This window comes from Camelus dromedarius, chromosome 10, assembly GCF_036321535.1.
Source record: "Camelus dromedarius isolate mCamDro1 chromosome 10, mCamDro1.pat, whole genome shotgun sequence".
Lineage (NCBI taxonomy): Eukaryota > Metazoa > Chordata > Mammalia > Artiodactyla > Camelidae > Camelus > Camelus dromedarius.
This window is the reverse complement of record NC_087445.1, coordinates 23,783,036-23,927,214: the sequence shown is the minus strand read 5'-3', so window position 1 is coordinate 23,927,214 and position 144,179 is coordinate 23,783,036. Positions and strand designations below refer to the sequence as shown.

At 37.2% G+C, this 144,179-nt stretch overlaps 1 protein-coding gene across 2 annotated transcripts; it reads right to left on the bottom strand.

Moving 5' to 3' along the window:
- Window positions 1-63,659: 63,659 nt before the first annotated feature.
- Window positions 63,660-132,502, bottom strand: ZDHHC21 (zinc finger DHHC-type palmitoyltransferase 21). 2 transcript variants are annotated; one of them, XM_031449718.2, is made up of 9 exons: window positions 132,366-132,459; window positions 125,218-125,347; window positions 119,225-119,423; window positions 117,641-117,739; window positions 112,868-112,979; window positions 109,755-109,893; window positions 83,990-84,106; window positions 72,154-72,197; window positions 63,660-71,607 (listed from the first exon to the last, which is right to left on the bottom strand). In XM_031449718.2, exons 2-9 carry the CDS (start codon window positions 125,263-125,265, stop codon window positions 71,475-71,477), a joined length of 891 nt encoding a protein of 296 aa, XP_031305578.1. In that variant the 5' UTR covers window positions 125,266-125,347; window positions 132,366-132,459; the 3' UTR covers window positions 63,660-71,474. The 2 variants fall into 2 exon arrangements, with proteins under 2 accessions (XP_031305578.1, XP_031305579.1); XM_031449719.2 differs by lacking the exon at window positions 125,218-125,347 and having other exon boundaries at window positions 132,366-132,502.
- Window positions 132,503-144,179: the final 11,677 nt, after the last annotated feature.

The following is a 144,179-nucleotide window of genomic DNA, read 5'->3' as shown; positions in this document are numbered from 1 at the left end:
TGGAGCGACAAGTAATGAGTATGATTATCTGCACTTTACAGCTGGCTCTACCAGCCGTGAGAGGAGCAAATGCATTTGCCAGAGGTCACCAAATCTCCATTTCCCAGGATTCAGCCCTGTGCCCGTAAACACATCCATTATGCTCTAACCTCGGAAAATGAACACAGTAGTGAGGAGTTAAAAGAAATAACTGTTTTCTAAATAAAGTCATTTTTTTTAGAGAGGTGCTAAGTTGAAACCTATGTTAGAACAGTAAGAAATGAAAAGTATTATTAAAGCTGTCCATTATATGATATGACAAATCTGCCTCATTATAAAGCATGCTAAGTGTAAGTTGAAATAACAATAATCACCATAACTAACATTTATTGAGTGTTCTCCTGGCTCTTTGCTAAGCACTTGAAATGCAACGAGACTTTAAATGCTTAAAGTTAGTGAAATACACAGTATAGCTACATATATGCCTTAATAGAACTTGCAAAAAGAACTTTCGCTCCGAAGGGCATTACCCTATTTCGGACATTGAGATGCAACATTACCCTATTTCGGACATTGAGATGCAACAGAGAAAGGTAATTGTCTTTCCCTGGCCTGGTATATTTTCACTGGTATATTCTCCGACATCCAAGTTCATTTTCTCAGCCCCTCAGAATGTGTATTACAAATCACAGTATAGAAAATATCACAAAATAACAATCTCAGGGAATTAAAAAATGCCTAAAGGTAGTGACTGACATCATTCAGCCATGTTCCAGAAATACGCTGTAGTTTCAACAACGTCGTGAGCATCAGATATCTCTCTTTGTTGGCTAGTCTCTAAACTGGAAAATCAACACCAGCTTTCCCATAGATAGAAGAGATAACACTCCTTGAGAACATGACCCTTTGTTTCCAAAAAAGAACTGGAAAAAAGGATAGACAGGAACTTGTGTTTCCTTACTCTCTGATTAAATTAATAACCATCTAATTACTGTTTATTAATACGGGTCTAAATGATAGCTTCCTTATCCAGAGTTTGTAGGTTGCATTTGTTATGCAAGCATGTAAGTGAAAAGAAATCATGGAAAATGAAATAAAAATTATTTCTAAATTTTAACAAAAGTATCTTGGAAGAACAGCAATTAATGAATTTGAATCTATCTAACTATATCTTCTATACAGTTTATTTTTCTTTAAATATGCTAAAATGGTACTAAAATAAATAAATAAAAAATAAAATATGTCACTAAAGAATATAGGGATGGAAGGATGGAAGATGTGTAATGAGAAAAAGTGCAATCTAGCTATGATAAAAGTTGAAATATTTAAAAAGTGTGATTATTTACAGATGCTAAAATCATTTTTTCACTATCATCATTGTTGTTTTTACTCAGGAACTGATAATTTATTCAACTACTGGTATTTACCTCATTCATTGCACAGGAGATATTAACATTCACCTACAGGACGAAGCGTGAGTGCCAGAAAGATGTATTAACTACCTTGGACAATGAAGGACAAACCTGCAAATGTAACATCTACATGTTTACCGACTTTGTAGAGCAAACAGAAATCATTCAGAAGCCTCCACTAATATGCTGAGTATCCCCTGCTTATAATATTGGGACATGGGTTTGATTCCAATATAGAGAGAGAGCCGTGGTTGTCTCTGCACCTAGAACACTGTCTCGCACATAGTTAAGTTCTTAACAGGTATTGGTTGAATGCAACTCAAGTTTCATAGCTTCTAATTCTGGAAATAGATTCAATGTATAGACATAATATCTTCAGGCAACTAGTTAACATGGTTATTATCTGTATGGTGTCTATTAGTTTCTATTACATTTCTAGAGGAAGTGAACTACAATTTAAATTAAATAAATATTGAATTTTGATTTTCAGATATACCTTTGCATGGCCAGTAGGTTACGCAGGAGTGTAACCGTGGTCATTAGGCTAGGCAGGAACTTTCTCATTTATACTTTTAGCATGTTAATTAGAGTGTTCAGGAACTTTTGCTTAAACTAAAGTAAAATAAAACACAGATTGTAACATATACTAGTTTCAGCATTTGTAAGAAGATACATTAATTTTAGGATTTTCAATTAAAAATAATTAATTGTAAACCTAAGTTCACCTCAACTTCTCAGACTTTAAGGAAATATTTGCCATGGAAACAGTCTCTTCAATGTTGTTGTACCTATGCTGACGTTTGTTGTCAAGTCATTTAATTAAAATTTGTACTGAGAACAGGATTTGATTTTAAAAACAAATAAATGATGCATTTATCACCTTATTAATATTGTCTTAGACTAAATGACAAGATTATGTAAAAGTATCATATTTTATCACACTAACTTTACAAAAAGTAAATTATTTCCTTTCAAGAAAAACTAAAAGTACATTATACCTGAGCAGATTAATTGGTATTCAATCAAGAATCACCTTTGTGCCTTCAATAATGTGAAGGCTGGTTCAATGTTTATGTTTATCTGCCTATTTACTTTGATTAATATTAATAAGAACATGAGAATTTCAAGTCTTATGGATTAGCAATTAGTTTTTTGATTTAATTTTATGAATTAATATTTATATAATTGTCCTCCATACTTAAGGTAAATTTACAAATGTTCTGGCCTGCTTCTGATGGGATCAAAGGATTAGACTTATGAAATTGAGAAAAAAAATGTCTGGTATATACCTGTTGTCCTGAAGTTCTAAATAGCTAACAAAGAAGTTCTAGTAAGTCTCATAGAGGGCTTTCAGTAAGCAGTGCAAAACAGAATGGTAAGTCCAAAACCTGTTTTTGCTAGTTTCATTCCAAAAGGAAGCATGTAGCATCACCAATAACTGTTAATGAAACAATGCTATTTATGAGATACGCCTTTAATACATTCCAAGTGGTATTTATTTTTAAATAATGTGAAAGGTCATCAACAGAAGTCTAAATATAGACAACCAGCTGTAATTTCAACTGCTTACTCCTTGAAAAAACTTACATGCAAAATAATCTAAAGCAGTAAAACATATAAGGATACCTCATTAAATAAACTGCATGTATGTAGATATTCAACACACACACACACACACTAGTTCGCTCTTGTGCTTGTTTATTTTTAGCTGTCTCAATAAAATGTTTTTCCTCCCTCTGTTTTACTAAAACATGCCTATCTAGGAAGGAAAACAGATGTAGAATTGGACAAGTACGCCTTGTTTGGGTTTTTTCCCTGTCAAGTAGAATTTATGATCATTGTCACCCAGTAAGAGAATCTAAGTGAAACAGACAATAAGTCAGGAAGCAATTGCCGGGATACTTGAACGCTGCAGCCTTGGAATTCAGGATTTGGTTACTCAAACTTCATTTGATTAAGCCAAATAAGGACACAGTATCCTTTCTTACACAAAAGCCCCAGAGTAATTGTAAAAATAAAAGAAGCAGTGTCATGGTGAGAGAAGAATCACGACAAACCGGTTTGTAAGAACATTAAAACACCTTTTAAAATTATTCCTTAAATCAAAACCAGGGCAATCATGGTAAAGTAGTTCACATCCACTGTCCTCCCTGGTCTGATATATTAGTAATGATAAGCAATCATTTCATTTGATTAATTAGGTTTTCCACAAAGCATCTGTCATTCCAAGCTTTCAATGACACATTATACATTAGTCTCTTAGACATTTTTTCCCAAGTTAACCAACTTTATTAAAACTGAATTGTCCTTAATAAGAAACTTACATACTATTCACACAACCTAATGCAAATTAGATACAAAAATAATTTATGCAAGCATTTTTCACTTTATATTGTATTTCTGAACCTGTCCCTATACCTATTCTGCAACTTCTCAGGCAATAAAAGAAGATGCTTTAAAAAAAATGAATAATCAGCTTACACAAACCTTTAACAATAGTATTCACAACATACTCCTCTTGGGAAGCTAAGATCTCTCTGTACAGAACCAGAATGATGAAATTTAATGGCAAAATTCAGCGATTATCTCACTATACCCATATTACTCTCAGTTTTTAAGTAAAAAATCATTAGCATAAAACCTTTGACATTTTTTTCCAACAGAAATAAAATTTTGCTTAGTAAAAATACTGATTTTAAAACTCACTTCTGGGAACATCCTAAAATGATAGTGAAAAGGCACAGTAACTATTTATATAAACATCACTTCCAAGTCTTGGTACAGTCACGTCCAGCAAATCTTGCACATACTGAATTTGCATTATCTTTCTCCAAATATCTGCCAGTTCTTTTAAGTGTTCATTGCACCCAAGTGCACGCACCATGCTAAGGTCTAACGAGACACCACCAGCAATGCGTAACTGCCACTGTGGAGTTTCTATCCCTTGTAAAGTGTACTCCAATGGGAGTGAAATGGTGAGGGAGAGGGGGAGAGAGAGAGAGGCTTCTGTCTCTCCTTGAGCAACCGGCCTTTCTTTCTGAAACAGAGTACTCAAAACAGCAACAAGTAGCAGCCGGAGAAAAGTTCCCCACAGGCTCCCACATCCCACATTAATGAGAAAGCACAGGGGAAGGACGGCATGTGCAGTGAAGCTCCTGCAGGGTCAGGTCTCAGGAAGAGCCCAGAACCAACAGCATAACTTCTACCTTTTGGGAAACTCAAACATCAATAAGAAACCCGCTTGCCTAGCAGTGCCAGAAGCCAGGACTAATCGGAAGGCGCTCCCTTCTGTCTGGGCACTGGGGATGGGCTGACCACCAGGGCTGGGCTGGCCATCACCCCTCCCCACCTAGAATAAAGTTCCCATTGTCTCACACTGTACTAATTGAGAGAAAACAGCCCTTTCAGTAAGCATAATAATTATCAAAGCCAGCAAGCAAAAGCAGTCAAGATGTAAATGAAAGGGGCAGAAGGAGAAAAAAAAAAAAAGAGAGAGAGAAAGAGGGAGAGAGAGGAGAGAAAGAGAGAAAGAAAGAGGAAGGAAAGACAGGAGAAAAAGAAAGACAACATTCAGATGAATTAATCCAAGGATAAATTTAATATTCACACTAAGATGCTTTCCTACAGAAGGTTTCCCCATTCGTGTCACGACTATTGCATACAAGAGACCATTGTCCACACAACAGAAATCAGCAGATTGAAATTTTTCATGTAGCAGTTTTTTGATCTGAAAGGTTTCTCTCCCCAAACCATGCCCTTGAAATTGCAGCATTCTGATTAAAGAAAATGACGACGTCTCTCCCCCCAGTATTATTTTTTCAAGTTGAATCACAGGATTCATCAGTGTCCTGAATTTTTATGCTGTTTTTCCTCTTCCCCAAATTTGCAGCTGGACAAATATGGGGATTAAAGAAAAACAAAAAAACCAGCAACAACAAACCCACACACATTTGCCCGAGCAAAGAAAAATAATGAACTGAATATGCATATCCTCATTAAGTAAATTTAATTACGCTGAGTGGCATAGTAATCAGTGGTTGCTCCAGTTACAGTGTTCATTGAAAGGGCGGTGGATTCCAAATTCAGGCAAAGCGTGGGGGACAGTCGCATACTGATGAGGGACCCGCACACAACGCGATAGAGAACACTGCCTAAATCATGATTCAGAGAAGCTGAAGACAGAACACATTACCCTGTTTTCAGACTAAGGCAAGAACAATTAGCCAAGAAGGCTCCGGTCCCCCACTGACTGTCCCACCTCCATACATTTCACACCAGACAGCCGGGGGCCGACTATACCACTTGCATTTTTTTTTTTCAAAAAGTGAACAAAAACTCACCCGGCCTTTTTAAAAAAAAAAGGCCTATGTCCCTGGCCACAATAGCGGGGAAATCCTATCTCGCACACTGGTGTGCGAAGGGACCGCAGGCTCCAACTTCAGCTTGAACTTCCCGCAGGCAGGCAACTTTATAACACGTGCGTGGAACAATAAAGGAGGGGGGCGGAAAGTTTGGGGGGTGGGGGAAGGAAACTGTGATCACGCCAGACTTACCATCCACCAGGTCCTGGCTGACATGTCATAGCATAGCTGCCACTTTATGGAGCTGTCCGATGTTTTCCCAGCCATCACGCTGTCAGCGATCTTCATCAGATGCAGCTCAATGGAAGATAAGACACCTAATCAAGGAAACATCGGCGGTGGCTTTCTGGACTACATGTAGGCCAGTCCTTATCACACTGCATCATGGGAAAAGCTCCTTTATTAGCAGGAGGAACTACCACAACCTCACAGATAGAAAGACAAGGATCAGTTCTTTTGCTTTTTTTTTTTTTTTTTTTGGTCTAAAGGGATTGGTGAAAGTAGCTAGCGTTCTTTGTGTATCATGTGTACAAGAGTTAAGTATCTTGCAAGTGGGCGGCTAACTGCTTTGCTGGGCTATGCAGACTAAAGTTTATTTGCATTCTTCTCTGTTGTATATTGTTTGACATGGTCCATGGTCCTTGCTGAGCAGATGAAGGGAGGGGAAGGGGGTGGGAGGGAGGGAGGGGAGAGGGGAGCTGTAATTGCTCAGAATTAATATCTCCCCCAACAAAGACATAACAGTTTCATTGACACAGTCAGAACATGGTTCAGATGTCACTGCACACACGGGCGTGCGCGCACACACACACACACACACTGGAGCACACAGGTAGCAGCTGCAGCTGGACTCAGCCGAGGTTGCCAAAGGCTACAAACTCCATCTCTTGCTGGACATATGGAAGCAGTTTAACTCTTTGAAATCTCTGTTCAAGAAGAGCCCTGCAGTCTGCAAAGATAAATCGGCCTCCGGAACAGTTTCTCAATCAGGAGGCACTGGGCCCAGGGCTCCCTCCCTTCTGAAGATGGCCTAGAAACGTTATTTCCTGCATCTAGGAACACCTGGTAAGAATGATGAGAAGGAAAGCGCCAGGTGTGCCCACAATCCCAGCTCTAGACTTCATGCCCCACTCAGTCCCTCCCCGTCCTCCTTCTGGAAGGGGATTCATTTATTTTCTCCTGAGCACCAGTCATTTTGGCTTCATCCTGGACCTAGAATTAGTCCTTCCAATCAGCACACACAGAAAGCAGGAACCGCCATTTACTAACATACCACTTGCCCTGAAGAGCCTTTCTCCTTTTCTAAGGAGTAAATATCTGAATACTTCAGGGAGAATCAAGAGTCATACAATTAGAAGTCCAGGCTAGGCCAAGGAGACAGACTCCTGCCCTTTCTTTTGCCAAAACACAAAAAGGCAAAGGTACCTCTAAGAGTGGCGATGCTGATTTTCGGGGCCCTTCCAGCACACCCCCAAATCCAAGCCACCGCTCTTATGGCATGTTGTCATCTTTTTCGCTGGTATTGGCACTGCTGGCATTCTCCAAATGACTTTTCGGCTTAGAATTTACGTTTGCTGCAGAAAGTTTAAAAGGACCAGCCCCTGTTTGATTTGGTCACAGTAAAGGGGAAAATAAATGGCTATATTACCGGCATTTTCTTCCCTCTGCATGCGGTTTGTGGGAGGCGGCAAAGGCAACTTGTTTCGGCCTGTGAACTTCAAAGAGGAAATTCGACTGCTGTGAAGAGCCCGGTCCTTCGGATATTTTTATATTCACCGGGGAGGCCCGTCGGCCCCAGTCTCAGACGGGACAGGAGCTGACGGAGGCCTGCCTGCCCCGGGCTGGCAGGAGAATCACCTGCCCTCTGCAGACACAGCTGATCCTCTCCTCGCCCCGGACTCTGGTTTCTCCCTCCTCAAGTCTGTTTGGTTTCTTCTCAGGCGGGTGGGCGGGGGACAGGGCTGCCCCACCCAGGCCTCTGCCTTTGAAGTACCCCAGGATCCCAAAGCCTCCTTTTTGTCTTCTTTCCCCACCCCATTCTTCACATCCTATTTGTATTTTGTAAAAATTTTGAGCAATGATTGAATAATCAGCCCAGTAACGGTGAACATGGTTTCCTGTTTTAATTTTCGCAGCTAACAGCAGTGCTGCTGACCTACTATGTGTCGGACATCCCACTGTGGACATGGGGGCGATGGAGGTTAATGAGACACAGTCTGTGTCCCATTCACCCAGTCGTGACAGGCAGGGCAGATGGAGAGGGGAAGGGACGGGCTGCTCAGGGCCAGCAGCGTCCTGGAACCCAGGCCCTCACTCTACAGGCATTTCCAGAGCCTTCTTTTGGGCCAGCTTGTGGGACTGGAGGTGAGGCTGGGGCGGCTTCTGTGTTTCCCCCCTTTCCCCTGCAATCAGCCCCTGCCACCGCCCCCCTCTCTCAGCTGCTCTGAGTGCGAGGAGGACCCCCTTGTCCCTTTTTCTGCTGCGCTGCCTCCGAGGGGCTCTTTTAGGGCAGAGCCGGACTTTGAGGTGCTGGTTTGAGAACACTCCTCAGCCACCAACACTTTGCTGCCTGCCCCGGAATCCTTTAATAATCTTGGCACGTGGCAGGCGAATACACGGGTCTGTCTGCTGAGAGTGTTTGTTGTCATTGTCACTGCGGGGCCACCTCCTTTGATGAGCTGACAACACAAGTGGGAAACCAGGAGAGATGAGAGGGAAGAAGCCGGTGGGAGAGAGGCTGCGGCATTTCTCCATCACTGTGTGAAGCGTGGGGAACAGAGAGATGGGGTAGAAATAACAAACCTGCCTGCTTCACTTGCACAGCTGGGGAACACCACAGAACAGGTGACTGGGGGTCCCTGGCAGAGTGAGAAAGCGAATGAACTCAGAATCAGGGTTGTATTCCCGCAACGCCTGCCCAGGGGCTGAGTACTCACCATTTGGGGCCTGGAGGCTGCCTTTTACCCAGAGTGAAGCTTCTGAGTGCAACCACGGAGTCTGTGCACCGAGAGGTCGGGCAAACGGGCCCACAGCTAGAAGCCAGGGCGACTGGACTCATTAGCTGAACTGATCTCACCTGACCCGGGTCAAAAGGCTAACTAGGTGTTAAAAAAAACACCAATGAAACTCCCCAAGCGATAGTGTCTAACGAGGAAGCTTTGTGGGGAGATGAGCAGAGTGCTAACTTCCCACTTGGTTTAAATCTCTAAAATTCCTCAAATCTCAGGCTCTTTCCTCAAATTCCTCTTTCCATAGCATTTGTCCCTGCCCTGTGTTCTCTCCCTGACCCCCAGGCTCCCCTCTTAGGTTTACAGCCATAGTTGCCTGTAGCCACCTCCCCCCATGTCCACACCTCACTCAGTAGAACAAAAGCTTGGAAAAAGCCAGCTCTTTAGTGCTAAGCAATCACCAGTTGTTGCTCAATTATGTCCTGGGGGCGCTTTGATTTCTTTCTCACAAATGACCTAGGGGTCCGCCCAGAGCCGAGGCGGAGGCCTAGCCTTTGCAGACAGGCTGCTGTACTGGGCACTACTTTTGAGGATTCGGGCTCTGCTCTTTGAGAAGCAGCCCGACACGACGTGGAGGGCTCTGAAGCCACAGTGGCCGGGATTCAGATTACGGTGTTGTTACCAGCTAGTCGTGTAACCTGAGGCAAGTCAGTTAACCTCTTTGCCTCAGTGTTCTCATCCGGAAAATGGAATTAGTAATAAGAAAGCACCTTATGACTGTCATGAGAATTCCATCAATTACTGTAAGCACAGTGCTTAACATCGTGCCAGGTGAAGAAGACTTCTGTGTGTGGTTGTTGCCAATGTTTTACTTACAGAGAAGGAAACAGAGGCCCATAATTTGACCCAAATCATATTGTTTATAATTAAGGGGGAACTGAGGATAGGGAAGACAGAAACAACTCTCCCACTAAAAAGGAGAGGTTTATATTAAAAAGAGAGCTGTAAAGATAATCAGGAAAAAAGAGAAACAGGGAGATAAATAGATAAAGGAGAGAAAGAGAGGGAAGGTCAGAGAGTGAGGAGCAAACATGAAGCCCTTCCGGTGCCCGCACCCCTTGCAGAGGGGCCCCCTCTGCCCCTCCCCGGGGCCTTTGCTGGCTTCCGCTCCAGCCCCTGCACAGCCGCCAGCCTGGGGGGCGCCTCACTCCCCTGGGATCCATGGACGGGAGTGGGCACTACTCGGGGCTCTTGACCCATGGGGGAGACCACAAGTTTAGGTGCTATTTGAGGCATCATTTCATTAAACTATCTTGTTGTGACTTGTTTTATTCTTAGGCCTTGGGCCCTGCTGTTCATTTCTAATCTAACCTAAGGCTGCGTACGTGAGCCCTGTGCTCAGTAAATTTCCTTTCTAGGGTCATTATCACGACTGAGCAGGCAATGTAAGGCCTCATCCCAAGCTGCAGTTATTACTAAAATCAAGATAAATCTCCGTGTTGGGTTGTTGGCTCCAACTCCATTTTCAAGGTTAGGGACCTGCCACTTCCCAGAAGTCACACAGACAATGAAAGGCCTTTGCTCTCTTACTTCACATCTAGTGGTTCTTCCCTTCTACAGCCTGGAAGAGACACAGGACGGAGAATTGGCTTGGGGGGTTATTTATTAGGGCTTTTCTTTTCTTCTTTTAATGTGCTAGAGACTACATGGGGCATGAGCCAGTTAGCAAAGCTGAGAACCAGCAGAGAAGCCCAGTGAGAAGGCCTGGGGGAAACTGATGAGGCTTTAATTTCCTAAACCATGTGCTCCAGGAGGGCAGGGATGATGAAGTCTGAGTCTGCCCATCGTCCATGCCCAGAGGCTGCACACAGACACTCCAGTGTTTGTCAGATGAATGGCTGAACTCAGACAGCGGTGATGGGGGTGGAGAGTTGTCATGGAGAACAGAAGACCAGGTGCTGGGTGTGTGGGCTGATGGAGGGGGAGTCTGCCATGTCTCCTGAGGGCCAGGCTTGAGGGGGAGCTGGTGCATCCAAAATGAAGACACATGGGAGAATGGCCAGTCCGGCTAATGATAGGAAGTGAGCATTTTCCACTAAGAACCTGCTTGGACGAGTCAGACACATTATACAGTCATTTACCTAGACCTCGTAGAAAAAGCCTGGGTTCAGGTCAGGAAAGTTCTGTAATCCTTCCGCTGGGACCAGGGTCAGCTGAGGGTAATAGAGAAGAGCATGTGAGGCACATGAGGGAGAAGGAGGCAAAAAAGTATTCGGTCACTCTGATTCAGAGGAAAGCAGTCCCAGCTTTCCGTCCTCTCCGAGGATTCAGGAACATACCTCCGCCCATTTTACGAGCTGCCTTCCCTCACCCTCACGGCTATCATCATGCACTGCAATCCCCTCAAGTCCAAGCCTCCTGATCTGAGCCTGGGGAGAAGAGATGAGTCCAAAGGTGAAACTGACAGGGGTTCCTGCCCGGAGGGCCGCCTGCCTCTCCGGTATCTGAGCCCATCCGGATGGCCGGCTACCATCCTCAATGCGGCGCCTTCGCTGTCCCCTCCTGGTGATACTTTCAGAAGGGGATCAGGGGCCCCTTGGCATCTCCTCAGGGAGGCAGCCAAAGCTGAGCCGATACTGTGCAAGGGGTGGTACGTGCCCACTTGGGAGGACCCCGCTCCCCAACACCTGCTGCCGTGGCATCCAGTCGCCTTCCCACTGTGCCGTCCTGACCTGATCTTAATAGGTCTCACCCATCCCTGAGGACTCCCAAAGGACTCCCAAAGGGACACCCTGAGCCATGTCCAGCATGCTGGACAAAAGGCCATTTTTGAAACAGGCAGCAGACTTCTTACCTGTCCAAACAAGGAGATTGAGCGCTTGAATGGAAACAACTGGTTATTGAAGTTGGAGACGTACCAGTAATGACCCACCTGCAGCTTTCCCTGAAGACGGGTGTTTGTTTCCAGAGAAGGATGATTTGATTGAGACCAGGGACAGTCTTGAGCTTCCCTTAGACATGCCTTTTTTTTTTCTTTTTAATGACAAGTGACTCTGGAATTGAAGTGTGCTCCTCCTTAAATTATACTGACTTTTCTCAAGTAAGTTTCCAAAAAAAAAAAAAAAAAGCCACAGTGTCTGAACATAAGTGTTTGAAGTATTTTTTATAAGAGTGTGCCTCAGCTCTGGCCATTGACACGGGAAGATTTTTGACTTAGATTCTGGTAAAGAAAAGGAGGTTGCTGGATAACACGATCCCATTTTTTTGATAAACAACTCAGTCGTATTTGTATATTCATTTAAGCATAGGAAAAGATGCTCGGCTATTGACTCAATTAATAATGGGGAGGAACTTGCAGTTTATATGCTTTTGCACTCTTTGAAATTTTATAATGCCCATCCCTCACATTTATAAATAAAAACAAAAAGGAAGGTGAAGAGTGCAGGTTTAGATGCTGTTTGAAGAATCATCTTATTAAACTATTTTACTGTGACGTTTTATTTTTAGGTTTTTCGCACTGATGTTCAATTCTACCTTTCTGGACATTTTGGGGGGCAACTTCTTATGAATGAACAATTAATTCAAAATTAAAAACTGGGAAAAGAAAGTAAGTATATGCACTTCCAACTAAATGTTTGCACTTCTGAACCCTACAACCCTGCAGAAGCCTGCCTGGTCTGTGAGTGTCCCCAGCCCACCGGGCTGGGACAGTTACTTTCTCTTTGTGCTTTTACAAGGCAGAGAATAAGATGAAAAAGTGGCAGTGAAGGCAGAGTAACAATATATTGCCCTGTTGGCCCTTTTTAACAAGGCAAGTCTTGCCAAAAGATAGGAGAGTTTCACAACCAAGTCTCCTAAGAACACTCAGGGAGGCGGTGCAAGTCTGACTTAGTGAGTAACACAGATAAACATGAAACCCCCAAGCCTTGATGGAGAGCCGTGATAGGCGGCCTGGAGTGCCCTCCAGTGTAGAAATTCTTAGGAGGGAATAAAGACGGCTGCTGAGTTCTTAATCACTGTGTCTCCTGCTGCAGGGTTCCTTAAGGGCAGGGGTATCACTCTGAGGCTGCTATTAAGAGACAAATCTCCCCACTGCCCCAAACACCTGCCCCCTCCCTTCCCTTCCTCTACAACTGTAAGCCAAGTAAAGGCTGGTACAAAGGAACTCAGGGAAATGCAAAGGGGAAAAGAAAGCCCCCAAAGGCAGGCTGGTGGGGGGGGTGTATATCTGGAATTAGAGGAGGGAGGGGAGGATGGATGGCAGAGTTTCTGGGTTTCACTGGTCTTTCCCACTCATCACTTCTCCAGCAAATATTTATCACCTACTTGCCACGTGCCAGGCACTGTACTAGGTGCCAGTGTGCAAAAATACACATGTTCCTTACCCTGGCATTGCTTATAGTTTAGGGCAGTGATGGGGGCGTTAATCATATGTTCACACAAGTAAATACAAAATTACATCTATGACGGGTACTTTGATGCAGAAGTGCCAAGAACACATGTAACCGGGAAGGCGTCTGGTTTGCAAGAGTGGAGGAAATCGAGAAAGGCTTCACAGAAGTGACCAGAGGAGAGAACTGGGCACTGTTCCTCACAAGAACAGTCAAGGCAAAGATAGGAGAGATTCACGACTAAGTCTCCTATTCTTCTCCACATTTTACAAAATTGGAAGTCAAGGCTTAGGACAAATTACTTGTCCCAGAGTAAGGGCTGGAGCTTGGAATCAAAACCAGGTCTGTCATTGTCTAAAACCAATCACTGTTCCTGAAGTTCATCCTGTTTTTATCTCAGAAGCAGACATGATTCTTAGATTCTGTTCTTCCTCAGAAGCAGACAGGGTGATCATGTTCTGGGACAAGAAGAAGGTGGAATGAAAGCATCTTTGATTTACCATGTTCAAAAGACAATTCTACTTTAAGAAAATGAAGATTAGAACTGAAAAGTCCTGCTAAGGGTCTTTTAAAATCATGATTGTGAGTTGAATTTTGTAAAATGCTTTTTATGCATCTATTTGAGATGATCATAGAACTCTCCTTCAATCTCCTAATACTGTGGATTAATAATAATTAATTTTGGAATGTTAAGCCAATCTTGCATTCTTGTGATAAATCCCATTTGATGAAATATTATTCTTTTTATATATTGCTAAATTTGATTTGCTAGTATTTTGTTAAGGATTTTTGTATCTTTATTCATGAGGGGCATTTCTGTAACTTTCTTGCAATCACCTTGTTTTTGATATCGATATAATGCTAGCTTCATTAAATGAGCTGGGAACTATTCTCTTCCTCTCTATTTTCTGAACAAGAGTGGTGTTATTACAGACACTACCAAAAATGAAAATTACAGGCCAGTATCATTGATGAACATAGATGCAACAAAATATTAGCAAAATGAATCCAACAGCACATAAAAAAGATCATACACCATGATCAAGTTGGGTTCATCTCAGGGACACAAAGATGGTTCAACATCCACAAATCAATCAATGTGGTACACCACATCCACAAAAGAAAGGGCAAAAATCACATAATATTTCAATAGATGCAGAAAAAAGCATTTGATAGAATTCAACAGCCATTTATGGAAACACTCTTACCAAAATGGGTATAAAGGGAACATATCTCAACATAATAAAAGCTATTTATGACAAACCTACAGCCAGCATGATACTCAACAGTGAAAAGCTGAAAGCCTTCCCACTAAAATCTAGAACAAGACAAGGATGCCCACTCTCAACACTTTTATTCAACATAGTTTTGGAAGTCCTAGCCACAGAAATCAGACAAGAAAAAGAAATAAAAGGGACCAAAATTGAAAGAGAAGAGGAAAAACTGTCACTACATGAAGATGACATGATACTGTGTATAGAAAACCCTAACAGCTCCACACAAAAACTACTAGAGCTGATAAAAGAATTCAGCAAGGTAGCAGGTTACAAGATAAACATACAGAAATCAGTTGCATTTCTTTACACTAACAATGAAATATCAGAAAAAGAGAGTAAAGGAAAAAAAATCCCTTTTAAAACTGCATCCAAAACAATAAAATACTTAGGAATAAATCTGATGACGAAGGTTGGAAGACTTATATACGGGGAACTACAAAACACTGATTAAGGAAATTAAAGATGACTTGAAGAACTAGAAAGGTATTCCATTCTCTTGGATTGGAAGAATCAATACTGTTAAAATGTCCATACTGCCCAAGGCAGTCTACAGATTTAATGCAATCCCTATCAAGTTACTCATGATATTTTTCACAGCACTAGAACAAATAACCCTAAAATTTATATGGAAGCACAAAAGACCTAGAACTGCCAAAGTAATACTGATGAAAAAAGAACAAAGTTGAAGGAATAATCCTCCCAGACATCAGACAATACTGCAGAGATACAGTAATCAAAACAGAATGATATAGACACAAAAACAGACATACGAATCAATGGAACAGAATAGAGAGCCCAGAAATAAACCTGCACACCTACAGTCAATTAATCTTCAACAAAGGAGGCAAGAATATACAATGGAGAAAAGACAGTCTCTTCAGGAAGTGGTGTTGGGAAAACTGGACAGCTGCATGTAAGTCAATGAAGTTAGAACACTCCTGCACACCATATAAAAAAAAACTCAAAATGGCTTAAAGACTTAAATATAAGACAAGACAATATAAACCTCCTAGAAGAAAACATAGGAACAACATTTTCTGACATAAATCTTAGCAATGTTCTCCTAGGGCAGTCTACCCAAGCAATAGAAATAAAAGCAGAAAGTAACAAATGGGACCTAATTATACTTATAAGGTTTTGCACATCAAAGGAAACCATAAGCAAAACAAAATGACAACCTACGGAATGAGAGAAAATAATTGCAAATGATGTGACTGACAAAGGCTTAATTTCCAGAATATATTAACAGCTCATACAACTTAATAATAACAACAATAACAACAACAAAATGAACAACCCAACACAAACATGGGCAGAAGACCTAAACAGGCAATTATCCAGTGAAGACATACAAATGGCTGATAGGCACATAAAAAAAAAATACTCAATATCACTAATTATCAGAGAAATGCAAATCAAAACTATAATGAGGTATCACCTCACACCAGTCAGAGTGGCCATAACTCAAAAGTCCACAAACGACTGATGCTGGAGAGGCTGTGGAGAAAAGAGAACCCTCCTACACTGTTGGTGGGAATGTAGTTTGGTGCAGCCACTATGGAAAACAGTATAGAGATTCCTCAAAATACTAGGAATAGACTTACCGTATGACCCAGGAATCCCACTCCTGGGTATATATCTGGAGGGAACTCTAATTTAAAAAGATACATGCACCCCGATGTTCACAGCAGCACTATTTACCATAGCCAAGACATGGAAGCAACCTAAATGTCCATCAACAGATGACTGGATAAAGAAGATGTGGTATATATATACATATACATACACATACACATACATACACACACAAACAATAGACTACTACTCAGCCATAAAAAAGAATGAAATAATGCCACTGGCAGCAACATGGATAGATCTAGAGATTATCACATTAAGTGAAGTAAGTTAGAAGGAGAAAGACAAGTATCATATGATATCCCTTACATGTGGAAGCTAAAGAATGATACAAATTAACCTCTTTACAAAACAGAAACAGACTCAAAGACAGAAAACAAATTTATGATTACCAAAGGGGAAAAGAGGGGAGGGACAAATTAGGAGATTGGGATTAGCAGATAAAAACTACTATATATAAACTAGATGACTGGATAAACAACAGATGACTGGATAAAAAAGTTGTGATATGTTTATATAGTGGCATACTACTCAGTGACAAGAAAAAGAATAAAATAATGCCATTTGCAGCAACACGGATGGACCTAGAGATTGTCATTCTAAGTGAAGTAAGCCAGAAAGAAAAAGAAAAATACCACATGACATCACTTATATGTGAAATTAAAAAAAAAAGGAAATAAAAAGAGGACACTAATGAACTCATCTACAAAACAGAAACAGACTCACAGACATAGACAATCTTGTGGTTACTGGGGGAAAAGGGAAAAGGGGTTGGGAAGGGATAAATTTGAGAGTTTGAGATTTGCAAATGTTAACCACTATACATAAAAATAGGTTAAAAAACAATTTTTTTCTGTATAGCACAGGGAACTATATTCCATATCTTGTAATAACCTTTAATGAAAAAGAATGTGAAAATGAATATATGTATATATATTATATTATATATTATATATAACTGGGACATTATGCTGTATACCAGAAATTGACACATTGTATCTGACTATACTCCAATTTAAAAAAAAGAGTGGTGTTATTTCCTCCTCAAATATTTGATAGAATTCACCAGTGGAGCCATTTGAGCCCCTAGTTTTCTTTCTGGAAAAGTTTTAAAGTAATGTCTTTAGTAGCTACAGGCTATCTAGACATCCTATCTCTTATTGTGCCAATTTTAATGAAATATTTCTAAAGAAATGTATTCATTTTATCTAAGTTGCTACATTAATTGGTATAAAATTATTTATAATATTCTCTTATCATTATTCTCATGTCTGTAGAACGTATCATAATAACTCTTCTTTCTTTCATTCCTGAAATTGGTAATTCTTTTTCTTTTTTTCATTGATCAGTCTAGCTAAGGTCTAATTCATTTTATTGATCTTTTCAAAGAACAAGTTTTGACTTTGTTTCCTCTATTGCTTATATGTTTTCTATTTCACTCATTTCCACTCTTATTTTTAGAATTTCCTTTTTAAAAACTAACGTTGAGTTTTTCTCTTTTCCTAATTACTTAAGGTTGACCACAGATCATTGATTTTATACATTTATTCTTTTCTTAAACTCACTCAAACCTACAAATTCCCCTCTAAACACTGCTTTAGCTGCATCCAACAAACTTTGATATACTGTCTTTTCTTATTATTTATTTAAAAATATTTTCTAATGTCTCATGACTTTTTCTTGGTTCAGAGATGATGGACTAGTGTATTTTTAACTTTGTAAACATTTGGATATTTTACAGATAGTTTACTTATGTTGATTCCTAATTCAATACTGTGTAGTCAAGGAACATCTGCTATATAATTTCATTCCTTTAAGTTTATTGAGACTTGTTTTATGGCAAAGACTAGGATACTATTATTCGTTCCTTTTAGAGAGGAACCTTTAAAAAGAGGTACTCTGGGGATAAATTAGGGGCTGGGGACTAATAGTTACACATTACTTTATATAAAATAGATAAACAACAAGGACCTACTGTATAGCACAGGGAACTATATTCAGTTTCTTATAATAACGTATAATGGAAAATAATCTGAAAATGCATACATGTATGTATATGTCTAACTGAATCACTTTGCTGCACACCTGAAAGTAACATAGTAAGTCAACTACACTTCAGTAAAAAAAAATTTTTTTTAAAGAGGTACTCTGAACCTCTTAATCATGACTTCCTGCTCCCACCCTTTCCCCCACTCCGATCTCTAAGCTTCTCATCTTGCTGAGACATCTGTCAAGAGTCAGACTCAAACCCTTGTCTTCCTTACAAGCTTCTCTTTCTATTATGTAAACTATACTTTAGAGTTTTTCAAAGACTTGCAATCAGCCTGATTCTCTAAAAGATAGCTTCTAGGAATACATATAGCTCCAAGGATATGGAAATCTGAGGGCAAGTTTGTTTTCAAAATACTGTAGAAGAATATACGGACTGAGAATAAGGATAGTTAAACTCTTTACCATTTTCTCCAGTGATTGGCATCTTGAATGGTCTCTGAAGGAGATCATTGCAAGGCAAAGAGAGCATAATATTAATACCTTGAGGGTGTAGGTTGTATTCACCACCCCAAGTATCTGTTTACAATCTAGTTTAGTGGGTTGTCAGAGGAAAATGCTACCATTCCTTTCCCAAGTGGAAACTCAAGAATGTTCCTATTCCCATGCAACACTGTTGTTGGATAGCAGTGAAATGTCTGAAAGGGTAAAATCGGAATGGACGTGTAGTGGAAATGTACTGGTGTAGCAGAGTTACTCTCACTGGTAGGTATCCAGGTAGCCCCTTGTTTCTAGGCACAAGGAAGACTACACTTCCTGGACTTCCTGCAGTTAGGTAAGGCCACATGACTAAGTCTAACCAATGGGATATAAGCAGAGGTTATGTGCATCACTTCAGGCTGAGGTAATGAAGAGTCCATGGGTAGCCTTCCTTCCTTGACTTGGCAACAAACAATATTCTAGGTAGTGAAGTTTAAGTTCCTAAACAGCTATATAGATGGCCTCACCCAAGCCCACTCACTTTAGATATTCAGCAAGAAGTAAACTTTATTTTGTTAAGCCACTGTGATTTCAGAGTAAAACTGTTGCTGCAACCCAACCCAGCTCCTTGCTACTCAAAGCCTCATCCCTGGACCAGCAACGGCATCCTCTGGAAGCTTGTTAGAAATGCAGACTCAGGCTCCACCCCACACCTACTGCATCAGAATATGCATTTTAAGAAGATCTCTGGATAATTCAGGTACTAGTTTGCTGGAACTTCCATACCAAAATACCATAGAATAGTTGGCTTAAACCACAGAAATGGATTTCTCACAGTCCTGGAGGCTGGAAGTCCAAGAGCAAGATGTCAGGATGACTGATTCCTCCTGAGGCATCTCCTCTTGGCTTACACGGCTGCCTTCTCATCCTGTCCTCACATGGCCTTTTCTCTGTGCACGCATTCATGGTGTTATCCTAATCTCCTCTTCTCTTAAGGACACTGGCCAGATTGGATTAGGGCCCTCCCTAATGGCCTCATTTTAACTTAATTACCTCTTTAAAGGCTCTGTCTCCAAATACAGTTATGTTCTAAGGTATTTGGGGGCTTGGGGCTTCAACATATGAATTTCGGGGGAATATAATTCAGTCCATAATAATTCATATGTGTTAGGAACACTGAGCTAATCTATCCAAAATGTAGAGCAAGTCATCCTGAGACTAAAATGACTACCATGGTCTGATTTGTATTTAATATTAATGTAACTACAAGGCTCCTCCTGACTTTGGATGTTTTTTGAGACGCACCTTCCCATCACTGTTTTTTGAAGAGGTAGCCCTCAGATTGCCTCCATATTCTGCTTTCAAGGGTTGATAAACCAATGATATATCTTCTGAAATGCAGATTCGCTTGGGTAGTATGGTCTTGACATCACACCATCAATTCAAAGGCTAATGGGTCCTTATTGGATGTTTCCAAAATAAAACAAGAAGGCATGTCATTTTCTTTTGCAGTGATCCAGCTTCTACCCAATGGCAGGCATTACACAAGGGAGCTTATTGACTGAATGTTGGACATTTAAACTAAACAGATGTCTTCACTACGGTGCCAAAATCTATATACTAATATCTAAGTTTAGGTTTAGAAGGGGATCATGCAAAACTTAAGAATATAATTTGTCATTCTAAAGTCACAGACACTTGGGAATGTAAGAACATAGGCCAGTTCTGCCCCAGTGCATGGGCTGCCTTTGCAGCGTGCCCACCAAGTGGCTGTCCAGACTCTGCATGAACAGCTCCAGTGCAAGGAGTCCACTACCTCCCAAGCCGGCCTCCTGTCTCTTCCCACAGACTTGACTGTCCTCTATCCATTGTTATCCATATGGGCATCTCCATCGTTCCCAGTCATGCCCCTTAGGTCATAAAGACATTTCTCGTTAAATTCCTTTTCTCATAAAATTGCCATTCAGGTATTTGTACTTTGCTTTATAATATCTCTCAGTTTTCTCCTTTTCAGGCTAACCACATCCACGTGGCCTTGGGAGGAAAAAGAAAAAACAGAGAGGAAGTCAAATACTCTTTTATATCTTAGCACTATACTTCATTATAATGTGAACCAGACAAGCGGTCCCTTATAAAACAACCACTCTATGAATCTGAGAATTGATTCTGTATTCCCGATTGGCAGGCCATTTGACATTATTTTAAAATTTCACAGATTACAAGTCCAGAATGCCATTAAACTCAGAGAACTGACACCAGGGAGCAGAGCACCACAACGGGCTAGAGCGGTGCTGTCCAATATGGCCACCACTAGCCACATGTATGAATGGAGTCAGGCAGACCTGGACTGTAACTCCAATTCTGCCACTTGAAGCTGTTACTTAACCTCTCAGCCTGTTTTTCCCTCTGTAAAATGGGGGTAATAATAGAATTTAATAACACAGCTCATCTTATATGACCAGTTCTTGTTATGACCTCATGTGATAATGTGGATGAAGTGTTTAATACAGTAAATACATATTCCTCATCAGCAGCTGAGGGGCCAAGGAACAGGACTAATGGGAAACACCAGGTTAGGGCTAGACCATTCAAAACCTCTGCCATTTTGTAACCAGAGCACCAACAAAAATGATGAGCATTGACAGCTAGGGAGATAAACTGAACTGCCCAGCAGGCAGGTTAGCATGACTGTAGGTTGTCATCTCAGATATAAAAATGCACAAAAGTAATAGAATAGAAATGCTAAAAATTAGAGCAAGGCTGAAAAGAGATGAAACAATGCAATCAGAAGTGGAACTGTGAGCCATGCAGCTGCCATGAAGGTGGGCATCGGAGGACAACCTGCCGTGAACTGGAGGCCATGCACGCCTGGGGTGGGAGCCCAGAGGCTAGTCTCCAAATTGAATATTTATAACTACAACTGACAGGGGCTTCTCCTGCTAGTCCAGCAGCAAGCTAATTCTTTTTTTCCTCTCCTGCCGAAGATTGTAAGTCTACTCTCATTATGCCAGGTCCCTTTGCTAGGGATAAACTGTGTATGAACCAACACAATTTCCTCATTATACCATCATCATTTCTCTTTGGCCAACTGTGCATGAGCTAATCCACATGTGCAGAGACATGAATTACAGCAGAACAGATCATTGTGGGGAAAGGAACTGGGCACAGAAGCGGAAGCACGGAAAGTCAAGTCCTGGCTCTCCCAGTTACTAGCATTATCAGCTGCACACATCATTCAACCTTTCTGAACTGCAAGGCCCTCGCCTGCAGAAGGAGAGTATTCCACGCTTTAGTTGCATGAATTGTTTGGAGATCCAGATAAGAAGCTGTGGAGCTCTGCACAGCTATGAACTTTCTGGGAGGACAGAGCTTGAATGAGGTCAGTTTGGCTCGTCTGTGACAGGGAGACATGGGTGTTACCAGCTGCAGTTCAGCTCTCAGAGTTCCAAGATGATTTAGGAGGCACAAGGGTTCTTCTTTGCCCCCTTCTCCTTGCATCATCAAGAAACTCAACCCCAACTACCCCCAATTCTTGCTGCTTTCCAGGGGACTCCGGAGCTTTGGACAGGTGCAAGGGTCTCTTATTAAAGAACTTCAGACGCTTGGACCAAAAGAGGCCCATTTTGCTTTTGATTTATGCATTTTACCATACTTTCTGCAAATGAAACAACACTTGGGAAAAAAAAATCCCCTTCCTTCCCTCTCTCTACTGTCCCCTAGGCCAAATCCATTCATAAGGCCCCTCTGGGCCCCCTGGCTCTAGACAGAACCCTTCCCCCATTAACTCTTAAGGTCAGTGTTTCAGAAGGGACCCATTTCCTCCGCTTCCTCTCACCCCAATGCAAAGGCATGATGGAGGAGAAAGATGACTCAATACTGCTTTGTTTCCAGTGCTTTGGAGACAACAGGCCAGTTTTGCTCTGGGTTTTTGATGCCGATCCCTTATGATAAAGAGCCTTTTCTCTGGTCCTGCAGCCCTTCTGCATCCTATCCTTCTCTCTCCTCCATCTCCTCCTCTGATGTCCCCACTTGGCGCATCTCAGACCAGATTCACAGAGAAGGAACAGCAACTTCCCGCCCTACCAGGGACATGTCATTTTCACTTGTACAAGGGGAGTATGGTCATTTGTTTGTTGATACACAGAGGGGCACAGCCTGGACAGAGCCTGGAAGATGCCAGAAGAAGCCTGGCTTCTCAGTGCTCTCAGCTTCCCAGGTGCCAGTGGACCGAGAGCCTGCAGTTGCTTCTGCTCCTAGGACTTCTACTAACAGCTGTGCGAACTGGGGTCAGTGACTTCTCCACAGGCCTCAGTCTAATCTCCTCATCTGTGCTGTGCGGGTGGTGACTGAGTGTGATGAGGACTACCATTTACTGAGAATTTACTACGGACCAGGGATTGTGATAAGCTTTTGACATGTATTTCCTCACTAGCATTATTTATCCCATTTCTACCGATAAGGAAACTAAAGCTGAGCGCAGATGACTAAGTCTGCCCGAGGTCACGGCGTGAGTTTCTCCACACAAACGTGATTTATCTCCAGGTCTGTCTGCTCCAGTGCCCAGGCTGGAAATCTCCGTGTGTACAGTGATTTGCTTCTTCTCTGCAGACTTCTTTGGCTTCTCCAGTCGAAGGTGACCAAGTAATTGTCAGGCATACTTTCCTCTATGGTTTCCACTTATCACACTGCAGTGCGACTGTGTCTCCATTAGACCTGAGTTCCATCTTCCTGGGGACAGAGTCTTGGGAAGATGTATCTAGAGAGCCCAGCACGTCCTTGGTACATAACAGGTAATAAAGATTTAACGGATGCAGTTTCTGTACACCATATTTGAAAGCACTAATTTGACTTACTGAACTGGCAAACCACTCACCCTTTGAATTTAAGTACTGCCACCCGCCATCCCCCAACAGGTGTGATTCAGCCTCCAACCTTCTCTCACGGGGAGGGACGGGGGCAGTAAGTAGACTTCACTGGAGCTATGGGACAATTTCTATGTGATTAGAAAGAGAATGGTTTAGTTCAATTCACATTATTTTAGTATCACCGCTATCTGCTCCTTCAATATACTTGGACTTAAAAGTAGTAAGTTATGAAGAAAAACAGCCAGAAAAATGCACAGCCCAATAAGATATGGATTTCCAATAAAAGAAAGTTAGGCATGGATTTTAGAGCACACACTGAAGGGAAATGTGCTTTAGTCTGATTTTATATAGCTTGAGGAATTTATTTCCATACGTAACACATGGTATTAAAGTACCGAAAATAGACAAATCCTTGGTTACATCCAGGAAAGCGGTTCAACTATGATTATGGATTAACACACACCCACCGTTAACAGTTGCTACAGTTTAGCATGGGTGCAGCCATTTATACTGATAATATATGAAACACTTCTTTTTTCCTCCCCAGGCCCAGTGAATGACTCCCAGGGCAGGATTACCTTCCACTAAGCAGATTTCATAGCTCCAAGCCTCAAATCATTTTAACTATTAGGGAAAATGTGAGGCTGAACCAATTAAAAAAATAGAAACTATCCTGAAGCTCACAAAACCACATAATTACACTGCATCACTTAGCATTTTGATTGAGCGTTTGGAAAACCTGATACAAGGGCTCAGAAACTGCCCCCAAATGCTATATAAACACAGTGCCTTTACCTATGTAAACTCACTTTTTAAAAACATGTTGTTTGCATGAGATATACGTAGGCAAAGATGGACAGAGAGAGAGGGAGACGAGGAGAAATGCAGAAACAAATAGTGATGTTGTCTTCCCATTAATGGTTACTTGCACATTCACTGGTGTTTTAGATTTTGAATCACAAGTTGTCATTTTACTTCTGAAAATACCTAGCAGTACTGCCACACTCCTTTCAGAGTGCCTATTTGTACACTCTGAAAGCACAAAGACCACTAGTGGTGATCAAGTCATGTTTAACACTGGATTTTCCTTCGCCCTGAGATACATCACTTACGTCATTTTTGGTACTCACTATTTCCAACAGTAAAAAGGAGCTACCTCAAGATTAGTCAGAATTTTTAAAATGCTCTGGAACAGATACTCAGCTCATTAGTCAAAGCCACAATATAAACACTAAGCAGGTATTTGGGAGAGTGTGTGGTGAAACATGTTGTCATTCCATTCTTTTTGACACTGAGCTTGAAAGCATTTTCCCCATTTGTTAATTTTGCCATCTCCCACCTCCCCTATCTGCGCCATCCTTGCGCACTCGGTAGCGTTAGTCCTACCCCAGCCTCCTCAGGTTACTTTGCTTATTGAGAAGCCAAAGTATGTCTGTAGCCAAGTGCTCTCAGGTTTCATCCGCAAACACAGATCCAGCACGGGAACCCGAGATAGAAAGGTGCTGTGACAGAAGCAAAGAATAGAATTATAATGAATGTTTCCTGGAAGCCAACAACCGCAGGGAGGAAAGCAGGAAAGGAGAGAGACATAAAGGGGATGCAAAAGACATAAAGCAAAGGTGAGGCGAGAGAAGGGAAGAGCACGGCCTCGGGGACCAGGGCATAGACACAAACAACGGCTTTTCTAAAAAGTGAGTTAACGGAAGTATTACCTATAGAAATCAGAGACTGCATTCAGTATCTCTTCTACATAAAACAAAATCCTCCTTGTTCTTTCTTTTAGTCCAAGTAGACAAATGAGGCAATAGAGTACGCAAAGATTAATATCAAATATTTTAAAATAATCAGAAATGAAACATTAGCAATAATCTGATGTTAACATTAGAGTATAACCTGCCAGATGTATTCATAGGTTTTTTACTTAGGCTTTTGTTTTCTACACAAAAAGAAAGATTTTACATATGGTCTTACAATTTTCTTTTTTCACTTAACAGCACATCAAGAATTGCTTCCCATGTCAGTAAACATATATCAAAGTCATCATTCTTGACCGTAGTCTCATTTTTTCATTGCACGAATGAATGAGATTTCATTTATTCAGTCTCCAGTTGCACATACAAGTGGATTGCTTTTTGGAAATTACAAAGAGTGCCTTATCAATTAGCTTTCACTAGTTAACAAATCACCCCAAAACTTCACAGCTTAAAATGACAACCAATTTTTTAAACTCGTGATATTTTAAGGAGACCGTGAGTGTTGGCACAGCTAAAATGACTGGGGCCTCTGTCCACAGGGCTTCTCATCCCCTAGTGGGCTGGCCTGGGCTCCTTCACACAATGGCCACGGGTCTCAGACAGCAAGCCCCGCCCGTGGACAAGTGGTTTTCAAGCCTCTGCTTCCAACACACTCACTAATGTCTTGTCATTGGCCAATCCACATCACACATCTAACCCAGATTCAAGCGATGGAGGACTGGACCCCATCACCGCGGCAAGAGAAGCTGTAACACCCACACTATAGGAGGAGGTCTGCTCATTCCTGAGGGTGGAGAATCTTTCGACCATTTCGTGATCCTTGACCAATGATCTACTGAACATCCTCTCAACTACTCCTGTGCACACTTCCCTGATTATTGATGTGGGGTAAACTCCTAGAAGATGAATTGTTCAGGGGAAGGCAGGAACATTTTAAGCTGTAGGTTCACACTGCTGTAATTGTGGTATATACTTTCATCAGCTGGGCTTGTAGCAGTAAGAGCTCAGTGCCTGGCATAATGTATAATATATTACATAGTAAATATTAATTAAATGACTAGTGAGTGAATGAACAATCAAAACTAACTAAATAAGTCAAAAAAAAGATGAATAAAACAACAGCCTGGCAATACTGATGGTACCATTCTTTAAATATTTGCCAGCTGACAGGCAAACATAGAATTTTATTATTTTATTTATACTTTAAAAGAATTACTAATAGCCACTGTGTTTAAAAGCTATTTGGTGTTATTCTTTACTGAATATGAAATGAACATATCTGGATGGGTCTATTTCTGGGCTATTTTGCTCCATTATCAGTCTATTCCTAAGCTATTGCATCTAATACTCAGATGTAACTCATTCTTATTATGACTGCATAATACTCCATAGCATGGATGTACCATGATCTCCTTAAAAGCTCTTTTATTTATAGATAGATGTGTTGTTTTTAGTCCTCTGATATTAAATCAAATGATCATACTTTACACATATGTCTTTGCTCTCAAGTGACAGTGTATCTTCAGGATAAGTTCTTAGAATTACTGGATAAAATTACTGGTATGTTTATTTAAAATACTGGTATTTATTACACAAGTGCTTTCTAAAGAACTTGCAGCAATTCCTACCTTTCCCATCAGGGGATAAAAGTATCTGTTTCCCTAAACTCTTTCTTACAGAACGAATTAGATCTTTGTCAATCTGATATATGCAGAATGATAAATCACTTTTCAGATTTGTATTCCTATTTGAATTGTAATAAACATCTTTTTAATAAGATTATAAGCTATTTACTTTAACTTTTTTTTGGGTGAACTGATTCAACTTTCTTGTCCATTTGTTTGACTGGGCTGTTGGTCCTTTTCTTATTAATTCCAAGAGCCTCTTGTATCTTAAGGACTTTAGGCTTCACATTTTCTCTTCGCTTTACTCACAGTACCTCTCTGCAAAAGTATTTAATTTTGATATGGTCCTATTTATTAAGTATTTCTTTACTGTGGGCCTTGAGTATTTATACTAAATGCCTTTCCACTCCACTCCTACAAAAAAATCATTCTCACATTTTCTTTTAGTGCTTTTATGTACTTGCTAACTGATTTTAAGTTTAAATTGTTGTGCTCTCCACAATTATTTTGGCAGGAGAAGCAGTCTTAATTTTTTCCAAATGACTAGCCAATGCCATCATCATCATCATTCACTTCCCCCAGTGGTTTGGAATGTATTTGTATCATATAGCAAATGTATGTATGTATTTGGCTCTATTTTTAAATTTTAGTTTGTGACATTCATCTGTCTGTCTATTCCAATAACAATATCAACCTTTTAAAATTTCTTTAGTTTTTAGAATACATTTTAATATCAAGATATTTTGGGGTATTCTCACATATGTATCTTTGATATATACCTGTGAATCAATTTATCTACTTTTGCAAAAAGAGTACATTAAATTTATAGACTTCTTATATAATCCATTTAACATGTTGATTTTCCCTGCCTAGAACTATGCATGTCCCTCCAATTATTCAATTTTGTATTTGTGTACAATTTTAAATTTTCTCTCCTTTGGATTTCATAGGTTCTTGTTAATTTTATTTCTAAGTATTTTACTTCTAAAAAAGTATAAATATATGAGAGTGAAACAGACTTCTCTGCATTTGAATAACATAACAGAAAAACTACCATCTTAACCATTTTTAAGTATACAGTTCAGTGACATCAAGGACATTCTCATTGTTGTGTTACTATCACCATCACCCATCCACAACACTCTTTTCATCTTGCAAAACTAAAATTCTGCACCCATTAAACCGTAACTCCCCATTCCCCTCTCCCCCCACTATTCTACTTTCTGTGTCTTGTATTTGACCATGCTGGATTGCTCATATGTGGAATCATCTATTACTTGTTCTTTTGTGACTGGCTAATATATTGTCTTTTAGTGGATCACAATAATATTGGGAATAAAAATTTCTACACAGAATGTCAGCACTTTTTCTTAATTTTTAAAATATATTTCAAGTGTTTGTTTCAGAAGTCAAATAATTTTGATTTTACAATCAAAAGTAACTGCTGGATTATACCACTCCTAGTTAAATTTAGATGTACATATGTATCATTCCAAGTTCAGTTTTTCACACTTTCTGTACATCTGATAGACCTTTTCACATTTGTATGTAGCACACGGTTGTCCTTAATGTAATCTTTTAGACCTGGAAGGTGAATTAGGGGCAATCTTGTCTAACCACCCCCCTGTTCTTTTAGATAGAAAGGCTGATTCTCAGAGAAGGCAGGACAAACCCTGTAAAGAAGAAACGGGAGGAGGTATCCCAGCCCTAACGAACTGTATTTCAGGGACAGGGAGAGCAGAGAATATGCAGTCAGGATCACTGTCAGCACTCTTCCATCTTTTTGAGAAACCAAGGAGAATAGCAGAGGGTCCAGAATGCCAGGCACGGCGTCTGCCCCTCCATTTAAAAGGAAGAAAAAGGCGACATGAAGGTCACTGTGTTGTTAGAGGCCTATCACGTCGATCGTCTTGCGAGTAGTTTTTTAAAAGTTGTGGAAACTTGGAACCATCAGATGTTCACCAAAGACATGTCATATCAACTAAATTCAGTTACTTCTGTTAATTTTAATTATTCAAGTTCAATGGAAAAATGTAATAAACACACACTCTTAATATAGTTTATTAGTAATAATATATAATTCCCCCCTCAAACCTTGTTAGAATACACACACGTTTTTCATATAGCTGTAAACAGGATTTATATAAAATTTTGTTTCCTACTCTTTCCACTTGAGATCATTTATCACATGTTTTTCCCTTGTTTACAAAAATCAGGTATCTTATGCTGAGAGGTCAGTGGTATTCAGAAGGTAGATCTGTTGAACTGGCAGAAGAAGCGGGTAACAGAAATCAAAGCAACTGCATGTGTACGTTCAGGGGAAATCACACAGGTCTCCTGGGCCAGGGGGGAAGGCAGCCGAGCAGGGAGAGGAAGCCCAGCATGGTGGGCAGGGCGTGGCATCAGGACTGCCGGCAGAAGAACATAATGGAAGCTCCGCCTAGTGGAGCTCAAGTCTCAGGAAGGCAGAAACTGCACACGTCCCATTTCTGGTGGCCTACTTGTGGTAGGCAGTGTAATGATAAAAACTGCATACAGCACTCTTTACAATAGGCAAGGCATGGAAACAACCTAAATACCCGTCGACAGATGACTGGATAAAGAAATTATGGTGTGTATATATATGGATGTATGTATATATGTGTGTATATATATATATGAATCCTACTCAGACATAAAAAAGAATAATGCCATTTACAGCAACATGGATGGACCTAGAGATCGTCATTCCAAGTGAAGTCAGAGAAAGAAAAATATTGCTTATATGTGGAATCTAAAAAAAAGACACAAATGAACTTATCTACAAAACAGAAACAGACTCACAGACAAAAATCAGACATGATTACTGGGGGTAAAGCGGGTGGAAAGTGATAAATTGGGATTTTGAAATGTGCACCTCCCGGGGAGGGATGGAAATGTTTGGTGTCTTGACTGTGACGGTGGTTTCATAGGTGTATAAATCTATCAAGACTCATCAAATCGCACATCTGAAATATGTGTAGTTTACAGAAATTATACCACAAGAAAGTTTTTTTTTTTTTTAAAAACCTGTATACAGTTGAGTAAACAGCATACCTGGTAGGGCCACACCAGGTGGAAGTGTGAGGAGGAGTGTGTAAGGGCTGTGCTAACACCTGCAATGGCTGGGATCCCAAGGCCCCAGAACAGGGCCTGGTACCTGGTGAGCCCTTGGTAAATATGTTACATGAACATCTAATGGGGTCACTAGATTGACAGGTGAGGAGGAGGCCCAAGACACAGTGTATCCTGAATTTGTAAACAGCAGGTGAAGCCTGTGAGCATATCCTGGGGACAAGGGCAATGCACAGTGTGGCTAATAGTTCCATTATGCATATTTTTACCTGATTGACCAAATATAGCCAAATTGTAGATTAATAGTTCAAGGTGTATGTCATAGGTCTCTGTCCTCGATTTTGTCTGGTTTAATATTCTCACAAATAATTTGAAACTTCATTTCTCCAATATAATTCCTTTTAAAAAAAAAGTTTTGACAGACCCCCAGTGTTTGACTTAAATTATTTTTATTATGATACTAGTTAAATATAGGCACAAACAAGATTAAATGTTACTGATGGCTTTTATATAACTCCAAAGCCAAAAGTTAAAAACAAAATGCACACCCCATGAAAGTCAAGGGAACAGCATTAATGTGGCAGAGGACGTTCTTTGGCTGACATGAAACCACTGGTTTACCTCACATGGTCCTGACGGTGACGGGCAGGTGCTTTTGAGCTCCACGTGGCGATCCTGGAAGGGCTTGGTGATGTCGGCGAGTTGTCCTTCCACAGCCTGACACAGTGTCGTTGGCCTCAGCTCAGCACACACACATCATTTACACATCCCGTCGCCTAGTTTTCTTTGCTCATCAGCTTGGACCATTTGTTTCAAGCACAACCTTAAACACTTGTGCAAACCCATGCACCAAAACACCACGTTGGTCTCAAGATAACTAGAATTTTTCACTTTTTATACAGTCATTGAAAGGAAAACAGAAAATTTACGATTCTTGTAGAGAACTCATTGAACCAAGAACGGCTGAGCCCTGAGTAGCGCCGGGCAGTCACCAGGTGATGCAAGCTCAGGACGAACGACACACAAAGTGCTTCTGCCGCAGGACCAACTGAACTAGGGGTACTCGGATTTGCAGATGACACCGGACTGAGAGAGAGAAGCAACATGTGAAAGTAAGACCTGGATTATAAAGAATCTCTTATTCTTTCTCATTATAATGCCTTAACATTCCTGAAACAACTACATGTTTATGGTTTACAACCTGCCCGTGATCCAGAACTCTATACATTAATAGCGGACAGCTCCCCGTCTCTCAGTTCCCTCCAATCCCCTCTCCCCAGGAGCCACAGCTGTGCCGACCTGAAACTTCCAGACTTTCCCACGAGACCGGGAAGCTCTGAACAAGTGCACTCTGTGAGCACAACTCCTTATTTAGCCTCTTGCCTTCTCCCCTCCGTGGCATTTTCTAAAAGGTGTCCTTCTCACGTGGGACAATCCTCCTAGACTGAAGTTAAAAGGAATCATAGAGGCTGGGCAAAACCAATTCTGTAGAATCGTTACCTTGTTCTAAGTTTTGTGACAAGGATTAAAAATACTGTATGCAAAACAGCCGTCACACAGTAGGCACCTAGTAAATAGTGATTGCTATTATTACACTTTAAAATATTGGTTGTTCTTCAAGTGTACCGGCTTTTCCAAGGGTCGTGTTCCATGTCTTGGTTATGAAGTGATGGCAGTTCTTTTTCCGAGAATCTTGAAAAAAAAAAAAAAAAAAGAGTATCCTTTAATGTGGAGGCCCATCGGGGATTACAGCTTTTCATACTCTTTGGAACACCACTGCTCAGTTGCCTTTCCATTTAATATAATATCCCTTTGTCCTCACAGAGGAGATGCTGGAGGGAGGAGGAGGTTTGGTCACTTGAATTGAGACAGGGTGTTAGTGTCAGGACCATATTTCTTTTCCAACTCTAAAATCTAATTTCCTCAGACCTGAGTTTAACGGTTCGACATTTACAGCTCGAGTTCCTGGCGTCCCATCCGCTCACATACACTCCATCACTTAGGTAATGCTTGGAAGGTGCTCTGAAGGAAATGGGCCCAGAAGTGCTAAGTAGAATTACATGATACGAGTCGACAGCGGGGAGCCACAGCGAATAGATAAAATCTCCTGTCTGCACTCTATTTCATTTTCTCTGGTAGGTTTTATGGAACCCTCATGTGTTACACTGGAAATCAAGCAGGAAGTCACATTTTTTATGAGTAATGTGTATGATGAATATCGTAAAAAGTAACAAAGTAGTGCAATGAATTATTTGCACTCAGTTGAGCATAATAAAAATAGTCAGAAATTAAGGGTCAGTCACTTTCCATTATGCAATGTTTTGAATAAATAACAAAAACTAAAGATAGGAGAAGGTAAAACATGGAGAGAAGGGTTTCAGAAATTTTTCTTATTCAGGGAAAGTGGTTCTGGAGAATCTGAAAGGTTCTTTGTCCATGGAGAACGTTTACTTAAGGATATTCATCCATACATTCATTTGCTCTTTAATTAAGTAAATTTTTACTATGTATCTTTATAGAGAGCCAAGTGCTGTGCTGGAAGCTGGTGTAGAAGACACGCTCTCCTGGGGGCAAGATCAAGGGTGTCTGCGCAGAACATGGAGAAGGGAATCCTCTGGGACAGTCCCAGCAAGTGTTCCTGGAGGAGGCGACAACCAAGCCGTCACAAGGGCGAGTGAGTGTTTCCTCGGTGGAGATGGAAGGAAGGGATTCCAAGGCGGTGCAACAGCAATAACAAACGCACGGAGGTGCGAAAGACATGGAAGGGTGAGGGAATGACAAGGTTTAACGATCTGGAACACGTCACGTTAAGTCTAGAGGTGAGACCAGAGCAAAAATCTAGCTTGAATTTTGCAGCACCTTGTAGGCATGGCTAAATGAGTGTATCCTCTCTCCCTTCTTCACAGAGATGGCATATGCTGACATATTTGTGGAAGTAGTGTGTTCTGCTCAATTAAATCCAGCAAACATGCCCAGGCAGTCCTGAGAACACTGAGATGAACATAAAAATACCCTAATGGTCCAAAGCCTGTGGTGCAGTTGGCAGGTTCTTCTTCCACATGCCTCTGGTATTCACTTCAACCAGCTGGGACCCTGTCAGCTGCTACCACTGCCCGTGCAGCACCTCTAAGGCCAAGGGCAGCACCGCACAGAGGGCGGTGAGGGGCGCTAGCACCGGCCCCCCTGGGTCAGCTCTCCCTCCCGTAAGCACTCGTAGTCTGAGTACGGGCACGCTAACGGGGTTTCCTCCTCTGAAAAATGAGGGCCCCAGCAGTTCAGTCTCATAGGGCTGTTGTGCAGATTAGGTGAAATAACGCAGGCACAGCACTCAGCGCAACACCTGGCAAGTTGCACGTGCTGGAGAAATGTAAGCTGTTACTGCAGGCACGTCGGATGTGCGTCTGTGTTCCACCGAAGATCCGTGTGGCTCCTCAGGACGGCTCCATGGGGACAAAACCGCCAGCGCACACTGTTCCTGCGCCGTGACTGCTCTCCGTACGTGCAAGATGAAAATGTACATGCTGTAGACGTATTTGTTCATTATCTTCTGTACAGCCATTGCCATCATCACCAGCACTGTCATCACCCCATCGTATATCGCTGGAGAAAGCAACAGTTTACGGGTGCTTGCCAGCTGTGCGCATGTGGACATGAATCGGTAAGAGAGTAAACTCCAGGCTGTACAGCCCATGGAGACACGCGATACCTTGACATAGGACATAAAAGGATGATTATTTTAAAATCAAGTAAATGGGTACTACACATGAGGAAAAGTGTTTTCTCTTCCCTCCAAATGCCACAGTGATGTATGTATGTATTCTGCTTCTTCCGGTAAACTCATCTCTATTCTCCCAAGATTGGAAAAATCAGATGAGGACACAGAGGGGTTCAGAAAGGTGAAGTCAAAGAATACAAATAAAACAGATGGATTGCCTGACACGTATGAATATACTGTGAGACTACTTTAACTTCTGGCACTGAGCTTAAGACTGAATTACTCACTGGTGTAGAGAAAAGTACACAATTTAAAAATCACGGCAACTATTAACCCCAGGGAAAATAAAAAGTTGTTCTAGGAAAGAAATGCAGTCATGTTACATGGCTCGTTGTGAGAAAGCATTCACCTTGTTAGATTAATGTAAAGACTGAATACGTATCTGTCAAACATAACTATAGTGAGAAGACGTGGAAGGGAAAGTTTATATTCGCGAGTTGGGAACGCAGGAGAGGGTAAAATTAGGGTAAGGCTGTTAAATCTGAAAAATCAAAACAAGACCTTTGATCAGGTTATTTAGAAATATGGAGGTAAACAAAAGACACAGCTAAAAGTTGAAAATGGCTGCTCTGTGAAAAAGTACGAACACAAGTTACTGTTTTTCATAATAAACCTTACAAAGAATTTTTTTACTATAAACTCAGCACAGATATGGATTTAATACAAATAAACATTAAATATACTAAAGGGCATGAAGAAAACAGTGTTCAGTTTGAAGTGTCTGAACCAAGGGCTCCAAGAAGGGATGAATTTTAGTGGAGCCCCACTGTGTGGGACTTCAGAAGGCGAGGAAAAGATGCAAGTTTTTAAGCAAAGGAGTGGTATAATCAGATTGTGCTCTGGAAAAACAAGTCAAAAAAAAATATATATGATCTTTGCTGCTGCAGCCCGGAAAACAGGCACAGACAACACGCAAGTGAATGGGCGAGGGGGTGCTCCAACAAAGCTTCATTTCCAAAAACAGGTCACTGGCACAACCTGATTAAAAATGAACAAATGAGTTGGATAGACATTTCTACAAAAAAGATGTACAAATGCCCAATAAGCACATGAAAAGCTCAATATCACTAACCATTAGGGAAACGCAGATCAAAACCACAATGAAGTACCCACCTCCCACCCATGAGGATGCTACCATCAAAAATAAAGAAAATAGTAAGTCTTGGCAAGGATGTGGAGAAACTGGAACCTTTGTGCACTACTGGTGGGGACATAAGATGGTACAGTTCTGTGGAAAACAGTATGGTGGTTCCTCAAGAAAATTAAACAGAATTAATGTATGATGCAGCAATCCCACTTCTGGGTATATACCTAAAAGAATTGAAAGCAAGGTCTTAAAGAGATATTTGTACACCCATGGTATGGCAGCATTATTCACAATAGCCCAAAGGTGGAAACAATCCAAATGTTCAGCAATAGATGAATGGATAAATAAAATGTGGTATATTCATGTAATGGAGTATTATTCAGCCTTAGAAAGGAAGGAATTTCTGACACATGCTACAACATGGTTGAACTTTTGAGGATATTATACGAAGTGAAATAAGCCAGTCACAAAAAGACAAATTCTCTATGACTCCACTTATATGAGGTACCCAGGGTAGGCAAATTCACAGAAACAGAAAGTAGACTGGTGATTACTAGGGAATGGGGAAGGGGGAATGGGGAATGGGGAGACGTGGTTTAATGGGTAGAGAGTTTCAGTTTTGCAGGATGAAGAGTTCGAAGCTTGTACAACAAGGTGAATGAACTTAACACTACTGAACTGTACACTTTGAAATGCGTAAGATGATAGATTTTATGTTATGTATATTTTACCACAATTAAAAGAAAAAGTTTTTTAAGCAAACAAGTCAATGGCCAAACTTGCCCCTTGGGCCATAGTTTGCTAGCCCCTGGTCTGAGATGGGGGGAAATGATAATCAAAGAGTAAAAATAAAATTTTTGCCTTGATAGGTGGGGAGTGCTGTAGAAGTGGGCAATTTCCTCAGCTTCTCTGCATCTCTGGGACTTAATCTTGTGGGTGGTAAATCACAGATGCTCAGTCTACATTTGCTGAATTGAATTCCTCTATGGCACGAAGAGGGTTGAGTCTGGAGTGAATCAAATGGGGAAGGAAAGGAGTAACACACACCATTTCTGTTAGAGGGAAACTGGTTTCAGTAACACCAAGGCTCTCCCCCAAAAGTAAAAGTTCCAACCACCTACATTAAAAGTACCCCACGTCCAGGGACCCTGTACTAAGTCTCTGAAAAGCCACCGTGTGTATCTCCTCCACGGAGCTGCTCTGTCTTCAGGGTTGGGTTTTTAAAGGTGCACCTAAGACCTAAGACCTAAGACCATGTCAGGAAATCTTCTGATAGGGTTTCCAACCGTCCCACTGTGCAGAGAATGTAAGGAGTCTAGGTTTAAAATAAGAGAACAAAGTTGTCACCAGTGACCTCAAAACCCACATTAGACACATCCCCTCGGGACCAGTACCTGAGGGGCGGGTGGGTGAGGCGAGGGGGCACTCGGTTTTCTCACGCACAAACCCTGGTGGCTGTCACCCTCAGGAATGGCATTTCTGTCCCTCCACTTATGTCCAGGCTGTCCGGTTCTCTCTGAACTACCTAACTGCACAGTAGTTTTATCGAACTCATTTCTTTAAAGGACACCTCCCTTTAATAAAAAGATTTCACTAAGAAATGGAGATGACACAGAATCACCAAATTATCAAGGGGCATCATAAGGGATTTCTGGCCCTGTTCTTAGCCTTCCTCTTGGAAAGTCAAACATAGGAGGGGAGCGGAGGAATCTCTCAAATCCATTTCCAAAGGCAAAACCTGCTCATATTTTATAAGGTTAAATGTTGAAAGTGAAAGTTTGATTGTTGGCTCTGTAAAAATGGGAGAGGAAGAAAGGGACAAAAATGTGGCTTTTCAGGGTAAGAGTTATCAAAAGCAGGTACATTGTACAATTCCCGGCTGAGAGACAAAGGGAGCCTTGTGTAGCTCCCTCCGCAGGTCATTCTGAAGCTGCAACGGGAGGAAAGGGAGTCAGGGCCTGTTTCTCGTGTGCCCTGGAAAAGAAAGAGCGATTCATGGGAGCTGCACACGCTGGGGTGCGCCTGCTGGCCTGGTGTGGCCAGCAGCCGTATTTCATCGTGAGGAGAGGAGGCCCGCTGGGAGCTGGGACCCGGGGGAAGCTAAGGTTTCCCCCTGGTCCATCGACCAACGACAGGAAGGATGGTGCAGTCTCTCCCTGAAAACAGAATCGGAGGAGTCCAGGAGGCTCCTTGGCAGCACTCCGTGGGTTGGGGCGCCCAGCAGGGAGGTGCAGCTGATGAGGCAGGCCCTCCTGCTTAATAATCTGTTCTCTGAGGCACACCCAGTGGAGGGCGCTCTCCACCATGCAGACTTGAAAAGTGGCTGGTCTGAAACGTGATGTGCTGAAAATTTGAAAGATACACCTTTCTTGCAATCAAGGTGTGTTCAAAAAATGGGTATCTTGTAGTAGCCTATAATGAAAAAGAACATGAAAACAAATACATATATGTATGTGTATGCATGACTGAAATTATGCTGTACACTAAACCTGACACATCGTGAACTGACCATACCTTAATAAAAATAAAATAATAAATTAATTAATTAATTTTAAAAAAGGACTGTGAAAGGTCTTCATAATTTTGGAACTGATTTTGAATGCATGAATTGCTATGAAACATGTCCTGGGTTAAACAAAACAGGACTGATTTTACTTGCTTCTTTTTGCTTTTTAACAATGTGATTGCTAGAAACTTTTAAATTCCATACGTGGCTCACAAGGTATTTCCTCTGGACTGTGCTACCTTGGACAACACAGCCAGAACGGCTCTGATGTTCTCAACTAATTTTCTTTTGGGTATCGGATAAAGGAGAAACTAAGATGGGGGAACAAATACTAGTGAAGAATGTCTTTGTGGTCCTAAATCCCACAGCTCCTGATTTGAAGTAGCTCATTCCTACAGCACCGATCCATCCCATTTCCTTCTCTGTTGTCACGTTCCTTGTGTCTGATTTACATGGTGTTCTAGGCATCCAGCCTGGCACGGAGAGGCGCCTAGGTTTGTCCAAGGAAGGGTTGTTGTTTCTGGTCTCAGTGAAACTCCTTGTGTGTGTGTGTGTGTGTGTGTGTGTGTGCGTGCGTGCGTGCTCAGCTGTGAGCTGAGAGGGTGCTTCTGGGGACTGACTGGCCATCAGCTGGGGTGATGGAGAAGGCTGGGTCCCCCATCTCTCATGCTCCAGCAGGCCATCTGAGCTTGCTCTCATGGCACCTGAGCACCTTCCAAAACAGCAAGTGGAAGATGCAAGGACCCCTGTGGCCTAGGCATAATTGCACATCATCACTTCTGCCGCATTCAACTGACCAGAGCCGTCACCAGGCTGGCCCAGATTTTAGGGGTTGAAGAAGAGACCCTCCCTCTTGATAGAGGACTGCAAAGTCACACTGCAAGGACTGTGCATCAAGGGAGGGAAGTAACTGGGGCCATTTTTACAACCAATCTATCACAGAGGCCGTCTACTTCTCTTAGTTATCCCCCGTCCATTATAACCTATACTCCAGCCAAACTGTAATCCCCATTTCCCAAACACGATGACGGATACTTCCAGAGATCTTTGTTTTTGGACTTACTATTTCCTTGACCTAAAATGCCTTTTTCATCCCTCTATGCCCTCACCCTTACTGAAATTGTCCTTAAAGGGTAACTTAAGACTCCAAGTTAAAAGGGGCTAATCAAAGATGCATTCTCCTCTGTTCCCTCATGTAAACCTAGAAAAAGGACATAAAGCGGACTATTTATAAAGATGCATAAACCCATAGGGGCAAGGAGAAAAGAAAATGACAGGTGATAAAACATTTCAGCAAAACTTGGGGATGTGGAGAGCCGATGACGGTGCCCAACTGAGCAGACAGACCAGAGCAGGACGTGTGCCCAAAGGTGTGCCAGCCAAGCCACAAAGTGAATCTCCCGCAGAACCCAGAAGACTCAGGAACCAGGGCTGTGCCTCGGAAGGTGGGTGGGAGGGGCTGGACACTGGATTTGCTGAATGTATAGAAGCCACTGATCCCTGGATCTTCTCACCCTCCCTGTATAGCCTGGTGAATCCTCTTCTTCTCCCAGGGGCCCGAAGGTTTAATCCTGAAGAGGCTTAGCCTGAGGAACTCTGGAGTCGAAAAGAGCAGGCATCACTCATGGCAAGGGCGCCATTCTGAAAAGAGGGATTAAGAGGATGTCTACACACTGGAAGGCGAAACCTCCAGCTGTGTGCCCAACTTGGTTCTGAGAAAGCTGGCAAACGGATTTACTCATCCCAGACAAGAGACTGTAAGATCCCTCTTTATGGAAATGGACCAACTCGAAAGAGAAGATGTATAAATATTGACATTTATGAGCTGCTCAGTAAAACGTCAAGATACCTGCCTGATTCCCCCACAGGGAAGCCTCCAGGCCTGACAGCCCTCCCATACAGATTGTTCCAGGCAGTTTGAAACAGGAAAAATAGGCCAAGGTCAAGAGACATTTGAACAAAGCCTCTACTATAACAGACGGCAACAAAAGCAACGTCAACCAAAGAGATGGGGAGGTAGGCAGCGAAGGTCGGGTAACAAGAAAGCCAAGTCCACGTTTCCATAAACAAAAGTCAACACACGATACTTACCTCGGAAAATACTAGGCAAGAGCACCACAAGCATATCAGTCAGAAACACACTGGTAGCAGAACTAAAACCAGAAGGTGCTGGAAATCATTGTCTCTAAGGAGGAAGAGAGGGCTTGGTTGATTTCACGAAAAGACTTAAACTATTAGATGCACTAAACCATGTAAATGCATTACTGTGTTAGAATAAAAAATTATTATTTTCTGAATAAACAAAACCTACGTAAATGTCCTCTCTTCTTTAAAGACTTCTCTGTCTCCCAAACAACTCCATCCTCTACTTTATTTCCTGTGACTGTGTTCGTAGGACTAGTCTACTGAAACATTCACGAAGGAACACATTGATGAGAACACAGTCACATGTTTAACTGTGTTTTATCTGTAACATATCTGTGTGACTGCCTACCTTTCTACTAGGCTTTATACTCTCTGAGGTCAGAGCTAAATCTTAATTTAGTGCTGGGCATTCAGAAGATATTCCTTATACATGAAGGGTGGGGAGTGGAGATTAAATTACAGCCACTTCATAAGGCAAAAATTGTCTTTATTCATTTCTGTTCATTTCTATCCATTTTCTATTTTATTTTAAATTTTTCAATTCATAATTAGTCTTATTTCTAAAAAGAATCTAAGTTGACTTGTAAAAACATGTCCAGTTATAGAAGAAGTAAGTGAAGAAATCAGGGCAAATGGGAAGGCTGGTTTTTTGGGGTTTCTTTGATGGAGATGCTGGGGATTGAACTCAGGACTGACCTAGTGCTTGCTAAGCATGAGCTGTACCACTGAGCTATCCCCACTCCCCTAAGGCTGTGTTTTAAAAAGGTCACACCAACATATCATTCAAAACAACAAAGAAAAAAGGGTGGGGGGAGAGGGGGAGGAGAAACACCGGCAGGACAGAAGGAAGGACTTTTAAGCCACTCAAATAGCCAAAAGAATTTGACCAATGCTTCCACTCCATCCCCACCCCCACCACCTACTCATGAAATCTCAGTCAGATAGATCTCCACTCAGGCCCTCCTCTCCACTACCCAGTCCCTTCCCTTAGCCAACTCATCCTTTCAGACCAGGCCACTCAAGCTGTGGTCTGTGGATGTGCACCAGCCCGTGTACTGTTTTCTGTTTGTTCTTTAAACCAGTGAATTAAGGTATGTCTGCAAGTTGAAAGTTAGCATTTAGAAACATTTTATAGCAATATGTTAGGATAATTTTATATCTGTGTTTCCACTATTATTCAAATCATCTTCTGATTGACAATCATTCTTTAAAATATGCTTAATAATTAGATAGTTATTGGTGAATAACCATATTGCTATCCTGGGAGCCACTCTGACAAGTTTCTTTAGCATAAAGTTGTAAATCCCCTCTCTGTATTTCATTTTGGGTTGATTTCACAGCTTAACCCTCAAGTAATTTTCCTAATCTTTGAGGTCAAATGAACACCTCACTTTTGCTCTCCTTTACTGCCCGGATGGGAAGATGAATCCATTTCCTAGAACAGCTATGAGGAATACAGCATATAATGTATGCACAGAGTAGTACTATACACAGCACCTAGCAGGCTTAAGATAAATATTTCTCTCAAGGGATGGCAAACTTTAAGCATGTGAACTGTAACTTCTTCCCCCTGTGTCTGAGGGCAACACATTGTTGAACAATCGCACCTTACCACTGATATAAAACAGGTCACAGGCTCCTATTTCACTGCCACCAACTGATGGGAAATGGAAATACGTAACTTCTTTGTCATCCTCAGTACAAATCATGCAACACATGGCGTGATTCTAGGCTAGTGCTGAAGTGAGCTATAATTCCAGTTCCAACCTTTCTTTTAGTAGGACGGTGAGTCTAGTCAGCAGGCATCAGATGGTACAAAGAAGAGAACACACTTCTCTTCAGATTTCCCGAAGATGAAAAAACTATTACATCACGAAGGAGAAACAAACAGCTCTTCTGGATGGTTATGTAGGCTGTTCCTAAAGAACTAGAAGAAATGTAAACAGGTTGCAGCTGGATAAATCTAACCAACCAGCGCATTTCCCTCAAGAGAGAAGAGTTGGTAAATACCAGTTGCCCAGTAGCCTCACTGGCAAGGTAGGAAATCTCCATGTCAGTCCTTAAGATGAGGCATGGAGAGTGAATGGGTGCTTCAGATGGAAAACTAAGAGAAAATGAATAGAAAATTGTATTAGGCTGTGAGTAGAATTATGTAATAAATATATATAGCCAAAAAAAGACTGGATGGGAATACATCAAAATCAAGACTGTGGTCTCTCTTAGAATGTAGTTATGGGTAATTTTGGGGGGTTCTTCTATAATGTAGCTTTATTAAAAATAACATTAAAAATGAATGAGGTGACTGTTTCACATTCTACAGTTTTCTAAATAAAAGAATACTTAAGAATGGGGAAAACAGGGGTCTCTTAAGTTGTAAGGGCCTGAAGTAGGGAGGCTGGGGAAGTCAACAATGAGCATTTTGTTGGTTTCCTGATGCTTGTCTATGTACAAGAAGAGAGGAAATAAGCCCATCGAACGGCAGCTGTTATGTCAAAATCATAAAAACTGAGACTTTTATATCCCCCAAGAAGGGTAAGTCTTGTACCTCAATGAGAGAACTGATTGATTCACTAACTGTGCTATTTTAGCTTCTGTGTGTGTGTGTGAGTGTGTGTGTGTGTGTGTGTGTGTGTGTGTGTATTCTAAGGTGAGAGGTAAGTCTGGACCATCTGGAATCAGAGTCCCTTCTTTGCATAACTGGTTTTATTCCAGAGCACATGACAGAGTTACCATATCCACACAGCTTATGAATTGGAAGTTTGTGTATCCTCTCCAAATACTCCAACATTGACTGAGTGTTTTTGAAAGGACCCGTTTTAATCTGGCCATCACTGTAACGTATTACAGAGAGAGCAGCTTGTAAAAAAAAGTAATAAAGAAAAACAAAAGAATGTTGTCCTTTTGTTGTAATCTGTTGGAGAAGATAAGATGAATGCTTTGAAATGAAGCATTTAATATAAGAACATTGAATACTGTGTCGCTAAGGGGAAGCCGTCTTGTTTATCTACAAGATAAGGGCCATGTGTAGCCAGGTGCATTACCAGCTGTTTCCAGAAACTTGGCATTTGGGTTGGAAATGACTTGAGTATTTTTCCCCCAAAGGCTGTAGTTTTCTGTCCTCTAATGATTAGTGGAATGCTGTATAAAAGCCAAAGTTGTGATCTTTTCTTAAGTCGCAAGTTTGTTTCCATCCTGTGTTGAATTTTTCATCCATCACTTGAGAATAACTGCCTTAGAATTCTCCTTCACGTTGATTCCCTTTTTTTTTTTTCACGTTGATTCCTAACACTTAAAAACTTTTTTCTCCAAATCTCCTGAAGATACAGGTTCATGTATTAAAAGGGCTTACCCTCCTCGACTTGCACGCAGTACACCATTTGATATTGCAAACTACGACTGAGTTGTTCTTGTCTCTTGACTTTTATAGAAAGATTTCTTGGTAGAGTTAGCAGCACATTCATTCAACCTGGTCCATTCATTCTTATCCTCTGTGTCCTTGGCTCTACTCACCACCACTCTGGAATCAAACTTGCTCTTAAGATCTTTTTTTCTGATTTCGACTTCGTTGTCGTCTATCTCATTTCCTAATGTTAGTCATTCTTTTCTTCTAGACACTCCCTTCTTTGGTTTTCATGGCATTGTACCTTCTTGGTTCTCCGTTTATCTTTCCGCCTACTTTTTGACCTTCTTTAAGATCCTCATCACCTGCCTGCCCACTAAGTGGAGGAATTTCCAAAGGTTATGCCTTCTCTCTCCTCTTCTTGGGCCCGTCCCTTGAGGGCCCAGTCCACCACCACCTTCATTTGAATGCCTCCTCAAACTACATCTTCAGTTGCATCACTTTCCACTCAAGTTCACGTTCTTCAACTTTAATAACCAGCCTGCACCTCAATGTTGCCATATTCTAATCCAAGATCATCATCTCCCCTCCTCTTTCTTAATTCTCCACTTTCATTTATGGCAACACAATTATTTTAGGGACCTGGTCTCAAACACAAGACTATATTTAATAACTCACTCTGTGTGGCCTCCAACATCCAAGCAGTTGTGAGGTTCTGCTAGCTCTACGTTGTAAAAGTTCTCTGAATTCTCACCTTCTGTACTTTTGACACTGGCTCAGACCCCCCTTCTAGCCTAAGAACCGCTGCAATGGCCTCCTCTTTGTCTCAGTGTTGCCTGCCACAATGACCTTCCTTAAAGTATGGCTTTGATCATGACACATTCCCTGCTCCAAAACATTCAATGGCTCCCCATTCTCCAACAACGTAAGAGGAAACCCTTCAGACTTGCATTGAAGCACACAGAGCTTTCTAGCCAAGTCTCCCAGCACACTGTATGTGTGCCTCACACTGTGGTGAGTTTTTCATCAGTATACCAGCTTTCTGAACTCGCCATTCTTTTGCATTTACTTCTGCTCATTCTCTTGCATTTGTTGGAAGTATCTTTCCTGGTTATTTCCGTTTCTAGAAACCTTATTCATTCTACTAGGGCCAGTTCACTTTCTTCCTAAGAATCTCCTTTTTTCTTACTCTGCTTCTTAGTATGGTTGTTTGTACACTTGTTTAGTCCTTTTTACTAGATTGATCAGAAACATATCAGCAGAAGATAGGGACTTGATTTTCAGTCAAGCTGTGATACCAAGGTAAGTCTACACCTCTTTGAATCTTGGTTTCCTCATTCATAAAACACAGATAATAATACAGTGTATAGTGTAATCATGTAACTCTGGGCTCTGGAGACAGGAAAACCTGGATGTGAGTTTTGACCTATCAGCTGCAGTGGCTTTATCTGTAAAATATGGATGTGAATAGACCTTCCAGCTATTTTAAGGAATAAATGAGGCAACAGAGACACCTCTTAGCCTAGTTCCTGGCACGTGATAAGTGACACTATGACTGTTATTAACACCTCCGTGATCGTTGTGACAGTCATGTCCGATTAGACAAAAGTGCCCCCTTAGCATCCAGGCCTCCACAAACGCAGGTTATCATCAGCTGGAACACCTAGTGCGCACCTGGAATAGGTGCATTTGTCACAAGGAGACTGTGCCTTGTCTGGCTGACAGGTTGACTCCTGGAGAAACCGGAAGTAGCACCTTCAGAGATTTTTCTTTAAAATATAACTAGCTCTATTAAAACTGGATTCTATAAGAACATTTTTAAGAAAGATATAAGGGAAAATAAGAATTCAAGGAAAAACCTGGCACTGAAAGGTAGCTCCACAGGCTTTTACTATGCCTGATATTTTAATGGCTACACAGATAGAGAGTGAGGCAATTTCCTACAGAATTCAAACAAAAACCTCAAAGCAAATACATGGCCATTTCTTCTGCCTTCTAAATAGGTTGTAAGAATTTCCTGAGGGACTGCTATATTCGAAGTGTTTTACCTGTGCTATTTCATCTAAACCTCAAACCACCTCGTGAGGGAGGCACTGTGATCATCCCTGTAGCAGAAACTGGATATAAGGCAAGAGAGGTTAACTGTCCAAGATCACACAGCTAGGAAATGGCAGAGACAGGATCAGAATCTCTGCTCCAGAGACCTTTCTTGTAACTGGTACATACAAAGACTTTATCTAGTGTCTCATGCTAGAAGGCACTAAGGTAGTGGTTTTCAACCCTAGCTGCACATCTGAGTCACGTATGGATTGATACATGGATGCAGATTCCCAAGTCCTCATCAAGACCTGTTGAATCAAAGTCCCCAGGTGAGGTCTGGCTGGGTGTAGTTTTGGAAGCATCACTGGAAATTCTATAAGGGTGGAGTGGGATGGTCCTAAGGCTTGGTGTGCTGACTGAGGGGAAGACATCATTAAAGAGGGCTCTAAGGAGCCTCACTTCCTTCCGTGGGCCTCATCTAGCACCGGCAATGCATATGAAACCTAGACCAACTTACCGCACACCCACGTCCTCTGAGGTGCAACTGTCAGGGCTCGGCAGCTCGTATAAGAGACTGAAGTGAATGCACACAGAGGGAAAGGCCACACTGGGCACTCTATCGCACCCATGGAAGCCTCACATTAGTGCTTGCGCCAGCCCCAAGGCAATGCCAGGTCCCTGTGAAATTCCCAGAATTCAGTCTAACTGTAGGTGCTGTAAGACGCGCTGCTAGGGAGGGCTACCGCCATGTGAACCTCCTTCCCTTTGACTGTCTTTTCAGCTTGATGCTCATGAGTGCTTTTCTGTTGGTTGGGGTTTTTTTTTTAGGGGGTGGGGAGCAGGATGGGAAAAGGTACTCATTTCTATATTGATACTGTGGCTACAAAGAAGCAAAGTTGAGGGTAACTGCCAACAGCTTCCCCTTTCTCTTCTTTTTGTTTACTCGATCCGTCTGGACCAATGCACAAGGAAAAAAGGCAGACAGAATGGCTCTCCAAAGTTGCACTCTGTTTTAAAGCTGATAAAGCATGTGTTTCCCACAGCTTAGGAGAAAAATATATTATAAAGTGCCTGAGCAATTAAACAAATGGTATTTGCAAACATCTGCCGTCCAGTACTGTTGTCTGTGTTCAAACAAAGCCTCACAGTGTCTCTGGCAAACCAGGGTGAGAAAAGCTGGGTGCCATTTGCTAAATGAACTCTTCCAGATTACAGTTCTGTGGCCTGAGGGAATTCATTCAAATCCACATGGGGAAATTAATTCCCAAAGAGGTAGTTATTTCCTAAGAGAACCAGAAAAACTAGGACCTAGAGTGAAGCTGACAGTAAGTCAATGAGTGTTTTATTAACCTCGGCTAAACCATATTTATTATTGATGCCTGAATCACAGAATCCTAAAGTTAAAAAGACTCCAAGGGGAAAATGAGACTTCTGGTTGACAATGGCTTCTAACAGCACCGGTGCTTCCCCTGCAATTTCTCCCACCGATACCTATGAAGATAAACGTGAAGATGGAAACTCTCAATAGCATCACTAAGACTGCCAGCCAGACGCACAGTGTGGGGGAAATGGTTAAAGATGCAGGCTCTAGGCCCGAATTCTGGCTCTACCATTTAATGGTTAGGTAATCTTAATTTTCTCAGCCGCCAAATGGAGATAATGGGGACAACTTCATAGGCTTGTTCTGAGGATTAGAGAAGATAATAATGCCTGTACAGCCCTCAGCACCATGCGGGGCACAAAGGAAATACGCAGTAAATGTTTGCACAAGTAGCGGTTTCCTGGTTATTACTGTCATTGTAAAACAGAATCTTCCCCATTTTCCTGGAACTGTAGCAAACGCATAAAGTAATGGCACAAAATGTTCTAGGTTTACTGCGTGGTGCTCGTTTTAGTCTCCCCCACCCCCTTGCTCCAGCCCCCCAGCTAATGGAAAGGAAGAACTGGCAGAGAAGCATGGCCTCTGGGTGAACAGTCAGAAAAAGCGACTACAACGACCTTCCCTTCCACACAGGAAAAGACACTTGCTGGTTCTTCTCCAGGAACCTAGGGGAGGCGGATCCTAGGAAAAATTCTAAGTGTGGGGGTTCCCAACACCCCCATTTCTCATCAACCAAGAGGTTAATGACCATCCAGCCTCTGAAGGGTGTTGAAGTGACAGGCCAGGTGAGTAATGTGTTGCTTGGGCTTAGAGAAATGAGTGGGAAAGAGATGGTGGTGTTGAGGGGAGGAGGGGCTGAGCAGCGCTTACATTTCCACTGTGCTCCCAGCAAGGGAACAAGAATATTCCATGGTTGGGTGGACAGCACCTAGAGGTGGCTGGGCTTTTTCATTTCACCTGTATCTGAACAAGGAGCTCCGGGACCGCCTTCCACTGGAATCAAAGAAAGGAAAGACGCTAAGCTGAGCCTAACCTCTCAGATCAAGGGCTCTGCAGAGAACAGTGTCCTTTGTCTCTCCCAGGGTCCTCCAAAGAGTCCATCAGAGAGCCAGCAAGAGGGGACTGGCCACCCAGAAGCACTGACAGCCAGCTAGTGGCAGCCAGGGAAGCAGGGACAACCAATGTTCAGAAGCAGCTCTGAAGTCCCATCTCTGGTGGGATTTGAGATGGGGGTGGGGATGGACAGAGCTCTGAATTGAATGTAGGATTGAAATTTTAAACTGAGCATGAACAAGGCTTAAATATTACAATAAATCTGTTTTGATAACCAAAAGTGACTGAAAACATTGCAGAATCTGGGCAAAATACCATCAAGGGACCCACCGCCCAGGGGTGGAAATGGCAGCTAACAGAGCATACTTATTTAGAAAAATAACTTAAGGTTTTTTCCTCAGTACGTTGAGATTCCAATAAAGTATATGTTATTATTACTAGTTTTAAGGCTGGTGGAGCAAAATTTAAAAAGAGAACTATATATAGAAGCTTCAATTCACAACCCACTCTGGCTTTACCTCATGAAACAGAAATAGCCTGAGAAAAGACACAAAAGATTTCACATCTTTCCATCAAGAATCCACTAACGCAGACGATCAAACCTGTACAAACCAGGAAGCTGGGCTACTATCCCTCTCTACTCATCAAGAATGCGCCGTGAAAACAATTTTTCCTGCAATAGTCCTCATTAGTATCTTCTTGCAGCCAAGCAGGTAACACACACACACACACTCACACACGCACAAAGCACTGGGGAAGGAGAACTGGAGAGGGCCTTCACAGCAGTGCGCCCCAGTCACTGTACTTCTCCATGCCTTTTCTGGGCTCAGAACACCAGAGAATCACAAGAGAAAAGAAGCAGAAACTGTTGAGAACAGAAGTTCACTGGGTCAGAGTCCCCTGGAAACCAAAGAATTGGGAGGAAAACAATACTCACTAATTTGTCTTTTAGCTGAAGAAAGATTAAGTCAGTGAGCCAAGTCAGGCCTGTGACCAGCTGAAACAGAGATGTATCTAGGGAATGAATTCCAGAGTCCAAAGTATTCTTAAAATAGAAGATTTCTAATGTTTTTCATAACTACTTTATTGAGGTATGATTGACAGGTAAAAAGTGGTACATATTTAATGTACATAACTCAGTGAATTTGAGGATAAGTCTACACCTTTGAAACTATCACCACCATCAAGGCCATAACCAAGAAAGAAATCTTGTGACAACGTAGACCTGGAGGCTATTATGCTGAGTGAAATAAGCCAGATACAGAAAGACAAATAGCATATAATCCTACTTATATATGGAATCTAAGATAGTAGAACTCATAAAAGCAGAGTAGAATGGTGGTTGTCAGGGGTTGGGGGCAGGGGAAAATGGGGAGGTGATGCTCAAGTAGTACAAAGGTTCAGACATGCAAGATAAATGAGTTCTGGAGATGCTCTATAGAGCACAGTGCCTACAGCTAACAGTACTGCGTTACATACTTAAAATGTGTGAAGAGGCAAAATCTCATGTGAAGTGTTCTTATCACACACAAAATAATAAAGTCAGTGGGAGGAAACTTTGGGAAGTGATGGATATGTTTATGGTGTTCATGGTGAAGATTTTAAATACTTTTCATGTTAATGTAGTCCTCATGGCAACTAAAAAGGTAGACAAAAATATATGAAACCATCACTCTCAGACAGAACGATGAACACAAAAAACGGGGGGAGGGTGACATAAATCCTAAAATCCCTTTGGATTTCTGCTTGCAGTCAAGTCACTTTGTAGTCTGCTACATAAGGAGGGGAAACCCCATGCAGAGCATGGTACTCTTACTGGGCTGAGGAGACAGGGGCTGGGATTCAGGGAGTTAGAGGAGACTGGAATCTGCAGGGCAGAGTACCACAAGGAAAGGTATCACACAGAACAACAACTCCAGAAGTCTTCATGAGGATCTCTGAGACTGCCGCTGAATACTGAGCCACACTTGTGTGGGGGTAAGACTCTGCAAGGCTGAGCCACAAACGACTGGGAAATTGTGAGCAGAACAATTTTCAAATTGGAGATGTTCAAGTTGAACACTCATGCCTTAGCACTAGGATTAAATTAGCCTTTTTAATCAAAGATTAAAAACCAGACTCCAAAGGATCAAGCTGATCAGCAAGTAACTTAACAGCTTCTCATAACAAAGTCCAACACTCTTAAAGAAAGGCAATGGTATCTCTTGCTCAACAATGTCAAATTCAAACAGTCCAGCTTCCAACCAAACATTACTAGACACAGATAGAAGTAAGGACATGTGACTCATAACAAGAAGAGTTAGTCAATAAAAACAGATGAAAAAGTGACAGAAATGACGGACTTAACAAAGGGCTTAAAACATAGCCGTTATAGTCACGTTTAACTATTTAAAGGAAAACAAGTACACAATAAAAAGAGAAATGAATGGTCTAAGGAACTAAGTATAACTTCTAGGAATGAAGAATATAATATCTAAAATGAAAAATTCACTATATGGGATTAACAGTAGATTAGATACTGCATAAAAAAAGATAGTGAACTTGAAAAATTAGAATAGAAACTACTCAAAGAAGAAAACAGAGGCAGAGAAAAAAAGACTGAAAAAAATAAACGGAGCCTCAGTAACCTATGGAACAACACCAAGTGGTAAAGCACGGGCTTAAAAGTGATAGTGCGGACAAAATATTTGAAGAGACAATAGCCAGAGTTTTCAAAATTTGATGAAAATATGAACCCATACATTTAAGGTGTTCAGTAAACTCAAGCTGAATAAACATAAAGAAAATCACACCAAAACACATTATAATTAAACCGCTGAAAACTATAGATAAAGGGAAAAAAATAAAAGACTTGTTAACACACTTCTCACCAGAAAATATGCCTGCCAGATAACAACATAATGGAAGGGGCTGAGTGTGGGTGTGTGAATTGGGAGGGATGGTGTGGAAACCCTACCAAACTAGAATTCTACATTTAATAAAAAATATCCTTCAAAAATGAAAGTGAAATAAAGCTTTCCCAGACAAACAAAAGTTCAGTAATTCATTACTAGTGGGCTTGAATCACAAGAGATGTGAAAAGATATTCTCAGGTAGAAGGAAAAGATATACATGGAAACCAAAAGGAACCAAGAACTCCAGAAACTGTAAACAAAAGCATTTTTTAAATTTTAAGATTTCTTTAAAATATAATTGATTAGTAAAAGGAAAGTAATAGCAATGTACTGTGAGGTTTATAACACACATATCAGCACAATATATGACAACAATATCCAAAAGGAAAACAAAAGGAAATGGAAACAAAATATTGTATGGTTTCTGTAATGCACATGAAGTGGAATAACAATATTTAAAAGTAGATTGATAAATTAAAGAGGCATATTGTAATCCTGGAAAAACCATTAAAAATTAAGAGGGACAGTTAATAAACCAATAGTAGGGATAAAAAAAGGTATTAAGAAAATACTAAATTAATCCCCCCAAAAGCAGGAAAATGGAACAAAGAAAAGATAGGGCAAATAACAAACAAGTAGCAAAATGATAAATTCAAATACAACAATAAAAATAATTACATTAAGTGTACATGGCGTAAATCAGCAGTTCTAAAACTGTGGTCTATGGTCCCTTAGCACAAATCAATAGAAAACATCAGACTGTACTGGTAGTCATTGTATTCTTCATCATCATTAAAGATGTAAGATTTACAGGGAAAAATTCAGTCTCAGTTAAGAAAATCATTCATGAAGCAGTAAAAACTATTGGTGCTATCAAATCATGACCCTTCAGTACCTCTCCTGTAAACTAGTCCTCTTTTTCTCTAGAAATACAGCATACAATCTATTTTGCCTGATATCATTAGAGCTATTCCAGCTTTATGATTACTGCTTGCATGTTTATCTTTTATAATCCTTTTATGTTAATCTATTTATGTCTCTGAACATAAATTTTGTCTCTTACCGACAGCATATACTTGAATCTTGCTTTTTTATCCAGTCTGACCATCTGTGCCTTTTGACTGGAATTATTATTCCATTTGTTTTAAAGTATTATTGATATGGTTGGATTTATATGTACCATTTTACTATGTTTTCTATGTCTTTTTTTTCCTGTTCCTCCCATACTGCCTCCTTTTGTCTTAAATATATATTTTTAGTTTTAATTCCTCTACTGACTTTAAACTATATTTTATCAGATTATTTTAATGGTTAGTTCAGCAATTAGAATGTCTGTTGTAACTTATCTCAGTTACTATGGATTAATACTTATTTAATTCCAGTAAAACACAGAAACTTGGTTCTAATATAGGTCCATTTCCTCTCTTCCTTTGTATTATTTTGTTTCACATATTTTATAAAATATCTGTATTATAAACCAAGCAGTATGGTACACAACCAGGAAGATATAGCCATTATAAATCCATACTCAAACAAGCGAACTCTAAAATAAATGAAGCAAAGCCTGAAAGAATTAAAAGAGGAAATATGTAATTCAAAAATAGCATTTGGAGATTTCAATAGCCTAATCCCAATAACTGATAGAATAACTAGACATAAAACCACGAAGGATATAGACTTGAACAAACATTATCAGCCAACTTGCCGTAACTGACACTTGTAGAACACTGTACCTAAAACCGGCAGAATGCACATTGTTTTCAAACATACTTGGAATATTCTTCAAGAAACATCATATGCTAGGCCATAAAACAAATATCAATAAATTAATAGAACTGAAATTATACAAAGTGAACCTTCCAATCACAATGAATTAAATTAGAAATCAGCCATAGAAATAAATTTGGGAAATTTCTAAATGCTTGCAAATAAAACAACATATTCCTAAATAATCTATGGTCAAAAAAATAAATCATGAGGGAAATTAAAATATTTTAAATTGAATGAAAACAAAAATCCAACACATCAAAATTATGGGATATAGCTAAAACAATACTAAGACGGCAGTTTATAGCTTTGAACATTTATATTAAAAAAGAGTAAAAGTTTTAAATCAATAATTTATGCTTTCAGCTTAAGGCAACTAGAAAAAGAAAAGCACACTGAACTCTAAATAAAAAGCAAGCAGAAGAAAAGGAACAGAGTGGTAATAAGAAATGATAATACAAATCGATGAAATAGAAAACAAAAATAGAGAAAATCAATGAAAACAAAAGCATGACTTTTTAAAAGATCACAAAACTGACAAATCTTTCAGTAGACCAAAAAATCAAAACAAAAAAGGAAGACAGGTTACCAAAATTAAGAATGAAAGAGGGGACATCACTACTGTCATTAAGGAAATTAAAAGGCTTCTAAGGGAGCACTATAACAACTTTGTGCCAACATACTAGACAATTTGAATGAAATAGACAAATTCCTAGGAAGACACAAATTCCCAAAACAGACTTAAGAAGAAACAGAAAACCTGAATATACCCATACGAGATTAACAAATGGAGTAAGTAATTTTAAATCTTTCAGCATAAAAAAGCCTAGGTCCAGTTAGCTACACTGGTGAAACCTATCAAATATTTACCAATCCTTTGTAACTGTTTTAGGAAGTAGAATAAATTAAAAACTGAGGATTATTTATACACCAGAATAGCACTCAGTAACAACAGCAACAATAAAAAAAAAAATTTCATACTTACAACATGAATGAATCTCAAAAACAATGCTGAGCAGAAGCCTGTGAAAGAAAAAGGACATACCATGTAATTCCATCCATGTGAAATTCTGGAAAAGGCAGAGCTAACACAGTGAAAGAAAGCTGATCAGTGTTTCCTAGGGTTAGGAGTAAGCTGCTCCAGGGAACTTTTTGGAATGGCTGAATATTCTATATCTTGATTGTGCTGATAGTTACATGGGTGTATATGTTTGTAAGAATTAACTGAGATACCCTTAAAATGGGTATATTTTGTTATATGTAAACTGTACCTCAATAAAATTTATTTTAAAATGGAAGATATAAAATAATAACCTGACAATAAAATTCCATATTACATTCATAAAAAATAAGTGGAAGTGGGGAATAAAAACATGAAAAATTGGAGACGGAGAAGATGGCGGAGTAGAAGGACGCTCGCAGGTCACCCTCTCCCACAAATACACCAAGACCCACATCTACAGACCCACTCAGCCAACCAGAGCACCTGTGGAACTCCGACAGAACATCGCCCTCTTCAAAAGATAAAGACGCCAAAAATCTGGTAGGAGAAAAGGAAAAAAGAAAGAACAAAAGGCAAAGCAGTGCGGGACGGGTCCCGCCGGGAGGGAGCGGCAAAGGAGGACTGGCGCTCGCTCGCTGGGTCTCCCCTCTCCAACTGAGAGGCCAGCGGGACGGAGCCTCCGAGGCTCGGATCTGTACAGAGCAGCCCTTGACTAACAGAACTAAGTTAAACGGGCACAGAGCGTCCCCTCGACACCCAGCCTGAGACGCGGGCCGGCAGTGGCGGGCTGTGGCCAGGCTGCACAAGCCGGGCGGAGGACGGAAGCGGCTGCACTGAGGCAGCCCCGGGGGAACGCAAGGGGCTGCGCGCCGTGGCTGTGGGTGCACAGGGCAGAACAACCTGGGCCCTCCATAAAACAGCACGGTTGATGTGCTCTCGGGGGAAGGGTGCACACCCCCATCTCTGAAAACCCGCGGAAAGTTTTCGGGGGAAGAGAGGCGGGGCTCAGGCACAGCCGCCATACCCTCCTCGCTGAGCACCCAGGCGGGGGCGGGGGCGAAACCTGCATCCGCACCGAAGGGCTTAGCAGCCTCAAAGGCCAGACTGAGACTGGTCTGCAGTCCGGGGCAGATAGGATCCTTCCATCCTGGTCCCTCAGAGAACTTGCTCCACAAAGACAAACAAGGAGCTGGGTTTTGGCTTGGAGCAGGGACGGGGCTGTCCCTCGGTCTTCCCCGAGCCCACCTGCGGAGCGCCGACCAGGGCGGAGCGCGCAGCCACACAGAGAGCGGAACTACCGGCGGCGCAGGTAGAGGGAGAGCGGTCCCCCTACCTTTCGGACAGGAACACAGCCCCTGACCGAGGTGCTGGGAGGGGGCACGACCCGCCCTCCTACCCGGCCAGTCTGCAACATCTGACTGCGGCATCCGGAGGGGCAGCGACCCGCCCGCCCACAGCAGAGCTGCACCTGACCCAGTGTTAGGAGGAGGCGCGATCTGATTGCCGACAGGTGCTGGGAGCAGCACAGAAGAGGGCGCCAACGGAGGGCCTCTGAAAACAGCAAGCTGAGCTTCCAAAACAGGACGAAGACAGAAAGACTTCACATTAAAAGCACACAGACTCCAGGAGAACACCGACAACCCCCCCCCCTTTTTTTTTAAATCTGTTTTTACCTGTTCTATTTTCTATTACTCTCTTAATCTTTACTTCTTAATTCATTTCTATTTCTCTTGGGTTTTGATGTCCTGCTATTGATTAGACACAGGTTTCAAATACATCTATTCATCTCCCCCCCCTTTTTTTGTAAAGGTTTCAAAAGGATGTCTCAACCCGATTAATACTCTGCTTCAACTCACTCTTCTATTATTCATTATACACTGTTTTCAACCCCTCTTTCTCCCTTCTTTTAAAATTCTTTCTCTCTCTCTCTCTTATTATTTTTTTCTTTTTTTCCTAAGTTCTATTCCTAAATAGGCATCAGATAGATAAAATCCTTAAGGACCAAAACAAACAACTGATACTCCATAAACCACAGTGCCAAAGAGGTATGAGCAAGATGAAGAAGCAGAAAAACCTTTCCCAATTAAAAGAACAAGAGAAATCCCCTGAAACAAAGATCAATGAAATAGACATCGATAGCCTACTAGATCAAGATTTCAAAAAAGGAGTGATCGAATTGCTGAAGGAATTAAAAGAGATAGTGTTTAGAGATATAAAATATGTCAAAAATGAAATTGAAGCTATAAAGAAGAGCCAAGTAGAATGGGTAAACTCATTGACAGAGATGAGGAATGACCTAATAGCTGTGCAAAGCCGACTAGATAATGCAGAGGAACGAATTAGTGATCTAGAAGACAGGGCAATAGAAAGCACCCATTCAGAAGAACTACAAGAGAAGCAAATAAAAAATAATGCAAATAGCATAAGGGACCTATGGGATAATATAAAGCATCCCAATCTTGGCATAATAGGGGTCCCAGAAGGAGAAGAAAGATCAAAGGGGATTGAAAAGGTTTTTGAAGAAATCATGACTGAAAACTTCCCAAACTTAAAGAAGGAATCAGATATCCAAGTACAGGAAGCTCAGAGGGTCCCAAACAGGAAGAACCCAAATAGACTCACACCAAGACATATCATAATCAGGATGGCCAGAGTCAAGGATAAAGAAATGATTCTAAAGGCAGCAAGAGAAAAGCAAAGAGTAAGTTACAAGGGAACCCCCATAAGGCTCTCAGCTGATTTCTCTACACAAACACTACAGGCCAGAAGGGAGTGGCAAGATACATTCAAAGCCCTGAATGAAAAAAAGATGCAGCCTGGGATCCTTTATCCAGCAAGGCTATCCTTGAGGATAGAAGGAGAAATAAAGAGTTTCACAGACCAAAAAAAGCTGCAGGAGTTTAGCAACACTAAACCCATGCTAAAAGAAATATTGAAAGGGCTATTCTAAATAGAAAAGCAGCAGGATGCTACAGAAATGAGAAACACACAACTGGAAAGGTGATAACTCATGAATTACAAATAAACATGAAATTATAAAAGAAGACATACAAATCACTGAGAGTGGGAGAGGGAGGCAGGGAAATATAGAATATTTTTTTCTTTCTTTTTAAAATTTTTTTAACAGTAGGATGGGTTTGAGATCATGTTACTATCAGTTTAATAAAAACAGGTATACTAATGGGTTGATAGATTTACAAAAAAGGGTAACCACAAGCCAAAAATTTACAAAGGAGTCACAAAAATTAAATAAAATCCATGATAATACAAAGGAAAATTACCAAACCACAAAAGGAAGAAGAAAGGAACAAAGAGGATATACCAATTCAACTGCAAAGATAAGTTCAAAATGGCAATAAACACACATCTATCATTAATTACTGTAAATGTTAATGGACTAAATGCTCCAGTCAAAAGACACAGAGTGGCAGACTGGATAATAAAGCAAGAACCTTCAATATGCTGCATACAAGAGACCCACTTTAGGGAGAAGGACACATATAGATTGAGAGTGAAAGGATGGAAAAGGATATTCCATGCAAATGGAAAAGCCAAAAAAGCAGGTGTTGCAGTACTGATTTCAGACAAAATAGACTTTAAAACAAAGGCCATAAAGAAAGATAAAGAAGGACATTTTATAATGATTAAAGGAGTGATACAAGATGAGGATATTACACTCGTTAATATATATGCACCCAATGTAGGAGCACCTAAGTACGTACAAGAATTACTAACAGAGATAAAGGGGGATATTGATGGGAATACAATCATAGTTGGAGATTTTAACACTGCATTAACATCACTAGACAGATCTTCCAGACAGAAAATAAACAAGGCAACAGAGAAATTAAATACTACAATAGAAAAACTAGATTTGGTGGATATTTTCAGAGCATTACACCCCCCAAAAATAGGATATACATTCTTTTCAAGTGCACATGGAACATTTTCCAGGATCGATCATGTACTTGGGCACAAAAGAAACCTCAACAATTTTAAGAAGATAGAAATTATCTCAAGCATCTTTACTGACCACAATGCCATGAAACTGGAAATCAACAACAGAGAAACAAAGGAGAAAAAAAGGAAAGCATGGAGATTAAACAATACGTTATTGAAAAAACAATGGATCAATGAGGAAATCAAAGCTGAAATTAAAAAATACCTTAAGACAACTGATAATGAAAGCACAACCACTCAAAACCTATGGGACACAGCAAAGGCAGTGCTAAGAGGGAAGTTTATAGCGATACAGGCCTTCCTCAAAAAAGAAGAACAATCTCAAAAAAACAATTTAACCCACCACCTGAATGAATTAGAAAAAGAAGAACAAAAAGCCCCAAAAAGCAGCAGAAGGAAGGAAATAATAAAGATCAGAGAGGAATTAAATACAATAGAGATTAACAAGACCATAGAAAAAATCAACCAAACCAAAAGCTGGTTTTTTGAAAAAGTGAATAAAATCGACAAACCTCTGGCCAAACTCACAAAGAAGAAAAAAGAGAGAGCACAAATTAGCAAAATAAGAAAGGAAAATGGAGAAATTACAACAAGCAAAATAGAAATACAGAATATCATACGAGAATATTATGAAAAACTATATGGAACCAAACTGGATAACCTAGAGGAGATGGACAAGTTGCTGGAAACATACTGTCCACCAAAACTGAATCAAGAAGAATCTGAACACTTGAACAATACGATCACTAGAAAGGAAATAGAAATAGCAATTAAAAACCTCCCTACAAATAAAAGTCCAGGACCGCACGGCTTCACCGGGGAATTCTACCAAACATACAAAGAAGAACTCATACCAGTCCTTCTCAAACTCTTTCAGACGATTGAAAAGGAGGGAATACTCCCAAACTCATTCTATGAAGCCACCATCACCCTGATACCAAAACCAGGCAAAGACACGACAAAAAAAGAGAATTATAGGCCAATATCACTGATGAACATAGACGCCAAAATCCTCACCAAAATTTTAGCAAATAGAATCCAACAACACATAAAAAAGATTATACATCATGACCAAGTGGGGTTCATCCCAGGGACACAAGGCTGGTTCAACATACACAAATCAATCAGTGTAATACATCACATCAACAAGAGAAAGGACAAAAACCACATGATCATCTCAATCGATGCAGAAAAAGCATTTGATAAAATTCAACACCCATTTATGATAAAAACTCTCGCCAAAGTGGGTATAGAGGGAACATATCTCAACATAATAAAAGCTATATATGACAAACCTACAGCCAGCATAGTACTCAACGGTGAAAAACTCAAAAGCTTCCCACTAAAATCTGGGACAAGGATGCCCACTATCACCAGTCCTATTCAACATAGTCCTGGAAGTGCTAGCCACAGCAGTCAGGCAAGAGAAAGAAATAAAAGGGATCCAAATTGGAAAAGAAGAGGTAAAAGTGTCATTATAAGCTGATGACATGTTACTATATATAGAAAACCCTAAAAGGTCCACACAAAAGCTACTAGAGCTGATTGAAGAACTCAGCAAGGTAGCAGATTACAAAATTAACGTTCAAAAATCAGTTGCATTTCTTTACACTAACGATAAATCAACAGAAGAAGAAAGTAAAGAAACAATCCCCTTTAAAATAGCACCCAAAGTAATAAAATATCTGGGAATAAATCTAACCAAGGAGGTGAAAGAATTATACACAGAAAACTATAAACCACTGATGAAGGAAATTAAAGACGACTTTAAAAAATGGAAAGATATTCCATGCTCTTGGATTGGAAGAATCAATATTGTTAAAATGGTCACACTGCCCAAGACAATCTAGAGATTTAATGCAATCCCTATCCAATTACCCAGGACATATTTCACAGAACTAGAACAAATCATAATAAAATTCATATGGAACCATCGAAGACCTAAATTGCCAAAGCATTACTGAAGAGAAAGAAAGAGGCTGGAGGAATAACTCTCCCAGACTTCAGACAATACTATAGAGCTACAGTCATCAAGACAGCATGGTATTGGTACCAAAACAGACATATAGACCAATGGAACAGAAGAGAGAGCCCAGAAATGAACCCACAAACTTTTGGTCAACTCATCTTCGACAAAGGAGGCAAGAATATACAATGGAATAAAGACAGTCTCTTCAGCAAATGGTGTTGGGAAAACTGGACAGCAGCATGTAAAACAATGAAGCTAGAACACTCCCTTACACCATATACAAAAATCAACTCAAAATGGATTAAAGACTTAAACATAAGACAAGATACAATAAACCTCCTAGAGGAAAACATAGGCAAAACTTTATCTGACATACATTTAAAAAATTTTCTCCTAGAAGAAACAAAAACAAGAATAAACAAATGGGACCTCATGAAACTTACAAGCTTCTGCACAGCAAAGGAAACCATAAGTAAAACAAGAAGAAAACCTACGGAATGGGAGAAAATTTTTGCAAGTGAAACCGACAAAGGCTTGATCTCCAGAATATATAAGCAGCTCATACGACTCAATAAGAAAAATATAAAGAACCCAATCCAAAAATGGGCAGAAGACCTAAACAAGCAATTCTCCAAGGAAGACATACAAAAGATCAAAAAGCACATGAAAAAATGCTCAATATCACTAATTATCAGAGAAAGGCAAATCAAAACTACAATGAGGTATCACCCCACACCAGTCAGAATGGCCGTCATTCGAAAATCCACAAATGACAAATGCTGGAGAGGCTGTGGAGAAAGGGGAACCCTCCTACACTGCTGGTGGGAATGCAGTTTGGTGCAGCCACTATGGAAAACAGTGTGGACATTCCTCAAAAGACTAGCAATAGACTTACCATATGAACCAGGAATCCCACTCCTGGGCTTGTATCCAGAAGGAAATCTACTTCAGGAGGACACCTGCACCCCAATGTTCATAGCAGCACTATTTACAATAGCCAAAACATGGAAACAGCCTAAATGTCCATCAACAGGTGACTGGATAAAGAAGATGTGGTATATTTATACAATGGAATACTACTCAGCCATAAAAACCGACAACATACCGCCATTTGCAGCAACATGGATGCTCCTGGAGAATGTCATTCTAAGTGAAGTAAGCCAGAAAGAGAAAGAAAAATACCATATGAGATCGCTCATATGTGGAATCTAAAATACAAAAACAAAAACAAAGCGTAAATACAGGACAGAAATAGACTCACAGACAGAGAATACAGACTTGTGGTTACCAGGGGGGTGGAGGGTGGGAAGGGATAGACTGGGATTTCAAAATTGTAGAATAGACTACACTGTATAGCACAGGGAAATATACACAAAATGTTATGATAACTCACAGAGAAAAAAATGTGACAATGAGTGTGTATATGTCCATGAATAACTGAAAAATTGTGCTGAACACTGGAATTTGACACAACATGGTAAAATGATTATAAATCAATAAAAAATGTTAAAAAAAAAAACCATGAAAAATTTAGAACAGCTTTCCCCTCTGGGGAGGGAAAAGGGGAAGATCCTACAAGGGTTTGGATACCAGGTCAGGATCCCTGGAGGCCCTCTTAGCGGTCACCCACCTCAGTGATCACCGAAATTTTAAAAATTTGAAAAAAATTTTTTTTCAAATATAAAAAATGCACACGGAAAATGAATGGCAAAAATTAGAGCACTTTGGACGGATTGGTATTTTCCATATTGTGGGTAGTCGTCCATGTTGAGTGCTTTGAAACATTCAAGAACTTTCTAAATAAGACATCAAGTTGTAACCGGTATAGACCACCCCCAAATTTGATGCTGGTTACTTCAAGCTGCCATTAAAATATAAACGTGTTAAATGGAATGAGGGTATTTTGGCCATATCTACACACCTTGTACAATTTATAGAACAAATCTCATTAACTTGATGGTCATTACTCATCCATAGTTTCAATGTGAACTATAAAAACTCCACATCGTACTGGATCCTCAATCATTTGGTTTTTGCCAAGAAATCTTCCCCAGTTAAAATGAGGGAACACTTCTACTCATAAAAAATAGTAAATTTTGGTATTGAGGATAAATATTATCCAGACTGTGTCCAGACTACTAATGACGCACTTAAGTGCATGTGTACAGTAGCATCTGAATGTTTGGATTTCTGTATCCCAAGTTCTCTATTTCCCAAATTATTCTGACTTTCTAACATGCAAAACACATTGCTATTTAGGTGTCTGATATTTAAGCAGAGCCATTTTTTTTTTTCCTGGAGAAAACGGCTAATTTGAAAAATACTAGGTAACCAGAGGACATATAAAGAATGTACTGTGACTGATACAAATATTTTTTTAAGTAAGCTTAGATGTATTTTTTTTTCCAAAGCAACACACATCCTCTATCCTTCCTCAGTCCTGTTTGCTCAGCTGGATGTCCACAGGGTCCAATTTTCCCTCCAATTGCCCTTGCACGCTAATATAATTGCAGCTCATATGGGTAATTGGTCAGCCTAGAGCAGCATTTGTATGCATTTGTTCATTTACGGTATCTGGCAGCTTCTCAAATGATTTTGCAGTATTATAATACTATCACGTATTTTTAGTTTTTCTCTCTTTATAATAAGGCTAAATAGATGTGTGAATCTTTAAGAATGCTATATTTTAAGTGCTTCAAAGCAAGCATTCAGAAATACAAATTCTCCTCTTAAGTAGCTAATGTTCCTTTTCACTTATTAAACAAAGAGTAAAGGAACTTGAGTCTCAAATGCATAATGTTCTGCCCTACCTTCCCCAATTGCTTGCCTCCCTTCACAGACCAAGTAGACTCAAACAAACTTTAGCTTGAAAAAGAAAATAACAAAACAGTTTCACTTGATAATGTCCTTGATGAATAAGTAAAAATGACTATTTTCATTAAATCTTGACCTTTGAGTGCATTTTCAATATTCTGTTTGACAACATGGGAAGTAAACATAAAGCACGTTACCTGCATTCCAAAGTATGACTGCTTATTCTTGAGGGGAAAGCACTGCTGTGACTGTTTGAGTTGCAAGCTGAACTAACCAGTTTTCACGGAACATCATTTTCTTCTTGGGAGAATAACTGACAAACTTTGGTTTTTCAGAAATGGGTGTTTGGCAAGCATTTTCTCAAAAGGAGTGAAGTGAACCTGCCACATTATGGAAAAATCACTGACATTATGTTGTTACCAATAAGAAAATTCAAGCCTTTAAGTGAAAATAAGCATTTTGCAAAATGTAATGTGTCATTATGAGCTTAACAGTTTTCCAGTACTTAACTTTTCTGACAAGATCAGTGCTAATATTAATTTAAAAGTTTTAATATAATTTTATTTTATTTTTATAGAACAAAAAATTGTGTCAACACTTGGAAGATCTGTATTACTCCAATAGTTTCCAAATGACCAATGAATGATGTCACAAAATCATGCATGGATTAGAACTTTCCAAAGTGAAAAAGAGACCAGTGACTTTTAATGTAACAGAGTATGAGAAGTTCCTTGGTGTTGTTTCTAGTTCTACACTGCAACTAACTGTAAGAAACCATAACCTGCTGAGATTTTTTAGTATCAAAGAAAAATATCCACAGTCACTGGTAAAGACTATTAAAATATCCTTCATTTGCATGCAACCAGACTTTTCCATATACCTCAGCCAAAGCAACAATGCAACAGATGGAGTGTAGAAGAGTATAAGGATCCAACTTCCTTTTATAAAGGCAGATAACAGAAAAAACTTTGGAAAAAAAAGGTAAAATCACTGGTCTCTAAACAAAAGCACATTATTTATGTTAACGTGCAGTGGGTTTATTATCATTGTTTAAATGAATTAATAAATAAGCATTTAAAATATTTCTCAGTTTTAATCTCTAATATAGTCAATATTGATAAAGAAATCTACATAAGCAAAAACTCTTCGGGGCTGCAATAACTTTTATGAGTGTAAAGGAGTTCTGAGACCAAAAGCTTGAGAACTGTTGGAATGTATCATCACTGAGAAAGCACAATTATTGTAAACGCAGCTCAGAATCAGGGCAAGAGAAAATGAAAACAGAACAAGAATAAAGTTTTATAATCCTTCAAAGTTTGTTAGAATGCAAAAATTTGCTTTGATTTACCAATGCAGCAAAGTTTATAGTTTTATCTGAAATTCCACCAAGTCATTTAATTCATCTGTTAATTCAGAATACTTACCAGCATTACTTTTCTGGTAATAAAAATCTAAGAAGGATTTAAAAAATAAAAGTTAAGCCCGTATCTTTCAATCTCAGGACTCCTTCACTGTTTATAAGACATACTGACTTGTCTTTTAAGATGATATTTTTGACAGTTTATACTCAGTAATATATATGTCTCCTTTCTGACTTCTTGCATGTACAAGTCAAACAATTAGTTGAGATTTAGGAAATTCATCCATAAAAAGCTACCCAAAGACTCTTAGACTATAACTCCCTAAGAGCAAAGGCTGTATGTAACTTAATATTCCTATTTCTAAAACAATGCCTAGACATACACTCTCTGCATTCTATTTTACATAAATTAGTCCACAAAGAAAAAATATTTCCATAAAATAGCCGTCTGGCACAATAAATGTCAAATAAATTGGGTGACTGAATCTAGCCATCTGGATCACCTCTAGACAAAAATGCAAAACCAAAAATATTGTGTTTGTCAATTTCAAGCCTACTGTATATATCTAGTTTTTCTTGAATACATAAAGGATTGTGAGATCAAGGGCGAACAAAATCCTAAGGCTACTAAGCATGAATAATCATCCAAATTGCATAAAACTAAAGAAAGTGGCCTGTCACACTCAGAGTACTGAAATCTACCTAGAATTTGAGCTGATTTTTATAAATAAAGAGGTGGGAGATAAAAAATAGTCCTAAGTTTTAAAAAAATATTTATTTAAAAATAAGATTTCTAAAAATACAGTACATAATACATTTCAAGAGAAGTAAAAATTCCACAATTTAAATTAAAAACAATCTGCAAAGAAAATAGAAATATTACATGGATAAAATTAAATCATTAAAATAAATTAAAAACAAAACACAATGGCGTTCTTAAGGTAGATACATGGTTTGTTTTTCATTTTAAGAACCAGTGTAGACTTTTCATTTAAACAAGTACAGCTCGGATACACGGCTCCCACTCGTCATTTTCCTCCCTCTTCTCAATCAATTCTCAGATCCTTCAACTACTATTTTCCTTATGACTTTAAGCACTAGGAATATTAGTGAAGATTTTTCTTTAAATGCTCTTAGGGGAACTGACAAGTTAAAATAGCAGACATGAAGCAAAACAGCACTCAGATTTAAACATATTCACTGAATGAAAAAAATGCCTGACAAATTTAAAAACAGGACTTCATATGGCACTTGGAACATACCACTATTAAAATAAAAGTCTTTTATTTCAGGGACGTAATATTAGACACCATTTGAGGCTGACACAAAACTTTAGGAGCCTCAAAATGTCACAGATTTGCCTTTTCATTAAACTTGCCAGTCACACTTAAAAAGGCTAATTCCAGGACATAAACCTCACACAAGCAGGATCACCTACGGTCACTTCCCCCAGCAGCCTATTCTGTTCCCCCTTGCAACTCTTTGGTCGGAGTATCTCCAACTGTGGTGAAAATTCTTCCCATTCTATCACTAAATTGTTTTATTATACCTATGTTAAAGTAGCAATTTCTTGTTAATATTCATCTCTGGAGGACAGCAGATAACTGGTGAATTTCCCACCACCCAATAACTTGAACAAATAACTGCATTTGGCCACGTTAATGAAAATGATACATAAACAAGCTGAATAACTCAGAACTGATGTTGTGGCAACAAAATCTAGGAAATATATTGTTGACAATGAGGGAGAGACATAATGTTGTTTCTTCCCATTATGCTTTCGAATTTTGTTTTCACCCCTAAAAGCATGTACATCTGTATTTCTACATTTCATTCAGATGACCCTGTCATATTTCACATTAATTTAAGACTTGATTTTTTTCCATTCAGAATTCACTGCAAAACCAAATATTGTATCTACATTCAAAGATAGGTTGATTTTAGTTGATTGAAAATAATGCACAATATTCTCAAATGTGATTGTCTACCTGTCCAATACACACACAGTTATTTTCTTGCCAGAATTTTAAATCATTTCAGCTACAGTTTTCTAAGAAAACTATATGAGTGTTTGAAAAGTCTGGGAAAAAATAGGGAACCAGGACAGTAAATGTAAATGCAGCAGTATGACATTTGGACAATTGTAACTACTTCTAAGGATATTTTCTCCCATTTTTTGTAAAATGAATCAATAAGCAGAATTAGCTTTTAAAATACTCTTCTTAACTCTTTAAATTTTATGCTAAGTAACAACCCCCATTCAATTTTCTGTTTTGCTTAAATCACAGTTTTGCATTAAGCAAGCATGTCTGTGTATCTGACACACACACATATGTATATGTTTTTAAAGTGTTCTTTAATTTTATCTTTATTTGCAAAATAGCCAAATGGCAATATCATTCTTTAATACCGCTAAGGATTACACACACACACACACACACACACACACACACACACACACACACACACAGAATTCTTCATCTGTAATCTAAACAGGCCCTTAATTTTTCTTTTTAGCATTCTGTTTCAGCATCTATTAAAAGGGTCCAATAAGCTATATACATAGTTCATTTACAGAAATAAAAGTAGAGTTCTTACTATTTCTCACTTACTTTTGCAGAATAAAATGAAAAATCTTGTGTAAAGTGTTTCAATTATCTTTTGTAAATTCAACCTATTAACCTACTTTTCAAAGTAGCCAATCTATATGAAAATACAAAATCAAAGACCATACTGATCTTCCTAACTCAAAAAAAAAAGTGTAAATGAGAGACATTTAAAACCAAAGTGAGGCATCAGTGTGCAAAATCCAAGATCTATTAATCAAAATTGTTTTTAGTAACATTAAATTCTACTTTATAAACACAAGGAGGCGAAAAGAAAACTCTCAGTGAACGAAAAAGAAAATGAACTCTTTGGTACGGGAATTAAAAATGTCACTCAATGCTAAAGTGAGCAGCACCAGGATGTTTTAGTCATTGAGGTTGTAAAACACCAACTTCAGGCACCAGTAGTTAAAATATCACCCAACACACACTGGCAAGAACACAGAGCTTCCAATATGAAGACAAGCTTTCCCTTCTATTAACAGCCTACGCATTTAAACCCTGTACTTAGTCAAACAGGCAAGTGAAGCTACAAAAAGAAACACATCTCTTGTTGTTGATGTTTTGTCCACATCTGTTTATATATAAAGCTATCAACACCAGAAAGATGAGAGTGTTGAACAACTGTGGTAAGCACCACCTTACACAAGGATTGCGAGGATTCACAATACCAACAGCTATGGAGACCTTCAAGATATTAAAACTCCAGAAGAGTCCAGATTTTAAAGTGAAAGTCACGTTTCATATATGAATTATTGATTTTTTCCTGTTGACAAATTTTACTGTAATCCTCAGTATCCTTTCTTTGCAAAAGGAGACTTATATAAAACGTCTCAGTTTTTTCAATCAAACTTTGGGCAACCTATGCATTCCTCCTTGGCATTAAATAGCTGCACTTTCACGTAATTCTCAGCACTTCACGTTAGCATACATCGTACAATTATGACATTTAAAACTGAAAAAAAATTTTCGAAGGCATCTGACTAACTGATGAGAATCTGCAATGTAAACTCTTTAGATAAAATAGCTCAAACTAAATGCTTACCTGCACGAACAACTCATAGTAAAATGATGTCAACAAGAGATGAGGCTAAAATGACTGTAGCAGCGGGATCCTCTGATGTCACAGACACTGTATCTTGTCCACCCTGCTGCTAAGAGGCTGATTATACATGCTCCATCTAGCCTTCTCTCCATCTTAGTAAGTTTCCCTACTCTACCCAATTTTGGATACTCACCACCCATTTGTATCTGCCCTCTACAGTAGACAGGGGGAAAAAGGAAATAATAATAATAAAAAGTATAATGATAATAAAAATACTGGCAATACCAATGACATAAGAATTTTAAATACCATTGTTATTTCTGCTTCAAATTAGCACTAGCAGGCATTACAACATCTGAAGAACAGACAAAAATGTAGTAAATTTTGTTGTTAAAAAATGCACAACGATAATGAAAGGAAGCAACAGAAAAAACTTTCCTGAAGTTAAACTATCATCACCCCAAAGGCAGCAGAAATACTAAATACTGATTGATATATAGAATAACAACATTGATTCAAAATGCTTCAAGCAAGTTGATTCTATTACATTCTCACATCTTATTGAAGAATATTCTAGAATTCAATTGAGAGTGGCTAAATTCGGAGCATAATTAAATTTGTGATTTATAGAGAAATTCAGAGGATTCTTAGAATCAAAAGTAACAAATATGGACGTTAAATAATACACTCATTCATTTGGTAATTATATGGTTAATAATAATAGCAAGTAGAACATACTAAATGTACCTGACTTACTAACTACATTCGCCAACACTTAACATTTTTTAACGCAATAGTAGTATAACTGGGTAAAAATCTAATAACTTACATCTATTAGTAAATTATTTACTGTTTGTAAGTGTAAACTTTACCAAATAAATTCTAGCTCTATATACATATATATATATATAAGAGGTCACGTCAAAACCTTATTTAATGAAGCAGCAACAGTCTAGTAAACTTGAGCTAAATAATCTATTCATACATGAAGCACAATGGAAGTAGAGGCTAGAGAAAAGTCCAGGGAGAGACTAGCAGCTGTTAATATTAATGCCATTGTAAATCAGAGCTGAACACGTTGTGATTTAATAGCAACACCTGTGAGAACATTCAAACTACCCCATTATCTAACACACAGAAAACCGTGTGGCCCTAATCTAAATTACTTCACACTTCCTGGTTGGAGATGTTTTCCTAACTCAAGTCTTCATGATTAGCATTCAGAATTAACACACCCTTTTGGGTGAAACATACCTCCAACTAATTATATATACAAAAGTGAATTGAAAAAGCCTGATGAAGTATAGTTGTAATTAGCCACCATCCTTGGAGAAGAGTACCTTTAAGCATCAGAAAACATTCACTTGATGCTCATTCTGACAGAAGTTTCAACTTAGCTGTTGTACTGAACTTTATCCATGCTTATGTTCTCTATTTCTATTATTTAAAAGTAAGCTATGCTTTCTTCTGTTAAAAGAGATGAATACATTATTTAAATATACCTATCTCTTATGTTAACCACAAACATTTTTAATACAACTCTTAAGCAAAATAGTATTTTTCTTACAATGGAACGTCAGTTAACTTAATATTTTAAAAATTCTGAAACCAATTTTTCAATTTTTACCTATAATCTTGAGCAAGTAAACATCTTTGCAGAAAAGAACATAAAACAAATATAACTGTTCAAGAAGTGTATCATAATAACTACTTAAAAATCTTTCATTACCAGAAGCCCCATGAATGACTTTGCTGATATAAAACATCCTTTAACATATATTTGCTTAAAATGAAATGCAATATTTATAAGGAAATACTCCATCCAACATATAGACTACATCAGTAATCTCACTGTTCTTAATTATTTCCTAATGCTCAACATCATTAGTTATTTTCATGGTTATCCAGAATACATAATAAATTGACTACTAAAGCTACAGCACTAGGTTGGAGCAGAAAAGTTAAAAAGAACAAAGAAAAGTATAGAAAGAATTATTACTCTCATTTTAATGCAACTGAATCAGTCAAAAAGATCATTTCAAAACTAGGACCAAAAAACTAAATGTATTTTTTTTGATAGTAAAACACATCAGACACATGCTTGCCATTGTAACTACAATAAATTTGTTTTGTAATAAATTGGTAATTTAAAGGTAATGGCTTTTTTTAATTCTAAGGACTTAATTTGCCAAAGTAAGAAAAATTCATGAAATGGTTGATATTTACTTATCCTTATCTGATATAAATGAGTATTGATAGTAAAAAATATAATATGAATATACATAAATGAAACAGTCAATCATATTTGTATGAGCCAGATATCATAAACAGGAACACATTCATTTTCATAAAACCTTACATTTTTGTACATACACTTCCCTTAAGTTTGTACCTCTGACATGTTCCGAATTTGGCTATGCAATTTACTTGTGGGGCAACAACCCTCTAGAGCCAGTATTATTACATCAGTTAGCCAAAAGAGGGCGCAGAGAAACACTCGAGTTGACGCACTCCCCAGGAAACTGCCAGTTGGTTCCTCTCAAGTTGTCTAACAAGAATCATAAAACCCAGTTGGGTGTGCTAACTTGGAAATACTGGGAGTTACAGCATAAGTATATCTAGATACACTTTAACATATATTTTTATATAAATATATTGATATGTACCATATCTGCCATTCAAAGAAAAATAAATATGCTTTGCCTAATGCATTAGTTTGTTTTCCAAAAATTTAGAAGAATCACGTACAGAGGGAGAAGGACCAGGGAGTGTAAAGAGAAGGGAGGGAAGTGAATGTGCTCCAGCAGTGGGAAATCTAAGAAAACTCAAACCAGAAACCCTCAGAGTGGGAAAGAGATCACGTCTGGTTCTCATGACTGAGGCAGGGGTTGGCACTGAGTACCTCCCTGGTAATTTTCAAGGTAGCTACTGCTACTATATTAAGTATAAATGTCCATAAAGCTCTTTAGGGGATCTTCACTTGCCTTTGCTGTTTTCTCAAGGTCCTCATTTAAAAGGAATGTACACAGCATAAGGAATTCAACTGACACCTACCAACATTATCTGTACATCACTTCCTCATAACAGTTGTCACCAGGCCAAATCTGGTCAATATATTAAGCTTGCACAAAACCCAACCCACTTGCCTGACATGATATACTAATTTTGTGGTTCTTCAAGCTCTATAAATATATTTCTTATATTAAATTCACTATGCATCTTATCAGCACCAATAAATATTTTCATCTGCCACTTTAAAGTTTTTAAATAATAAAGTACTGTCATCAGGACATGAAAGACATGGTACTTATATCTCTGAGAAGAGCTTACCCTACTATCTTAGAGGATATTTACAATTTCTGAAAACTAACCACAGTATAGTTAATTGGCTGACAGTGGTAACCTACTATTTCATCATTTCTCAGGTATGACTCCTTACTATCAAAACTAACTAAAAAGAAAATATTGATATGCTCCAAGAATAGCAGACCCCTTCAATTTTCTCTTCAAGGAGAAGACCGTGAGTACATTACTTTTTTAAAAAGATACATGGATTTTGCAGTATTCTAAAGGAAAAAAACTTTAAAACTGAATTTTTTCAAAGCATGCTAAGTGTCTTTTCACACAAATATTCTATGCTTTCCAAGAGACCATCACAGTAATTTGAATTTGTATAAGGTTAATAATGAATATAGATCATTGTATTTTCTTATTTTAAGGTTATTTCTTCACATTAACTGCTAACAAAAGCTCTCTCGATCCAAATTATAGTTGGGCAATTAAAATTTAATTTCAACTTGGGTGATTATAGGTACGCAAAAGTTACCTACTTTTACTAGTAACTTCCTATAAATAAAATTTCAGTATTACTTGGCCAGTATCTATTATATATAAATTGTCAGTGTGCAGTTTTAGATCTACTAGTAGGTAAACAAAAGTAAAAAGTATACATATTTTTTCAAAAGCACAATATTCCTCTTTATACTATACATTATATATTATCTAACTACACTAGCATTTTAAAAACATATGCATTCTAATATAGCTGCACTAGAAAAGGTATTTGTGGAATTATTGCAAATTCTTTACCCCTTTTACTCATCAAAATCTTAGGGTAAAACAGGAATACACGCCCACTTGGTCAAAAATTTCTCCTTGGAGCAAATATTTTAACAACAATCAATAATTACAACAGTACAGGAGAAGAAATGGGAAAGTTCATGTGGAAAAAATTAATCTTCCCTTTAAAATAAGGTAGGTAGCTGATGTTTTATTTTAGTAGTGTATTTATTTTGTTTCTGGTGAAGAGAAAAAAAAAATCAGAAAGCTCCTTCTGAGAAAACACTGTCCTTTTTTGTTACTGTTTTTGTTATTTTGTTGTTCACTCCTATATGATGCATTGAAAAAAAAAACCCTACAGCATAAATAACAGGAAGTATTACATATTTTAAATTGTATTTTGAAAAGAAAATTTACATATAATATAAGGTGTATCAACTTTTGTAAAACTTGAAGAATTAAATTCAGATTTGGTTAGTACTGCTTAGGAGTGAAAAATTTAAATAAACATCTGAAATTTCCCATAAATTAAAATCTGTAACATTGTTAGTACCAAAAGAAATTATGTACAATTATTTCATCCCAATCACTGCCTTTTGAGTTTAACAACAAAAGCATTTAAAGAAATCCCTGTGGAAAGCTAATTTGAAAGTAAACATGCTTTAAAACTTAAATATAGATCTTGTATTAGTCCCACAACAGGATCAAGATCACTATTAAAATAAAGCCTGGGGCACATTATGATTCCTAAGATTGGTGGGTGGATTTTAATTGACTTGAAGACTGTCATAGTTCTATTATCAGAAAACCTGTAACGCATTTCCAGCATGGAGGACCCATCTGTGCCCACCATCCATCTGTTTAGACGTGATTGGCAAAGTGGTAGGGAACTCGCAGTGGTTGCCTCTGCCTGAAAGGAATAAACCACAGGATCTTCCAACGAGTGCCAAAAACTTCTGAGAAGGTCTGCTGCCATGGCTTTCGGGGCTTCGATCTACAGAAGACAGCATTATTAGTGAAAGACAGCACTCCCATGGTGCACTTCAGTCAGCTAAAACAATGCAGGTTGGCTGGGGATCCATTACTGGACTCTGATGAATTGTGTCCCAGCATCACAAATACAGCTTTCCTTTCATTACGGCGTGCAGCTGAGTTTTAATTCTGGCTAGCAGATATTGTATCTGTGTCGTCAATCAACCTGGGGCAACTTTTGAAGCAGAGGAGAATCTCAGGATTAACAGAATGTGTGTCAACAACACAGCAGCAAATCTCTTTTGATGTACTTTCAGGACAAATAATTTAACTTACTTTAGTTAGACAAGGAACAAGAACGATCAGAACTTATTTTGTTGAAAAACTATCATGGCTAGAAGACCCCTACTGCAAGACTGGGTTATGCTTGTCTAGCTCAGGCCTTACACAGGCACCAAGAAAAAGCCATCATTATATTATCTTCCCACTACATGCACACATTTTTCAAATGTGGCCCATTATTTGCATTTTAAAATAAGAACACTACCAACTTCACGTTTATACTTACATTTCTTCACAACAGTTTGACATCTTTTCAATAGATGTTGTATCCTATTAAAAGTTAAAAAAAATATACTCAGATGTAACAAAGTTATCAAGGCTTTATTCTACATTGATTTTATGATATTTTAACTCATTCAGAGAATATTCTGAAGATATAAGCAGGTAATATATGGGTACTAAGAATTTTAAATTATCTACATACACTGCTGAAATTTCCTTGGAAAAATATTATCAGTGTTACATTGTGCTAAAAAAAAAAACTCAATTACAAAAATCCCACAAAAATTGTAGGAGTCTCACTTCATTGAAATACAGCACTGCTTTCTTGATAATTCTTTTAAAAGTCTCTTTTTAATTCAACTGCCATGGAATATGTATTAAAAATAAATACCAAAATGATAAATGAAAGATACTATTGAACAGAAAACTGTCAAGAGCTGAAGAGTGCTCCTGGTCATGGATTTCTGTAAACAAACACAAAGTCAACGAGGCAATCGATGCATTTGCCATACTCCAACATCTATTATTCTGAAAAGTAAAGCTAACGGACTAGAGTTCTTCGGTAAAACTTGTTTTCTTTTTCCAAGGGAAAAATCTGTCTCTTCATAATAATGCAATTTTTTATTGAGTGTTTTCTATAAGGCTCACACACAAATATATAAGAACAACAATTCAATAAACACAAGATAGCTTCTAGACCTGCTGGTTTAATTCATGTTAACAGACGACCTATCACTAGATTGAGAAACTGTGATGATAAGGACTATCCAGATAATAAAAGCACCAATTACATAATCTTATTTGAGATACGTATTTACATTTAAAATATACTTTTAAGCAGTATAAAAGGAAACCTATTCTTTTAAGCATACAAAAAAGTCAGTTTTCCTCCTCGTATTCTTTATCAGCTCCCCCACATAGCAGGTAGACTGCACGGCTAGGAAGCAGCACTATACATGCAAGTATCTGTGGCTGCAACTCCAATCCCACGAACTCCTTTAGTTGTAGAACTGTCTTCCAATAACACTAATAAAAAACACCTTTACTTTAAAAAAAACTCTTTAAAGAAGTTACACAAAAGGCTCATAATATTAAATTCTTATGTATGAACAGTTGAGTAACTACAGTTGGTCCACATACAGGAAAATAAATCCACTGTTTCTTAGATGACTGGTAACTAGTAACAAAGTTTCATGTTCAGATTTCCCCAGAATCTGTGACAAGGTTATAGATTAGTTACATATTCTGTATTCACTAGTTTTCCTATCATGCTTTGAAATTCATGGTATCCAATCACAATTCTATCTATAATTAACATTTCTCAGTTCTATTGCATAATTTCCTCAAAATAATGTTTTGCTTTGTGAAAACACAGCCTGTAAATACACAAAAACACTGATTAGAGACTTAGAGGAAAGCTGGGCCTCTGGTTCCACATCTATAAAAAAAAAAAGTGAATGAAGCAATTTTAATGGTTTCTTAGAACTGATGTTGACAAGTTGTTCCAAAACAATTAAGCTAGCTTGTGCAAAAACGCAAAAGCAAAGACAGAACAGAAATCAAAAAGTACTATTAGGAAAGGTATATAAATGGCCCCAAATCACAGGTATGGCTAATACTTACAAACTGGAAACTACTTCAGGACAAGGCAGGCAGCTGAAAGGTTGGACTACTATAACTAACTAATGTTAAAGGAAATTTTTACTGTGCAGCAACTTACAACTTGATTATAACTTTGAGAAACATATCTGTGGCAATAAAATAATCAACATTAAAGACTCTGGATTTAGACTTCATATGGGAAAAGCTTTTATTTTCAAATGCTTTCAACGTCTTTCTAGAATCTGATTCAAGAAATAAGAATACTACTTTCAAGTCATCATAAACAGATAGTTATTCTATCAAAGGATGTGATGTTTATCATGACTTTATGAACAGGATTTGTAAGACTAGCCAAAAAAGATGATTTTTTTCCTCCAGAAATGAAAATGCTTCTCTCCCTAGAACTCAGCTATCCAGAATACTATCATAAGAAAAAAGAACAATTTATATTTCAACAGCCAAACATGTCACAAAGTTTTTGCAGTGGCATTTATATAACATACTCAAGGTAACACAAGTTATCACGCTATCACATTCATATGCACAACAGAAATAGCAAACCAGAAGAGAAGAGAGGTTTACTACTGGCAGGAACACTGACACACACAAGTTATTTCTAAGTGCCAAACTAGGTTTAATATACTTTTTGTTTTGTTTTATTAAGCAGAGAAATACGGACTATTTTATAAAAAACAAACTAAATTAAGATAGACTTTGGTGCAGATAATTCCATTCAATATATAAGACTCAATGCCTTTAAAGACCATCACAAAATGACCAATAAGATAGTTGCTATCCTCAAGGAGAATAATTTATAAATTATTAGTTATATGTAAAATTCAGCTATCTAGAAAAATTCATCCTTCAAGGGATGATAAGAAACAAGTTTTTACTGTGTGATGTCTATAATCAAAATACCTTACTTTCAAAGAAATACTTATGTCTTGATTATGGTCTAATGATCAAAATATCTAAGACTTCCGTCATTATGCGTAACTAAGATATACGAGAATGCTCTCCTGTTTTAAAAACTGGAAGTTTACTTTCTAAAAAAGAATAAACTAGAAACAAGCAAGACTTACAGAAATACAGGCATTATGTATTTCATAGACTATACTTAAATTGGGGAGGGTGAGAGGCAAAGAGCAAGAATTCATCACCAGAACGTTTCCTGGTTAACAGACCTGAGAATCTAGTCCTCTTGGAATAGACAGCTTGATGATACAATCCATCCAACTAACTCATTCTGCTTTGAGTTCATTCTCACAAAGCAACTTTGCCATGTATGTTGCTGTACGTGGGAAAGAATGTGCTAGAGTCCTTTGGCGCCTGACAATCGTACATAAGGGAATAACAGTCAATATGGTTTATATGACTATCACTTCTGAGTCTAGAAATAAGAGTCATTGTCTCTGGACCTGACAAACTCTGCAAACATTTTCAAAATGAAGCTTCTAGACCTGCCAAACCAAATCGAAGACAGAGAAAGGTAAGAACATTCTATCAGAAAGACTCTTTGAAGACAGTTTTAACCTCAAGGATCGCCTGCACTCTTTAGTCTTATTATAGGTCTGGTTGATGCTCTTAACATTGCTGCATACACCTGATTAAACGACTGCTGATTTAATCTGGAGTAAAGAAACACCACTAAGGAAAGATTCTCACAACTAGAGATTATTTACCTGTTCTGTCCACTACTAAAACAGACTTCTGCTTGACTTCCTAGCATTTCTAGGCAACATACAAACACAGTTCTTCTAATTTTGTATCTTTCATAGCACCGAGCAGCATAGATTATTCAAAGTGGGTACTCTATATATTTGCAGCACTAAACTAACTGAACATGGACAGAAATAACCTGATTCCTTATTTTATTTTTTTAATCCAAAGAGAGAAAATTTTCCTGTTAATCTTAGCTCTCTCTCCTCCTTTGAAGCCAGAATTCACTATCACCCTCATTTGAAATAAATGGTTCTTTAAGCATCCATCTCCAAACAAGGACCAGCTATATCTTTCATTAGCGATCTTAAATTCACATCTACATTTAATCAGTCCTGAAACCAAAGTGAGAAGGGAGTATATCTTACATTTATAGCTACTGAAAATTTCTTTCCAAAATAATTCCCATATTCCTCTTCATTAAGCCACCTTCTGACTATATAAATTCTTAGGGAAGTACTAAAACTCTGTATCTCAACTTTAAAATAATTCTACTTACCTTATTGGTAGGTTTTTGTAGAAATTAAATGAAATAAAATGTTAGAGCCCTTTAATAACACCTCAAAAAATGGCAGTCCTTAAGTTTTTACTGATAGTGTGTACTAAACACTTCCTGAGAGGGCTTGAAGGTATCTCAGAGCCATCCAAATGAAAACATAAAATACTATGTTTAAAGAAGATATTACGTTTATACTGAACGATAAAATGACATGGACTATGGGAGACTACAGTCCCTACAAGGAGCTTATAATCTAGCTGAAAAAACAAGTACTAAGTATATAAACCATGACACATTTACTCACTTATCCCTGTGTAAAAATGTACTAAGTACGTATCATGACATAGTCCTTAGTATTAAGGAATCTACAGTCTAGTGAATGTAGTCAAATATACGAGAAATAATTACACAGGAATATAGAGAGGATATCAGAGAGGATGATTATACACAATAACATGTTATATAAATAAGTCATACACTACTTAGAAACAGCTGAAAACTTCTGTTTGCAAGCAACAGTCAAGGTCAACTACTCTTACAGTTTTAATACAAAATTACATTTTCAGATTTTTAGTTATCAGTAGAAGTATGATGGCCTAATGTGCCCCTTTGGCTGGGATTTGGGGAGTAATTAATATACTGATAGAATGTGACAGAGAGAAGTATATGAATCACCGTGGGTAAAAAGCTACAAGTTAACTGTAAGATTCACTGTTTTCTTCGATCTACAAAGTTTTGAAGTCAATTAAAAATTCATGTAGATTCAGAACATGAGACAATAAAATGAATGGGAAAAATTGTGAGTAAAAGGAAAACTTATAAATGTTTGGCTTCTTTACTAAAAAAACAAAGCATTTATTTAATCACTCAAGCTATTAGTAATGCTTTAAGAAAATTAAAACCCACTATTCCTACTGAAACATTTATAGAAGTAGATTTAAGTTGCTTTAAAATACTTTTAATCTTATCAAAAGTAATTCCAAAGAGTTTATTATACTGAGTAAAGAGACAGGATGCAATATAAATACATTTTCACAAAGGAACATGTTTATGCTCAAGAGCAATCCAATTCCACACATAATAATCATGATGCTAGCAGGCATTTTTAGAAAGAAAGCTTTACTATTAATAAGCAATGTAACTTAATACATATTTAAACAAATTTCTTGGCAAGGAGGAACTTAGTTTCTGTAAGTTCTCTACTGTATTCAAAATTCAAAGAAACATAGAAATATTAGAATTTGATATTAAAGGCATATAAGAAGTAACATTTTGAACTGTAATTTTTTTCTAGGTTTTTAAATACTACTGAGAAGATATTTCCTATAATATTATCATTGGAAATACTACATTAGAAATACATTTTATTATTAAACAACAATATAATTCAGAAGGGAAAACAAAATGCTATACAGAGCTTCCTTTACAGAAATGTAAGTGAGCTGGGTTCAGCATAATTAGTAATGATTTCCACATTTGCAATGCTGATGTGGACTTAAGTATACCAAACATAATTTGTACAGAGATCGTACTGAATGCTGTTAATTCACCACATTGATTCAGTGAGATACTTGGCAAAATTTCATTATAAGGATTAGTAATCTCAGGACTACATTTCTGGGTACATATTAAAAGGCAGGTAAGACTACTAATTGTCTGATTAATGAGAATGTTATTTAATAGATAATCTCATTTAAACTAACTTAACATTTTGAACATAAGATACTTTTCATTGCATAACATCACCAAGTTAAAATTAAGTCACTCTTGTATTTGTGATTCTTTCTGTATTAGGTTACCATGAGCCAGTATTTAGGAAGGAAAACACTTTCCTCTTTTATTTTGAAAAGCTTTGTTTTAAACTATCTTTAGTCATTCAAGTAGCATTCAACAATAGTACCTGTGAGACCAAATACAGAAAGCTCAATTTTTTTCCTGGAGAACCTATAGCCTTTTAAACAAAACTACAACTAAATACATCTCCCCCACCTTACCCTCACCTCACTACAACTGAGAAAAGCACTAAGCTCCAGAGGCATCATCAAAAGCCAAAGCTTTTATACAAACTCCATGGTGCCCCCAAAACAAAAATGCTTGTATACAAAATTTAGATAAACTGTCAGAGCAGTGTCATGGCGCACAATAGCTCACTGTGAGAGCCTCACCAGAAGGCCCCGTACCAGCTGTTACCGGGCTTCTTGATTAACTCTCTCCAAGCCCAGTGACTGAAAACACAGCTAACACAATCACCCAACACTATGAGTACTGGTGCTCATCAGAATGGACATCATTCTTGGCTGTGTGTGAACTACTGCTCAGTAAGAAATTCTGACAACATCAATTACAATAATAACAACATCACTATCCATTTCACTTGGAAACAAAAGGGCTAAACAGTCGAAGTAAGGAATAATTAGAATAATCTGTTCCCTAAATAAAGAATACTTTAAAACAGACTGCTTTGAAAACACTTTAACTTCTACGTTAATTTTAGTAAAAATGCACAAACATATATACTTAAATCTTATTTAAAATTAAACCTAAAAATAATCAAAGGCAATCCTTTAAAATTGGGTTTAAGATTAGTCTATCCCACAGAAACATCTGGTTGTGTTGATATCCTTTAACCTTGGAAATGGGATTAGAAATCCACTATTTTTAAATTTAAGTAATTTCTAATTATTTTATCTGGGTCACAGATAATCTGCTCTTGCTAGGTCTAAAATGACATCAGATTATCATTACTATGATTATCCTGTTACCCTCGACTATCAATAAGAAGATGGGATTTTTTTCCTTTTACACAGGAGAGAAATGATTTAGTTTTCTGAGGAAGAACAAATAACAGGAAAAATTTACCGAAAATTAATATGCTGCTTCCTCAAAACTTCAATTTAAACCTAAAAAGAGATAGTACTTGTTTTGCTTATTTGCTGTCTAATAGGCCTATATTCAAGCTATGTAATTATATAGTTTCTATAATGAAATGATACTCCCACCAGTGTTTTCCCAAAATGCCTCTTGGTCTTTGGGGTGCAGGAGTAGAGGAAGGAGGAAGATTTCAGTGCAAGGATTAAATTTACTGTGATTCCTTCTCCCCCCTTTCTTTCTTATGCTACCTGATAAATTTGTCATTTCCATCACACTGTAAAGAGAGATCCATGGATTCAGACCATGACAAAAACGTCCAGATGTGAAATATCCTTCTAGGTAGGACTAATTTTTTTCATAAATGAAACAGAAAGCATATTATTAATGAAAATATGCAAAATTTATATTTTAAACTTTAATTTAAATATTAAATGCTATTTTTAAAATGCTAAGAAATCATTAGATTTAAAATTAAATACTAAATGAATAACAAGTTTAAATAATGAAGCCTTAAAGAATCTTAAATCAATGTGGGAAAGAGTGCTTCTGGAAACCTTAAAAACTTTTTTTTTTATTCAGAAAGAGTAATACTTCAAATTCACTGTGAAAACACAGGAATATGGAATTGAAATTTACTGTAATTTTTTTAAGTACTTGGATTCAAGGGAAGTACAGTGACTAAAGGCTGGACCAACAAATGGAATATATTCTCTCTTAATACTTGGATTCTTTTTTAAATGTTTCACAAATGTATAATTTCTGCAGACATCAGAACTGTCTAGTACAGTGTTCTGAGAGGGTACTACATGTACATAGAAAGAGAAGAGACTCCGGAGGAGAGCACTATTTAATCAATGTGGTTTCGACTCAGTTTTAGAAATATCACAACTTCAGAACCAATCTCTCTATCTTAAGACAATGAAATATTCAATATTATGGCAACAGAGAAAATCATGCAATTTGAAAATTAGCATATTGGTAGTGTGCAATAGAATCAGAAAGGAACCTGACACTATATATCCTCTAAAAACCAACAAACACAATAAATATCTTTATCTCCAACTCAGAAGTGAACATTAAATTTTAGAGAAGGAATTCTTAAAAAATCTTCAAGCACTTGCTGCCAAACTCCACTTTCTGAAGCTATTAGAGCTGCTTAAATGAGAAGGAAATTGTTACCCTCTTATTACTCTCATAAGTAACTTGTAGTCCTAACAGCAATGCTCTCAAATGTTCATTTTCACTCACTAGTCATGAGAAACCGGGGAAATCGGAGAAATTTCATTCCAGGGGATAAAAATATATACCAATGATTTGGGTAAATTCAAAAGTGGAAATTCAAAAAATGCAAGCATAATCTGGCAATTCAGACTTGACTTATGAATGGACTATAAAGTAATTATGAATTAGTATAAAAGCAGAGAAAAAAGATTTTAGAGGAAGACCTATTCTCATCCACAGTAATGTGATTAATACCATGTTATTTACCATCATCATTAGATAAATCACAAGAGATACTGGAAAATATTTCAAGCTATTGAATAATAAAAATACATTTAAACAGACATTATACAATCTATGAATGGCCAATAATCACTTGAAGAAGTGTTCAATACCATTAGTAATCAAGAAAATGCAAATTAAAACAAGATACTATTAAAACCTACCAGAACAGCTGCAATTAGAAAGACTGACAACAACAAATGTCGACAAGGATGTGGAACAACCAGAATTCTCATATATTGTTAGTGAGAGCATAAAATGGTACAGTCACTTGGGAAAAGGCCTGGCAGTTTCTTATGAAATAAAAGATAAACCTACCTTAAGTAACCAGCAATTCTCCTAGCTATTTGCCCAAGAAGAGGAAAACACTTCCACAAAAACTTGAACAAGAATGCTCACAGCATCTTTATTCATAATTGCCAAAATCTAGAACTAGACCAGTTGTCTAACAACAGAATGGATAAACAAATTGCAGTATAGTCACCATGGAATACTACTCAGCAACAAAAAGAAATTATCAATACATGCAACAACATGGGTAAGTCCAAAACCACTACACTGAATGAAAGAAGACTTCCATAAGTGGGTAAATATGAAATTCTGTAACTAATACTAATCTATGATGGGAAAAAAATACAGATCAATGCTGCCTCTGCAGAGGATATGGATTTACTGATATGAGGCATGAGGGAAATTTCTGGGGCAGCAGTAATATTCCATATTATGAAATGGGCTTGGGTTGCACATGTGTGCATTTATGCCTTTCATTATACGTAAATTTTGCCTCAAAGGAAGAAAATGTAAACAAGCATTGAGCTCTAGCTAATGATTTGCACAGTGAACTACCTGATGCCTGTAGTTTACACTGATATGTATTAAAACATACGAGGGATTGATAAATGGACAGTTCGGAATGAGATAAAGCAAATATTCTAACATGTTAATTATGGTTGAGTATTCACTGCAAAATTCCTTACAATTTCCTATTTGTTTAAAATTTTTCCTGTAAAATCTAGACAGGAAAAGGTCATTATGAGTGACTTGTAAAATAGTCAAACAAAGGTTACACAATAAATATGTTTTCCTTCCATTTCTGACAGCATTCTTCCAGTTCTTCTCTGCAGAGGTCAGCACCATGACTAGTATCTCATGTGCCTTTCCAGAGATGGTCTTTGCATACAGATAGAGGGATGGAGACAGTTACCTCCGCATCATTCCTTTTTTTGATAGTTAATATTTTTTTAATTAATATTTCTTATTAATAAGAGAAAAGGAAATCTTAATAGAAAACAAAGGACATCAACAAATCATATACAAAATGAATGAACAAATGAATAAAATTAACATTTAATTTATGCCAGAAATACTCTTTTTCTTGGCAGCAGCTTTACTGACATATAATTCATACACCACACAATTTACCCATTTAAAGTGTACAACTCAGTGATTTTTTAGTATGTTTAAAGAGTTATACAATCATTACCACAAATCAATTTTAGAACATGTTCATCACCCCATAAAAGAAACCCTGTACCCTGAGGCCATTACCTCCAGCCCCTGAGCTCCCCAACCCTAGGCAACCACTAATCTACTTCCTGTCTCTATCGACTTGCCTATTATGGACATTTCCTATAAATGGAATCATACAAATATGTGACCTTTTGTGACTGGTTTCTTTCACTTAGCATGTTTTCAAGGTTCATCCATGTTGCTGCATGTATCGGTACTTCTTTTTATGGACAAATAATATTCCATTTTATGGACATATCACATTTTGTATATCCATTCATCAGCTGACAGACAGTTACATTGCCTTCAGTTTTGGTTTATTATGCATAATGGAGCTATAAATGTTCATATGCAAATTTTTGTGTGGATATACACTTTATATCCCTTAGGTATATACCTTGGAATTGCTGAATCAAAAGGTAACTATATGTTTAACTTTTTCAAGAACTGCTAGACTGTTTTCTAAAGCATCTTCACTATTTTACATTCCACGAGTGTGTATGAATGTTCTAATTCCTCTACATCCTCATCAACCTTTGTTATTATCTTGTTTATTATAGCCTCCTAGTGTGTGTGAGAAGTGGTACCTAATTATGGTACCATTTTGATTTTCATTTCCCTGATGTATAATGACATTGAGCATCTTTCCATGTATTTATTGTTCATTTGTACATCTTCTTTGAAGAAATGTCCATTCAGATCCTTTTCCCACGCTTTAATTAGGTTGACTTTTAATTACTGAGTTATAGAATTCTAGATACAAGTCCCTTGTCAGATACATAATTTGCAAATATTGTCTCCCATTCTGTGAGCGGTCTTTTCACTTTCTCAGTAGTGTCCTTTGGGGCACAAAAGCTTATAGTTTTGATTAAGCCCAATTTATCTTTTTCTCTTTGTTTGAACTTTTGGTGTCATATCTAGGATACTACTGCCTAGTCCAAGATCTGCTGTTGCCTAATCATGTGTTTTCTACTAAGAGTTTTATAACTTTAGATCTTACATTTAGGTCTATGATCCATTTTGAGTTAATTTACGTATATGGTGTGAGGTAACGGTCCAACTGCATTCTTTGGTGTGTAGATACCTAGTTGTCCCAGCAGCATTTGTTGAAAATCAATTGACCATAACTAAATGTGTCTATTTCTGGACTCCCAATTCTGTTTCATTTATGTATATGTCTATCCTTATGTCAGTACCACACTTTCTTAATTACTGCTGCTTTGTAGTAAGTTTTTATGCATTTTTTTTCCCTTACATTTTCCCACTGAACATATTCTGGTAAACACCTAAGTTTTCATACACAATATATAGTATATATAATAATGACGATCTTTTTAACATACACATTTACACACATGTGAAATGTTTTACACATGTGAAAACACAGTATCTAGAGGTTGGTCAAAGGGCTGCAGATTTTAAATTTTGATAGACATTGATAATTTTCCCTTCAAAAAGTTTATATCAATTTACACCCCACCAATAATGTATGAGAAGGCCTATTTACTCTACATTGCCCACAATTAGTGAATTTCCAAACTTTTAAATACTTAATCAATACTATTTTTCTGATTTTAAGAAACTTTTCTGTTGTGATAAATCCCATTTGGCTAATAAATACATATCAAAATCCCACTCAATTACTAATAAAATGTTTCTACTGGCAACTCCATTTTTTGGAATTTACCTTAAATAAGTAGTTTACAGAGGGAAGAGAGATGTTCAAAGTAGTGCTATTTGTAATACAGAAAAAAATGACTGTGTACTAGATACGGATCAACACAAAAATGATTAATTAAAATACGGTACATTCATTAAAAATACATTCAACTATTAAAAACTATAAAAATGAAGTCTGTAGACACATAAACACACTTTATATTAATTTTTTGAAGTAGGATACAAAATCATATGTACACTCTGCACAATTGAAGTAGGATACAAAATCATATGTACACTCTGCACAATGATTATAACTACTTAAAAATTACACAGGCATATGGAAATAGGAATACATAAATGACTACAGGTAACTTTTCTCCTTTAATTTCTAAACTTTCTGTAACTTTTAAGAATTAAGTTCATAATTAGGGAACATGTCCATAAATATATTACTTTACATTAAAAATACACTTACTGTGATGATGCCAATAAGTTGAGTATAAAAGAGTCCAGTTATTCCAACTAACATTGTAATGCCCATGAAGGCAGCAAGTCTCATTATGGCCAACTCATGTCTAACAACAAAGAGGTCCTATAAGAAGAAGAAAAAGAAAGTCTTAAAAACACTTCAAAAATTACTTACAGTTGCATTAATAACCAAGAATTGAGCCATAACATTTTTCCTTATTATCTTAGAAGAACTAGTCTCTTCCCTTTGAGTTTACTCCACTCAATCAATATATAAGTATTTGAAAATTTCAAAAATAAGTGTTTCTTAATTCATAGCAGAAAGCTGAAAAACAGGATTTTACTATCCAACTGTCAGAAAAACTCAGTCCTAAGGTTGCAAATTAGCCATGCTCATGTGCTCTTTGGAGCAAAAACAAAAACAAAGGATATTTTATTATGACCACTAAAAAGCTTAAATGCACAAGCCTGATTCATAGTATTGAAGTTCAAGAGGCCAAGATGCCTAGAGATTATGCTGTTAAGTCAAAATGAGGGGGAAAACAAAAATAATAGAATGGACAGCTCTTTTCAAGCCCATTTCATCCATCCATCCACTCACCTAACTACCACTGCCAAACACTGTGCTATGTAGTACAAATGTAAAAATTATCAAGACATGGTCTGTGTCCTCAAGAAGTATACAGTTCATTTAGAGAGAGAGAGACCAATTTTGCAAAACTTCCAAACAATGTGATACATGCTTTAACAGGGATGCATGCCTAGAGGAGGACAGAAACATAAAGGCAGGCCTAGACAGGAGGGAGAAATGGAAATGCTGTGAGGGAAAACTGATTTTCTGGCCCAGGGCATAAAAACGAGGGTCTTCAGTGTGATCCAAAGAAACTGGGAGAAGGACAGGAAAACACGGAGAAACCACTTCACTTACCCTCACTGTTCCCAAGCAGACAGACCAAGGGAGAGACAGTGAAAGAACAAAGACCTGTGGAAATCTGTTTGCTGCTAAGCTTCAGGATAACATAGCCACAGTGGATAAAAAGCAATAAATGAATGGGAAGGATCCCAAAACATAACCATAACCACCCACATTTTTAAATACTGATTCAGGTTAAGGCTTAAAAGTATCCTGGTAGCAATACCAGAAACAGGGAGGTCACTGAACACAATGAGCTTGTTTAAAATGAAAAAACTGATGCTTTTCTGTGTAGCACAGTGATCACCAGACTCAAGCCAAAACTCTGATTCCACATCCAAACTACTCAATTTATTAGCCAGGGAAAACTTAAAATTCACCAAGACATTCAAGGTGTTATGTAATAGTCACATATTAGGCTGTCATTTCAAAATTTCAGTAAAAAGAGCCTAATGGAGAATCCTTACAAAACATGTAAAGATGAGGCTATGGATACATAAAAAATTAAATACAGTAAGTTATGCTATAATGCTTTTTGAAAACACAAATATGTTTCAACATGATTGATACATTAAGCAACAATTTCAGGATAACAAGAATTTTGTGTTTGCTTATGCTTGATTTTATCTAGATGAACAATAAAAACTTCACCCAGCTAAACCAAGCCATACAGGAATACACAAAACATAACCTCAAACATCTACCAGCGACCTCAATCTGTTACATGTGTTGTGAGCCACACTCATCCACATCTGATGTGCGATATCCCCTCCAATTCCACACGCCCCTCACTCCATCACTTCATAATAACTCACATAATGCAACCCTTCCCACGCCCACTTCCACAAGAAAACTTCCATGTTTCTTTTAAGGTGAAGTGCAATGTTCATTATAGTGTATTTCTTAACTAGTTAACATGTATCAAACTGTGCTATTTTCATTAGGTTCCTACCCTTTAAGTGTCACTGATAAAGCTGTTGCCTGTTGTGCCTTCATTTTCCCACAAGCTCTGTGGTGTTTCATTGCATGACTTTGCATAGTGGGGAGAATTTTAGGAATGCACATACTGTGTTATATATAGTAAAGCTTACTATAATAAAAATACAGATGGTCCCCAATTTACAATGGTTCGTCTTATGATTTTTCAACTTTAAGATGGTGCAACTTAGGATAATTGCAATTTAGGATGGGTTTATCAGGGTGTAACCCCACTGTCAGTCAAGATCTATGTCATATATGACCAAATAAATGCATCTTCTTTTCCTCTGGTGAAAGGATTTTTTTAAATTTCTGCCAAGTAGAATTCATAAATTTTAGGGATGAAGATGAGACTAAAAGAACTGCTTACATTATTCGCTTGGCTATATACATTTATGTGTAAGAATATTTGTGTAAAAGAGTAAAATACTTTAGAAATTACTTTTTATCATTCTTACATTTTCAAAAACAAATGTATTCCAACTGTACACACATACTTAACATCAGTACTAAATCTGTATTTTGAATGATTTAACACAGTTCTCCAGAGCACAACATCTTTATTTTTATCTTAGAATTTTTTTTAGATATAGCACTTTTTGAATCCAAAAATTGGCTTGGGAAATTTTATCTAAATCACAACTACCCATTTGCTATTCAAGTTCTTTACCACATAATCAGTGTTATGGCTAAACTGTGTCTTTCCAAAAATTCATATGTTGAAGTCCTAACCCTCCAGTACTTCAGAATGTGACTGCATTTGGAGACAGGGCCTTTAAAAAGATTAAGTTAAAATGCGGCCCTTGAGTGTGCACTAATTCAGTCTGACTGGTATCCTTACAAGAGAAAATTTAGAAACACAAGGAACCACCTCGGATGCTCAAGCACAGAGGAAAGGCTATGTGAGGACACAATGACAAGGTGGCTTCTGCAAGCCAGGAGAGAGGCCTCCAGAGAAACCAATCTGCTGACAGCGTGACCTTGGACTACTGGCCTCCGGAAGCATAAGAAAATGAATTTCTGTTGTTTAAGGCCCCCACTCTGTAGAATTTTGTTATGTCAGCCCTAGAAAACTATTACAATAACTATATTTCTTTAACATCTTCATTTCTTCCCATTTTTTAAGAAACGTGCTTATTTATAGATAAATGCATAAAACACAAGTTCAGTTTAGAGAAGAGAATGCAAACATTTGAAACCACACAAAGGCTTGCCTCAGTGTATTTCTTCCCCATCACATCTTCTCCCTTATCCACACCTTAAAGATAAAGGTTGTTGATGTATTCTTCAGACATTTGGACACTACCATATTTCAGCTGCATGTTACAACCATCTTCTGCTCGGAGTCTACTTTCTCATTCTCGTCATGGCATCTTTTGATCACCCCAAGTTCTTAATTTTAACGTAGCCCAATTTATCCATCTTTTCTTACTGTGCTTTTTATTTCCTCTTTAAGAAATCTTTCCCAACTCTGAGGTGATAATAACAACCTCCTATATTATCTTCTAAAGCTTTTAAAAGCTTTATAGTTTTACCTTTCACATTCAGCTTATTAATCCACCTGGAACTAATGTTTATTCTTTTGTGTACAATGAAACACAGGGTTCTAAACTGACTTTTACTATAAAGGTCCCCCATCGCTCCAGGACAGTTTATCTAAAAAGTTGTCCTTTCCTCAGTGATCAGAAGTAGTGTCCATACGTGTGTGAGTCCGATGTGGGCTCTCTATTCTGTTCTCTGATTTGGCTATCCCTGTACCAGTGAGCACGTCTTAGTTACTATGGCTTTGTAGTAACTCTCCATACCTAGGAGGCCAGTCATCCCATCTTGTTCTTTTTCAGGAATGTCTTGGTAAGGGATTAAGAGATACAAACTACTGTGTATAAAATAGATGAGCAGCAAGAATACACTGTACAGCACAGGGAAATGTAGCTGTTATTTTGTAATACATTTAAATAGAGTACAATCTATAAAATATTGAATCGCTACGTTGTACACCTGAAAATAATACGATCCTGTAAATTAACTATACTTCAACAAAAGAAGAATGTCTTGGTTATTCTAGATACACTTGTCCCTTGAGCAACGGGGGATAATCTGTATATAACTTGCAGTAGGCCTTCCACATCCATGGTTCCTCTGCATCAGTGCATTCAACAAACCATGGACCATGTGGCACTGCATTTACCATGGAAAAACATCCGCACGGAAGTGGACCTATGCAGTCTGAATCTGTGCTGTTCAAAGGTCAACTGCAATTTGTATTTCCATTAAAATTTTAAAATTAGATTTCAAGTTACAACATACTCTGACATACACACATATTCTCTCATTAGGCATCGCAATTTTCCTCCAAGAGGTTTGTTTTTTGTCAGATTTAATTTAGGAATTTAGTTTCTTAATTCTATTACATACAGTTTTGCTATTAATTACACTGTGTAAGTGTTGTTGGTTAGCATATAGTATTGATTTTTGAAAATACTGTTTTATAGTCACACCTCAAACTTTTCTTAAAAATCCAAAAGAATCTATGGATAGATTACTTACACAATCATACCATCTAAGTGTAATGCCAGTTTTATTTATTTCAGCAGTTCCACCGTTTCTTTCTTTCTCTTGCCCCCCTCACTGCATTGACTAGAACTCCTAGCACTACATTCAGTAACAATGGTGTTGGGGGCTTCGCAAGCACCAATGCCTTGTCTCTCGACCTGGAGGGAACTAGGTGAACATTTCATAATTAAGCATGCTATATAGTTGTTGTGTTGTGTTTTGTGTATGGTTTTTGGTTGTTTGGGTTTTGGGTTTTTTTGTTTTTTTTTTTGGAATCTTCTATGTCATTAAAAAAAGTTCTCTAGCTCTAGTCTGCTAAGAGTTTATAACATGAACGAGGCTGATTTTTATCTTTGTTTTCCATACACTGATACATAGTCTTCACACAAATTTTTTTCCCTTATCTGTTAATGTGATAACAGATACTGACTGATTTTCTAACATAAAAACAACCTTTCATTCCAAAGATAAACTCAACTTAATCAGGCTGGTTATATATAATCAGATTCACTTTGTGAAAATTTTGTTTAGGGGTTGTTTATGTTTATAATCAGACTCGTCTAATTTTCTTTCTTTCTCTTGTTATCCTTGATAGGTTATGTATCCAACATATGCAATACACATAAAATGAGTTGGGGAGAATTTCCTCTTTTTCCATTCTTTTGAAGAGCTTTCATAAGACTGGAATTATTGTTTCCTTTCATATATACATAGAGTTAGAACTCATCAGTAAATCTGTGAATATCCTTTTCAGAAAAATTTTAACTACTCACTCATGATTATAGTACTACCCATGTTTCCAGCTGCTATACCATGCTTATGATCAGGAAACTCAGTGATGTAAAGATGTTAAGTGATGCACAGAATTAATACAATCCCAATAAAAATCTACTGGTAGGAGTTTTTTACTTTGTTTTGATTTGTAAATTGCTAAGTAAGCTGTTTCTAAATTCCAATGGAAAAACAAATACAAAGGATAGCACACCACTCCTATATAAAAAGAACAAGGTGGAAGATTTGTTCCACTGCATGCATTCTCAATAGGGATAGCATCGCCCCCAGGAGGGAGAAAACCAGTTCTTGGGGGAAAAAATCTTAGTTATTAGAGTGATTTGTAGCTGTACACAAATCAATCCTACCTGACAAATCTTACCCCTTAGTATTTAACTTCACAGAGAGAAGGGAAGAAAATGACTAAAAATGCTCCTAAGGGAAGCAATAATAATGAAAAAAGTGGGGCTGAGAAACACTCCTTTACTGGATAGTAAGATTTATTATAAAACTACAGTTATAACAACATGGTACAATCACAAGGACAGATAAATAGACCAATGGACTAGAAAAGAACCAGAAATAGATACACACACATACACGGCTCTTGGTTTATGACAAAGATGGTGCTGCACAGCAGAGTGGAAAGAACTATCTGTCCAAGCAGTGGTGCTGAATCAATTGGATATCCATCTGTGAAAACATGAAATCCTCATCCCCATCCTCATAAAAATCACAAAAATCAATTCCAGGCAGAGATTTGAAAAATATAATATTTGAGTACAATGCAGGGTAATTACAATGAGGACTGGGGATAGAAAAATACTTCTTAAACTGAACCCCAAAAGCACTACCCAGAAAGGGAAAAACTGGATAAGCTGGAATATATTAAAGCTGAAAACTTCTGTTCATCAAACACGGCATTAAGAGAGTGAAAAGTTTAGCCAAAGAGAAGATATTTACAACATACATTATCAAAAAGGACTCAAATTTAAAACATTCTAAAATTAACAGAGGGAAAAAAGTCAAATAACCCCCTACCAAATGGGCAAAATAATTTTAACAGACCCACTGCACCAAATAGGCTATTCATATGACTGGCAAACATACAAAAAGGGCTTGATACCTTCAGTTACTGGAAAAATGCAAATTAAAACACAATGAAGTACTACTCATCCCCACCAAAATGGCAAACTTTAAGACTTAAACAAGTATCAGTGAGGCTCTGAAGTAACCTGAACTTTTACACACTCTACTAGTGGGGATTCTGAATTGGTACCGCTGCTTTGGAAAACTTTAACAGTATCTAAAGGAACATACACATAACCTTTGAACACTGCCACTTCCAGCAGCACATCCAAGTGAAGCACACACACAAGTAGAGCAAGAGATGTGAACAAGGCTGCTGCTGGCAGCATGACTTGCAGCAGCCCCAAACCAGAAACAATGTAAATGTCCAGCAGTAGAATGGACGTATAAACTATTTTATATGAAATGAAATACTATGAATATTTGTAGCAATGTGCACAGCAATGAAAATAAACTGTAACTAACATAACAAAAAGAATAAATCTTGTAAATATTGCTCAAAGAGGCTTGGCCATAATTCACTGAACTGTATTTTATTTTTGTGCACTTCTATGTATGTGTATTATATTTTATAATATAAATGGTATGAAAATAAAATTATACATAAACAAGATTGTACTGTGTAGCACAGGGAAATATATACACGGTCTTGTGGTGGCTCACAGCGAAAGGGAATGTGACAATGAATGTATGTATGTTCATGTATAACTGAAAAATTGTGCTCTACACTGGAATTTGACACAACATTGTAAAATGACTATAACTCAATAAAAAAAGTTTAAAAACAATTAAAAAATAAAATTACAGTAAAAACAAAGTTGTGATCATGAAATATAAAAATATTTTCTTAATTTTAGAATAGAAACAGAGCTCTTTCAAAATATATACAGCAAAATGAAAAATAAAATTTAGTTACAAATGGCCTGCAAAGGAGAGACAAAAAAATGTCAAATAAGTTATAGAAAAGGATATAAGAGAAAGAGGCAAAAAAAAAAAAAAAAAAAAAGAGGCGGAGTCAGACCGGCTTTCTGATGCCTTCTACCGCTTTCTTCCTGGACCACTCTGACCCAACTACATTGATTTATTTGCTATTTCCCATACCATGCAAACTCCCACGTCAGGGCTGCTACATCAGTTCTTCCAGCAAAGATATGGGGATATCTTTCCCCGGACATCCACATGTTTACTCCCTTACTTTCTTCAGGTCTCTGCTTAAATATCATGTTATCAGAGACCCATTTGTTTATTTTTACCAGGGCCCACTTGCTCATTTTTCCTTGACCAAACTACAGAAAATCCGAGCATCCCCTATCCCCCTGGCCTATTTTATTTTTTTTGAGTATTTATCTCCATCTGATATTTATTCATGCATGTACATTTATTTATGTACATGCATGAATAAATATCAGATGGAGATAAATGTCTCATGGCTTTAAATACCATTTTTATGCCTAAAGGTCTCAATTCATATATCTAGCTCAGACCACCCTACTGAAATCCAGACTCCTACATCTGTCTACTTAACTTTTCATGGATGTTGAATAGGCACCTTAAAGTAAACATGAATAAAATGAAAATCTTTAACTTTTTCCTAAAACCTACTCTTCCTCTAGGTGTCTCCAACTCAGAAAAAGCTATGTCTATTCTTCCAGTTGTTCAGGACACGAAACCTTGCAATCATCCTCAGCTTGTCACTTTCTATCTTACATCCCACCACTGAATCATCACCAAATCCTATTAGCTCTTAAACTATCAAGTACCACTTCTCAACACTTGCACCATGCCCAAAATCATCTCTTGTTTGAACTATATTTTAATCATGAGTAACTAGTCTTCCTGCTGCCATCCTTGTCCCTAAATTTATTCTTCCTAGCAATCAGTTGTCTTTCTACAATGTAAATGAGTTTGTGTAACTTTGCTCGGAACACTTCAGTAGCTTCCAGAGTCCCAACCATTAAACACCCTAACAAAACAAAGTCTCCACCTCCAACCCAGCCCTCACTCCTCCCAATTCATCTCCTTCTACTCTCTCCCTAACTCATTCAGCTCAGGATACACTGGCCTCCTTACTGTTCCTTGAAAATGTCAAGCATACTCCCAGCTGAGTCTTGACATTGATTCTTTCTTCTCACGGGAATGCTTTTTCTTCCAGTATCAGTGACTTGCTAGATCTCTGCTCAAGTGTCACTATAAGAAAGGCCCTCCTTGACTATATCATCCATCAGTCACTACTTTCTATTCCTTATCCAGTTTTATTACACTACATAATACTGATCTTGTATACCATGTATTTGTTTATTGCCTTTCTCCCCCAACTAGAATGTAAGCTCCTTAATTAATGCAGGAACTTTGTTACATTCACTGCTGCATCCTCAGAGCCTAGAACAGGCACCAGTGCATATAGCAGGCACTCAATAAATAATGGTTAAATGATTTAATAAGAGTTCATAATTTTTAAAGTAACTGTTTTATGAATAAAATTTTATATATAAAATGATAATAGTCTTATATTAATCAGTAGGAAGCAATTTTTATTTATAAGTAGTTTTCAGTGTTTTTATGAGACTAGTCTGAAAATTAACATGTGAGGTATTTGTGATCTTCCTCCTACTGAGGAGTTTCTCAACCTCAGCACTACTGTACTTTGAGCCGGATCATCCTTCGATGTGGGGGATGGTCCAATGCACTGTAGAATGTCTAGCAGCATCCCTGGCCTCTACACCACCAAAATGTCTCCAAATATCATTACCAGTGTCACGTGGGCAAGGAGGAGAGGCAAAATCTCCCTCCTCCCCTCGCTGTACTACTGGAAGGGTTTGTTCTCTCTGTTTTTTCAAAAGTGGAGGTAGCCTGTAGCTTAGACCACAACTAAGATATCTAAAGTATACAGATTTGAATTTTCAAAATGGCTAAAAAACCAATTTCACATGCTGAAATTAGGTTTATGTGACAAACTCTTACATAAAGTAAAATTTTATCACATCCATGCTTATCAGCACTTCTTGGAATGGGCCTCATCTTAAGTTTCATCATTATGTTAAACAATACAGAAAAAAAGTTACAGGACTATTCTGTGTATCTCTCTCTCACCCCCAGACCCCAGGTAAAATGTACTTTTTTCAGTCCTGTTAAATCCTAATGGAAATTGATATGTAAATGAAAAAAATTACTATTCATACCTAACTCGTGGCTATCATTGAGTGTTCAGAATTACACACTAAATTTTGATACATATATAAATACAGCTTTCTTAGAGAGCAAATTTCACAGGCACTTGACTACCAGATTCATGGCTGAGGGTAAAATATTCCAGTTAAATCATTCTGTCTATCTTTCCCTGTTTCAGCAGTAAAAACTCTAGAAAAAGTTGGAACAATTCAATAAGAAAACAAGATAACATATTTTCTTGCTACATTTACCATTTAATACAGTGCTATAGTGTTTGACAAAAGCAAAAGACAAGTGAGATAATAAATTGCTGCCAGGGTTTAACTATTTAAGCTCAAAGTGACCAAAACACTCTTAGAGAGAAATAAAACTGCTAAATCTTTATGCTAAATGCAATAATATTCATAAATAATTAGCTATGTAAAATTTAATGAGGATATATATTCTGTAGACTTGGCACTGCAGGGCAAGGTCAAGATATAGCACAAGGTTTCTTTGTTCCATCTGTTCCTAAAAGCACAAGGATATACTGACATACAGAAGTGACAATTTTTAGAATAACAAGGTACTCTCATTTTTTTCTACAAATATAAACTAATGATATAATCTGACATCATACTTTCTAAGTCGAAAGAAAAGAAAAGAAAAGAAAGGAAAAGAAAAGAAAAGAAAAGAAAGGGAAAGAAAAGAAAAGAAAAGAAAAGAAAAGAAAAGAAAAGAAAAGAAAGGAAAAGAAACGAAAAGAAAGAAAAGAGAGAAAGAAAGAGAGAAAGAAAGAAAGAAAGAAAGAAAGAAAGAAAGAAAGAAAGAAAGAAAGAAAGAAAGAAAGAAAGAAAGAAAGAAGAGGGGAGGGGGGGGAGGGGAGGGGAGGGGAGGAAGAAAATTAATTAAAAGGAAAGAAAAATTTTACCAGGGATGACACCTTCACTAGCGTTTCAGGATACAGGGACAGAAACACCAAATTACCTGCATACTAGCATTAAAATAATTTTCAATTCACATTTATCTGAATTCCACACTATTCTTGGCTATTCATGACTATCCTTGCCAAAAACAAACTGAACATATATTTCATCAATTTTACTCATTCCAAAGTGACCACAATAAATGACTTTATATAAATACTGAGTAAAGTCTAAATTATTTTTTAAAGTAGCAATAAATAACAGAAGTACTCAGGATTCTTTAGGATTGATTACGTAAAAAGATTAAAATAAATTATAAAGAGATTTACTAATATTCCAAGCTACTTGCAACCAAGTCTTCTGGCTATTTCTATTCTTTGTTAGCCAAAAAGCTATGCAAATAATTCTGTGGCGTGGTTCTATCTGACATCAAATCCCTAGCAACACTATTAGATAGGAGCTAATTGGAATAATAATAATGTATCTTCCCAGCTGAAGAGTTGGCTGGACTTCTAAACATTATTTATTTTCCTCTTCTGAATATTGGCAGCATGTCTTTTATTGAAATTCTCTCCCTTCCATCCCTGTAGCTTCTCCTGTCACTCTCCCCATTGCCTGAAATGCAGTTAGTACATTAATTTTTTCCTTTTCATATAAAAATAGGTATAAAAGAATCAATTGGAAACTGTCTGAATCTGCTCCATTTAAAAAAAATTTAAAAGATGCAACTTTAGAACTAAAATGGTATGCCACAAACGATTAGTTGCATAATCTCTACACTAATAGCTACAAATTTTTTATTTAAATTTTTAAAAACTGATTTTTTATTAAATAACCTCATTTTCTCATGTAGCAAGGCAACAGACAGTATTGCTTACAATATGAGACTGTCAGTAGGCACATATTTTAAAAAATATTTTAACCTACTATAATGCCTTTATAAGACATTTTGATGATCTTTATATTAGATAAATTACTAAAAATGAGTTGTCTCAATGAAAAATGAAAACAGCAAAGTATAAATTTACCAATTAGGAGATTCAATGAACTTTCTCTAAAGAAGAAATTTTGTGATGCTTAAGCATTTATTTTAATCTGCTAAAAATGTCCTCAGGAAACAAATGCAGAAAGTGTAATAGCCGATTTGGTACTACAGAAAGAACGTTGACTTAGGGACAGGCAGAAACAGGCCCAAATCATACCTCTGCCAAGTGGTAATTCTCGGGTTAGACAAGTTATTGAACCTCTCTGAATCTCAGTACCTTTTCTGTACAACAGAAACAATATTACTTATCCTCTCAAGGATATTTTAAATGAGTTGACATTTTCCACTAATCAAATGTTTACAAATCCAGAATAATGTAAGTAAAAATCACAAAACATATGACTAATGAAATATGCACGGATCAGTAAATAATAAACTTTAGAAAGTATACTCTATGATTATAATTTATAGCTTCCTTCACATTTAATTAAAATGCTATAATTTTCTAACATTGGTTTTGGTAAATAACTAACATAAAATAAAATAAAGTACACTGTCATAATTTAATAATATGCCAAATGACCAGGTATTTGGTTATAAACATTTAAAATAACTATGTGAAAAATAGTCAAATACAGACCTTGGCCAAAGAAAATTCACTTTCTTTAACATTCATCTATTTCATTCATTTAAAACGCTAAATCATTACCTAATCTACAGGTTTTGAAATCTTTAAAATGATTTTCATCCCAATAACTACTTAAAGCAAGACATTAGTCTCAATAGGATTTTAAGTAAAATTTAACATTATGTTGGCATGATAAATATAAATGATGGTCAAACTAATTTGACAGCTGACTTTTGAAAAACTTTTCCAAATATCTCAAAGTTTGTAATCTTTATTAATTTTGGATTCTGTGATTCTAACTAAAAATGTTTAATTTATCCCCATTTATTTAGAGAGAGGCCTACTACTTAAATTTGTAATTTTTCTAGCTATTTTTGTTTTAATATTAACTGAGAATTACAAGTTTTTTTAGTTACTATTTATAAAGAAAATGGTTAATACTAATTCTTCTTAGGCTTGTAGGACTTCTTTAGTGTAAGACTAAGAATATGACTCAATATTTACAGCACAAAAATAAATCCTTATTTTGGGCATTGATTCATGATGAATAAATTCCTTATCTCCTATACCCATTATTACCTCCTTCCCTAAATGAAAGATATATTAAAGTATTTCCTCAAAACTTCACATAGGAAGAACCCATAAATCCTTAAAAGTCCATGATAGGTGGTATTTTTAAAGTAAAGATTAAGAAGAAATCTAAAAAGCATTAAGTTACTCTCAAAAACAATGGGGCTATTGCAAAGCAATTAAAACAGTCCAGCACAGAAAGCACCACCCTGAAAAGAGAAAGCCAAGAGAAGACAGAAATGGGAAGAAAATCAGGGCCCCAAATCCTTTATTTCCCGGAGTTTGTGAACAGCCTGCTTTCCCTCAACTCTCTTTCTATGTGCTTAACCATTCATGTACCAGTTTTTCTACTAAATACAGGTTAAGTGACATCACCACCAAGTTAAAAAGTCAATCCATTTTTTCTCTTATTTAATGAATAAACATTTCACCTTAAAAAAAAAAGGGGGGGGGGGGACAAAAACCTAAAGAGTTGTTAACTCTTTTCCCACCCAGAGAATAAGCACTCAGCTTTAGAATTCAAAGATGGTCCAGAAAAGATACTATGCTGCCATCTATCTACCTGAAAGGGTATAAAGAAAAATGCAGACTAAAGATTTCACTTCCTCTGGCTGACCGAGGAACACAGGGTCAAAGCCCACGGCATACTTTACCTGTACTATTTTCTCCACAAGGAAGATGCACAGTAATCATTAATACAATATTGAAAGACAATGAGGGATATTTGAGCATCTTTATACCATACCCCAAATAACAGAAAGAGTAGCAAGGTTTATGAACAAAGTTTATGATACTCTCTGGACAACTTTACACACAAAATGAAAAGCTGGATATAGTTTTTTTGCTTGTTTGTTTCAGAGGAAAATGACAGACAGGTAAGAACTTAGGAAAAAACTGATGGAGCAGGACTGTTTGGAGACTATTCCACTATGAAGCTTTTTTTTTTTAAATACCAATGGTCATGGTGGTGACTTCTGTACTGAAATTACTGGTAATTTTCTACCTTTATAAAACAATACAATAAACGTCATCACCAAAAATACTGCTGTAGTAAGGGCAATTTTCTATTACTTAGCCTTAAAAATATTTGCTATACAGTTCATTAGTAACTTAGAACAAATTTGACCTTAAAACCAATTTTTCCAATTAGCTGCCTCAAGTCTTCTGTTATTTTCTTGTCCATCAATGACTTCTTCATCTCTGCATCTGGTTAATCTCTACCAATACTATAAAGTCCAGCACAAGGCTCCCATTCTCTACAGCACAAGAGTTCTCAAACCTTTTGATTACAAGAGTATCCACAGGATATTGTTTACATAGTTTACGACAAGAGTGTTCTCTTCTGGAGTTTTGTAGGTAGGCAGCAATGATTAAAATAACTTCGGAAGAAATTTTTAAACAAAGTATTACTACCAATGACACCTAAGAGGGAAGAGATTGTATGAGACAAACTCTCCCAATAAGAACACTACTAAAAGCCAGATAAAAATCCAATTACTTGATAAATTAATAAGCTATTTATTAAAGCCAAGTTCTGGAATGAAGCCAAACTAGCTAAGACTTAAAGGGCCAAGATTCCAGAAAGGACAGAAATGCATTAAGGTGAGTCTTACATTTTGCACTGCTTCTTGTCTTAAGGCATTTGCTGATTCATAATCAGTACTGTATGAAAGATCAAATAGAATTGGAGGCTCAGAGCTTTCTGTAATCTCACAGAGCTGGGGAAACAATAAGGAGAAGGCAAAATTCACAGTAAACACTAAATTTTCCAGCTGAGAAACTCCTGAAAGGCTACATCAGAAGAGAAAAGGCAAACTGAAACTAGTCTTTCATGAAGACAAAACCAAGTAATCATAAATCTTTACAAAATCTCAATCAATGCAGTAAATGTCATCTTCAAAAGAACAGCTGTTTTAAGACCAATGTTCTGTTATTTTGCTTTAGAAATCTTTATCATACAAATCTTTGATTGGATCAAGATGAGCCTTCTCTTATTGACTGTCCAAAAAAAAGAAGTAAATTGTATCTTGAAAAAAAAAGCATCAACCAGATCTTCCACAATTTGTCATATAAAATGCCCAGTATCTAACAAAATTTATCAGATATATCAGAAGAAAGGACCAAATATATGGAAACTAAGAAAAAGAAGAAAAAAAAAAGTCAACAGAAACAGACCCACAAGTAGATCTCACTACTGGAGTTATCAGGCATAAACATTAAAATAACTTTGATCAAAATGTCCAAAATTTAGATGACAAATTAAGAATTTCACCAGAGAAGTGATCTATGAAAAAAAATCAAAGGGAAATTCTGACAATAAAAAAATATAATAACTGAATTAATAAACTCAACAGAAGTGTGGGACAGTAGATTAAACAGAGTAGAAGAGTTGATTGGTAAACCAGAAAAGGAGTCAGTAGAAAATATCCAGCCTGAAATACAGAGGAAGGAAAAAAAGGAAAATTCAGAAAAGACTGCAAAAAGTTATGTAGCGCAGTGGGATGTCATGTGAACGTAATTAGAATCCCAGAAATGCAAAAGAAAAAGTTGGGCAAAAGTAATATTTGAAGTGACACAAGCCAAGAAATGATCATAACTTAAGAATGTCATCAAGCCACAGATTCAAGAAGTTATATAAACTCTCAAACAGGAAAAATACAGAGAAAACAACAATGAAGCACATGACAGAACACCTGTTAAATACAAAGACCAAAAGAAATCATAGGAGTTCTGGTCCAAGATGGCAACAGGGCAGGCTCCTGAACTCAATTCTTCCCACAGACACAAAGAATCTACTGTTAAGCATGGAGTAATTCCCTTTGAAAGAAATCCAGAAACTAGCTGAGTGAATCTTACACTTAAGGCACACCACTAAAAGAAAATCACCAAATCACAAAGAAAGAAAGCAAGGGAAGAAGAAGAGAACAAAGGAATTACAAAAGAGCCAGAAAACAACTTTAAAAATGGCAATAATAAGTCCATACCAATCAATAATTACTTTAAATGTAAATGGACTAAATTCTCCAATTAAAAGCAGAGAATGGCTGAATGGATTAAAAAAAAAAAAAAAAAAAAGACCAAATCATACCGTGCCTACAAGAGATTCACTTCAGCTTTTAGGACACAAAAATTGAAACTGAAGGGATGGGAAAAGATATTCCATGCAAATGAAAATCAAAAGAAAGCATATGTAGTTATACTTAGACAAAACAGACTTTAAGCCAATGACTGTAATAAGAGACAAAGAAAGTCAATACATAACGATAAAGAGGTCAAGCCAACAAGAGGGTATATTTATAAATATGATGCATATAACATAGGAGTGCCTAAATACATAAAGTAAATGTTAAGAGACTTGAGGGATAAATAAATAGCAATATAGTAATAATAGGGGTCTTTAATATCTCAGTTTCAACAAGGATAGATCATCCAGACAGAAAATCAGTAAGGAAAACACTGGACTTAAACTACACATTAGACCTGATGGACTTAACAGACATTTAAAGAACATTCCATCCAACATTAGCAGAATACATAGCTTCTCAAGTGCACATGAAACATTATCCAAGTTAAATCATATGTTTGGCCACAAAATAAATCTTAGTAATTTTAAAAAGACTGAAATCATACCAAGCATCTTTTCCAACCACAATGGTATAAAACTGGAAATCAATTATAAGAAAACTAGAAAATTCACAAATATGTGGAGATTAAACAACATACTACTAGACAGACAACCTATGGGTCAAAGAAGAAATCAAAACAGATGTCAAAAAATATCTAGGGGCAAATGAAAATGGAAATACATCGTATTACAACTCATTGGATGCAGCAAAAGCAGTTCTGAGGGAAGTTCATAGCTATAAATGCCTACATTAGGAGAAAAGAAAGATCTCAAACAGCCCAACTTTATCTCAAGGAACTAGAAAAAGGAGGCCAAAGCAAGGCAAAAGTTAGTAGAAAGAAGGAAAATACAAAGATCTGAGTAGAAATAAGTGAAACTAAAAAGACCAACAGAAAAGATCAAGGAAGCTAAAGCATGGTTTTTTGAAAAGATAAACAAAATACACAAACCTTTAGCTATACACAATAAGAAAAGAGAGAGCAAAAACTCAAATAAGTAAAATCAGAAATAAAAGAGAAGACATTGCAACTGGTACAACAAAAATACAAAGGATCATAAGAGATTACTATGAAAAATTATATACCAACAAATTGGACAACCTAGAAGAAACTGATACAGTCTTAGAAACAAAGAACCTACCAACAATGAATCATTAAGAAACAGAACATCTGAAAATCTGAACAGATCAATCACTAGTAAGGAGACTAAATCAGTAGTCAAAACTCCCAAAAGAGAAAATTCCAGGGCCAAAAAGCTTCATGGATGAATTCTACCAAACATTTAAGGAAGAAATAACACTAATTGTTCTTAAATTTAAAAAAAAAAAAAAAAAAACTGAAGAGGAGGGAACACTTACAAAAATATTTTATAAGGTCAGTATTAATGTGATAGTGAAAAAAAACATAAAAAAAAGAAAATTACAGGCCAATATCCCTGATGAACACAGATACAAAAATCTATAAAATATTAGCAAACCAAATTCAACAATACATTAAAAGGATCCTACATCATGATCAAGTGGGATTTAATTCCAGGGATACAAAGATCCTTCAACATCTGCAAATCAATCAAATCAAATATACTACATTAACCAAAGGATAAACATCATATAATCATCTCAATAAATATAGAAAAGCACTTGACAAAATTCAACAACTATTCATGATAAAAACTCTCAACAAACTGGATGTAAGAGGGAACGTACTTCAACATAATAAAGACCATATATGACAAGCCCACAAAAACATCATACTCGGTGAAAAGCTGAAAGCTTTTCCTCTAAGATCAAGAAAAAGAAAAGGATGCCAACTCTCACCACCAATGTTCAACAATGGAAATCACAGCAATTAGGCAAGAAAAAGAAGTTAAAAGCATCCAATTAGAAAGGAAGAAGTAAAACTAACACTATTTGCAGATGACATGATATCGCATCCAGAAAACTTAAAGACTCCACTAAAGACAATTAGAACTGATAAATGAATTCACTAAAGCTGTAGGATACAAAATATACAAATATCAGTTACATTTCCATGCACTAATAACAATATATCATAAAGAGAGATTAAGGGAACAATCCCATTTACAATTTTATTAAAGAGAATAAAATATCTAGGAATAAATTTAACCAACAAGGTAAAAGATTTGTACAGTGAAAACTATGAGATGATGAAAGAAACTGAAGAGGACACCAATAAGTGGAAAGTTATTACATCTTCATAGATGGAAAAATAAATATTCTTAAAAGGTCCATACTACCCAAGCAATCTACAAAGTCAATGCAATCCCTATCAAAATTCCAACTGCATTTTTCACAGAAATAGAACAAACAATCCTAAAATTTGTATGGAACCATAAAAGATCCCAAATAACCAAAGCAATCTTAAGAAAGAAGCAAAGCTGGAAGCTTCTCACGTCCTGATTTCAAAACAAATTACAAAGCTACAGTAAGCACAATAGTATGATACTGCCATAAAAAGACACTTAGATCAATGGAACAGAATACACAGCCCAGAAATAAACTCAGCCTATATGGTCAATTAATTTATGACAAAGGAGCCAAGAATAATCAATAGAGAAAGGACAGTCTCTTCAATAAATAAGGAAAGCTGGGCAGTTACATGCAAAAGAATGAAACTGGACCCCTGTTTTATAGCATATACAAAAATCAACTCAAAATGAATCAAAGACTAGAAGATAAAACCTGAAACTGTGAAACTCATGGAAGAATGTATATTGGGTAAGCTCTTTGATGCTGGTCTTGGCAATGATTTTTTGGATCTGACACCAAAAGCAAAATCACCAAAGCAAAATAAATTAGTGGGACTACCTCAAACTAAAAAGCTTCTGCACAGATTAGGAAACAGTCCAACAAAATGAAAAAGCAACCCATGTTATATGAAAAAATATTTGCAAATCACATGTCTGATAAGGAGTTAATATCCAAATAGACAAAGAACTCATACAACTCAACAGCAAAAAAACTCAAACATTTTTATTAAAAAATGGGCAGAGGATGTGAGTAGACATAGAGATGGCCAACCAGTATATGAAAATGTACTCAATATCACTAATCATCAGGGAAATGTAAATCAAAACCACAATGAGATATCACCTTACACCTGTTAGATTAGAATGGCTATTATCAGAAAGAAAAGATAAGGGTTGGCAAAGATGTGAAGTAAAGAGAACCCTTGTACACTGTTGGCAGGAATGTAAATTGGTGCAGCCACTACAGAAAGCAGTATGAAGGTTCCTCAAAAGGTTAAAAATTAACTACCATATGATCTAGCAATTTTACTTCTGGGTATATATCCAAAGGAAGTGAAAACACAATTTCCAAGAGATATCTGCACTCCCATGTTCACTGCAGTGTTATTCACAATTGCCAAGATATGAAAGCAACCTAAGTGTCCATCAATGGATAAATGGATAAAAAAGATGTTGCATATTTATACAATGGAATATAATTCAGCCATGAGAAAAGAGGAAATTCTGCTATTTGTGACAACATGGATGCACCTTGATGGCATTATACTAAGTCAAATAAACCAAATGGCATCACTTATCTGTAGCATTTTTAAAAATTCAACTCACAGAAACAGAGTAGAAAAGTAATTGCCAGGGGTTGAAGTTGGGGAAAGTAGGGAGAGATTGGTAAAAGGGTACAAATTTTAACTATAAGATGAGTAAGTTCTAAGGACCTAATGTAAAACAAATTGACCAGTTTTAACAACATATTGTATAACTGAAATTTGCTAAGAGATTAGAACTTTAATATTCTCATTAAAAAAAGCTGAGGTGAAGAATGTGTTAATTAACTAGATGGGGGAATCCTTTCAAAGGGTATACATATATTAAATTATCATAATACACAGTTTAAATATCTTAAAATTTTATGTATTAATTATAATTCAACAAAGCTGAAATAATGTAATTATATAACTAAGCCATAAAAGCAGTCAGAGAAAAGATACATTACTTCAATGGAGGAACAATAAAACAACTGACTTTATGACAGAAATGATGGAAACCACGGGACAAGGAAATAATATCTTTTAAAACCTGAAAATAACTCTAACCTGTAATTCTATGCCAAGCAAATAAATCCTTCAAAGATGGAAGAGAAATAAAGACATTTTCAGGTGAACCAAAACTGGGAAATACTCCCAGAAAGAAGCTTAGAAAGTTATGAAGACATAATGGACTAAGAAAAGTATCAATATGCAGATAATTCTAAATGAATCCTGACATTGTATAACACATGCATTATAACACATAATATACAAATGACAACACTTACATCTTGTTGTCAAGCTTTTTAGTTCTATTTATACCCCCAAAATACCAAAAATGATGATGATAGGAGGGGTTCTAAGGCCACCACATTCATTATCTTGGCAATGGTTAAATTACCAACTTAAACTTCAAAAAAATCAAGGAAGAATGTTTTCATCTCTGGTAAAATCATTTTAAAAAAAGTGAAAGAAGAAACGCCATTAGAATGGATAAATTGGATGTTTTTAATTGAAAATTCCAAAGTAGGCAAGAAAAGGAGAAAAATGAAAATAAAGGACAGATGAGTCAAGCAGAAAATAAAAAGTAACACAACAGGATTAATATCAGTTACACTAAAAAATGGACTGTTCCAATTAGAAGACAAAGATTATCAAATAAGACTTAAAAAAATTTGATGCCTATAAGACACATAGACAAGACATAACTGAGAAAGGTTAAAGGTAAAAAGATAGAAAAAGATAAACCATAAAAATACTAACCAAAAGAAACCTGATAAAACTAAATTAAACAAAAAGAAAAACATTTTAAGGCAAGAATAATTACTACAGATGAAAAGGTGTAATTTATAATGATACAAGAGTCAATCCAGGAAACAGTATGGAGATTCCTCAAAAGACTAGGGATAGACTTACCATAATGACCCAGTAATCCCAGTCCTCGGCATATATCCAGAAGGAACCCTACTTCAGAAAGACACCTGCACCCCAATGTTCATAGCAGCACTATTTACAATAGCCAAGACATGGAAACAGCCTAAGTGTCCATCAACAGATGACTGGATAAAGAAGCTGTGGTATATTTATACAATGGAATACTACTCAGCCATAAAAACTGACAACATAATGCCGTTTGCAGCAACATGGATGCCCCTGGAGAATGTCATTCTAAGTGAAGTAAGCCAGAAAGATAAAGATTAAAAAAAAAAAAAAAACCATAAATACAAAACAGAAACAGACTCATAGACATAGAATACAAACTTGTAGTTGCCAAGGGGGCAGGGGGAGGTGGGAAGGGACAGACTGGGAGTTCAAAATTTGTACATACTGACAGGCATATGCAGAATAGATAAACAAGACTATACTGCATAGCACAGGGAAATATATACAAGATCTTGTGGTAGCTCACAGTGAAAAACAAATGTGACAATGAATATATGTATATTTATGTATAACTGAAAAATTGTGCTCTACACTGGAATTTGACACAACATTGTAAAATGACTATAACTCAATTTAAAAAAAGTTTAAAAAAGTCAATCCATTAGAACAATATTAGAATTCTAAGACTGTATGCACCTAGTAACATAGCTTCAAAATATCAACATCTAAATCAATGAATGATTAGAATTCATTTCAATGAATACTAAGTGCTACTGAAAATTCTATATAAATTATAAAATATTTTCTCCAGGTTTAATTAAATTCTGGTCCTAAAATTTAGCTTTATTCCAGTAAGTTTAAGCAGGCAGGTTAGAGACACCAAAAATAAAACATACTATTTTCATGGATTTAGTCAAACAAAACAGTCTTTTTAGAATTTTTGTTTCTTTTTTACTGAAGTGTAGTTGGTTCACAATGCTGCGCTAATTTCTGGTGTAAAGCATAGTGATTACATCCTTTTCATATTCTTTTTCATTATAAGCTACTACAAGGTATTGAACATAGTTCCCTGTGCTGCACAGTAGGATCTTGCTGTTTATCTAATTTATATATAGTAGTCAGTATCTGCAAAAAGACTAAAATAGTCTTTTCTTATGGGTAACATTGTGACAAAATTCTCTCTATACATTTAACCTGAAAATATATGAATCACTTCATTCAGCAAATATATCATAAACAAGGTTAAAATGCATTGGATTCCTAACAGAATGCTAAATGATTTTCAAAATGTCATAACATAACCCCTTTGGGTTTCAATTTCATTATCTCTAACATGAAAGTAATTATGAAAACATCCTACGTAATAAAACAAGGATACTGTAAGACTTGAGCATTCCTGCTCAGCACTACTAGCTAAAAGAATTGTTAGGTCCCCTAATGAAACTCACAAGCTTCTGCACAGCAAAGGAAACCATAAGTGAAACAAAAAGACAACCTAAGGAATGGGAGAAAATTTTTGCAAATGAAACTGACAAAGGCTTGATCTCCAGAATATATAAGCAGCTCATACGACTCGGTAAGAAAAAAATAAACAACCCAATCCAAAAATGGGCAGAAGACCTAAATAAGCAGTTCTCCAAGGAACACATACAAATGATCAACAGACACATGAAAAAATGCTCAATATCACTAATTATCAGAGAAATGCAAATCAAAACTACAATGAGGTATCACCTCACACCACTCAGAATGGCCACCATTCAAAAATCCACAAATGACAAATAGTGGAGTGGCTGTGGAGAAAAGGGAACCCTCCTTCACTGTTGGTGGGAATGCAGTTTGGTGCAGCCACTGTGGAAAACAGTATGGAGATTCCTCAAAAGACTAGGAATAGACTTACCATATGAACCAGGAATCCTGCTCCTGGGCATATATCCAGAAGGAACCCTACTTCAGAAAGACACCTGCACCCCAATGTTCATAGCAGCACTATTTACAATAGCCAAGACGTGGAGACAGCCTAAATGTCCATCAACAGATGACTGGATAAAGAAGATGTGATATATTTATACAATGGAATACTACTCAGCCATAAAAATTGACAACATAATGCCATTTGCAGCAACATGGATGCTCCTGGAGAATGTCATTCTAAGTGAAGTAAGCCAGAAAGAGAAAGAAAAATACCATATGAGATCGCTCATATGTGGAATCTAAAGAACAAAAACAAACAAACAAAGCATAAATACAAAACAGAACTAGACTCACAGACATAGAATATAAACTTGTGGCTGCCAAGGGGGCGGAGGGTGGGAAGAGATAGACTGGGATTTCAAAATTGTAGAATAGATAAACAAGATTATACTGTATAGCACAGGGAAATATATACAAGATCTTAGGGTAGCTCACAGAGAAAAAAATGTGACAATGAACATATATATGTTCATGTATAACTGAAAAATTGTGCTCTACACTGGAATTTGACACAACATGGTAAAATGATTATAAATCAATAAAAAAATGTTAAAAAAAATTGTTAGGTCCCTAGAACTATTTGTAACTTATTGCTTATTACCAAAGTAGCTTTATTACAACCAATATTATATAGCTAATTATTTGATTTTCATTTGATATTCTTTTGACTAATAATTATGATTTTAAAAAATTAAAAATCATTTGTATTGCTTCTACAAGTGTTCTAAGAAAAATTGGGTTTGAATTTTCAAAACCCAACTTGTACTCACTTTTTGTATTTTCCTCCTAGATTTTAAATCTCTTAATAAACTTTCACTATGCCATTAGCCTTTTGTCAACATTCAGTATGCATGTAAATATGTCTATGTATACATTTCTAAGTATTCAAATAGGATCACCTATCATCAGTCTTCTATTAAAAAGTAGTGATCTTTCCTCTAATTGATAGTAATTTTTCCAGTTTCTACCTTTCATGTGAAGAGAGGAATCAGTTTGTAATGTGTAACATCTTAATACTTCAGTTAAACATTACCATTATATTCTTATCTGGGTATTGGAATTTCTTTAGTCTATCACTGATCACCTAGTAGTACTGATGAACAGTCTGTAAATACTTCATAAAAATTCGTAGGCCAAAGAAAAATGGTTCCCTCCTTCTGAGAGCTTTCACTAAAATCAAGTATAACATAAACTGATAACTCTATTATCTATCAGATACGTTTACATGTTTATCTCATTTAATTTCACTACTATTCACATTTTTCAGAAAAGGACACTGAAATTCAGAGGTTAAAGGATGTGTCAAAGGTTATATCTAAAATAAGAAAAGGTGTGTCTGTATACAAAATCAAGATCTTTCCACTACCAGAAGTTGGTAAGCGACATAAAGAGCCAGATACTTAATATTTTAGAAGTTTCAGGTGACTTGCCTCTGTTTCAATTACTCAACTCTGTTGTTGCAGCACAAAAGCAATTGTAAACAATATGAAAGCAGATGAGAGTAGCTGTGCTTCAAGTAAAACTTTATTAATAAAAACAAGTGGAGGTCAAATTTAACCCAACGCCCGCAGTTTGCCAATACCTCCTCTACACTACAGTACATTCCCTCCTAGAGAAACTCTAGTAGCATTCAGTAATACCACTAATTTTACCTCTCCCTGTTTTTAAACATTATGACCTTAATCTTACTGTTAAAATTCTATTTTAATGCTATTCTTATTAGATTCAATCTATTTGAAACAGGTTACTCTTGAGAGAATATTTACAACTTTTTATATATTCTAACTACAATACCAGCTGTATCAGAAATTAATCTATAAATAAATGAAACATTTCTAAAACTTTGGTACTAGCATGCATTACATTCTTAGTGTGATAATGTCAAATACCTATATGTAAAGCTCTCCCTTTTGAACTCTGTTCAGTTATTAGTATTTAATTTTAATTGCTCACTCTATATTTAATATGCCAAGTCACCACAAGGCCCCACTAACATATGCAATCAAGCAACAATAGCAAATAACCTCTTTTAATTATACAAAAAAATCATGTGCACAAAAAAGATCTAAATACACAGAACTTAAAGACCTTCTCTCAACTGCTCTCGTTACAAAATTTAATTGTATGCACCACCTCTGAACTTGTTATTTTTAATACGAAAGATTTAAACGGTATAAATTGATATTAATAAGTTAGAAAAACACCCTTGTCCATCAGGGATTCTATTCCTTCTCCCCTCTCTCCTTTCCCACCTTGCTCCCTCACATGTGTACTTGTATGTACTCTCTGTCACACACACTCCCATACACACAGAGGGCATTTTAAAAACACAATTTAAGCCCAAATGACATACAGGATCAGGCTCAAATACCAGTTCTACACACAAAGCACGCAAGATTCAGAAAACACAACCAGGCTCAAATCCCAGTTCTGCAACTGAAAGTAGCTGAATAATCACTTCCTACCTTTGCGCCTTTAGTAACTGTTTATTTAACCTCTATTAGTCTGTTTCTTCATCTATAAAAATGCGGGAGAAAATCACACTCACCTCATGTGGTGGCTGTGATCATTTAAGTGAGAACTGAAAGTTCATGGTCATGACATAGTGTTGGTAAACAGTTCACACTTACAACTCCTAGCTACTCCTGTTACCGCCACGACCACTACCACCACCATTTGGGGGAAGTCTTATTAACAGCTATTGTAGCTTCTCTACAAAATGGAAAAAGCACTGCCTCAAATGACATATGTAATAACAACTTTTTAAGGCACCCTACAAATTCACTTTATCCCTATTGTTAAAAGTCAGAGGAAAATAGTCCTTTCTCGCAAGAACTGAATGTTCCTTTGAGAACCTCTAAAAATTAAACAAGTCTATTTCTTTTCCTGAAAAGAAACAAGAAGTTAACACTTTTCACTTTGTTTTTCATTACTGTAGATACTTTTAAACCTATATATAGATATAGATATAGATATATAAAGATCTAATATGCTGCTTTTTAAAGAACACAACACTAGTAAATAATCATAAATAGATTCATTTAAAAGGGACTATCAGAATATGGTCCACTTTCTCAATTCCCAGTATATTTTAAAGTGCACCAACTTGGGGTTTATTTTTATTGTTATTGTTTTCAATTTTCTGCACTTAAAAGAACCACATGTTAATAACTGTATGTTATAGTCGCTCTAACATTAGTGGATATGAACATTTCTTACCACGTTACGCTTTTTTAGTGGAAGAAAATAATAATAGTGGCAGAAAGAAAACATCAGTCCATAGCAAGCAAGAAGTTCAGTGTAGAAACACAACTGCAGAAAAAGCCAGTGATTATCTTCACCAACACAATTGTTAATCCTGAAGAAAAAAAAAATGAAAAAGAAACAATACTTTAAACTTTAATGAGATGTTAATTTCAGGATGTTAAAACTAAACATAAACAACTTCATATGTGCTTTACATCATGGAGATAAGACAAAGCCACTCAAGCAAACATTATGTAAGAAAAAGTATGATGTAAAACATGGTACCTCATGTTTGTAAAGCACACTGTACTTTTCAAAGAAGTCCATGTGTACGATCTCCCTGCAACTCAACCACCACCCAGTGAGGCAGGAAGAACATATGGCAGTCTCCTTGCTTCACTGAGGCAAAAGAGGAACAAAGGAGTTAAGAGACTTGCCAGAGGATGTACAGTTAGAAGAGACGGTGGTCAGGAGAACAGGAACCCTCTTCTATATATATATTCCTCTGCCATTCCAGACATGGAGACCAATCTGAATGATCTGAAATAAACTCACTTAAACCTGCCACTCTGACCTACTGCTAAGCATTCACAATTTCTTATTTTTAAAATCTAACCTTGGTTGCTGAATATAAACACTTATTCAAAAGTATTTATAAATTCTTATTGCTACATTTCCACCAATACAATAGTGAACCATAACTGGGGAAAAGGATTAATGTTATAATCTCCAAATTTTCAAGATTAATGCAAGCTGAATACTTTATTTCTCCAAATACCTAAATTTTCAAAATATTTCAGTTCCAGCCGAAAACCCTACTTCAAAACTATAAATTATCTTTCACAAATGTTTTCATTTCAATATAGCATTACACTGCCACTGGTTGAAAAAATAAATAAATAATAGGGTCAATTCCTAACTTCAACTGTTGTTTTAAAGGTACGTCGTCAAACTATTTTTAAAAATCTGATATATAACTGAACAGAAAACTTTGCAGAGGCATATTTCATAAACAAGAAAATGTCCTGTGTTTTGCTATCTGCAAGCAGGGCTATGAGAGAGGTGTGCTCTGTATGCACTCAGTAATACTCTTCAACAGCTGTTTCTTGAAAAATGACTTATCCTTGTCCCATCCTACCTGTCCCCCCAAAATTTGAGAAATAACTGCTATGATCATGGCGTTCTTCTTAACCAGAGAACTTTAAGAAATCCTAAGATAATCTATGTGTTTGAGTTCTCTTGGTTACCAACTCCTTAGAAAGTATCAACAGAGCCAGAAACAGAATATCTTGAGGTGACCAGAGAACTGACATCCAAATCCAAAGCATTAAGCAGTTGAGATGATGTAGTTTCTGAAAATATCAAAAATTCTCCTCGCTTCTTATTTACACTGTACGTGTCCCACACTCTCTGAGTATCTCCGCAATGCTCTGTCAGGGAAGTCAGTCACACGAAGGCCTACATCTGTTCGGGCCCCTGGTCTACGTCCTTTCCTACCCTCCAGTTTCTGCTACTTCCCCGCTTCTTCCCACCCATGTTCTGAGAGGGTGACTCAAACTGTGGAAGCACAAGACCTAGAAACTGAAAGCGCACCCCGATCTTAGAGTTTGGGTTAAATAGCACTTTATTTTGCCACCAAGTTAGTCTTCACTCCTTAAAAATAAGTAATAACACTAATCTATACAATGTCAAACCATTTCCTAGTTGATTATTTTTTAAGCTTAAACTATTACATTTATTGAAAGGAAGTATCAATACCCAACCAAATATCATGGACACTCATCATGTTTTTAATCAGAAATATTACTCTAAAAAGTACACAAAATTGAGTTTTCAGTGTGATTACCACCTACCTGAATACATGTTTTATCTAGTTATTAAAAACCTATCACTATTGTAATTGTAAACAGTCACTGAGGTTTATAAAATCATTTCAGAATTAATCTGTTTAAATTCAAGGTATATTTTTAAAATACCAACTGCATGTTATACACTATACTATTCTGTTGATACAATTTAAAACTTTTTAATATATTAATGAAGTGCTTTTATTTTTTCCTAATCTCAGGAAATTAACTTCTATTTAAATAACCAGGTTATAGCAAAAACTAAATTTCTACTAAAAGCTTGCTAATAATTTGTGCTATCAAAAATAACAGAAACTCTAAACTGATTAGTATTATTAGGCAAAGCTAAACTCTACCCTTAAGTAAACTCTAGTTAAAAGCAATTATAAATTTAAGAAGCTCATTATGCAGTTAATTTTGTATATATGCATGCATGTGTAAAAATATAAATATATATGTATTTAGATATATTTATAAAGTGCTACACCATACCAGTTTAAATATTTATACAGAGATCCCATGCTAGGAAAACAGAATTAAATACAATATCTTGTTCACAGATTTCTGTGACAGCTTTGAAATGAGATACAATGCAGAACTCTCACAACATTTGTTTTCAAAAATTCTACTTTGCAAGTGAACACTTTCTTTAAATATTCCAAGAGAGCCCCCTGTTGACCAAAAATGTTGGCAGTTTCAGCAGAACCAGCTGACTACCACTCTTACACATCCAGGCAACAAGTAATGTTAATACCTACATCCAATACATATTACTAAAAAAGCTGAAATGGGGTGAAATGAGTTATCAGGGTAACTGAAATGTGTTACACTTTAATTAAACAAATGGGAAAGAAAATACAATGAGATATATATGGTTTATTACAATTAGAAACAATAATGGCTACTATATTTATACTTAAGTACTTCCTAAGTATCAGATACTCTACTAAACGCTTTACATAGATTGCTTCATTTAATAAAACTACTTTAGTTTTTTTGTATATTTGAGTGCACGTTACTTCAATTTTCCACTTAAATATCTTCTTGTTAGAAAACAAAGGCTCTCTGGAAGAATGACTTTGGGAGTTGACATAACCATGTGATCAGATAAAGGTATCCTTCCTTATTCAAGATATCTTTAACTGTGTAACTTTAATATAACCTTTGTTTAAATCTGCCAAGTACTAAGATTAATTTTTTACTACTTTTCTTTCTAGGAATGAATTATTCATTTCTTACCATGGACAGTGATGATCCATTCTCCTGACACAGTGGCCGCAGCGGCTGCAGTGATGGGAACGCTTTGGTCTCAACAAATTACACTTGTTACATAATTCCCAGAACTCCCTTTCTAGAGAAGGAAATTAAAATCCATTTAATGATGGCACATGAGTAATGATGAAATTTAGCAACAAGTGTTTAGAAAATTTTCAAGAAATTCTTCAATATACATGTCTAAGTCTCCAGGATAAACATCTGCCATAAATGTTGCTGCTCTATTCAATGCATGTTTTATTTTGTAATGTTACTAATTTTAAACAGTATAAAAATAAGACATTATGAGTAGTCAAACTAAGGGACAGAAAACAATGTATCTGGGTTTTAGACATATTACTATAAGTAAAATTTAATGACAAAACCAAGTAAACCAAATTATTATATTAAAACAGAATTGTACTAAAACAAATTCATTTCTAGAAATTTATTATCCAAAAGCTCTAAAGAAAAAATAGTGTTGATTACTGGTTTCACGGATTAGTAAGTCAAAACCAATCCTATAATATCATTAGAAACACAGATGGCATCCTTCCCAAGCCCCCCACATGAAACCATTTTTTTTTTTATATCAGTGGATTCATTTGGGAATATTTATGAAAGAGGGTTGGAAAAGATTTCAGATGGCTTTAAGAAGTAATACAATAGTTTCAGAAGTGAAGAAGATTACAAGAAAATTACTATTTAACGGAAAAAAGAAGTTCTTTACAAAACTATCCTACCACCAAATAGCAATTTCCTCTAGTCTGTTGTGAAATAGCACATAATTAAGCTTCGTGCTAAAAATATGAAGTTTACAGAAGTAAAGAGAAAAATCATTTGTTTTCATTATAAATTGCTCTAATTAGATCAATTAAAACTATATGGGACAGTCATCTACCGAGACAATTACTTCATTATATAGAACTTATCTTTAAATACTTGTTGAAATGGAATTTTACTTTTACAAAATTCTTAAATCTTCCATCAGTTATGTTTAAACTACATCCCAGCCACATTAAAAGTATGCACATAGTTAAATTAACCTTCCACATTTAGAGTGAATATTAGTTTATGCAAAGTATGACCTAGCACACAGTAGGTGGTCACTAAATCCTTGTTGAAGTATGAAAAGTTTAAAATTTTAAAAAATAAAAGACTCCAAATATAAGTAATAGAAGATAACAGTGGGTAGTGTTCAATTTTCTAAAAAGATACCTTATTTTAATTTCATATTTTTAGTTTAATGGCCAGGAGTAAAATCAATATACTGGAATTTCATAGTAAAGTGTTGGAAAAACATTCTACTATAAATGTCTCTGGAGAAGTCAATAAAATGTGAATAAAACTACATTAAATTAATTTTTCCAATAATATGAAAGTTGCTAAGTTATCTTTTACATTTAAATTTTCATTTTAAAATAAAATCCTCTTCCATTTCTTACCTTACAGTTTTTATTTTAATGGTTTATTTAATGGTTGTACAACTCTGTAAATATACAAAAGCCACTAAATTGTACACTTTAAATAGATGAATTACAGATATGTGAATTATACTCAATAAAGCTGTTTTTAAAAAGTAAGAGCCTAAACAATACCATTTCATAAAATTTGTCCCAAAAAATGACAAAAAGTAGTATTTCTGTATTTCAAACATGCAAGTGCCTAATTTAAATGATATTAATAAACACTTAATGATTTCATCTACATGCCCAAAAGTTTATAAAACTGAACTCTGGGGATCTTCACACCAGAAAATGGAACTTATATTCAAATTGCCTCTTATCTGGCAGGTCACATGGAGACTAAAGTTATTCTGTTCAAAAAAAACAACAAGGTCTGTAGAGCACAGGGAACTATGTTCAATATCTTGTAATAACCTTTAATGAAAATGAATATATGTATATATATGCATGACTGGGACCTTGTGCTGTACACCAGAAACTGACACATTGTAACTGACTGTACGTCAATTTTAAAAACTTAATTTATTCCGTAGGTTGTCTTTTTGTTTTACTTATGGTTTCCTTTGCTGTGCAGAAGCTTGTAAGTTTCATTAGGCCCCATTGGTTTATTCTTGCTTTTATTTCTATTGCTTGAGTAGACTGTTCTAGGAGAACATTTTTGAGATGTATGTCAGATACTGTTTTGCCTATATTTTCTTCTAGGAGGTTTACTGTATCTTGTCTTATGTTTAAGTCTTTGATCCATTTTGAGTTGACTTTTGTGTATGGTGTAAGGGAGTGTTCTAGCTTCACTGCTTTACATGCTGCTGTGCAGTTTTCCCAACACCATTTGCTGAAGAGACTGTCTTTATTCCATTGTATAGTCTTGCCTCCTTTGTCGAAGATGAGTTGACCAAAAGTTTGTGGGTTCATTTCTGGGCTCTCTATTCTGTTCTATTGGTCTATATTGGTCTATATATTTAAAAAGCATGTAAAATATTTGAGTAATTCAATTTTTTAAAAATAGTTAAAGTAATAAAATATTAGGGTGTAAGTTTTCTTTTCTAAAGAGTTCAATTATATGAAACTGCTCAACCTTAAAACAAAGCCAAATAAATGTCACTATTTTGAAGCCCCAATTCTTTGGTCATGCTGTATTATTTTTCACTGGTATGATTTTTAAATTTTTTTACTAAGTTAAAACCATATTTATAAAATAATCAGGTAATGAGCACCAAAAAGCATATGAAGACTTCAATTAACTTTGCTTCAAATCAAAGCAAAGGTGAATAAAGAGGTAAAATAATCTGTATATAGACTGGGGTAAAAAGATGGTAGAGACAAGGGTGCGGGCCTCACAGTAGCTCTGTAACAACCTGCTATGCAACTATGAAGGGCAGTCTATGCTCCTGATTACCCAGTCTACCCACCTCATACAAGTACCACGAGGATCACATGATAGGAGATACCAAAAGACTTTGGCAACATTAAAATGTGATAAATGAATACAAGTTTTTTAATTGGGCAAAAGGAAAATTCTTCAGTGAAGAAAAATAGGCCAAATGTCAACTGAAACCAGATAAAGTACAGACATTCAAAGAGTCAGCAAGATGCCCTGGTTTCCTCCATCGATGGAGGCTACAAGCTAAAGTAACACAGCAGTTTCAGATGGATTCAACCTGGCCCACAGGTAGAACCGGTCTGGTATTTATTTTAAAAGAATGCTTTTTAAATGTTGAATTGGTTGCTAATATTTTTTTAAATCATGCAACATCTCAAAAAATTGTGATTCTGTGTTTTGCTTCTAAAAATTGTAAGATCCAAGACTACTAGGCTGTACAATTTCACTGTAGCTGAATAGTGGCCACTCCCTTTAGATAAGATAGAAAATTTTCAAAATGAAATAGTTCCTCCCTGTCCCTTTCACTGATTTGCAGTATCCAACAGTATGTAGGTGGAATACTGGGTTGCAGAATTGAAGTAGAATATACATGTATAATATTTTAGAGACCCTTTGGTTTGGGCTAGTTGAGAAGAGGGATTCTATACAAATTATAGAGCGCCATCCTCCCCAAACATATGCACTTGCGTACACACACACACAAACAACTGCCAAGTGACAGTGCTACTGTTTCTATAAATTAATAAAAATTAAATATTCAAGATAGTTTCAGAAACTTCTACAGCTACATAAACATCAGTGTCATATTATTCCCATTTAATCATTAAACTTGCAAGACCAAATAAACCCTAAATGATTAATCTCAAAAAACAATCAGAAACTCAAGGGAAACTCTCTGAGTGACTTGCCACTTAATCTAATTTTGGAAGGAATTACTACATGGGTTCCAAAACTCTGCTATACACAGGTATTTCAAAAATACTGCGATCTTTCAAAAATACTGATACCTGGCTCTCATCCCCACACATTCTGATATAATATGGGATACGATCCAGACACTGAAATTTTTTAAAGTTCCCTAGGTGATTCTATCATATGGCAAGCTTGGAAAACACTGAATTATTATAAAAAATAATTCTGGTTCTATAATATAAAAGAAAGACATAAATTTCTTACTAGAAGGAAGTACAGAAAGTTCTCAAAGCTTACATAGCAAATGATCAAAAAGTGAAAATCAGAAAAAAGGATAAAGGAGGTTTACTATATCCTGGCATTTAATAAAACGAGCAATATGTTTACAATTCATTTTTGTGGTCTGAATGGTTACTATGCAATAAATTGATCAAAAATTACCTTCCACTGACAGTAGAACAAAAGTCTTTCAAATTTTTCATTGAATTGTTGGAACTCTGAGAAATATAGGCAATAGTATCATAATACTACAAACATTTACTCTAAGCAATATTATATTTGTAATGTCATGAGGTAAGTGGAACAATCAAAAAATTCCTTTATTAAATAAAAGTATAATTTCTCAGAAAATTATGTATCATTCAACAAATATTTACCCAGCAATAATTGCTAAGTGGTAAAAAATGTGTAGGCACTAAGATTACAGCACTGAACAAATGAAGAAAACAAAACAAAAAATCTACACCCTCAAAGAGGTTATATAAATCTAGAGTGGGAGTTGGGAGAGACAAATAAATAAATAAGTACACTGAAAAGGAAAGTCAGAAAGCAGGGGATTCGTGATTTTCAACAGAGAAATCTGGAAAGAAAACATTCGATAAAAGACTTTAAAGTGGTGTTAGATGACATAAGTAGGTAGTATACCAAAGGCAATAATACATAGTAACAAAGATGGTAACACTGGCATAGTAAAACTGATAAATCTGAAGAGTACCATACCTCCATGTGGGATCTTTGGGTTCTCAGGAAGTCTTCCTGGATCAGTTATTGAGGCCCTCACTAAGGCAACCAGACAAAATATGGCAATGCCATAGAATACTTTGAAACAAATAAATTAATAAAATCAGTATTTACTCTTCAAAACATTTTTCAACAAGCATATTTAAAGCTTAAATGTATATTTTAATTAACATCACTAGGATAATTTTCAAAAGATAAGATGGAAAAATTAAATGATTAATACTGCTAAGAGGGCTTTCTTAAATGTACTAATTTTAAATATCATTTTGTATGATAATAACTGATAAACTTGCAATAAATTAGATTTTTTATTAACAGAAATTCCCTATCAATATGGTATAAATTAAATGGTTCCCTTTTAATTATTACATGTACTATATCTGAAAGAATCAAAGTAACATTTTTAAAACTATTCTACAATTAAACGTTTCCATGAAGCCTAACTCACCAGTTTCAAAATCATTTTGAGTTAGTGAGGTTCAATTGCTCTTTTCAACAGATCCTAAGATATTTAATTTGAAAATAAAAAATCTAGCTACTATATGTAAAAATAGATTAAAAAAAACAAATTTCTTCTGTATAGCACAGGGAACTATATTCAATATCTCATAATAACCTTTAATGGAAAAGAATATGAAAATGAATATATGTATGTATGTATGTGCATGACTGGGACATTGTGTTGTACACCAAAACTGACACATTGTAACTGATTGTACTTCAATTAAAAATAGTAATAAAAAATAAAATTTAAAAAAAATAAAAATAAAAAATCTAGAAATGTTTGAGTATTAAAATGAGTAACTAGAAAAATAACAGTAAGGGAAAATAAATTCATTCATCATAACTCTACCTTTTAAATGAGAAAGTAATAAGCATTTTGTTGGAAGGATAAAGAAGCACTACACCTGTAGTAGGAAACAATTCAAGTGCTAACTCTAGGACTGACTGCTTGGTACTGGTCAGTTTTACCATTTATAAAACAGAAATTATACTTTCCACAGCTCTTGTGAGGTGAAAATGACATAATACACATGGAAACTGTAAATGTCATATGTACATGCAAAACATATCATCCAGTCTTTTAATCATAAGCAAGCCGTCACCAATGAACTATAGCAGAAAATAATTATCCAGAAATTCAAAGTGTTATCATAAGCAACATCATACTAATTTTTGTATCATGAAATTTTCATCTCTCAATAATGCGTATCATCTTCATTCTTAAAACCGCTTCCACATTTGCAATAAGTGTGTAAGTGTGTATCAGAAATATCAAAAATACACAGACATAAATTAGTTCCACTGCGTCAGTCTCTTTTTTAAACAAAATGGTCTATGTATTTCATAGAGTTAGATGTGGAGATATCACATTTATCTAACTCTGAAAAAGATATAAAGGCCATTCTTTTAAAAAATCATCCATAGTGTAGTAAATAGTTTCATACTAACAGCATTGAATAATATTAAAAGGAAGGTTATCATAGTGGTACTATACTCCAAAAGTATTCACAATGAGAAAAATATTTGATTATATAAAGAAATAAAGATCTAGAAACTTACTTATTATTAATACACCCGGAATATGTCCTTCTTCATAGTGAGGAAAGAGGATAATTTTGGGAATTAAAAAAAAATTGTATAACCAGACAAAAACAATCAAACCCATGCAGCACCAACCATGTGGGTCAACAACAAAGTGAATCCGAAGACCCATCTTGCAGTCCTCTGACTGCCTGCCAACCCACAAGGGAAGATGATCCTAAGAAGAGGGAAAAAGAAAACATTATTTACATAGAAAAAATTATTTGACAAAAACAAAACTACATCACTGGAAACTATAAAATAACACTTAATGAGTTTTCTTTGTAGATATATTTTTGACAAAATAAAACACTATGGAAAACAAAGAGAAGTTTCCAGATACTCAAATTTCACCATAAGCTTCAAATAATTTAAATTTTTAATAGGAATTGCCATCATTCAGTGTAAACTGGCATTATCTTCTGAAGTTAAACACAAGTCTGTCCTTAACTCAGCAACTCCACGCATAAACCCAAGAGAAATGAGTGCACATATCCACCCAAAGATATGATTAAAACTACTACAAAATTTTGTACATAAAACTAACTGATGGTCATACAAGTCAAAAAAGTGGTCTTCTTGTGGTGGGAGGTGTGTTGATTAACTGGAAAGGAACAAGGAAGAAACTCTGAGGAGCTAGAAAGATTCTATATGTTGACCTGGGTGGTGCTTCACAGAAATATACACATGTAAAAACTCACTGAGCTATACAAGTAAGATTGGTGCAATTTAAATTTTAAACCACAATAAAATGCTTAAAAATCATTGTGAAAAATTATAACAAAAAGTGAAAATTACAAATTGTCAAAAATATTTAAATTCACAGGATGAAGCCCAATTAATATTACTATCAATTCGAGAAGACTCCTGTTTAAATGGGGCTTTTTTTCAGTTGAGTGTTAACAAAATACTAACAGGTCTCCTAATGAGACACTTAAGATACTTCTACGTATGGTACAAAAAAAGTGACTTATAAAATATATCCTTACTTTTGCAAATATAAAGCTTAAATAATAAATTTACTATACAAGATCTAGAGGATAACATTTACATAAAATACAATGGAACAATACAATTCTAAACTCCACAATGTTTCTCAAACCTATAAGCAATCTAGAATCAACTGAGGAGCTTTTGAAAAATACTTATTCCCAGGCCCCACTCCAGAGCTACTGAATCATAATTCTTTATGGAGTAATGCTCAAAAATCAAAAAAATGGTCTAAAATGCATCCCAGGTGTCTCTGATATTGCTGACTGGCATCTAGGAACCACTGATCCAGGAGATTTACTAAGACTTCACTGTTACAGCAATGAATTGAACTCAGTTCAACAAACACTCATTGAGCCTCTACTACATACCAGTCACTTGCTAGACACTACAGATGCAATGATGAATAAGACCTGGTCTTTGCTTAAAGGAATAATGGGGGAAAAGAGTCATAAACGGGTTCAAAATGATATAATACATTCCAGAGATATGGACAAGATCTTATTATATATGCACAGAAAGATGGGGCTAATTAAATCAGGGTAAGACTTCCTGTAGGGGAGAGAACTGAGTTCAGTCTTAAAAGACTAGTAAAGGTTATCCAAGCAAAGAAAAGTGACAACGACACTGCAAACAGAAGAGCAGGAGGTATACAAGAGGAAAAATTGTAGGAGGTATTATAAACTGCCATCATAAATTGTAAAGCTTTCAGTGGAGAGTGAGTGGTAAGAAATAAGGGGCACATGAAGGACACAAAGATGCCACGCTAGTTAGAATGCGAAGACTTCGTTCTTAGGCATTAGAAAGTTACCAAGGCAAGGGGTTAACATAATGAGACTTATACTTTTAAATAAATATTGAAGCTCTTGTGTGGAGGATAAAAGTAAAGATTGTTTAGGCTAAGAGAAGACAAAAGCCAAACTTAGTTTTGGAGAAGAGATTAACTGAAGAAATAGAATCAAACCTGTAAGTTTCACTAACTGATTGGATATTAGGAGTCACAGAGAAAGATTCCCGGATTTCCAATTTATATATCAGACTACTTCATTCTAGGAGTAATTTGCCATCAGTTGAAGAGACTCAGGGTAGTATTCCTTAGAGGCCTTGCTAATGCTCTTTAAATTACAAAGCTACCAGGACAAAGAAAAAAAGATTAAGGATTGCTTAGCTTTAAAGAATATCCCTATTCTATTATTCTTGGAACCTGGAAATACTGAGACAGCAGAAAAAAAGCCAAGAACTCAAATGCAGCATCACTGAACTGTTTAAATCAGATATGGTCTAAATTAGTACTTACGTATGAATTTTAAAACAGAAAAAAATGCCCAGGCCTTTAAAAAGTGAAAGCTGAACTTCATTATCTTTTAACTAGAAAATTAAAAGATCCATCAGTATCTTTAAAGTGAGAAAAGTCACAGAGAAAAAAGCATGCTATTAAATTTGCTAGGTATCATTACTTTAAAAACTACAGAAGCTCAAACACAAATGATAAGCTATCAACATGGCTAAAAAGAGAAACACTGAAAAGACTTTATTTTCACAGTCTTGCCAACCATCAAGTGCTAAAAGAAATGACAGAAGGCTCTGTCTCTCAGCATGTTCAGTACAACTTCATACACCTTCTTTATTTTAATGTTTCAGTTCCACTCAGGACTGAAAAAAGCAGATGATAAATTCTAATAATTGTAGAGAACAGAGTAATTTCACTACTTATTCCTAAATTTATTAATATTAGAAACAAAAAAGCACACAAGCCAGCAAAACAAGTAGCAAAATTATCACTCATTCATCTTTTTGAACTCTATTTTTATTCTCCTCTACCAGAGAATAACAAATTTTTCTTATCACTACTAGAGACTCCTTGTAACAGAAACTATTAATATAAAGTATGGTGTCTGTTTTTCCTGGATGTAAACACACACAGACAACAAGCTTTAAAAGAACAAGGAAAAGTGAGCAAAAGATAGGAAAATAAAACAATGAACAAATAAGACACTGAATACTTTTTTTAAATACCTGATTACTGAAAATTAGTACCACATAATCCTTAAAACTGGACTGTAGAGAAGAAAACAGTAGCCTTCTGAGAGCTCCAACTCAGATTACAACCAGAAACATGTAACTGGTAAGTTGCAGGATCGTTCCACTCAGTTAATATCTACCAGGCGTGGCTCATGGCTGAACAGAAACTATTACACATCCTGAGCAACATGCAAACTGAACACAATGCTGCTACCCGGTCTTAAGGGTGGCATCCGTAAATACTTTCATCAGCTAGAGAATCCAACATATTAATTTGTATATTAAATGGTGAGCTCATAACTCAACCTTTGATGTAACTAGTGGACACACTGGTACTTCAGCATTTTTTAAGGTTGCTATCTGCTAACTACACTTGAGTGCTGTGACTAATTTCATTAATGGTGTAAATTACTACAGCACAACTTTTATTTTAAAGAAATTATAACTCAACTCTAATAAACTGAACTATAAAAATATCTGCAACATTTAAACTACTCTGGTAGGAAACTGCCTTTCCTTTCTTGCCTTTTCAGGTAACTAAATTTCACCACATATTTTCCTCAGGAAGAATACTGGAGTCACTACGAAAAGAAAGTGACAGAAAACTTTAACACCAGAATACAGATTTTAGAAAACGATAAAAGTTAGCCAAAATAATTTACAAGATATCTAGCCAAATGATTATCTCTAAACTTATAGTTTTATATGCTCACTACCTCAGCCAGTGGTCTTAACTACTGTTCCATGAATATGAAAATTATATTTCCTCTCCCACTCCTTCTATCTGAAATGTCTCTACCATTTTGCCTTACTCTGTTTAAATTCAACTCATACTTCAAGGTCAATCTGAATCCACACTCTGTATGAAATTTTTCCTGGCACCTTAGTTCACAGTGCTTTCTCTTTCTCTTCTAAATTCCAAATAAAAAGCAAAACTAGTAGAAGAAAACAGCAAGTGATTTCATAATCTTGGAATGAGGAAGACCTTCACAAACAAGACCCATAAGCCATATCTGACCATATAAAAATTAAAACTCCTGAAGCTAAAACACACTAGAAATAAAATTAAAAGACAGAGGGGCATAGCTTAAGTTGTAGAGCACATGCTTAGCATGCATGAGGTCCTGGGTTCAATCCCCAGTACCTTCACTAAAAATTAATAAACAAATAAAATTACATCCCCCCAAAAAACAAAAACAAAATTAATAAATTAAAAAAAATTTTTTTTAATTAAAAGACAAAGCACCTCTGGAAAAAACAGACTAGAACAAGACTAGTAAGAGGCATACCAAGTAAACACATAAAGAGGCAATTTACAAAAGAAAAAAAATCCAATGGTTAATCATTACTGATTAGGAAAATGTGAAATAACTAGATATATTTTTCATCCTCTGTATTGACAAAATTTTAGAAAGACAGATGATACCCAGTGTTCAGAGGGCATTAAAAAGAAGGACACCCTCATCCATTACTGATACGCATGTAAACTGATATAATCATCTCTGGAGGATAATTTGGCAGTATCTATTATAATGTCAAATTCTTTGACCCAGCAGTTTTATTTCTAGTAATATCTGCAAAAGTATTCATTAGGGTGTATAGGTATACATACATACAAGGATGTCCAATACAGAGCTTTTTGTGATCACAAAAAATAAACACAACCTAAATGCCCACAAGAGGGAGGGGAATGGGCATATACAGCAAATTATAATACATCCATAGTATAGACCATTTCTAAGCTACCAAAATTTTTAAAGGAAAAAAAGAGAGAGAAAAAAAAGGAGGAGCTCTAGATTTGCATATGGCTGAGTGAAAAGAAGCAAGTTACATAGGCAAAATCTATGGTGGGGGAAATATCTTAATTAGTAGCTTCCTGAAGGGGAGGATAAAGACAGACTAGGAAAAGGCATAAGGGAACTTTCTGGGATACTGATAAAGATCTCTATCTTGATATGAGTTTGAGATACACAGGTTACAAATTTGCTGAAACTCAGCAAGTGTACACTTAAGACCAGCACATTTCATGGTATATAAATTTACCTTTAAAAAACCCTGTAAACCACAATTGAACTCCAGTTAATGATATGTTTATTGAAATATTGGGGGTGGAGTAGACTGATGTCTGCAATTTACTTGGAAATGGATCCAAAAGAAAAAAAAGTGGAATGATGGGCAGACAGAGATGGACAACTATATGATATAGTTCAGTAAACTATCAGTTGTAGAATCTAGATGGTCAGTACTCAGATGTTACACTATAAAATTCTTTCAACTCTCTGTTTAAAATTTTTCATAATTAAATGTTGGAGGGGGAAGGTAAGTTATAGAAAAGTTTGTATAACATGATTCTTCTTTTGTTAGAAAACATATAATGTATAAGTAATTTCTGTATGTGTGGAAGAAAACACACCTACCAAACTGCTAACAATGGTTATCACCGAGCTGAGGAAGGAAATAGTGAGAAGGAATGCAGTCACTATATATGTACATACATACACACACACACACACACACACTTATGTGTTCTTCTAAGTTTATTAGTAAACATACATACTTCTGAACTCTTCTAAACCAACTGAAAAATAAAGATAGCCAAAGGGGTATGATTCAACATTACAAGCTAACAAAGTCTCTTTATCACTCTCTTTATCGCTATGTATTATCCCTATATGAAATGCTTTTTAAATTAGTATCTTTGAAAATGCAGCACAGAAGCAAATAAGATTTCTAATTCAGAAAGATGCTTCTTAAGCTTGTATTACTTACAGATTATTTTTCTCTACGGAAAAAGCCTTATTTAAGAAAATGTGTAGATAAAATTTAATATGAAACATTTTACATAAAGTAACATAATTTCTGCAAATAAAAACTTCTTAAATTCATCTAAACATAACACTTCAAGGATACTATGCAATATGATTGAGAAATATATTCCTATTAAAATCAAACGCACTTACCACTTGAAATTTCACTGAGGTGTGCGGTAATTTTTCTGGTACTTGCATCTAGAGGTTTTATCTTGATTCATTTTTTTTTATTACATCCCAACAAATGGATTTCTCCTCAATAACAGTTATCCATGAGAATCTATTAATGGTTTAACAAATAATGATCTCACAACAAAGATAAAAATTAAAAGCAGCTAAATATGCTAACTGTAAAAATGTCAACTACAAAAGTTTAAATTTAGAAATAAGATGATTCAACTCCACTTAATTCTGTGATTTCCTATCCAATCAAGCCCCTCAAATCTTTATTTGATTACCATTAAACACGAAAGTTCTCTCTTTTGAAACCACTCAGTTCCCATAAAATCAAATTAGCATTATGTGTCCAGCATTTGGGCTTCATCAAACTTCCTAACCACAGTCACAAAATAACAACAGATTCTGAGGTTACCGATGTGACAAAATGCAATCTGATATCTTTCAAGATCTTAGGCTAGGCCTCTCTAATCACAACTGATAAACATAAAATAAGAGTCTAAAACAGAAGCACATTTTAGTTTAAATGTTTTAAGGAAAAATGGTATCCTCCTATAATGAAACCATTAAGAGAATCAACCCTAAAAGTTAGTTTCTCCTGTTCAGACAAAGAATACTGTAAAAAGTTCTAGAAAACATAATTCATACTTCACTAATTTAATCATTACCTATTGACTATATACTATGCCTTGGCACTGGGTATAGACTGAAAAAAAAAAAAAAGACAGAGACTATCCTCAATAGAGACAAACTAGTTAATAGACAAGGTCAATACATGTATGAGAAGATATGACAGAGGGCAAGGCGGCAAGAATGTATCTCATTTAGGAAGGGTATTGGATCATGGAACTTTTTTCAGTTACATGAATATTTATGTGTGCGCTAGGCTGCAGTATAAAAGGTATTTCTTATGGTAAGTTGACATCAGGAAAAGATTTCTGGAGAGAGTGAAACCTGTGAGTTAGATGAAGAATGGAGACTCTTCTAAACAAGAGAGCAAAGCAAATGTATAAGAGCAGGCAGAGGAAATCTGAGTAAACTGAAATGACTAGAGTCAATGCAAACTGAATGCAGTAAAACATAACTAACCTTTCGAACACAATCATCGCTAAAAAATATAGTTCATAACATTTGGTATCATACACACAGAAATATGAGCTATGTGAATATACTTCATACACATAAAATATATAACTGAAAAATTTTAGTGACACGATATTTACCCTGACTATATGTGACAACCTTTGATACTGTACTATTTTATTCTATGTCACTTTAATAAAAATATATAATGCTGGTCACAGCCTACTAAACTGATTTCATGACCTACAATTAGAGTGTGATCTACGAGCAGAAAGCACTGTTAAGCCATGCCAGTGAGCTTGGACTTCACCCTGAACATGGTGGTTTGGAAATCACTGAAGGATTATAGGCAGAAAAATGCCTTGATGAAATTTGCATTTTGGAAAGAATAGCAACACTTTGAAGAATGGACTTGGATGGATAGATAAGGCTTCAAGACTGACTACATGAAATATGATAGGCTTACTGGTTACCCAAGTGAGAAATGAGAGCATATGGTAAGTACCCCAAAAAGCAGTAACTTCTAAAGGAAGTGGGGAGGGGAGGGAGTGAGGAAGGAACATTTAAGTCAGGAGGTATGCTAAAATAGGGCAGAAAAGAACGTAATGAGTAAAACCAATAGGACGTGGTGACCAATCAGAAGCAAAGGGCAGATTCTCAGATGACCCAGTTTTTGGCTTAGGGTCTAAGTGAAGGGTGGTACCATTCTCCAAGAAAGGAAATAAAGGACAAGTTGTGAGTTTGTTAAGCATACTGCTTACCATAGCAGTAGGAACCCATTACACACTGAGGATGTAAACAAACAAACAAACAAACAAACAGACAAAACCCATTATCATTACATTTCCATTCCCCTTATAGATTTTTTTAAACTGTATTTTCTCCCAGGGTCAATTTTTCTATGGTCCAGGATCATTAGACTGTGAAATGTAACTTGCTTCTAGTCTAACTTTCTAAGCTAATTTAAAGTGGTCTCCTTGGCTGCACATTTGCTTCTTAGGAGACAAAATACAGAATGACACAGTAAAGGAGCTGCTACTCCAAAGGCAAAGGAATGAATTCAACTTCTTCTAGAAATGATCTCATACAGAATTAAGTGTGGTACAACAAAGTGCTCCGAAATATGGCCAAAGTCAGTAATGCTGCTAAGGCTATGACTCTAGGGTGGCTTCTTAATGTCACAGCAAAACAGTGTCTGTCAGTAACATTATTAGGTAATAACACAAGTCAGTCATCCATGAGTCAAACCATCATCACTCAGTGGCTTAAAATCAAGGGAAAAAATCCTACTTAACGTTCACAGTTATTAGAGCTATATCACAGCCATAGCATCCAAAATGAGATGAACATTTCATCTAGTTCACCATCACTGTGGAATCAAATCTCACATGTGTGGTATAAACACCAACTCTAGGCTTAAAAATCCAAAAACATCTGCAATAACAAAGGATATCTCAAAGTTTTAATAACTCTAAAATGTCATTAAGTATTTTTAACATGGATAGGTCTTAAAAAAAACGCAATCAACAATCTACAGGACAAACAAAACAAAACAAATCCCTCCACAGGGTCAAAAGAAAATGGTTAATATATAATATGAATATATAAAATTTAAACCTTATAATTGCAGCTCAAAATGCATTTTAAAACATAAATTTACAACTATATGTTTTTAAAGATTTATACAGCTATCTTACTTCTGATTTTATCAACTCTGAAAACTGGTCAAATAATTCTACCTAAAATATCAGGCTATAGCCATCTTTAAAAATTAGCCAATGAGGTAATTCAATTTTTAAAATATTACAGAGGTATTCGGTTTATTTCAATAGAGTAGGAAATTAATCCTGTACAGACACTTAAAGGACAGCCCATTCAAATTATGAAGCAGCCTCTTATTAGCTCTCCAAGCTTCAGTTTAACCATCTATAAAATGGTAATAAAAATATCAACACAGAAGGTAGCTGTCATACTTAAAAGAGAAACTGCCTGATAAATGATAAACACTTTTAAAAATGGTAACTTTAAAGGGAAGTGGTAGGTGGGTGAGAAGGGAGAGGGAGAAGGAAGAGGGATTTAAGATTAAGAGTTTTACATCTAGTTTTACAAACTCCAGAATGAAACAGTGTTTCTGGGTTGCCATCATCAAAGTAGGGATACAATTTAACTACCCCCAGTTGTCTACTTTCTCCAACACTGAAGTCTAAGGAGTGCTCGTCAGAGATGAGAAACCTTAGGTAGTACTCAGCCTCTTCTCTAGCATCCTACTATAAGCACGTAGTTCCACATGTCGGCATGAGGTCTCTTCAGCAGAAAACCAAAAGTAAAAATCAGATCTAAAATAGAATGATTGAGCTGAAGCCTGTAAACTAAATCTGTTTTCAGGTAAAAGCAGAAGGACTGGTGAGTTAAAAAAGAAAGAAAGAAAAGAAAAGAAATAAATTGGGAGAAAATCAGGATCTGATTTCAGAAGCAAAGGAAGAATACAGAATTAAAGTGGGGAATTCTGACTGAAATGCTGAGCTCTCCAGGGAGACCTTGTGAAAATGTGGGTGGGCCAGGTGTCAAAGCATAGCAAACTTGCATCATCAATGGTTTCAATAATCTGCTTCCTAAAATAAGTCTTTAAATCACTATATTCTGGGCCGAACTGAACATAAGCTGTTGCTCTTCTGTGCATCTGCCTCATGAGTAAAAAAAATAAATGTAAATTAACACCCTTATTAAAAGTACTGCACTACAGTGACCCACTTCAACAGAATCTCCTAACAAAAAGCAGAAATAATCTGGAAGGTGTGGGATGATACGAATTAAAGACTACCAAATTCTGTTTCAGTCAGTGCAAAATGTCTATGTGGGACTCTTCATTTAGGAAGGTATGAACATGGGAAAAGGGACAGGACAAGCAAGAGAAGAACTGGAGTTAAACAGAGGGCAGGGACAGAAGGCACAGGTAACCTCTGCTCCAAAGACAGCACAAGGAGAAAGCTTCAGATACAGTAAGGGCCAGAAATGCGGCTCTGGCATTTCCTGGGCATGAACCAGGCATGTTACTCCATCAGGGAAGGGAAGCCAGCCACTTACCTCCAGTACCCACTGCACCAAGAACAGACATAAGGAGAAAAAGGAAGGGGGCTAAATTAGATTTCCTTCACACCAGGATTTACCAAAGCAGACATGATTTTAAAACAATAATACTAAAAGGAAAAAATCTCTCCTTGCTTGCTGAAGCTGAAAATCCTGCAGCAGGTAAAAAAGCTATTCGATTCCATAATTACAGATAAAAGGCTTAAAATCAGAAGGCTGGCTGAGATCACACTGGAGCATGTTGAGTTAAAATTAAAATTAAATGAATCAGTGAGTGGTAAAACACTGATTTTTACCTAACCTGCCTTTTTGTGGAAGTGGCAGCAACAGACAGATGAAGAGAGCAGATACCCATTCAGCCTCTTAAATGGATAAAGTCAATCTACCAGAGAGGAAAAGCACATAGAAAGAGGGGGCCTAAAAGGCAGAAGACAAACTTTGAAAATGTCACATTTCACAACACTGTAAACTGACAAGAAAGAAAAGAAAAGAAAAGGAATGGAATGAAAGAAAGAAAATGTCACATTTTGCCCCAGGGTACCTCAAAAGAGGGAAATAAGTGCATAGACTACCCCCACACTGAGGTATTTTTGCTAAGGTGCTAATGAGAGCAGTGCTGCTTCACGTCTACAAAGATATGCTTTATAAACTAAGTTAACTCAATTTACCAAGGATTCTTAACCAATATGAAACACTGGTGTTTTTCCTTTTTTTTTTTTTCCTTGTCTTTCACCTATATATTTTACTGATTCAAATAAAAAATATTCAAACATTTTCAGCTTTAATTAAAGGTGTCAATGCACTGATGATTCTTCTAGTTGCTAAAATGCCATTTATATTTAGTGTATTTGACAAGATGAATCTGAGTCCTATGTGTTACTAAAGCCATATAAAATATCTTCATTCCTTAATATAAAAGTAAAACTGAGCTTATGGAACAACCCTCTGGTAAATACAAATAGCTTTTCCTCTGCCTTCTCTGTTGTGCTTGGTAGTACTGACATCACCACTATGCAGCCCTCCACATTGGGGTTTATGGACTCAATTACAATTCCGGAAATGAAAGCTCCATGGAGACATTACTAGGCTTCTCAATTCATTTCTTTACTAATGCATGACTTTATTTCATCCATGTGCTTTTCCAGGGGTTCTGAATTAGTCCTTATGTATTAGAGAAATCAGGCAGTGGGTAAATAAGAAGTAAAAATTTTTGTAATTCACTGATTACTTCTTTAGAACCTACCTATTAAACTGATGGTTACATGTTTGCATTTTAAAATGCTTAAATTTCTCTTACTAAGTAAAACAGCCCATAGATAGGCAATGTGACACAGTTATCATTTTATTTAAAATATACTCTAGTTCATTTATTCCAACTACTACTTCTAAAGTATGTTAACACAAGAGCTTGAAGGGACTTAATATAATTCTGTTGTTTTACCTCCAAAATGAGGAATTTCAGAAGAGTACTACACCAAAAACTATTCTAAACGTATGGAATCATACCTTTTTAAGTTATATTTTGATATAATTTTACTAACACTTCTTCAGGTGGATGTTTTAAATATACCTTTAACATGTTAAAGGATCTTAAATTATTTACAAGCATAGCATATGCCAAGTAAGCATGGGAAAGCTAAAAGAAGCCTTAAGGAATTCAGCCTCACTTCCTGGTTGTATAGATGAGAAAACTGCCTCTGATCCGCCCATGACCCCACAGCTAGATTGTGACAGCAAAGGAATAATACCTAGTTTTTCTTTCCACAACACCGACTCATTTGGTTCTTTCTTTCCAAGTGATTTCCTTCCTTATCGCTTCTTCAAAAATATTTTTGCCATTAAGACATAACACACCGAAGGCAAAATAAAGCACCTCTCTGGATTTTATCTTTAAAATCTAAAGAGTTGGAAGGATTTAACAAGATATTACACCAAAAGCCTTTTAGTCCAGAAACAGCACATCCTAAGCAATCATCAGATGATAATAATTTTTACTTCATACCATAAGGAAGGTAGTGAATTTTTAAAGTACGCCTATTAGCATACTACGCCTCGTATCCATTTGACACATCTTTTTAACCTGCCAGCTTAATAATCCTTAGTCCATCTTTATTTTAGGCTGTAACTTTACACTGTGATTTATGACTTGCCCACAACGACCTTGACTTTTTTCCTCTTGTACTTTTATAGACTGCTATATTGCATATTTTCAAGTAATAACCGGTCAGGTTCTCTTAGCCCTAGAGATACTGACACCCTCCACTGACCCACAAGGGATCTTAAAATGTGACCCAAATACAGCTTGAGAAAGACCACAACTTTAAATGGACTCTTCAGTTAAAATCCAGCGGCCTATTACAGTGAATGGTAACAAGTGCAAACTGCTACCATCCACAGCCATTTTCTCAAAGCCACTCTTAGGTTTGGGGGAGGGAGGCAGAAGGTCAGTAAAGGAGCTATTTCTCCTCCTGCTGGTCCTCTGCAGCCTCACACGAGCGATCTGGAAATGAATGAAAGGCTAGGATGGCAAGGATAAATCCCAGATCCCTACGCAGGTCTCCGGGCAGGGATACGGAGAGGGAAACTGTAGTTCAGAAGCAGAAAGTCAGGACACAGATGTTTTAAAAAAAAAAAAAAGCAAAACAAACAAACAAAAAAACCACCCCACTACTCCAAAACGCCTCAACTAGCGCAGCAACCCGCTCACCACCAGTTATGGGAGGGGCAGATGGCGGGCGGCTGCAGCTCTGGCTGAAGATGCTGGGAGACAGGCCAGGCCCGGCGCGAGCAGGGCACGGAGAAGACGCGGGGTTCTGAGAGGGGGCGCGGGCAGGGGCGCGCGGGGGACCGGGCGCGGGGCAGGGCGCAGCCTGGGGCGGGCCGCGGGCCCAGGCTGCAGGGGCGGGGGCCGGGCCGGCCGTGGCGAACGTTCCCCGCCGGCACACACTCACCGGCGCCGGGAGCTCGCCTCTCGCCGCCGCTGCTCCCGCGGCCGCCAGCGGCTCTTCCCCTCCGCCTCCGCCAGTGCCGCCGCCGCCGCCGCCGCCGCCCAGGCCGGGCCGCGTTCCCCTTCCGCTTCCGGGAGCCGCAGCGCCGGAGCTGGCGGGGTAGGTGCCAGTCCGCCCGCACGGTGGGTGCCTAACTGCCGCCGCCGCCGCCTCCGCTCGGCGCCCCGGGGTGGCGATGGGAGCCGCCGAGGGCCGAAAGACCAGAAGTCGCGCCGCGGCCCCCAGACCGCGTGCCCTGCCGGAGCGACATCGCCCGAACACTCGTACCTGACGCACCTCGGCGCCGCCGCCCCCAGCTGCTGCCTCCTTCCCAGCTCTGCCCGGGGCCCCCTCCTCCTCCACACCATTGTCCTCCCTGTCGAGGGGACTGGAGAGGGGCCTTCCTTTAAGGATTGCCTTTATCCTCCTCCTTTCCGGAGAGAGGCCTCACGGGCCTCTCTACCCCTAACTGGATGTCCCCTGGTACCTTGCTTCAAATCGCAGTCCCCAGCATCAGCATCCTCCCGGAACTTGTTAGAAATGCACCATCTCAGGCTTCCTGAATCAGTATTTGCATTTTAACAAGATCTCAGGTGATCCCTATCGTGCACCTGAAAGACTCGGAACTAGTGAATAATCTTGCCCTCTTCAGACCCTCCATGTGACAAGAGACAAAGTTGCCCAAGACATCCAAGGTTTTTCCTGTTCCTGCTGGCAACCAACGTTCACACAGAAACAAGCTTTACTTAGTGTTTCAGATGACATCCAAAAGTTGCTGGCTTTCTCATCCTTGCAACTTAGGAAAAATAAATTGACTCAACACTGAAATATTTCACCTCCCAATCTAAATTCCTATCGTCATCAAACACCAGAGACATATTAAAACCTCCTCTGTGCCCCCTCACCTCAGCTGAACAGAACTTTGGGAAGGTTAAAATGTTTGCAGTACTGTGGAGCTTCATGCCTGCATGCCACAGGAGGAGTGACAGATATGTGGATGGAAAGAATATTACCTGCTGCATGACATCTGAACGCCTTACAGAATGGCATTGAAAGCTCTTCACAAACTGGTCTCTCCCTCCTCTCCAGTCTTATCTCTGACTAACTTGGTTCTTCTCCCCATCCTAGAATGTCTTTCATCTTCCTCTTAATTCTATCTGGACTCAGAAGTCAGCTCAAATCCTGCTGTCCCGGAGTTCTCTCTCACCACTGCACTAAGATCACACACATTGGAGCTTATTTTGGACCCTTATGTTACCCTGTATTGCTAGATATTTTAAAGCGTGTTGTGTCCTGGTTTCTGAATTGCAAACACCTTACAGCCTTTAAGTCCTGTATCAGTGGTAACTAAAGTGTGGTTCCCACATAAACAGCACCAGAATCACTTAGGAACTTATAAGAAGTCCGTATTCTCCAGCTCCACTCCAGATCTACTGATATAGAAACTCTGGGGATGGTGCTAGCAATCTGTGTTATAAGAAGCCTTTTAGGTGATTCTAATGCATGCTCAATTTTTTAAATTACTGACCTAGAATATTGTCTGTTAATTCCAAAGGAACTCAAGGGTAGGGGTTGATTTGACTATATGCAAGTTTTTATTGCTTGTCAGATTAAGAAATAAGCTCATATATTCTCAAATAGCTAGGTTTGAAGGTTGTCACACTTGCTTTTGGAAGAATTAATTTTCATAGTGACTTTGATGTAATAGGATTTTTGTAACCGGGTTTGCTTGAAAAGAAAGAAATAATACTGATAACTAGTCACTTTGTGGGGAAGAGGAAACACGTGGAGTTTTACCCCTAAACCCAGATGCCTGAATGGCATGTTCTTTTGCTCTCTCTTAGCATACCCTTGTGAGTGAGACTAATTCGTGGCAAATGATCTCAATAGGTGCTAAAATGAAAATTAGTTGATGGGCAGGTGAAGGCACATAACAATTGGAAGTGTAAATATTTTTCATGCCTTTTTCAAAATGAGTTAACCTGTCTCTTATTAGCCAAATCAGTTCCATAGAGAATTTTCTAAGGCATGGAAGGAGAGAAGTGGCAGGAAAAACATTCTCAAAATCATGAGCCTTTTTAGCATGAGCAGTTAAGGTGTAGAGTCAAGGGTCTGTCTATCCCTTAGCCTGAAGGTCAAGTCATAGTTCTGTTGTTCATGCTCCATGTTGACTATATTGTATTGCAACCCACAGACTGAGACATCTGTGCTATAGTGAGAGAATAGGAAGCTATGGCATCATGCAATCTTTTTGAGGAAACTTTCTATTTACTCTCAAGATGGAGAAAAGATATATGTCACACACTTTTTTTTTTCCCTCCAGAATTTTAGTCTTCATGGGGCCTGTGACTGACTGAAACATGATTATTAATCAAACTAATATTTATCTGGGAATAGAAAAAGTAGACAAGGACAAGTAGCATTGCTGCCACTGCCAATTTGGCTTCTCAACAAAGGCACAGTCAGGGCGTTTATGTGGGTAAACTCAGCCAACTACTGTGCTTCTGTGCCGTGACTGGGGAGGGCAGGATTTTACTGCAATTTCCGAAAGTCAGTGCAAGTGCAGTCCAGAGTTTAATCAGTACTGGCTAATAGCCCTTGGCAGCTTTGGGTGGATAGCGTTCTCCACCTGCCCAGCTGGGTACCATGCCCTAAGCACCCACATTTGATGCACATTCATGATTTCTTAGTTGCTTATAGTCATCTCCCCCATCTGTTTGAGTGGCAGGGTGCCCATTCCACCACAGTCTAATAGTTGTTCTTAACCTCTTTTGGGTTAGACATCTCTTTGAGCAGCTGATGAAAGTTGTGGACCCTCTTCCAACAAATTACACATACACACATACACAATTATATAAATATGTACATATATGCTTATCCATGAAGTTTCACAAAATGCTTCACCTTCCCACACCCCCCAGAAAGCCACAATGAAGTCATGAACTTCAGGTTAAGAACTTTCCCTAGGACGTAGAGAGTAGGTAAAATAAACTTTTTTCCCCCCAAATATCAAGGATAATTCTTTAAAAATGCTGCATTCTTAAGAGACAGGACAAAAGCCATACTAAACAGAGGTATAAACGGGGGTACTAGAGAAGCAGCTGGTAGTATCAACAGGATGATTTGGGACTGGCTTCATGGACAAAAGTTCTTGCATCAGACAAGAGAAAATAGGAATTTGACTGGGACAGAGGATCCCTCCAGGATGAAGGAAAGTGTACGCAGAGGCATGGATACATGAAAGTACAAGGTTCATGTGTGGATCAAATGTAAAATATATGGAAGACAGACAGGAGAACGGAAAGGCAGAACAGAGCCAAATCATAGTGAGTTTCAAATACAATGAGATTTCTGATGAGAAGCCATCAAGCTTTTGGAGGAGGGTAACAGACCTGCTCTAATCTGGAAAGACTTTTTGTGACAGCACTGGCATCATTAAAAAGCAGAGTGGTGGGGCATTTAGAAAAGTTCTAAATAACCTAAACTGGAACCTCTTAGTGAAGGCATATGGCTTTGCCTCAACTTTTTAGGGCTGCTTGATGTTTGCTATAGAAGTTTCTATCAAGTTAAATCAAGGTGAACCCAAATTCCTACAATTGGTTAAGTGCCCATGGGGAAATGTATCCTAGTGAATGATCAGGTGAGTGTAGAGTCCAGGATGCTCAAGGAATTAAAATCTATTTGGAACTGAAAGAATGAAAATCAACTTGGACTGAAAAGAGAAAGAGAAGAGCCCTGTCACAAATCAGGCTGGGAGGAGAGACACAGATAAAGGCAGCTGCAAAGTTAATAGAAAACACTGTTTTTGCCAAGTTCATGCAGCAGTTAGAAATTACCATAATGACCCTCTCTTTGGGTGATTACTGACCAGTGATGCCCTAGACCACTTGCTATTTTCATTTCTCACTAGGGATGCCCAATTGCTCAGCCACCCTGGCACCTTCACTTCCTGGCAACACCCAATTCCTAGTTCATTCCCTCTTTTTCTAATCCCACTCAAAACAACCAATCCAAACTGATCATTGCTTCTCTTAGACCATCTTCAAAGTCCTTCAATAAAAGGCCAATTCACAAAAGATGCCTCATTCTGCCTCCTTGTCTAGCAGCACGCCCCTTAAGTGCCCTCCCTCCTTCCTAAACCCGCTTTTATCGTGCTACAGACTTGTTCCTGGTAGCCTTTGGCTGATCAAGTTTTAACAATTTGATAAGAGGGAATCTAAGAGTTAAAACTCAGTGACTTCCATTTTTGTATAGATACAAGAACAGGAGGGGCTGGGTTCTCCAAAAGGGAAAGACAATCAGGAAATGTTCCGCACCAGGAAAGGAGATGACGAGGCCGGGAGAGACAGCCCACATGGCTCGGGTGGAGCTAATGCTGACTAGGGAAATAAAACAGTGAGTCCTCCAAGGAAAACCCAAGTGCCAGAGGTAATACAAATAGTACATTCTACTATACTTTATGGCTCTAAAACACTTTGGAGAATTAACTCTTTTTTTGGGGGGGGGGGGTTCCAAATATACTAACTCCACAGAGCTCCCTTGGATGCACGGACTCCACATCAAACAGATGAACAATGTAGGCCCCCCCAACATTTCACCTTTTGTCACCCTGCAGGGCCACAGCAGGGAGCCACAGCCTTCCATAGGTAATGCAGGCTCAGAGTGTCACAATGGAGAAGAGCAGGGGGCAAACAAATGCATAACTGAGGAATTCAGTGCCAGCGATGGTGAAAAACTGGTGAACTGCTTAGCATGCACTGACCACACTGTGAGTTTATGAAACACCTGGGCTGCTTCGGATAGCAGTACCTGCCAAAATCACAGACACGTGCACACACCACACACATCATTTCGGGTGGTATTTTTGTTCTTTGCTCTCTTAGTCAAGGAGTAACTTTCACTGTAACTGCATTACAAAAGCAGAAAGTCCATCTCAAGTTCATACATATTCTAGCAAGCAACCCGCTGGTTCACCCCACCTCTTCCTATTCCAGCTTTGCTGCTTGGGAAGAACCTGGAGATATGACCTTATGCAACCATGTAGACAATAATGAAATAGGGTCAAACTTATGTTTAGAAAATCCTGCACCCAGGAATCATCCTCGGGTCTAGGTTTGTGAAAACCTGCATTCTGAGAGACTCTTTCCTGAGGCCATCTGATGACGGTTGCACGCTCATTCATTAATCGCTACGGGAATCACCAACTGTCATTACTGAAGTCTTTTATGGGCATGCTGTCAATATTAAAAGGCCACGTTAAAATTACACTGTGTGCAGCAGCAGCTGATGCTGTTTTATGGAGACGAGATTAGAGAGCGTGCAGAAGTATCACACTACAGCTCCCAGCATCACTGCTCCTCACAGCTCTGCTGAAGCAAGATGCTGGGCCACAACAGTAACTCTTTAATCACAGCAGAGAATCATTCAACTGGTCCTTTCCACTGAAGCAAATCCTATCCCTTTAACTAGGTGTGTAGTTAATGATTGTAGATGCCTTCTGTACACACACCAGTCAACTTTCTATTGTAAACATGAGGGCGGAAGGATCTTGTTGAAGTTTCCTGGGGCAGGAAAGAACATTTCACCTTTCTTACAGTTCAAGCCAGTGTGTGGAAATGCATCCTAGGAGCTGTATGACCTGTCTGGCTTCTCTTATGCTTTGTGTCACGTAGAATGGACCTTCTGGGACCAATGAGACATTAGTCTCTCCTGATTTGTGAAATGCACTCAGAGCTAACTCAAGACTTATTTGTGTTGTCTCATAAATCCTGCTTGCTCCCATAAGTTGGCCTCCATTAGCCCACCATAATGTCTGGGATCTCCGCCTCTGTACTTGAGAGCGAGCGAGCTAGATCTAGGAAGTGTCTATTACAATGCATATAACTGGATGATATTTTGGAGATGTTGATAATTTTCTTAGGGGTGATAATATTATCCTTCTTATGTGGGAGAGTATCCTCATTCTTAGACGATGCATGCTGGAGTAATAAGGATGAAATGTGATGATACCTGCAGCTTATCTTCAAATGGTTCGACAATATAAAAACATGTGGTAAATACACATACACACATTCATACAAACAGAGAGATAAAGAAAACATGGCAAAATGTTAACAGCTGTGGAGTCAAGGTGCTGCTATGGGGGGATTCTTGAATCCGTATTTTTCAACTTTGTTGTATGTTTGAAAAATCTTCATAATGAAAAACGTGGGAAAATGCAAGTTCCTGAACATATCTCAAACCCAGTGAATCAGATTCCCTGGGTGTGGAACCCAAAAAGCCTTACTCATAAGCATCCAAAGTAAGTTTTAACTACACTAAAATGAGAGTCACTGAATTATAGTGGTAATGGAGGAATCAAAGCAATCAGTATATGATAAAAAGAGGAAATTATTTGGGAGAGAAAAATCAACTCAGTTAAGCACCTCTATTTCCTCTTGGCAAAGAAAAGCACAATTTCATTAACTGGGTAAGAGTAATATTACTCATAAATTGCATGAAAATGAAATGTGAAGAACTTGGAAGAGAGTCGTGGTGGAGAACAACAGGAGGCTCAAGAATGGCTGAAAGCAGCATGATGTTCTTGTCCTAGAAGAAAACTGAGCGAGTGATCAGAATTCCCGAGGCCAGAATTCTGCAGTGATTCTCACCTCCTCATCATCTGGCCTGGTGGCAAAATCACCTGCGGAGATTTAAAAATATACCGACTATTGCCTGCTGTCCCCAGCCCCTATTCCCAACTATTGGAACAGAATTTCTATATTTTAAAAGCTCGTGGATAATTCCAATATACAGCCAAGGTTAAGGAATAGTTGTCTGTGCAATAAAACCCAAACTCTCTAGCTGGTAAATGCTGTCTCCTCAAGGGCAGGAAGCCATATTGGTACCCCAGTGGGTCTTCTCAGTGCCTCACGCTTAATCCATTCTAAGTAGATATTAATGGATGAACGCACCAATGAGCTAGACATGACTTAGGAGCTCTGGGTAACTGTAGGTAATTTGAATATCCTGAAATCAAGGAGAGAGGGAGGGGAGCTCAAAGCTGAGATCACAGGCAGAAAGGGGGAACACTAGACATCAAAGAAAATTTCGCTTGCTTTGCAATTTTCCTTAGAACTATGCCAGGACTCATAATCTCCTTTGCAGACAAGCAGGTGAATGGCGGGCAGAAAGTCTCTTTTTTTAATAGCTGCACATGTGGGAACCTCTTCAACTGTAGGTTCATACTGTTTTCTGATGGTCCTGCAAAGCTACAGGACATTATTTTTTAATATTCAAAGACTACTAAATCCCACAGGTCCCAGGACCCTTGTGGGGTTCTCCTTTGAGTGTCTGGCTTGAGCTAGTGTGTAATCTGTGTATCCATTTATATTTGTACCTATTTCTTGCCTGAGGTTTGGGCAGGAGGCATGTTTCCTTTAGTAATGGAATTGTGACTTATAAAGAAGTGTGTACTGGAAACTCTTGTTCTTTGGATATTGAACACAAATAGGTATGTTTCCCTTCGCTGGTAAACAAGAGGAAGTTGTGCTCATTTCCTTGAGAAACTTTAAGCCAAGTCCCCACCCACAAATGGGTCACTGGTGATTGTTTCTTTTGGAAGGAAGGAGGAGAACAAAACGAAGAGGGAGGGAGGGAGGCAGTACAGTGAAAAGCTGAGCTCCCTCCCGGAGACGTGGGTGGGTACGTGGGGCCTGGCTTTGGAAAACTCGTCTTGCAGGAAAGTCCATTCCTTTGCTCAAGGGTGTATTACTCACCCACTTCACCACCGCCAGCTCCTGAATGTGCACATTTCATGAAACGAGGTGAAGTAGACCCCCTGATGTGTATCTAAAATTCGTCCTCTGTTCCTGAAATGGAAACCCGACTTGCGTTTCAGTCAGAAGAGGTTGGGGCACACGGTTTCCAAGCTTTCTTCCAACTCTTCTGGCCTCCATGCTTTCTCTCCATTCCAATTTACCAGCCCCACTCTTCAGATTTTTGGCTTGTGGAAATCTTCGAGAAGCTCACGAAAATTCTGGACACTCTCCCCTGAAGTACGTCCATATCCACAACATTTGTGCACATTCCTGAGGGGTCGTGAGCCCTTCTGAAGCTACTGTTGTAAACTTGTACCATCCAATCTACTCAAAAACTTCAAAAACTCCCTGTGGCCTACTGAGTACATTCTTAAGACCTGTTGGCTGTCACTCACAGCTCCCCACACTACATACGCTACCCATCCTTTCAAGAGCAGCTCCTAAAAGTCATTCAGTCTTACAGGTCCTGAACATTAGTTCTTTACAAAACATTAAAATTATACATTTTAGACATATATGTATGTTCATGTACATATGCAAATATATATATCTGAAAGTATATAAATATACATTATAAAATATAAAGAAATATATTTTATGTATGTAATAATATATTAACATAATGTAAATAAATATAAATATATGCTACAAAAATTGTATATATTATATTAGATATTATTTATACAATTATATATTATGTATAAAATTATATAATTATGTAGTATTTATATTATAATTGTATAATAATTAAATTATATAATAATACAAATATATAATTTATATAATATATAAATAATACATAGTATTATATAAATAATGCATAATATATAAAACATATTAGAAACAGACAAATAATAAAGATGTGTAATATACAGGACCTGCTGTTAAGGAAATTCGAATCTAGAAAGAAAGACAAGATAGGTAAATAAACAATGATAATGTAAGTTAAACACTGGCAAGGGCCCTGGCAGACACTGGCACTGTCCTGCTCAACAGCCATTTCTCTTTATTTCTTGCTGTCAGAGCAAAGATTTTGTCCCATCGTTTAATTACCCTCAGCTTAACTAATTTTATTCAGCTTTTTAAAAGGGACACAAGTGGGAAGGAATCCCTTTTTTCTACTATGGACATTGATGTGTGAATGGTGAAACATAATGTCTGGAACTGCAGCAGCCATGTTGTGATTGAGAGGATTTTTCCTTTGTGGAGGACCCACCAAGAGTGACAGAGAAGAAAGATGGAAGAAACCCAAATCCATGATAAAATGGTAGAACTTCTGACTTGACCAACCAGGGAACTAGCTGCCTCCCAGACTTCTTGTTAGTAAAATAACAATTATTAAGTCCCTTTATAAGTTAATATATTCTGAGTTGTGTTTTCTGGTGTTTGAATTGAAAGCATCCTTACTGACATAATAGTCTTAAGACATGCGTGGATAATGAGTTCTGGGAATCAGAGAAGGAGTAGACTAGTGAATGAATCATGTGTTCAACTCATATTATATATGTATATGTATGTATATGTGTCTACATATGCATTTATATGCATGTATATGTACATATATGCATATTTCTATGTGTATAAATATACATATTTATATATATTTCTAACTTTGCTCTCTTGGGACAATGTGACATAGTAGGAAAGATCTAGAACTTTGGATTCATTTAGCTTATGCTACTTTATAGCAGTGATATTCTGGGAAGATTGTTTAAGTTATATGACCCTAAGCATCCTCAACTATAAAATAATACAGCACTTCCTACCTCATAGGGCTTCTTGAGAGTTAACTGAAATGATGCATGTAAAGTGCTTGGCACAGTGCCTGACTCATGATACACCTTCAACACATGATCTCTAGTGATACTATTTCTTTTATGATGACAGAAGATGTACATTGAGTACCTATGTTCTGGGCATTTTCTGAGGTATTGGTTACAATGGTGAAAGAAACCCAGTATGACCCCTGTTGTCATGGAGCTTCTGATTTGACTGATGATGACACAAAGGTACGATGATACACTGAGATGAGTGCTATGAAGTGAAGGCACACAGCGCCATGAAATCATGTGACAAGTAAACCTGACCTTGCCTGGGAGTTAAAGAAGGGTTCACTGAAAAAGTGGTGTTTGACTTGGGGTGGGGGGTATGTGGGGGGAGGAAATCATCATTCTAGCTTTGGAAGCAAATATATTTAGTTACTCGTTCTTGTACTATAAATTTCTTTAAACTGGGAATTATATATTCCCAGATAATCATATATTCATTTATTTACATTTTTTGTATCTAGCACAATGACCAGACCCATCACAGATACTCATAAATATCTGTGGACTAAATAAATGAACCCCTCTGACTCTTAACTCTGCTTATCAAAAATGGGTGTAAGAAACAGACTCATAGACATAGAATACAAACTTGTGGTTGCCAAGGGGGTGGGGGGTGGGGGTGGGAAGGGACAGACTGGGATTTTAAAATGTAGACTAGATAAACAAGATTATACTGTATAGCACAGGGAAATTTATACAAGATCTTGTGGTAGCTCACAGCAAAAAAAAAATGTGACTGAATATATGTATGTTCATGTATAACTGAAAATTGTGCTATACACTGGAATTTGACACAACATTGTAAAATGATTATTACTCAATAAAAAAAGTTTTTAAAAAATGGATGTAAAATGTCTACTTCTAGGAGATAAGGAATATAAAAATGCTTGAACTCATAATAAAGGTTCAATAATTGGTAGCTTATTACATTTCTATGATTATTGTTTTATAATTTGCATATATTATCTCTGCTATTATATTATAAGCTCCAAGGTGGGGGAAAATGTGTTTTATCTATCTTTAGTTATCCAAGGGTTCTCAGAATAGTATCTTGCATAGAATAAATTATCAGTAAAAATTCAAAGAATACATGACATTCTTAATTAGGAATTAAATTGACAGGTTAATGAGACTATGTATACTGAAGAAATAAATTATCAGAGGGAAGTTAATCATTCTCTGTAGGGCATACTTAATGCCAAGTTCCTAGAGTAGAGAAAAAAATATATAGAAAAAAAAATCCTCTGAAAACTGTTGTAAAAACAAGCAGGAATCCTGTGTGGAGAAAAAAAGTAACCATAGGGCAATTCATATACAACACCATACTTGTAATGAAAAAACTCAAAGCTTTATTGTCACCCTTTCAAGAGGCTACTCAATCTGAGTAACTAATCTCTAGCACATTCCTCTATTTTAATTCTTTGCATGTCACTTACAGCCATCTGATATTTTTCCTTTTCGGTTGATTGATTGATGCATTGATTAGTTTTCAAACTGCTCATCTCCCCCCCCCAACTAAGATGTAAGCTTTATGGGTCCAGGGACCTTGTCTGACGGGTTTCCTCACTAGAGACACAGCTGTATACCCAGAGCTGTATCTTGCACAAAGCTGGTGGACAAGTACCTGCTGAGTAGAGGAACACATACACGAAAACAATACTATGTATAATTTAGGCATGTGTATGTGCCTTTGCAAAAACATAAAATGGTACTGGAAGTATAGACAAGAATCTTTACGGATGGGGTAAGTATTGAGGGGTCAGGGGCTTGGGGGATGGGACTCAGCATGGTAATTAGAGGCAACCTTACTTATGTGTGAAATGGTTTATTTCTTAAAAAAAAAAAACAGACAAGAAGCACAAGATGACACAGCATTACACATTCTGGTGCTGAGAATCCGCGTGCTTGTTATACTGCCTTATGCACTTTCCTATCTTTTAAATTTCTCAAAACCAATTTTAAAAAAAAAGGCTGAATGGAGAAGAGTGAATTTATCTTCTGTACCTTTACAGGATCTAAAGCTCTCTGATGTGCTGTTACGTACGCTTGATCATCACAGTAATTGTGAAGTAATTATTACTGGCCCTGTTTTATATAGGAGGAAGAATGAGACCAAGATGGATAAGGGGGCTTGCCATGACCACCTCACA

What these genes read in the sequence shown, in the direction of transcription:
- ZDHHC21 (XM_031449718.2), bottom strand. Translation starts at nt 125,265, where the DNA reads ATGCAAGTACCAGAAAAATTACCGCACACCTCAGTGAAATTTCAAGTG. An exon ending in ATGGATCATCACTGTCCATG is followed by an intron (nt 109,894 to 112,867) that starts GTAAGAAATGAA and finishes TTTTTTCTTCAG; the next exon opens with GATTAACAATTGTGTTGGTG. An exon ending in CACTAAAAAAGCGTAACGTG is followed by an intron (nt 84,107 to 109,754) that starts GTAAGAAATGTT and finishes TTCTTCTTATAG; the next exon opens with GACCTCTTTGTTGTTAGACA.